The sequence below is a fragment of the Lygodium microphyllum genome, chromosome 2, assembly GCF_053477565.2.
Source record: "Lygodium microphyllum isolate KBCC chromosome 2, Lygodium_microphyllum_v1.1.10, whole genome shotgun sequence".
NCBI lineage: Eukaryota > Viridiplantae > Streptophyta > Polypodiopsida > Schizaeales > Lygodiaceae > Lygodium > Lygodium microphyllum.
Window position 1 is genome coordinate 118,186,011 of NC_141136.1, and position 144,179 is coordinate 118,330,189.

Genomic DNA, 144,179 nt, shown 5'->3' on the forward strand with positions numbered 1-144,179 from the left:
CATCAAAGAAAACAATCACACAATACTGATATTTCAGAAAGATACGGTTCATCATTCTACTGAAAGTGGCAGGTGCATTAGTCAATCCGAATGGTATGACTAAGAATTCGTAATGGCCAAACTGTGTTCTGAATGCAGTCTTAAATATGTCAGATTTATCTAGCCTCACCTGATGATATCCAGACTTAAGGTCAATTTTACTAAATATAGAAGATCCTTGCAGTTTGTCCATAAGGTCATCAACTCTAGGTATAGGATACATATTCTTTACAGTGATCTTATTTAAAGCTCGATAGTCAATACACATACGATAGGTATTATTCTTTTTCTTAACTAAGAGTACAGGTGCACCGAATGGAGAACTGCTAGGTCGAATTAAGCCTCTATTTAGTAATTCTTCAACTTGACTCTGGATTTCTTTTTGCTCTATTTGATTGTGCCTATATGGTGCTTTGCAAGGTGGTTGTGTGCCAGGGATTAAATCAATCTTATGATCTTCTGGTCGTGAAGGTGGTAAACCTGGTGGTAGGTCTTCTGCAAAAAAATCCTTAAAATATGCAAGAAATTCCTTATGCCTAGGGTGCATATGATTTTCCTTTGCGTGCAATTCATTCACCCAAATGAGATATGATTTAATACTCTTGCGTAATGCACATTTTGCTTGAGTATGCGAAAGCAGTGGAAAAATACTAGATGCATGCATACCATATAATGTAATAGATTTTCCTTGAAAATTAATATTCATTGTGTGCGTGGAATAATCTATATTTGGATTATGCTGGTGTCTCCAAGGCATTCCTAAAATAATGTCACTTGACTGTAATGGAACAACTAAGAAATTTCTTCTTTCAATATATGAACCAATTTGAATCTCTAAATCTTGAACTTCTTGTGTGCCATTGTACCTAGTGCCTAAAAATGCAGCTTTTATGCGATAATGCGTAGGTACAGTCTGTAATTTCAATTCCTTTACCAATTTTGCTGAAATAAAGTCATGAGTACTACCGTCATCATGCAAGATAGTTCTTTCCTTTCCATGCACCAAACATTTCATAGTCAATAATGAATGTGGAGTAGGCATACTTGGTAAAGTGTCGGAAGTAGTAGTAGTATCATCCTCATCTTCAGTGAAATCAGGCATATCCTCATGCTCGTCTTCGTCCATGGCTCCAAGATAGTTGATATGTGCTGGTGGCTTCTTTGAATGACAATTTGCTGCAAGATGCCCCGGCTGGTGACACTTATAGCATACTATTGGTTTGGCTTTGGTTACATTATTTGCAATGGCTGGAAGTCTGGGTACATTTGGATTTGCTTGTGGAATAGGCTTAGGATTTGGATTGACATTGGATGGTAATGCAGGTGGTTTAGCCCAATTCTTGCGGAAAGATGGTGATGAGAAACGACTTGGATTAAACCTTCTAAAATTGGAATTGAATTGTTTAGATCCATAATTACCATTGGCTTGAAATTGTTGTGGTCGTCTGTCTCTTCCGCATAACTTATCTTCAGTGTCGTGAGCTAGTGAAATGGCGTCTTCAAGGGTAGCAGGCTTGAACATGTTCACTTTAGCGTAGTAATGTCCAAGAAGTCCAGACATATACTTCCGCTTATGTGTCGTCTCTGGTACGTCTTCAAGCATGCGTAGCTGTAGGAGTACATTCCAAAAACGCTCTGTATACTGTGGAATAGGCTCACGATCCCGTTATTGAAGTAGATCCCATTGCTTGATAGCCTTCTCATGAAATTGCGGTGGAAGGAAATTCTGCATGAACTTCTTCTTGAAATCTTCCCAATTAGCAGGACATTCTATGCTCTTGCGTACTGCAGTCCACGAAAGTGATGCTCTGTCTACCAAATGATTAGTAACACACTTGATTTTATCTTTTTCTGGATAAGTTTCCTCATGGAAATAGTCATCAAACTGGCTAATGAAAGATAAAACTGTCTTTCCTTCTCGTATGCCATTGAAAGTGCGAAATTTGAAACTTTGTTTACTTATCTCTGATTCCTTGCGAATGGTTTGTGCTTCAAGAGTGGCGTCGATGGTATGTCGAATCAAATCTTCAGCTTGAGGTTCTTCTTTGTCGGTGGACGCTCTTTGTAATTTTGTCAATTGCGCTTACAATGCTTGCCTAACTCTTCGTTCTTCTTCCAATTGCAGCATGATTAGATCCAGCTTTTGTTCCATGGTAGGCTCAGGTAGGTCGTCTTCAGCCATAGGATCATCCATATGTGGGGTCGTCATCCTGTAAAACTCAATAAACCTTTCTCACTCAAAATCAGGTTAGCGGGATGAGCGTAGCTCAAATTCGGGGTTACAAGGCTATGTATTTTTGGGTATTTCTTTCTCAATTTTTAGAAAATCTGCAATATTTCCTTCTTCGTTTGCTGAAAATACTTCAGCGAACTTGTAGATAGGTAGAATACTTTGCCACGAACAACTTTCCAGTTCAGATTTTTTGCGCAGGAACAACCCTTCTAGGAGTTTTGAGCACTAGTCAGTTCTGACTCCAGTTGACTAGTCTGACTTGCAGAGTTGAAGACTTAGCCGACTTGCAGAGTTGCAGACTTACAGAACTTAGGCCGACTTATTGAACTTGCAGGACTTGATTCCAGTCGACTTGCAGAACTTGACTTCTGGTGCGCAGGACCCGGAGTTTGGTGAGTTTCCTGCCTTGTGTGACTTGCAGAAACTTAGCTTTGACTTAAGAGATTAAGCTTGAAAAGCTTAATAACTAAGTCGTCTGATTTCGTGGGGAGGGGGGGGGGAGGCGTTTTGTTGACGGCGTGAAAAACGCGGAGGGCTCCTCAGATACCACGTCGAAAAATTGTGAAGCTTGAAGGTTTTTGAAGCTTCTAAACTTAATCTTAAGCCTTGTTGAAGCAATTAACTTGGATATGAAGAAAGCTTATCTCTAGTTTTTCCACGACTTGATGAAGGAGATGGATGCGTGGTCCTCCGCCTGTACAGCCTGGTCCTTCGCAATCTGACAGTAGAAACAGGGGTTCTTGATCGCCAGAAGTCTGCCTGTATCGACGGTTCGCGATGAGATTGACTGTAGAGCCCGATCGTTCCTGGAGCTCCGCCTTCGCTCGAGATGGATAGCGATTGGAAGCTCTTGATCTCAGCTCCGCTCTGATACCACTGATGCGCAGATCGGTCGCTGTATGCTCACGTAGTGAATCCCGGAAAATCCCCAAGAACAATGAACTCTACCTTTTTGCACAAAAAACAATGTAAAAGCATGAACGACAAGAAGCAAGAGACCAATTGGGTTTAATCTCCCCCCACGCCTTGTGTGAGCGCTTCACAAAGCATGTATTTTATGTATATTTCCATCTTCATGCTCAATAATAGCCCAATTTACAAAAATATGACAAGCTTTTAGCTTTTGAGTTTGCTTTCTACAAAAATAGGAAATAAAGCTAATGGACGGTGCCCATAGAGTCTGGCACGCCCAACACAATGTCCAAATAGAAATAGCATATCCGTGCGCATAGGCGCATACAAAATAATAATCAATAATCAATGTCTCGATAGACATAACAAAATATAGGCGTGGCGCCTATCAAAATATAATCCAAAGGTTGAATACTCGTTAGACTCCAATGCTTTCCTCCGCCACTGCTGCTATCTCTACACATCAACTGAAGCATTCACAATCGTTAGTAAAATAATACAATTAAACCGACAAAAGTGAATACCTAGCAGTCTTCAGCTACATAAATAAATCAACTGGTTAGAAATAAATCCTAACCTTAATTTATTACGAGTGCGCACTCTAAACTCATAAACGTTTATTAATTTAATATGCATTTTGCGGAATCACCCGCTATGGAATCACCCATGTACACACTAAATTAATGAAACGCCCGAAAAGGACAGGCGTCCCCATCAACTTCTCGCACAAAGAATCCTCTTTGTGTATGAGCCCCGGTCATCTAAGTTTACGGAATCCACCGTAAAACCTCACGGAATCCACCATGGCACGGAATCCATTGTGGCACGGAATCCACCGTGGAATATGCCTCCTGGCATCAATCTTTAGTAAATTAAAAGAGAAACATCAGAAATATTTTTGCATTATGTTTGATTTACTACACAAAAATCACATGTATACCAATCCTGATAAAATTTTGTTTTTTCAATATTTGGGTCATATAGTTTATGATGAAGGTATCACAATCAATCCTAAGAAAATTCAAACTATAAAAGATTGGACTAATCCCAAGACTATGCATGAAGTTTGATATTTTCTAGGATTAGTCGGGTTTTTATAGAAAATCTATGAGAAAATTTTCCGTAATTGCTTTGCCTTTGACTATGTTATTATGAAAGAATATTGTCTTTTCTTGCCACCCATTCTTCAATTGCTTGATTTTTCTTGGCTTTTCTTTCTTATTGTTATTACCGATGTTAGTGGTTTAGGCATAGGCACTTCCTTAATACAAAATGATCATCCTATTGCCTATGAAATCTATAAATTAAAACCTTTTAAACAAAACTATAGTACTTATAAGATATAATTATTAGTTGTAGTTCATGATTTGGATATTTGGAAATATTACCTTATGGTGTCTGAGATTCTTATAAAAACTAATCCATAGGCCATAAAACATTTGTTGAATCAATCTTTGATTTTTTATCAACACATTAAATGTGCTTCTTTCATTCAAAATTTTCACCCTATGATCCAATAATTTCCAGGGCATCACACCACCTACTTGGCTTTAATAGAATCAAAAGTGTGTACTTGAATCATGTCTCCATGATTGAAATTCAAATATTTGATGCCATGAGCCTCTTTGAGCTTTTAGACAACTCTCTCAATATCCTTAGATCTCCTCTCCAATTGACGAATATGAAGAGCTAAAAGATCCTCTCTAGTCATCTCATCCTACTGCCACGGTAAAGCACTCCAAGTGAGTGTGCAAGTCTCTGTAGGTGAAGGGGAGCTAGAAGCTCTACCCCGAGACCTACGGATCACTTTTGCTCAAGTGTTTTGAACCGAGTGGCCATGGCTACCTCTCACATAGCCGATGCGCAAGGCCTACCTTACGGGTGTAGTGAGCTTACCTTGATGCTCGATCGAGTACCCTCCTCTTTCTTGCACACCGGTAGCTCCACGATCCTTGAGGCAAGCTCAAGCAACCTCAATCCCTCTCCCATGAGCTTCATCCTCCATAGCCATGCGCGAGACAAGAGAAGAGAAGAGAGGAGGGGAAGATGAAGAGAGAAGATGGAGAGCTTCTTCTCCAAGATCCCTCACTCTCACACAATCACTCCCTTACTCCCTCACACTCTCTCAATCCCTCTCTCAAGCACAAGCAAGAAGGCAAGAAACAAGAGAAGAAGAAGAAAAAGCTTTGGCCACACACAAGAATGATCTTCTCATTCACTTTTTGAACTTTATATACACGCCCTACTTTTCATGGGCGGTCATCCCCTTTTTTACATGGCCGGCCATTAGCCTAAGCCCATTTCTCATTTCCCACCGTTCTAATCTATCGTATTCCCAACTAATGCATACAATTTGCACAGGAGTGAGCCTGGCGCTCTTTTACAAGGATTCGGGAGCGCTTTCACACTTAATGGTGTGCTTTTTACTCTTTTACTTTCCTTGGCCAACTCTAAAACTTCGTGAGGGTCGTGCCCGTGCTTTTAATTTTTCAGGGTCTGGTTACCGCTTAAGGCGCCTTTTTCTTCCTTTTGTCCTGCGCCTTTTGCTATTTCCTTTTTTCCATTTCCCGCTCCTCTGTGCTGCGGTAAACATTACCCCCCTCCTAGCCAAGTGCCAGTCCCATGGCACTGTGGTGGGAAGTAGTGGGATAGAGGATGCTGTTGCTAGGTGGAACTGGTGGGTAGATGACACTGATGCTTGTGGATGAGAGGTGATGGAGTTTGATGACGATGGCTAGAAGAGATTCCGACGTGCTTTAGACTTCATGAAAATGTTCGGGATGTCACACATAGTTGTGACTCCCATTCTGTGACGGCAGATAGAGGGTCCAATTGGCTGGTGGAAAATAGGTAGCCGGTTATCCTTTGGTCAACAGAAACGCTTGATCAATAAGCAATCCCTTAGGAGAATGGTGTTGGAGGAATTTATCCTAGAGAAGCCCCCCTGAACTGTGTCTTGACAAAGGTTTGCTTTGTCTTCGCATGGAAGATCTTTGTCTTTGTTTTGAAGATCTTGTTATCCTGAGGATCCTTGTCTTCGATTTGAAGATCTTCAGCTTTGATTTCAAGATCTTCAGGTTTAATTTCAAGGTCTTCAGTGCTGAGCTGAAGATCTTGAACCTTGCATTGAAAATCTTCAGGCTTGTGGAATCAATAAGCGATCCATAGATCTTGAGGCGGTAGGCATGCATCTTTGGAAGATGAGGTTCCAAAATCTAAGCCAATGGCAGATCCATCACTGGGTTTTCCTTTTGCTTGATTTGGTTCAGTCATGGCAGCCATCAGTAGGCGGATGATTGGCAATATGAAATCTGTTGAGCCATTTAAACCTTCGCAGCGAAGCTCCTGAAGTTGCAGTAATGGAGTCATGTCCGACTCATGGAAAAATTCCTTGTCATTGGAGGATGTAGTGGATGATCTTTTTCAGCCAAGCAGCCAGTTCTTGAAACACGAACATAACCTGTAAGAAAAGTTGTGCACTTCCTAGGGGGTGTGTCTGTCTCACTGTGTAGTGCATGGTGCCCGTGCCAGTGGAACTGGGAGATGGGTCTAACCTTGGGCAAGCCCTTGGTAATGTCTCACACTTGAGGACCCAGTTCATGCGTCGTTGGAGGTGCGGTGCAAAACTTAGGGTGACAGGTCTGAAAGTCCTGCCCTTGATGTGCCCTAAGTGTGAAGTGGTTAAGGGGCTAAGGAGAACCCTAAATGCAGTGAGTGTAGTGCACAGTACAAACTCAAACAAGGAAAAATACAAACTTGAAATAGTTGGAAGAAGCAGAAGAAGTAGCTGAAGAAGACTTAAGTGAAGACTATAGTGACAATAACAATAGTGAGCTCTAAAGGGACACTATAGTGGCTTTGGTGACTCTTCATATCAAGCATACCTCTTGGGAGAGGTATCCACGACCAAGGGAGGATTATTGAGAGTTATTTATTGTAATTCCAATGTAGTATTTTGAGAGAGAGAGAGAGAGAGAGAGAGAGAGAGAGCCAATTTCTATGAGAAAGATTGTATCTACATGAGAGAGAGACTATGAAGATGATGAAAGATGAATACTATGTGATGAATTCCATTCAAAGTTGATCTTTCTTGTGTGTCATTGTGGTTCTTTGATGGTTTCTATGAATAATATGAATAATATATTGAAGTTTTGTTATGATAAATTCGTTGGAGAATTGCTATATGATGCTGCGTGAAGATTGGTATTGTTTTTTTCCTTGTGGTTGATTAAAATATGAAGAACATGCTTGTTGGTGTGACAAGATAGATTTTCTTGTAGCAGTTTCCCATTTTTCTTGGTGTTCCTCTTGGGGCTCTACAAAGTGATACATGCTACTCTCCTAGTATTTAGGTCATATGTTAAAATAATACATCTCTACCCTTTTCTTTATATCACAAGTTTTTTTATGAAATGATTCAACACTTTATCATGCATAATCCATGTATAATTCTCTTCATTATAACCTCATGAAATAATCTTTACTTTCGATGAATGGACATTCCCTTTAGTACCATAGGGACTCGAACTAAAGATAAGAATCATTTCCATAGAAGACATCTTGCTTCCTTTCCCTCTTACTATTAAGATTATGAACAACTTTCCTCCTTTCTTATTCGATCATGTTTTAGAATTGAGATTGTCAAGAACAAGACTAGGCACATAACAAGTATTCGAGGGTCCTTTGCAAGTCGTGGGCTGGATGTTGCTTTGCTTGATGGAGTAGCTAGGTTCAAGACATCATCATGCTATCCTTGAGCTTTCCATCTCAATAGTACTTCTGTAAGACTCCGAAACTTATAAACATTGCTTGCCCTTGTAATCTTTCTTGGGAGATCTCCCCTCTTCTCACTTTATATGTGTGTGTGTGTGTGTGTGTGTGTGTGTGTGTGTGTGTGTGTGTGTGTGTGTGTGTGTGTGTGTGTGTGTGTGTGTGTGTGTGTGTGTGTGTGTTATAGCAACATCTTAGTTAGACCAAAAGGAAATACCAATGTCTTATGGTGCTAAGGTTTTTATGTCCTTAGAGGGGGATTACCCCTCCCTCTCCTCGTTATCACTAAACAATTTCTTTCTCTCCTCATTACTATTGGCCCCCTTCATTACTATTGGTCGGATTGAATGTGTGCATGGCAACATTGTAGGCTTGCAATGCTAGGGCGATGCTTGGTGAGAGTAGAGCCAATAGAGGCCATGCATGGCAACTTAATGGGAGCTTGATGGTAGCGTTCTAGTAATTTGACGAGATGGTAAGATTTTTTTTTTCCTTTAAATTTTTTTTAAACCTTATGTTTAATTTCTCCCCCCAAGCCCCCATTCACACACAATGGGGTGTGTGGAACCTTAGATACTACTTCCTATTGTGAGAGGAAGCTTTTGGGACCCGAGAGATTCAACTCTAAGAGTGGGGATTGCCACAATCCAACTGACAAGTGCTGAATCAACAATCTTACTTCACAACTAGGAGTTGGAAGCTAGATTGTAAGTGCCAATTCAATGATCCATAGTACGAACCTCTACCAGAGTTATAAGAGTCCTCTTACTTGTGTCGTTGATGGTTGATCATATAGAGTTGCTTATTGCATTTAAGAATTGGATCCTAGAGTCAAACAGAGAGTGGGTATTTAGAAGTGGATTGTCATGATTGAGAGGAAAATTATTGAGTGATCATCACAAGTAGAATCATTGAGTGGCTACATGAATCAATGTTGAGTGATCATTACGATGGTGGGTCAACATTGAGTGGATGGGTGATTCTAGAGTGCTATCATCATGCAGGGTGAGTGTTGAGTGGTCTTCATGATGGTGATTGACTTGTCAAGCCATTTGATTTTCTCTCTCCCAAATCAATCAAGTGTTTACAATTAGATCTAGAATTTGATTAAAAATATGATGAGAAAAAACATATACAATTGAGTGTGGAGTGGGCGGTGAATCTAAAATCAAACATTGCCCCAATTAAAATCGAATGCCCCAAATAAAGCTTGAATCGAATGCCCCCACAAATAAAGCTTCATTCTCTAAGTGTAGAGTTGATTATCTCCTAATCAAATGTCAATGTTCTCAATTAGAATCACAAACAACATGTATTGACTAGCTTTTCCAATAGAACATATTGTTTGGCTTTTCTAATCAAATGTATTGGCTAACTTTTCTAACTTGAGTGTTATGAATAACCCATGCATGAGGTTGTACTCTTCCTATCCTATCAAATCCCATTGTGTCAAAGGGAAAAGTGCAACCTAATTTTTTACCTTTGATTGTGAAGCTCCTCAAGTGTTGGCCTAGAATCGAGAATTAAAAGTATGTCAAATCAACACTTGGATGCTACATCTATGAGTCACAACCCAAATTGGGAACTAGTGTTGAATTGAGGTCAAAGACAAAAAGCTTTGGCCTTGATTCTAAAGCATAAGGGTTGCAAATTGGACTCAAACATCGAATGCCAAATTTGAAGGTTGTGAAATTTGTGGTTGAATGTCAACCACGAGTTGAAGGCCAAAATTAATACAAAGTTGGACACTTGGATGCCACATCTATGAGTTGCAACCCAAATTGGGAACTAGTGTTGAATTGAGGTCAAAGACAAAAAGCTTTGGCCTCGATTCTAAAGCATAAGGGTTGCAAATTGGACTCAAACATCGAATGAAAAATTTAAAGGTTGTAAAATTTGTGGTTGAATGTCAACGATGAGTTGAAGGCCAAAATTAATACAAAGTTGGACACTTGGATGCCACATCTATGAGTCGCAACTTAAATTGGGGACGAATGTCAAATTGAGGTCAAAGACAAAAAGCTTTGGCCTCGATTCTAAAGCATAAGGGTTGCAAATTGGACTCAAACATCGAATGCCAAATTTGAAAGTTGTAAATTTTGTGGTTGAATGTCAACCATGAGTTGAAGGCCAACATTAATACAAAGCTGGATGATGACACATAGATGTTTTTGAGCACTAAGTCTACCTCAATCCCTTCCTATACACTTGATACTTTCCTTTGTTTAGATGACCAAGCAATCAACCTTTGTGCTTCCTCTCTAGATGAGAAGAAATGGCTTTTTGGCACAAGTTACTTTGTTTTTAGGTGCTCTACTCTTTTCCCATTGGGTGACTTGATCCATGCTCAAAGGTACGTCTTATACTTGCATTCCTATCTTCTCCTCAAGTTTCTTCTCTCCTTCTATTCCCTCCCCTATCACTTGGTTGCTACAAGTTTTTGATTGCTTACCCCACTTGAACACTTTTTCTCAATGTGATTTAAATTGTCAATGGACATGGATGCATTCAATGATGCCATCCAATTCTCTCTCTCTCTCTCTCTCTCTCTCTCTCTCTCTCTCTCTCTCTCTCTCTCTCTCTCTCTCTCTCTCTCTCTCTCTCTCTCTCTCTCTCTCTCTCTCTCTCTCTCTCTCTCTCTCTCTCTCTCTCTCCCAATTCTATCCAAATGACTCTCTTAAGTAGTTGTATGTGTCTACTTTTTTGAGACGTGCTAGCTCTACTAGGGCCCTTGCTTTAACTCATGCTCTCATGATTGGGTTGTGCTCTTTACTCCTTTGTACATCAGTCTCTCTTTTTCTAGGTAGTTATAACAACATTTCTTCTAGCTCATACCACCTCCATGACACCCATGATTTTCCCAAAGAGAGAGGTTTTTCCCACCTCATTTTCTATTTTTTGGTTTTTGGTTGTCTGTTTTATTTTCTCTTCTCTCTTTAAAAAAATTTACATTTTTCTCATCTCTTTCTTTTTCATTCAAATACCCACTACACTTAAATGCATTACATTTGAATGCTACCTTCAAGTTCTGTCTAGAAGGAGAATTTCTATTCTTTCACATTCACTTGTTCATCCCACAAAATGTCATTCTCTTGGATCTCTCAATCTAGCATTTGATGTGTACCCTATCTCTAACTTATTCTATTCACACTTAAGATTTCTCAAATCCTAGATTTCAATAAGCTCTAAACAGAGCAACATCCACACTAACTCTCTCTCTTTTTCTCCTAGTCTAACCATGCATGTTTTAGAAACCAATGATGTGCAAGTAGAAATCAATTAGCCTTCTTGATATGTTTCATATTCCTTTGCATAGTAGAGAAGTGAATGCTTCAGATGGTTGATTTTGTAGTCCTGGCAATGGAATCAAAATGTCAAGTCACATCCATGCTCAATAGTGGGACATGTGTAGAGGTCATGTGGCTTTATGAGTCCAACCATCCAATGCAAACAAGCTCTCACCTAGTCACTCGCTTCTCTCCTTATAACCATTGACTACTCTCACAAATAGCAACAACAAATCAATAGCTTCTGATATTTTAGTAGAGACACCCCAGACTTGCTCATCATTGTAGTCTCTTGTAAGCCAAAAGGAGTCTCATGATCCTCACATCATAGCCTCGTCCACGTCCCTCACACTCTCATTGTTGCATGTTCTCTCTCTCTCTCTCTATCTCTATCTCTCTCTCTCTCTCTCTCTCTCTCTCTCTCTCTCTCTCTCTCTCTCTCTCTCTCTCTCTCTCTCTCTCTCTCTCTCTCTCTCTCTCTCTCTCTCTCTCTCTCTCTCTCTCTCTCTCTCTCTCTCTCTCTCTCTCTCTCTCTCTCTCTCTCTCTCTCTCTCTCTCTCTCTCTCTCTCTCTCTCTCTCTCTCTCTCTCTCTCTCTCTCTCTCTCTCAAAATAGCATGAGAGCCACAAGCAAGAATGACTAGAGAATGAATAGAATAAGATTGTTCAAAAGTTGGCACACACTTGAATGATGTTCCATTCTCTTCTCTCCTCTTTATATCTCCTTTTGAGGGTTTCCACCACTGTTTAGTACTCGGGCACTTAGCCCACTCAAGTAGCCTTATGACCAAAGTTTTCAACAAGTACTTACAGGCTAAATGGGACCTTACTCCTTAAACAATAAATACTACAAGTTGTATGGGAGTGAGCTTGGCTCTTAGCTTTAGTCATCTCACTCATATGAAATTGAGTGCCTATATTGATAAAATTTTGATCTAATTTTACTTTTCCATTTTGATGGGCACTCTTTTACTTCTCCACTTGCTCATGATATCTTTGCTTAGTCATGACGGGGTTAACAACATGCTCTCTATTCCCATTTACTAGTGCTAACTAGGTTTAGTTGGAAAATTTATTTCAAAAGTGTTTGTGGTTGCTAATGACAAGGCAATGCACCATGTTGTTTCTTTGGAGCAACTCACCACTTTGACAAAAACAAATGAGGCTAGCTTGGAGTATATCTAGTAGAAGACTTAGAATATTTTTTTTCATTTTTCTTAAGATATTTGCTAAATAGAAACATTGGACAACTATTATGAAGCATCAGATTGATAGGACTTTACCTCCAAGCAACAAGTGAGATGGATTGTATCGGCATGATTTGTGGGTTAAGGCTTCAAAAGTTATTCAGCATGTGGGGTGAATGCATGGAAGGTAGCATTTGCAAGATGTAGATGGGTAGATTATGGGTGTGGAAAAGGTGATAATTCCTTAATGCACATTAAATGAGTCTAAGGGCTTGTCTTTGAGAACAATTTTGTCTAATTGTCACAGGTGTCAAGTTTTCTTACTTTGTTTATAACCATAAGGTATTTGGTACTGAAAACAAGCACAAAGTAATGGAGGTACTTCATTGTTCAGATGGCTATTGATGAGCATTTATTGGCTATGACCCTTCTAATTAAATGTTATCTTTTTTAGTCAAAGAGATGATATGTGTAAATTCAAACATGAGTGGGAGGATAAGCATGCAAAAGGTACTCTTGATCCTATATTGAATGGTCAAAGATGTGCACAAAAGGAGTCAAATCTATTTATAAGCATTGTGGGCATAATAAGGTTATTTGGGAAGGAGATATGATGATAGTCCTTTAGCATATTGTTGAGATGTCAAGCTCCACATGAGCTAGCATCCACTATATGCCTTTGTGATGTGGTGTAACTTTACTTATTGGCACATTAGGAGATTGACATGGAGGATATGTCAGTGATTCTATAGCTAGATTAGATCCATTTAATCCACCCCTGGTTATGGCACATTGATTGTGCCATGTCATCTATCCTTAATGGGTTCACACTTAGTTACCAAATGCATATATATTGTAGCACCTTTATGTTAATATTTTATTATGTTATAACCTAAGTTCTTTTCTATGAAAGAAGAAGAAGATTTAGACCTACTTCTTTGTGAGCTCAAGTTTCCATTGTGTATATGTGCTCTTAGTTGCTTCACCTCTCTCTCCGCTTGCCTATTTACACGGTATCAAAGCAATCCTAGCTACATGGAGCTCAATTTAAGGCTGAGGTGAAGGTGAGGAGCGTGAAAGTAAAGCACGAAAGCAACATATGAGAAGTTGTTCCATCTTATTCAATTTGCCTTGGAATATAGCTGAAAGCGGCTCTTGAGGCTAGCATGGTGGTAGTCTCCAATTGCAATGAAATGTGTTGAGCACAAAGAGTATTGTATATATTAGAGATAAGCCCTTCAGGGTTTGCTCGCATTGATTTTTGCCATCTAAGATCATTTCGGCCTCCATTACGGTCCTACAAAAGTTGAGCTAATTTTTTTTTTGGATATACTATAGATTCGGCTATGTTTGCCATTTATAAGTGTAGAGGTCAAGATTTTGGATTTGCAAAGTTTCAAGTGTTTACTAGCTGCACCTACTGTTGGCTTGGTTACAAATTGCAAGTTTTATAAAGTTGCTTGTCTTGTCAAAATACGTAACATTTTAAACCAGATTCTTAATGAGAATCTTGATAAGAATAATTGTATTGCATGGAAGTTCATGATGAAAATTTTCTTGAATGACTGCGGGACCGGGGAGGAGAAGCTCTCCATCTTCTCCTCTCCTCTCCTCTCCTCTTCTCTTGTCTTCTCTTCTCTTGCTCGCGACGATGGAGCTTGGAGTGTGGAACTTGAGGATGGAGCTTGCTTGAAGCTTGCACTTGGATCGTGGAGCTACCGGAGTGTGCGGGAGAGGAGGTAACTCGATTGGCATGGAGGTAAGCTCACTACACTCATGGATAGGTAGCACGCCGGCTATGTGAGAGGTAGCCATTAGTGCTTGGCTTGGAATGCTTGAAGCAATAAGCAGTCCGTGGGTCTTGGCGGTTGAGCGGGAGCTCACACAATAGATCTCCAAGTATGATAAATCATATCGATGATATGATAAGTGATGTTCATGATCATCGTCATGCACATAGTGAACCATATCAACATTGTGAGGATAATGCTAACAATGTTGATCACTTGGAAGAACACGATGAACATTGAATATACATGAAGATGTTGATCCAAGTAGTGCAAATGTGGATGGTATAGAGTCCTCACTATTGATCTAGATACTTGATAAGGTAATCGAGTTACAAGCTCTTTGCGATAAACATAGAATATCTATTACAGCTCAAGATGAAATACTTCTGGTGATATGGGTGGTTAGAGAGTTGGAAAATGAGATAATGAGCCTTTGAAACCGAGCATGAGTAAGCTCTTAGTTCAATTTCCTGAGACATAGGATAAGACCTTAGATGGAGTAAGGATCCTTGCATGCTAGGAGAAACTGATTACAATGTACAATGAACTTGGAATGATTCAATCTCAACGCTATAAGATTTGTGGAAATACACATGATGATCCTCATGAGATAGAGCTTTTTGAGCCTAGTAGAGAATATTTATATGTGGGCAATGTTGAAAAGTGTTATTGTCCAAGAAATAGAAGACAAAGCATCTTGAAATGTGACTGCCTGATTTATTCTTCCAAGTATCCAAGGTGTCAAATGCCATGAAAGGACATCCTTTCATCTGACTGTTTACCTATTAAGAACCAACTACAAATTTTAGTAAAAAGTCAAAGCTTTCGTCATGGATTTTTACAAATGTGGCGCCACAAAGAGAGATGGCTTGGATAGGTTGTTTCTATGCATCCAAATTTATCCTTTGAATTTTGGGATGGATCAAAATGTCGTGAGATTCAAGACTTTGCAATCCAAAGGTTGAGTATGAACTACTTATCATTTGCCAAAACTCAAGGTATAATACTGTGTTTTTTACATTTCCAAGAAAATCAGAAATACTTCAGTATGGATGAAGTGAATCTACCAAGGAGTATATATTTGTTTGCAATAAGTGTCATATTCACTACAAGATATAGGCCTTATATCGACGTTAAAAGTAACGAATACCTACCACAGTTTGTACAAGTGCACAGTCTTAGGTCTAAACACTTTGATGGAAGATAATTGCCCCCATAGTGGGTACATCGTGCCTCTTGAAGCTTTGTAAGTTTTAGTTCTAGGCCTACCATTTCTTATGTGAGGTCAATGCCCTTCTCTTTGTCTTGAGCCTTTGTGATAGACGGTTTATTGTGAACTGTGGCTCTTTTTCTATGGATGGTAATGATGTTTGCTAGCTTGATGTCCTTCATGTTCCTTTCCTTCAACAAGTCATCTACATGTATATCCTCTTCAAAAACTCTTGCTAATGTGTCTCTTTGGAAGCTCAATTTACTTTCTAATGCCTTATAAAGCTGTTAGTTTCAAATTGTATTAATGAACATGATGATGGAGGTGGCTTTTTGCATTGGTCACTCAGTTGTTGGGATTCTCGTATAAAGACTTCAAACATGGGTGATGTAATAATAAATTTCTTCATTTTCTTTTGACTAACATTCATAAGTTTGAAAATAATATTATTCGCATAGCTTGCTTTAAAGAATCTCTTGATGAAGAGGTCCTTAAGTGTGTCAATATCATTGTGTTCAACATTATTTAGGCTGGTGAACTAAGTTTGACCTTTTCCCCTAGACACAATAATTTGAAGCATGTGTGCTTGTTGACTAGAGTCCTGAAAGTTGTTAGCCTTGGAAGCCTACTCAAAATATCCCACAAAATAACATCGATCATGTCTTACTTTTGGTACTTCTAATTTTTTTTTGCCACAATAGGTATTTTAGTTTGGTTTTGAATGGTGGGTATTATACTAAGACCAAAGGCTACCAACACAATGCCACTCTGCTAAATGGATGAGGTGTCTTGGTTAGGAGCTCACTTAGGATGAGGTCTACCTCTAAGGCCCTCTCCCTACTATCAATGTTTCCTTCGGCCCTTGCTCTCTTGACAATTGCTAGGATTCACTAGACCTCATTTAGCTCTATTTCTCTTTGTCTTAGGCTATAAACAAGCACAAGTTCATCCAAACAACATGCACAAAATAAGATTTGCAACCAAATGGGGAGTATTTGAATCCATGGTAATGCCATTTGGCCTAACCAATACTCTTGTTACCTTTAAATGACTAATGTATGCATTTTTTAAGAATATGCTCTATAAGGGGCTAGAAGTGTTCATGGACAACTTTTGCATAGATACCAACTAGGTTGAACATTTGGAGAAGCTTCAAGCTATCTTTGAATGTTGTAGGCAATATAGTCCCTCTTTGAACCCCTTAAGATGCTAGATTTGGGTAAAACATGGATACATCTTAGGACATGTAGTGTCTAAGAATGATATTGCAACCAACTTATCAAAAGTCAAGGTCATTATTGATCTACCATCACCAACAAACTACAAGGGAGTTCAGTGCTTTCTTGGCAACATGGGATATTATCAACAATTTGTGCTAAACGACACGTTGATCACTTGATCCTTATACAAGATATTGATTATTTTTTAGTGGACTAAGGAATGTTAGCATGCCTAAGGCACTGACAAAAGGCTCTAACAACAACAACAATTTTACAAGCCCAAACTAGAATACAACCTTCCATGTGCACATTGATGCTTTGAAATTTGTTGTGGGAGTAGACTTATGCTAGCTAGAGAGGACAACTTGGACAACTTGGTGAGCTTTGCAAGTTGCCAACTCATAGACAGAGAAATGAATTAATCTACAACCGAGAGAGAAATGTTGGCAATGATGTTTACCGTGAAGAAATTTCACCATTATTGGCAATACCATTCGCTTTATTTGTAGACCACCAAGCCCTGATGTACCTAGTAAATAAGCCATGTGCAACTACAAGCATAGCTTGAAGACGACTACTGCTCCTCGAATTTGACTTTTTGATAGTTCTACAAAAGTTAAGCAACATTACATAGTCGATCATTTGTCTTGAATATCCAATGGAGAGCCTATAGGGAAGGCCATAGTGGATGATCTCCCAAATCTAGACCTATTTAGAATATCTAGAGATGAGGATATTTTTAAAGTCAACCTCACCCTATATTGGGCTACTGATGTTCTTGAGATTTTGAAAAAATAAATACTTAATCGCCCAATAGAAAAACACAAAATTTATCATCTCATAATCAAAGTGTAACCTTACTTAGCTAATTACTAAATAGTTGTATTGATTGGGCTAGGATGGCCTGCTCAAATGGTGCATCTGAGATGCATAGATTTTTTGCTAAAGCACAAGCATTACAAGAGGTCATTTTGATGGAGATCCATAGATTGAAAGATCATGCAATCTCATTTATGGCCCACCCTTTTCTTGATGCGACTAAGTTTGTGAAACATTGTGATGAATGCTAACAACAAAAGTGCCAATTAGAAAGGACAAAATAGAACTTATGTAGATTATAGCATGACAACCTGTTGTCGTAGTGCGTAGGGTTGAAGGTCACCACAGGGGTTTGGCAAGAAAACTGGACAAGATAGATGGAGATGTGTCTTCAAGAGATAAGTAAATTACAATGAATGTAATGTTCATGAGGTACTTCATGGTCGATCACAAGGGTTTGAGAGAAAAGAATGTATGGGGGTTCAAGAGCTTAGAATCCGGAGATGGCAGAGATAAGAGAAGGGTTGAAGGTTTCAAGCCAAGTTCTTGAAGATGTTGATAGAGCTTCCAACTGCATGTTCTTAACAAAGATCACAAGAGTATTATCTCATAAGTTCTAACTCAAATCAAGCTTGTTTTCTTGACTACAAGAGCAATCACCAATTATAAAATCAAGTACAATATGCTATCATGTATCATAAACAACTCTGCATCCCATCATTCATACATGATGCCATAGCATTAATCAACTTTGCATGATTACATTCAATGTAGACTGTTAGGGACAAAAGCTTATGAGTCAATTACAAGGCTTGTAAGCCAAAGAGACTTGTTTCAAGAGCGCTTCAAATTGAGTTCCTGATAAGGATAAGTTACCACAGCCAAGAAATAAGAGAAAAAGCTTTTCTTAATTCAACTCAAAGCATCTATGAATGATCTACAAACATTGCCCTACCATAGGGACACATAATACTTGCATATTTTGACAAGATGTCTTCTGTAGAGTAAGAAATGAATTAAAAGAACAATGTTGTAGCTAATTCTCTGAATCACCTCAAATATCTTCTAGAATTCACCTCTGATGATAGCATAAACTTTCCCTAACACAGTGTCGATGCGTCTGGTGTCAAGAGTCCACCATGAGGGTAAGAGACAGCAGAGTGAAGGTAGATTCAGGGAGAGGAGTAGACGGAAGAGAAGGGGTTTGAAGAAATTAAAGACGTAGAAGAATACTCCCAAAAAGAATTAGAAAATGTAGAAGAATACTAACAGAGATGAAGCCTGTGAGTTTATTCGTGCATTATGAGAAGATAAAACTCTAATAGACAAAAACATATATAAAATAATACCTTCCTCTACGATGCTCAGATTGCCAATCTGATGCTTCCATTGGTTTCGAAAGAGGATTAAAATACCTGCACACTTGGCCAGAATTCTGGCCAAATCACACCTTCTTCATCTCCCCCTTCGGAGTGTTGTTCACTGCCTGAAAACAGTGATCGCACGTCGCGTGATTTCGTCAATCTCTCTTTTTACATAAAATTCTCTCAAATTGGCAGACAACTACATCCTTTCTTTTACATGTCATCCTAATCTAGAAGTTGTCTATAGTTTTGTGGATTTTTACAAGAGATAATATCTAAAATATAAAAAATGGGCTAAAACTTGTCCAAAAATCTAGTATTTTTGAACCATAGACACTAACACTAATGTCTAAAATGGCATTGGCTCTCTAAATCTATAAGGAAGCGGCACTCTAGAGTTTTTCACATGATGTGCGCATAGCGGCACAACACTGTTGAGAAGTGGAGGATAGATTTCATCAGGCCTATAAGTCCTACGGCTCAATATTCATAGGCAAAATACATCATTATTATAATTGATTACTTGACCAAGTGGGTTGAGGCTAGAGCTAGAGCCACATGAAAAAATAATACAAGGATGATAGAAAATTTCTTATGGGTTGGTGATCTCTCAATTTGGCTATCACATTAAGATTGTGAGCGACCAAGGTACACACTTCATTAATGCAATGACTACATACCTACTTTCCACATTCATGGTTATTCATTGAAAATCTTCCACCTACTACCTACAACAAGCAAACAACCAAGTAAAAGCCACCAACAAATTCCTTATCAATGTGCTAACTTAGATGGTCTATGATAAAAAAAATGAATTCTTTGACTGCAATGCCTCTCATATTACCACTAAAGCCAATATCTAGCAAGGGCATTCAAAAAAATCCAGAATACAAACACTCTTACATGCACCAAAGCCAAGTAGAGAGCCACAAAGAGAGATAGCACACATGTTCATAGCAATTGCCTTGCCTCATGACATCATTAGAAACCAATGATAGCGAGATAAAGCCCTCTAGTAACATTGTTTCAACCCCTCAGGATAACCACCAACTAGTTGTCATGAAGTCCAACTCTAACACCATCCCTACTTCCACTCAGTCCATCGCCTTAATGCAACCAACTAGTAGCATTAATCAAATCACTCGCATAAGGCCAAATTCACCTACTGGCTTAGAGCCTTCTTACCAAATATCATCCATTTTAGTATTAGCTACTAACATATCCTTGGATACAATTGAAGATATCATCACGTTCATGCAAAAGCCCGACAACACCTTCACCTTGTTTGCCCATTATAGGTACGAGAGAGTAGACCTCAATCTCTTAGATGAGAACATAATAAAAGATGTGAGATCTCTACCATGATTGTGGGAGAAGGATGAAATCTTCACCAAAACTTCGTCCATTGTTGAAGAGTTAATGACCACTCAAATATCACGAGAGAAAGCCTTGTAGGCACACTGTATGATCTCCTCAAGCATAGCTACATAGAGACCACACTTGAGGATCTAGGGGATCTAGATAGACTTGCAAAATTCAAGTCTTGGTTCTTGCAACAACGATTCACTTTACATGCCTAGTGGAACTGCACAGTTGTTAGATCATGAACAATGGCAAACAATGTTTCACTATTAAAGCCTTCGAATACAATCCAACTGATGTCATCCCTACATCATTTTAGGTCCTTGCATTGATCCATAATAGGTCAATCAAGGAAAACATCATGCTCCACCCTTATTTGGATAGGATCCTAAGTCACATTGCCGACACAATAGGTTTAAGAGATTTTTTGACATAACACATGTTGGCATATGCCCATATGACATTGACCATTATGTAGCATTTGAATATAATCCTCACTTTTATGACCAGTTGTTATAGACCTAATTGTGTAACATCTCACCTTCTACTTAAATAAGTGTGCAAGCACACATGGTCTCAAAAAAAAAACACATTTTGAAACAAATCCACACTGCTCGACTCCTAATCCTAGGAAGTATTGCACACCCTTAGGCAGGAAAGGGATGCACTAGAAAGACACAAGAATCGAATAAATGCATACATCAATTGTATGAAAGAATGATGCACTAAAAAGATGCAAGAATTGAGCAAAAGTATGCATCAATTACATGAAGGAATGAATGTGTGGTTGTGTGATTGAATGCATCAACCTAAAGAAAAGCTAAATACTAAAGCTAGTTATAAAAGTGCTAAAAGTAGTTATCTCTTTTATGTACCAAAGATCAAGTTTTAAATTTAAAATTTTCAACTTAATCAAAAATCATGCACACTAAGTGTTTTTCCTTGTATAAACGGCAAGTCAAGCACTACAACAAGGAGTCAAGGTAATCGGGGACACTAAGTATAACAAAAAGAATAACATTTTCACCTTGGAATAGCAATAACAATTCAGCTATCACCTACAATAGTTAAGGGTTGGAAAATTGAAGTTTCACCTTTTGGGCAGTTTAGATAAAGTAATAGAAAGTAGTGGCATGGTTAAGAAACTCATATTGCCACTTATGTCAAGACAATGTATAGACTAGTGCAATTATTGGAATGTTTGGCGGTCATCCAAACCTTTGCACACCATATGTCAAAACAAGCATGGTTAGCATTGGAGAAGAAGTTGGAAGTAGACTTTGCCCTAAGGCACTTTTACACCAGAATTGGTGTAGTTTACCCTAGGCTCAAAGAAGAAAGAAGAAACAAATGAGTCAACAAAAAAAGCAACATTGGTAAACTGCTAGATGGAATGAACAAACAAGGCTTGAACAATGACAAGGTGCAATTTAGTGCTTAAGAGTCACAACCCGGGTGCTCCATTCTATATTCACTTATTGTAAACTCAATGCTTCAACCTAGCAATACTGCAAAGGGGCTCATGGGAGACATATGTCTCAAAGTATTATTAAGTAGAATGTGAATAGATATTGGATCGACAATGTGGTGGAATCACTTAGAATGGCTAGCTTAGCATTGCAAAAGCCTCTAAGAATACTAACAAGCATGGAGATCATGTTCTACATGGTAATGTATGGGTCTACACTGACCCAACTGGTATGTGTCACCTTGGGAGCACCTATTACAAAGGTCTTCATAACCAGTGCACAAGTATAAAGAAAGGGAAGGACATAGTGCTATAGTCACATTCTCAAGTATATGAGGACTTTGAATTTAGAAAACCCCTCCCCTTGAGAAAAGTGCATTTACTCATTAAGACATGGAAATGATAGGCTAGACTAGCATGATGCAAAAGCTCTTTGTCATAAATGTTGCAAACTTATAGGTACTTAAAGGAGTAGCCACTAGATGGTTCAACAATGGCTATGCATTTACTCATTAAGATAGGGAAAGGATAGCTCAAGACCAGTTGGATGCAAAAACTCTTCGTAAATGTTGCAAACTTACATGTACTCAAAGGAGCAGCCACAAGATTGAACAATGGCCTAGAGAAGCATTTCTAGGGCAACTAGAACGGCACTATCATATTTTAGAAAATTTGAAGATTGCTAGGGATGGTCATTGCTATATACATGAGGCCCAACAAGCTGATCCTACGTACTACTCCTACCCTCGCAGGCACAATAGATCTTGTGAGAAAGAGCATGGTCAGTACAAATTCCCTAATATTTCTAATGTTCAGGCCCTTGAGTATAAGAAGACCTATCTATTCCAACATATGAACATGATTCCCTCATTCAACAAATTTATAAGGAGATTCAATAATTATCATTATGCATCTTTCCTCACCACATGCAATTACACATGACTACTGGTGAGGCTGTTGGGACAATCGCACACCTCCTACCAGGATGCACCCCCACATCTCTTCTCTTGATGTGAATGCTAGGATAGATAGGGTGGCTATGGTATGACTGCATCTTTGTGCACTATTCCTACCTTCTTATCACATAGGTATTTTGGAAGATATGGTGGACAGCAAGTTCGCCAAATGCATTCATTTGTTCTACTTAGAGTTTTCGCTCAATTAAGGCTATAAATGAAGGCTTACTTGCTTGGCAAGGGTTGTCTAATGAGAACACTCCAACCACTTCCTAAGGAACGAGAATTGCACCTCAAAAACAAAAAAGAAAAAAGAAAAGTAAAAGCTTTTGTTGAAGAAGAATAGGAAAAAAAAAGTTTCAATTTAGATAGGCATACTACATAATCACTACATGTAAGGGTCCTCAAGTTGGATGAATATGGTGGCTTCAGTCCAATGGGCTTTACTTCCAATCCCCTAGCCCTTTCCCCATAACATAGCCTCAAGGCTAATCAAGGGGGCAAGACATGTTGGGCCACTTAACAAACCTGTCTCTTTGAGCATTGCAATGTACCTTCCTTTGCACAAATTGGGTCCTCAAGCGTTGAAAAACGTTTTGAGTTTACTCAAAATTTGACTAAACTCCCAATTGCACCAACATGAGCACTAGCCACAACATTAGTGAGATAGACACACCCCTTAGGGAGAGCACTAGTATGTCTATAGATATCAATAAGAAATCCAAGAGATCCCTCAACATTAGTGGCCCTACATCATCCACAATCCATGCATTCACCCCATAGCCCTACTTGTCATTGCCAATAATAAATTATCCTCGACTTTCACTAGATTACCCAACCCATCCATAAATTCTCATTAACAACAACAATCCTACCTCTACTTGGACTTCGTCTTGATGATTATAGCAACACTACTCAATGCTCATCCTAGCAAGCCAAATCTAAAGAAGTGCCATGGGACTAGCACATGTCAAGGAGGGGGGTAATGTTAACCCCATCATGAGCAAGCTGAGATATCTCGAGCAAGTAGAGAAGTAAAAGAGTGCCCATCAAAGTGGAAAATTAAAATTGAATCAAAATGTTTTAATATAGGCACTCGATTTCATATGAGAAAATGATCATAATTAGTTGAAGCTAAGTGCACTCTTATGGAACATATACTTTTATTTTTTTTAGGGAGTAGTATTCCATTTAGCCTCTAAGCACTTGTATTGAAAAATTTGGTCATAAGGTCCCTTGAGTGGGTTGAGTGCCTAAGTGACCAAAAAGGGGGTGGAAATCCTCAAAAGCATATATAAAAGGAGAGAAGAGAATGGAACGAGTCATTTGAGTGTATGCCAACATTTCAACAACTTATTTTGTTCATTCTCTACTCACTATTGCTTTTGGCTCTCATGTGCTCTTGAGAGAGAGAGGGAGGGAGGGGGAGTATGATAATGAGAGTGCAAGGGATGTTGCGTGAAGCACCTGGCAAATTTTCTACTCTTTCCTTGTCATGATGGCAACTCTAGGCTAGTGGTGGGTTGTGTATCTAGATCAAGAGATTACTGAATGAGGTGGTGACACGAGGATCATGAGACCCCCTTCAACTTGTAAGATACTATAATGATGATCGAGCTTAAGAAGTCTCTACTACAATCTCAAAAACTATTGGTTGTTATTGTTGTTGTTGTTTGTGAGAGTAGCCAATAGTTATGAGGAGAGAGGTGAGTGACTAGGTGAGAGCCAATCTGCATCGGATGGCTCAACTCCTGAAACAATAGGAGCTCCGTCTACATGCCACTATTGAGCGTGGTCATGACTTGATACCTACAAAATAATTACACGAGTCGACATGCCCTTAACCATGACAGGTTTATTAGCCAATCATCTAGCCTCAAATTTTAGGTTCAAACCTCTCACACTAAGCCCTCTTTTGCCTCTTAAAATTATAATGTTGCAACCAATTAGGGGTATCACCTAGCCCAGTATACAACACTTTAGTCCTGTAGGTAAGAATAAAGAGCCATATATATCAAAGAAATCATTAGATATCCTTGAAATTTGCTACAACCAATAAAGATCTAATATGATGATATCAATTATCATCTGTAAACATTTGGGACCAAAAAACACCTTGATTAGGAAGAGGTAATCCTTGAATAGCATCCTCTTAAGCCCCTATTTCAATATGTCCAAGAAAGATTGAGTTACAAATGCAAACAAAAGCAAACTAAGCGAGAATCCTTGCCTCACAAATCTCTTGAGATCTAAGGGTTGAGTTTGATATCCATTAATCGAGATCACTATAGAAGCATTACTAAACAAAGTAGATACCTTCTTGTAAAAACTCATTCTTAAGCTTGAGGACTACAAAACCTTTAGGATAAAACCCAAACTTATCCTATCATAGGCCTTGTCAAGGTGCATATGATAAGAACATATATTCCTTCTTATTCAAAGCATAGTTTATGCCTAATAACACATTTAACATGTTGGATTCTCCTATTGAGTACGAAACCATACTACATTCTATGCACCAAATAAGGAAGAAAGAACTTGATACACGAAGCTTGCAATTTAGCCATTACCTTATATCGATCATTAAGCATTATAAGTAATTTCTCCTAATTTGTCTTATATGAAGCATTGAGCATTATATGTGATTTCCATTGATTCAAATTGGATCTCTCAAGATCTTTGGGAAATAGCTTAATAATCCTTTGGTACATAGATCAAGGCATAGCTCCCACTTCCCTTACCTTTTTCAACATGCTATAAATTTCCTTCCACAGAAGTCTTGATATTTTAACATAAATTAACCTACCAAGTCAAGGGATCTTTCCCTCTTCATATATTAACCTCTAAAGGCAATGAAAGATGCAAAGCAAAGTCAAAGTTGAAGTGTCATAAATTATTTTTAGAAAATGATCATTTTTGGACTTCGACATATTATTTTAGGCACAACCCATCCATAATGTGCAATTTTAATGTATTCAATTTACTCCTTACGAATGAGGGATCTTTTTTTTTTGGTAATATTTTGTGAGAGTCAGCATCATTCTCCTACAAGTTGTAATATCTATCAAAGATAGATTACAAGACCTACAACATATGTCCATTCACTTTGTCCTTCTAGGTCCAATTAACTTGAGCTTTATCATACATTAAGAGAAGGATTGTTCATAAGCCAGAAAAGTGTAGGGTGACCAACTTTGTGTAGAAACCCCTAACACTTACTTTCATGCAAGTTATAATATCTCCCAAATATAAATTATAAGACTTGCAACAAATGTGAGGGTTGTGGGCATGCAACTTCTATTTTCTTTTTCTTAGACCAAGTCCGATTAACCTAAGTTGTACGCATACATTAAGAGAAGGACTTGTCACAAGCCACAAAAGTGGGTAGGGTGCCCAATTTTGGGTGTAAATCCTAACCCTAACCCAAATGTATAAAATCCAAAAAAGTGAATGGAGACTCCATTCTTGTGTGCAACTTTTAGAGCAACCATTCTTCTTGCTTCTATATCCTCCTCTTGTGTACCATTGTTGAGAGAGAGAGAGAGAGAGAGAGAGAGAGAGAGAGAGAGAGAGAGAGAGAGAGAGAGAGAGAGAGAGAGAGAGAGAGAGAGAGAGAGAGAGAGAGAGAGTGTGTGTGTGTGTGTGTGTGTGTGTGTGTGTGTGTGCATATGTGCATGCATGTGACTTGGAAAGTGAATCTCTTCTTCTCTTCTTGCATTCCTTCTCTTATTTCCTATCTTTTACAATAGCTTCGAGGGTGAGATTGTGTGCAAGTAAGCGAGGGACTGATTGGAGAAGCTCTTCTTCTCTTCTTGCATTCCTTCTCTTATTTCCTATCTTTTACAATAGCTTCAAGGGTGAGATTGTGTGCAAGTAAGTGAGGGACTAATTGGAGAAGCTCTTCTCCATGTCTTTCTTCTTCTTTTCCTTCCCCACAATTCTTCTCTTTGTTGGAGCTATTGTGGATGATTGGACACAAAGGATTGGAGTTGTAGACTGAGGAGCACTGCATGAATTGTAAGACCACCAATGAAACTTTGATGGCATCTAGACTAAAGCGCATAAAGTTATGAATGTGAGTCTACTATACCCTCTCAAGTTGTTTGATTTTCTTGCTAGCATTATTGGGAGTGCAAGAATTAAGCACAATGACTCGGAGTTTGGAATGCAAGTGAACTAGTGAAACATGGTTGAGTTGTGGTGTGGTTAAACTCTTGAAAGATTAGAGTTCCATCCAATATTCCATCCTTGAGTGTTGAGCCTAACGTTTTGGATTTGTTGCTAGGACAAATGACATAATCAACCTACCAAGTGCTCATATTCTCATCATGTGGTAGAATAGGAGGCTTGTGCACTTGAGTGAGATGGAAGTAAGGAATTGATCTTCAGTTTTTGTGTCTTGCTTACATTGAAAGATGCACTACTAGATCAGGAAATCAGATTGATGAGAAATATCCAAAAAAAAAAAAACACAGATTTAGCAAAAGTCTAGTATTGGGTTGATTCAAATTTACTTTGCTTGTATTGGAGAGGTGTAGGTTTGGTAGGATGTTTTGAGAGATGGTTAATGCACTATTTTTGAATGCTTTAACTATATTATCTCTATCAATGGATATTACTTTGATTGTTTTAAGGAGAAGCATCAAGCAAGGCTCTTGTTTGCGTTGGTTACTCAACCTCTCTTATGTAATATACTGACTATGCCATTTAGAGAGGCTACATTAAGCCTCTTGTTTTGTAAATATAAAGTTTTTATGTGCGCATCTCTTTACAAATAATAATTCCAATCTAATAAAGACTAATCCGAATCTAGCTTATGAGTTTCTTCGAGTCTATGATTGATTTGTATTGTTTTTCAATTCCAAAATTAGTAAATCAAAATCAAAGTTCCTTTTGTTCCATGGAAAAGATAGCCATGATTGGTTAGCTCAATTAGGATTTATTGAAGTGGGCAAATAGAATATTATTTGATACATGGGGTGTCCATGGGGTTGGTATTAGCATAAAACAATGTTTTGATCGGTTCTTTGATAAAATGAAGTAGAAGATTAAGAGGAGGATGGGTTTTGCTCATGGCTTTGTTGATAGACTTCTCTTACTAAAATCTATTTTGATCCCAAGCACAATACTTTGTGCTATGATCTTTTCATTCCCTCCCTCTAGTTGGCATAATTTGGAGGCATTATTCAAGGAGCGTTTATGACCCTTTGGTGATTAATATGGATGGCTTGTGGTTACATGCGAGCCGATTATTGCACCTAAAGATGATGGGGAAACTAGTCTTGAAGTTCATAGAGCCAAGTCCATCAGGCTAGCCTTTTCTATGCTTGCAAAAGCTGAAATGCATGGATTCTAGTAGATCTCCACTTCTAGGGAGCAAAATTCTATCGTGTGTCTGGAATAGTCTAGTGAAAATGAGCTCTTAGAGAAGGTTTAGTAAAATGTTTTAGTAGACTCTTGTGACTCTTCTATTGCATAGCTTTATAGGCATGTCATAAGATATATCGATCTAATATATTACTCTTTTGCATGGGAAGAAAGCAAAATCCCTCTCGTTAGCGAAGATTTGAAAAAAACACCTTTTCAAACTGGTAAGAAGGGGTGCTGTCGGAACGCACAGGCACAGACATCATCGTAGAAGGAGAAGCTAGATGGAGGCCCTGCAACAGGCCTACGCCACCGACGAGGAAGAAGAAGAGGAAGACGAAGATGGAGGAGGGAGAAAATACGAAGACGAGGACCTCTCGACACAGCCTGGTTTAATATTGCCACCGCCGTCATCATCATCCTCATCACCTTTACCATCACCCTTGCCATCACCGGTTGCAGAACAATCGCCATCTCGACCGTCATCCCCTGCATCGCCTGCCCAAGCCAGAGAAGACCAGGTACAAAATGCAAGCATCCAGCAGCAGGAGGATTCTGAGTGCCATTCAAAGAGGATCTTCAAAAGAGAAGCAGAAGAACGAGAGGCAAGTGAGCGCCATTTCGGAACACGCACTTCTCCGCCGAAGCAAGGATCTGCTTTGCCACCTCCTCCAGATGACCTTTTGAACTCCTCAAACTCATGTACAGTGTCCTCTCTCTCTCTCCTACATGCGTCCTGCCATCTGTGCTTAGAGTGCATATTTGATGTTTAGCATTGTAGTACTGGGTAGTGAGTGTTTCGTGGAGATCCTTTTGCTCAGTGTTCATGAAAATCCGAGGTTAATGGCTTGAAGTATTTGGAGAGAAGCTTTCTAAATTTCAAAGGCCATGGTCATTCGAGTCATAATCTGATGGAAAAACCTGCAAAATCTACAAAGAAACTTGCAAATTGTCAAGGTTGAAGGTTTTTTTGTCGGCTCTGAAAATTGTTTTCTGTGAACACTGCTTGGGCTTCTGATCTATACATCTTGTAAGCAGGACAGACACACCATAGTTTATTGGTGATGGCCTCCGTTTGCTATTTGAGAAAGGAAAAAGTGTGAAGCAGGGTGTGTTTACGTATAGTTGCAAACCGCATAAATGTAGTTTATAATCCCAGTGCATATTAAGGCACCATATAGTATATTTGTGATTTTGTTCCTTGTACTCCGCAACTTCGGATTATCTCAAGCACAACTTCACACAGCTGCAAAGAGAACCAAAATAGCACTTGATTTATGGTTCTTTTGACTTGCTAAACCAATCCCTCTTTTCTTTTATGGCAAAGGCTAACTGTGCTTTGATGGGAGAAGTTGAAAAGCACATGTGATCTTGTGCTGACAATGATCTGTTTCAGGTCAAACATAATATTTTCTGCTAGTAATCTGCTGAAAGATGCAATAACTGGCTGAAATGGACTTGGTGCAACAAAGACAAGCCAACAAACTGCATGACTCAGGGTCCTTATTACCATGACTCTCCCTAACTAAACCCTAACACAGTGCATGGGTCTCCATAGCGCGGTGGCATATGCCATGTATATTGTTCTACTAACCCCTAAGTGTGTGGATGAGACTTGACCATATCCAACGCACTGAATTTGAGGAGGAAGGCCTGAAAAATGCATAGACGAACCTAACGACCAAAGGGATTGACCGAATAGTAATAGCCTAATTGACATTATTTGGGACTGCCCTTCGACTTTCGAGACATGATTGCTTCCTTCAAATATTGATCCAATGATTTGAGTGAACATAGTGACTCATGGAGCCTATCTCGATCTCTATGTTGTGTGGTTGACTTCCCTCTTTCCATTTCCTTTTGCAATTGCTCTTCTAGGATAGACCACCACCAATATATTATTAGACAGTTCATGCGTGACTCTGATTATACAATTTTCTCATTAGCATAAGGATTTTCTATTCGGTTATCGACTACTAGCATTATGATATAATTGTTAGTGCTCGCAACTAAATTTTACAAAATAGAACAAGGCAATATTGCAGGCCAAGTATACATTCTAAATAGACTTAATGTGATTGTATAAAGGTAGGCATTTTTGGTTGTGATGCCTATGATAATTGTGCATGTTTGAGATACAAAAATTTGTGGAAGTTGGACTCTATGTCAAAACGACTTACATATATTTCCTGTAATATTCATGCTAGCTTTTGGATGTAGGATGCATTTAGTAGTCATTAAATGTGACATGTTCTTTGTTGAGCACACTTTAGAGGATGGGAATTGTGCCAGACAAGTTTAAAGATTGCTCCATGAATGCGGGCCAAGTTGCTAGCTATGTTTCTATGGTTTGGCCGGCTAAAATCTATAAGTGGACTTTGAGACAGTTTGAAGTTATTAGGAGTCTACCAAAGAAGTGTTAGCAGAGTATTTGTCAGCTCATGTGTGAGTCTGAGTTTGATCTGGGCTGGGCATTTTTATTAGGTATTTTAGGTATTTTTCTGGTGTGGCATTTTATGCCAGTGGGACATTTTATGCACCAGTAAAGCTGGCCGACCAACATTGTTGCTCCCCACTTTTTCAGCCTATATATACTCAGTGGCTCCTCCTCAGTTAGACACTTCATCTTCACCATCTGCAGACTCTGTGGAGAGAGGAGCCAGTGCCAGTGCCCACGCAGCCAGTGACTCACTGTTGTATGCGATTGTCTCGTGTTCAGATATATGGATTCCATTTCCCGTGCATACATCTGAGTTTTCATCTGTATCGTGTTCTTTCTTTTCTCTTTTTGTCTTGTGTTTCAGCAGTTTATTTCAGCACATGTTTATGCTTCCACCGCTGCTCCACTTCTGACATGGTATCAGTTTTCAGGATTTGTGTTTCTGCTGTGTTTTCTTGCTGATTTCAGGACTGTTTTGTACCCCTACTGATCAGACGACTGCTGTTGCAGCCAGGCGACCTGTTTTGGGGCTGTTTTCAGCCTGCGTTTTTTGCAGTTTTGCCATCGCCTGCTGCCTCCGCACCCTCTGCTGCCTACGCACCCTCTGCTGCCTGCGTTTTTCATCTACCACTGCTGGCGACAGTTTTCTACCTGTTTTTCTCCGGTTTACAGCCTGCGTTTTGCTGATTCAGCATCTCTCGTGGCTGGGTGACTGTTACTTCAGGCCGTTTTCTCTGTTTTTGGCAGTTTTTGACTGATTTTTTGACTTTCTGCAGCAGATTTTGTCTTCTATTGATCAGATTTTGGGTTCTATTGCATGTGAACTCTCATTTTCTGTAGTCTGTGCTTGTGTTTTGGCTGTGTTTCCTCTCTAAATTCCATCTCTTCTCTACTTCTCTTCTTATCCTCTCCATATGGCTCCTCCGTGCACTTCCACTGATGATAAGTTACATGGACCTGATTATCTCACATGGAGTGCTGTCATGAAAGCTTGGTTTGTGCAGAAGCGGCTATGGTACATCGTCTGTGGAGCTATTGCTCGACCTCTCCGTCCTTTTCCTCTTCCTGAAGACTTTGATGAGGACAACCATGAGGAAGCGGTGCTCACATGGGACTCGGACGATGCCCGTGCTTACTCGGCGTTGCTTCGGTGTATTTCTAAAGCGGTCTTACCGGCGGTTACCTCCTGTAGGACATCTCCTGAAGTATGGCAGAAGTTGCAGCAGATGTACGAGGCACCTTCCACCATGCGGGCCGTCACACTTTATGGCCAGCTCCAGCAGATGAAGTTTGAGCCGAAAGATACTATTCAGTCTTTTCTTCTTCGTGTTACGCAGGTACAAGACCAGCTTCGGCACATGCAATCTGCTCTTCCCGAGGTGCATCTTGTCGGGACGGTCCTCTACAAGCTCCCCCCGGAGTTTGATGGAGTGGCCAATGCTTTGCGGGCGCAGACATCATCGACTCCTGTCAGTTTTACACATATGACCTCGATGCTTCTTGAGCATGAGGCATCCTTGAGATTACAGGGGCGGCTTCCGGCACATTATGGAGGTGAGGCTTATGTAGCTTCAGAGAGGGGTGACGGGAAGAAGAAGTCGAAGGCCCAGTGTTACCACTGTGGCAAGAAGGGACATTTGCGGAAAGACTGCAAGAAGTTAGCGGCTTCCAGGAAGAAGGAGCAGAAGACGAAGCGGGATGCTGACTCTACCGATGAGTCCTCTCCTTCATCAGACTCCGACTCCGATCCTCCGACCAAGGTGAAGTCCAAGGGGCGGAAGGGATCCTCTTCTTCGGATCGCGGGAAGGGCTTGGTGGCCCCTTCCTCGGCTGCTTTCTAGTGGTGGTAATGAGGTCATCCCTCACGACTCTCTTGTGCCAGAGAGGGAGTGTGAGCGGGTGTTCAGATGGGGCAGCCGTGCCTCATCTATATTTTTATACAGGTGCACAGGTTCCAGAGAGGTATGTCCCTGCCGCATCGACTTCAGTCTGGCGGAATCAAATCCTGGAGCTGGGATTGACATTCAGGTTCATGCTGAGCTGGTTATCTAACAGAGAGCGGGAGGCTTTCGTCTGGAGCTCACATGAGGGGACACTTTGGCGGTCTGGCCAAAGGCGGGGAATTCATGGTCACCTATGTTCAGGGGCGTTTTTGACAGGATGGTCTTGTATGCTCCTGCGAGACATTGGTAATGGACACAGTGACATGCTATGATCTTCTCTATTTTCAAGTGTTTGGTACGATCGACATCGACATCAGGTTCTCTCCGAGGCACCTTGGTGGTGGCTTGATTACCCACTGCTTGGGTATCCATGGTTCTACTTGGTGGATCTATGTTGTATAGTTTCTGATCCCTATTCATTGTACTATTGTATTGTATCAGATCACTCATGATCTGAGAGAGGGTGTTAGCAGAGTATTTGTCAGCTCATGTGTGAGTCTGAGTTTGATCTGGGCTGGGCATTTTTATTAGGTATTTTAGGTATTTTTCTGGTGTGGCATTTTATGCCAGTGGGACATTTTATGCACCAGTAAAGCTGGCCGACCAGCATTGTTGCTCCCCACTTTTTCAGCCTATATATACTCAGTGGCTCCTCCTCAGTTAGACACTTCATCTTCACCATCTGCAGACTCTGTGGAGAGAGGAGCCAGTGCCAGTGCCCACGCAGCCAGTGACTCACTGTTGTATGCGATTGTCTCGTGTTCAGATATATGGATTCCATTTCCCGTGCATACATCTGAGTTCTCATCTGTATCGTGTTCTTTCTTTTCTCTTTTTGTCTTGTGTTTCAGCAGTTTATTTCAGCACATGTTTATGCTTCCACCGCTGCTCCACTTCTGACAAGAAGGTGATAGAGTCTTATGGATCAATTGCGCTTGAAAAACCATTGGGAACCCAACCAATTATAACTAGTTCAAAGCTTTCTTTTGTAATCTAAATAGATTTTGAAAGGGATGCCAAGCATTGGAGCCAACAAGTGTCACATGTGGTGCTGAAGCACTCCCACTCTAGTGGAGTGTGTTTTCAAGATGCTGAATTTGTTGTGTTGTTGAACTAAGTGTTTGCATTATTGTGGTTTATTGACCTTTAGCTATTAGAAGGGCCTATTTCATGGTGTTGTCGCTGACACATCACTATCTTTCTTAAGGAGATGAACTCATGGTTGTCGTATGAAGGAGCAAACATGTGCAGTTTGGCTTGCTGTAATTTGACTATGGCAAGGTTTTCATGTGCTGAAATTAGTGTACAACAAGGGCAAATAGTAAAAGATGTCACAATAGTGGCAACAAGAGTGAAGAATAGGAATTCCTTCCTAAAAGGCACTCATCACATACTTTTGAGTCACCAAATACAAGAAATGCTATGGGAAAGCATGGAATTAGTGGGAATAATGAGCATGTAACTCATTCTCATTCACCAAAGCAAGTGTCAAATGTTCATGATTATAATGCAATGGTTAGTCCACAATTGGCAAGTGCTGTTATGAGATTGCAGTAGTTGATTCAGCAATCTCAGTTTGTTGAATATATACAATCAGTTGCCAATGTTAAAGGGAAAAAGGTTGTTTTGCATTCTAAACAACCTAGTGGGGCTCATGGCTAGTCTTCTCAGTTAGCATTGCACACACCAGCACCTAGCACCAGTAATGCCAAATGTACAAGGACCTCGAGTTCAACAATATATTTGTCCACCAAGGAATAATGTGCAACATGTTTCTTATAGACAACAAATAATTCCTTAGCTATCTATGCAATGAGGTTATATTTTGGTTGTGGTTTGAGGCTTTGGGCTATGGATGCCACTACACTTGCAATGTTGGCATGCAAAGTACAAATTTCAGTCATAGGTGTTGCCACCCATCTCCACATCTCAACTTTGGGTCAATGCAATAACCTTAAGCTACTTTGACATTCATCAATGCTTTATGTATGTCCCAAGGTCTTTGAGTTTATTCATTACTATTGTTTGTCGTACAACATAAACACTTTGTTATCGCCATTACAAACTTTATCATTTCATTACATGAGGTATTTGTGAGCACAAGATAGGCATGGCTTATGTGAAAAGAGGACACATGATACTTCCACACAAGAAGAGCAATGAGAATTGGTGGAGCTAAATGGCAAGGGATGGGTAGGTGGACCGTGTAGATGGATTTAATATGAATGTTAGAAGAATTAGGATATGCAATATGTAAAGGGTAGGCAATGGGTGGTGATGCTCAAATTGTCTTGCAAAGTGTGGGATGCCTTGTTTTGCAAGGATAGGGAAGTGGAGCCTTGAGATCGACTACATATCCACATTGTTGTTGTCACAAATAGTGAGTTTCCCATGGAATGTAACATCCTCGCTTGTTTGTGCTATTCAGCTTTATTAAACTGACATTGCGGACACTCGTGCATGTAAGACTCAAACAAAGTCTTGATGTATAGCCAATAAAAGTGGTGAATAATAAAGACCAAAGTTTGGTGTATGCCAAGGTGTCCTAGGCTTGGCGTATCATGATACTCATATAAAATTTTCTTGCAGATAACTTGATCGTCAGGCACATACACTTTGCCTTGTTTAAGAAGTAATCCATTAGGAACTGAATACTTTTCCGCCATCTTTCTCTCACTAGCTAGCTTTTGAACGTCCGCATTGCCAAAGCTTCTTCGGCTACTAAATCTCTCTTGAACTAATTGCCAAATCTTACCTAAGTAAATATAATTTTGGCAATGCCTCTTAGAGAGAGAAAAAAAACAGTTGAAATTTCAGAGAGGGATAAGGCATTGACTTCGGAACTTTGATTAAGGATATCAACAACCATATTGATTGCATCCTTTTGATAATGAATCTTGAAGTCAAATTTCTACATAAACTTTGTTCATCTCACCTTATAGCCACAGAGATTGGGCCGATCAGAGGCATTTTAGCGAATAGCGATCAATTAAAATAATAAATTGGGCGTTGCACAAATAATGACACCAAATTTTAAGGTGTGTTCAACTCCCGGTGGAACCGCTTCGTGAATTCGTTGGCAAATTATGCCTTTGTTAAGGATGTATTTCTCAATTTCGGTCCCCAATCTAAGGATCAATAATTGTTTAGGGATACTTGAAAGATAAATTGGCCTAGCCAATTTAATTATTGGTTGGTGAAATTAATTTTTTGAGCACTAGAATAATCATTAAATCGACTTTTAGAATTACTATTTTGAAAATTAATTTAATAAGTTGGATAATGCTTGAAAATTGGATTAGAAGGCTGTCACTTAGCCAACCTTGCTTGTGCAAGTGGAAAAAATATTTTTAGTGCTTAGTGGAAGTCTATTTCAGCCATTGTGAGAAAGGAGGGTGTTAGAGATCAAGGAGAGGTTGCTGATTTGATTTGCAACTACCAGGGATTAGTCCTATAGCATGTGACAGTGGTTTGGAGCTCTCCAAGAGCAGGTGACAGCAACCCAAGGTTCTTTTGGTGCAAGTGACAGCATGCAGGAGGGTGCAACAATCTTTTTGGTAGTCCTAAGCTTTAGGTGATAAGTTCCATGGCTGTTTGAGTAGGGCAGCAACAGTTTTTCAGTGGTCCTCACAATGAAACTCTGAAATTTCTCTCTTTACAACATTCTCTCTCATCCCCCAACTATTTCTTGAGCTATCTCTATATTTTTCAATAGTTTGAGCCATTAGAGAAAGAGATTTTAGTCAATCTTTACTGAAAATCTTAATTTACAGGAGAATATATTTACCACTCTGTTCGAGGAGGAAGGCTAGTTTTGAATGTATTGTAAGATGGTGGAAGTCCATTGAGTAATTTAGATGAAAGAACGTTAGCATACTCGTGTAGAATAAGATCAAAATATTTATATACATCTAAGTTTGCATCAATATTATTATTGAAAAAAATTGAATTACATTGCAACTTAGAGAATTGAAAATTTTCAATAAAACAAACATAAACAACAACATCTGGATTAGGAAAATATTTATATACATCTAAGTTTGCATCAACATTATTATTGAAAAAAATTGAATTACATTGCAACTTAGATAATTGAAAATTTTCAATAAAACAAACATAAACAACAACATCTAGATTAGGAAAACATCTACTGAATTCCAAAGATATCATATATACATTAGTTTTAGTGATCTTAGAAAGTGAACAACCCTCGATCACATGATAGCGATCATTGAGTTCAAGAGCCAATACATAAGCTTTATAGTTAATTTATAAAGAGGAGCATCTATCAAAGAACCATGGTATGCCAAGAATAACATTGACATTTTCAAAGCTCATCAATTGGAAGTCCAGAGACTCATGATATTATTAGATTGAAAGATCCAACCTTGGTACCATCCGATCCTGGGAATTCAAAGTAGCACCCTTTGTGTAACAATCACAATAGCTAGTAGATATTATGTGGAGCTAAAGTTTTTGCACCAATCACGAAGACTTACAAAATTAAAATAAAAAAATAGTAGATCCATTATTGAACAAAATTGTAACTTCTTGGCTGTTAATATGATCAATGACCTTTAAAAGTTCATGTGGGCCAAACACAGTTTTGTTTATAGAACAACCATTACAACTACTCGTATTTATCAAGCAATCTTTTGCTAAAAACTCAAAAGAAATACTTGGAGCTTCTATAGTATTTACTGAAGCCTTTGAAGTAGACTTTGCCTTCTTGTTCTAAGTGTTGGAAATGCGATTCACACTTGCTAGAGAAAACTAGCTCACTATTGGTGCAACAACGATGTGTTGAGACTAGGCTTGAATCCTAGGCCAAATGGAGAAAGATTTCCATAATTGGATAGATTGGAGGTCATCCATCACCTTAAGGTTTTTGGGGGACTAGATGGCTAGCCCAATTATAGAAGATTTTCGATTAAGCGCATACTAGCGTGAATAATACTAGGGTGGGTGACCTCCGAGGAAGGGGAGGTACAAGTACCCCCATCCAATTTCTAACTTGGTATCATAGCTTAGATTGTTGAGCTTGGGTGGCACTAGGATCTCAACCAAGGTGTGGCTTGAGGGGGGGTGTTGGAAATGCAATCCATACTTCCTAGAGAAAACTAGCTTACTATCAATGCAGCGGCAATGTGTTGAGACTAGGTTTGAATCCTAGGCCAAATGGAGGAAGATTTCCATAATTGGATAGATGAGAGGTCATCCATCACCTTAAGGTTTTGGGGCTAGATGGCTAGCCTAATTATGGAAAAGTTCTAGTTAAGTGCATATTGGCGTGAACAATACTAGGGTGGGTGGCCTCTTGGCAAGGAGAGGTATAAGGGCCCCTATCCAATTTCTAACTTTGAGGACACTCTCTATTATGAAAGTGCCCTGGTGGTAGGATAACCGATTACCCTTAGAGCGATCCTTACTATGAGTCACTTTATGTTTACCGTTTTTCTCTTGTGCAACTCCGGAGGTGACCGATGAGTTGTTGTTGGGATAGAAGGTTTTTTTGGCTTGACTGTGAAATCAAAGTTTTTGGTATACATGAAGATGTCCTTTAGAGAATGCAAAGGGTTGCAGAGCACCTCATTTTGATAGTCTAGTGGCAAGCCAAAGAGATATTGCATAACAGAGTAATGTCTGTGGGTCGTTCAAAGCCTTTGTTTTGTGAAGAAAATCTTTAAACTCTTGTTAATACACGTCCAAGGTCTTCTTTTCCTTTGTTGAGCTCAAATAATTTGTGAAAATTTTCAATCAATCATTGGTTACGAACTAGTTCCGAAAAATGGATTGAAAATCTCCCCATGTCTTTGGCTTGGGGCATAGTCCCGTTCACCAAGCATACACCTTTCCTTGTAACATGATTTGTATTAACTCAATATGTTGAGCGTTATTAAACTGATACAAATCAAAATAAGCCATCCACTTGGCTACGCACAAATCAATGTTGGTCTTGTTACATTCCTTCTTCTCCCCTTTGAAGGGATCAGGCTGGAATTGTAAAGACAACATTCTCATGGGCACGAGCACACATGGGAAATGGGGAGTGTATAGCTCCATTAGTTGCTGTTGCATGTATTGTATTTGAGCTTGTAGAATTGCCATAAGATATGAATATGTATCAAATTTCATGGAAGAACCTTTGGGATAGTGCTCATACATGTATTTTGGTTTGGGAGAAGCCGGTTGGGCATCCTCCATGTGTTGAGGTTTGGTTGGAGTAGGTGTATCAAAGGGGGAGAGAGTGTGAGAAGTCATGATGTCGATGGAAGGAAGTAGCAGAGAGAGGGAAAAATATCGAAGGGATGGAGGAAGAGATACGAGAGATATTGGAACAAAGGAGTGTAAAATAGAAGGGATATGATCATCAAGTGTAGGAAGAAGAGAGCGTTGTAGAGATAAGTTACCTTTTTTTTTGGGTGGTGGAGCTAAAAGCAAGGGGGCAACTTGAGGGGCTTGCTTATGAGGGCAGCTTCATATTAGTTTAAGGAAGACCTTTTAAAAAATTCTAAAATTTTGGGTTGAACATGAATGATTCAACCATCAAAAAGTTTGGTGCCTTTCCCTAAATATTTGTGAGCACCGCATGCACTATACAGGCATTAAACACATTGATTGCCTTTACCTCGTGTCCATGTGCCATGCAAGATCCATTGGATCTTGCCATTGCCCTTTCTATACAATTGTGCTAGGAAAAACGATCAAGGGCTATGAGCTGCCCCTGTTGCCTTAGCCATGTGGATTGGCACCTTTTTATGTACCCTAGATAGTCTCAGCTCCATTGACCAGCTGCCTAGAAGCGCGCACACACACACACACTCTCTCTCTCTCTCATGTGCACACGCTCCCCCTCTCCCCCCCCCCCCACCAAAAAAAAAAACCTTTTGTAACACTCGCTTCTCTCTATCATGACTACATTCTCTTTCCACAATCACAATCTCTCTTCAAAATTGATTTGTTGCATACTCTTTCTACACAATAGTAGTCTCTCTCTTGACAATTGCTTTGTGTACATTCTCTCTCCCCGATAGATGATTGAAGATTGATGTCAAATGTAAGGCTAATTAATATTTATAATAACATCAAATACTATCATCAACATGAAATGTTAATCTAAGAATTAATACTAAATGTGAAATGGATGTTAACTTTGATCACATTAAAATTAAATGTCAATGTTAGAGCGTAATTATTGATGCCTATATGGGCTAGAAGAGTTTAGCTATCAATGATGGTTTGCCATAGTTGAGGAGTGGTAGCGCCCTAGACTCCAATTACCAGTACCACCAAAAACCCTAGTACTAAACAAGACACTTATCTTGTCATCCATCACTTGCAATATGTGCCCCCTCGTATGCACCCCTGTTGCTAGCCATACCACCCTAAACAAGATAAAAGCGTAACTATCATGCATGAATCATCATCGTTCTGTGAACTAAAGTGGTTTATTGTATCCCGTGCCAGATAGCAGGTTGATGCTCTAATACCAATGTAATGCCCTCCTAGGATCCAACCTATACACAAGACATGACACAAAATATATACACGAATATAAAGGAATAGGATAAAAAACTCACCTTCTAGCCATAGAGCCAAATGGGCTTCCCCCCCTAGCTTGGGAGCTAGCAGCGCTTTGGGTCATGACCATGTCCCTAGAATTGGTGCCCCATACCACCTGCCTACACAATCCTAGTTTACAGACTGTGAAATTCGACTTGTTAAAACGAGTCTTATTTGTGAAGGCATTCTTGGCCGTGGCAAGATGAGTGATAGTATAAATGGGGAATAGGATGGGTAAGTGGAGTACACTTGGGGATTAACTCTAGAGTGCCCACCATGCATGCGGGATGCGTACACACTGGATTATAAAATGGGTATGGGGCGATTAGGCATGGATATGTAGCCGCATGTGTAGCCGAAGGAGGAGGGATGGGGACACAATAGATAAGAGGATGGAAATCCGTGTGTTTGAGAGGTCAATGTATGGGGTGGTTAATGTTCGAGGATAGTGAGGGGGATGCCTATTATAGTTGTCCTAGGGTAGATGGATATGCTCACTTGTAGGTGTGTATAAGGCATAGTGCTAAAAGATGAAATTCTTGCTAACGATATACTAGGGTGCAAAGTGACATTCACTTGTGGATAGCTAACATGAGGTGATGAGAAAATAGAATTGAAACAGATGATCCAAATCCTAGTGTGCTAGATGTAGATGTGCAATGCAATCCTTTTTTTTTTCCAAATAAGGTGTGGCTAATTATATTACTTCGGAAAAAAATCGGAATACAAAGAAGTGCTCATACTCAATAGACCAAGTTGGAGCTGGTGAAAGTCACAGATACATTATATATACAAGCCTCTCAAGGCGGTTTGGGGGGAATAGGGGCAAGAAGCCATGGAGGGGGGGTGTATCGCCATCTGGGGTTGCTGCCTGCATCACGAAGAACAGGTCTTGGCCGCCCCAAGTGCGCATGGAATGACCTTGGAGCTCCTGCGAGCCCTGGACTCGCCTTGCACCCGATCCCATCGGCCTCGAAGGGAGTGGATGATGGAGGTCTAGAGCTCTGCTAGGGTCGCCTGTACTGAAAGTCTCTTTCCGTCGAAAGCCACTTGACACCGCGCCTTCCAGATATACCAACCAGTAAGACTCCCTATGATTTCCCATACCTCAAAGTGGTCTGCTGTGGGCTCCAGTACTTGGCGGATGGGTAGAGCCTCTAAACCCACCACTGCACACGACCCTACCTCGATTATGAATATCGTGTTCTACATCTCAGCCTCATACAGAAGGTGACGGCCCTGGCTGACCGCCTGCCAATAGAAAGCACCCCAAGAGATACATCCAAGGCTGGGTGCTATGCGGTGCAAGATGCGGCATACTCCTCTCCACACGAGCTGTGCCGCCTCACACGACCAAAGGCAGTGCTTTGGGGTTTCCATCGACTGTTGTGTGGAGCACTTACAAACTCCTTCCTTCTGCATCTAGGTAAGTCAGCTTCCCACCGCCAAGCCTCCATGTGCCACTAGCCATAAAAAATACGATACCCTCCTCGGTCTCCAGCTGTCCCATAGGCGGCGCCAAAAGGTCCGTCAGAACGGCTTCGTGATGTTGTGCTCCACCTAGTGCTTGCTACGTGACGACGCCCAATCCATGTCCTCTTGCATCAGTATGTGTCTGCCAATCCTGGTGGTGTACTCCAAGAACCTCGGTGGCTTCTTGGCGATCGCAGTGGCCGGCCAAAGCCACTCTCTCGAATCTCACTCCAGCTCCTCAAGTGGCCTTCCTTCCCAGATCCAGAGACGCCACTCCTTGAACTCCTGCCAAAAGACCAAAGGGTCCAGCCGCCATGTCTTCCCTTGAAGGCCAACCACCCGGATCCTCTTCCATGAAAGGACAACTATCCCCTCATCTTGCTGCCCTTTGTCAAGAGCCAGACGCCCCCCCTCCTGCACTGTGAAAAAGGTCCCAGGTGGAGCGCCACCCACTCTTCCTGCCACCTATAGGGGGATGCCTGCTGGTGAAAACCTAGCGGCCCACACCTCCTCGGGCTCTATCGGCTCTCGAATCGGGGAAGCAAGCCACTCCTGAGGTATCGCTGCGTCTATCTCTCTTCTTCTTAGCTCCACTCCTCGCTGGCAGCTTGATGCTTGCTTCAGCATCTCCTCGTCTGCCATCCTGTATACCTTCCGCCATGTCCTGATGGTACAAGCCGGGCCAGCCTCCCAACCAGCCCACTGGATGTGGGGGCGCTCGCCAATCTGTGCCCCTTCCCGATCCCTGACCTGGGGGTTCCAAATCACCCGCTGACGGTCTGCTGACGGTCTATCTCCTCCTGACAGCTTGGGGAGCTCTAGATAAGGGCCTTATGGAGGCCCTGCCACACACGGAGCAAGCTGCGTAGGAAGGGTGATCTGGGGGGGGTGATCTGGGCTGATGTGAAGATCCATCTCAGGGACGGCCTCCACTCACTGCCAAGCCTCGGTCTACAGTCTTGAAGACCCTCCTGCAATAGGACCTTCTAGCTCTTCCCTCCCAGTGTGAGGCCGTGGACAACTAGCTTGCCCAAGAGGGCCATACTTTGATACTTTGGGTCTATGATCCCAAGCCCTCCCTCTGACCGATGTCGTATAATGGTTGCCCATGCCACCTTGGCCCTGGAATCCCTGGAGCTGTCTGATCTGGATCAAAGGAAATTCCGCACTAGGCGGCAAAGCTGCATTACGCAAGAGGAGGAGAAGCACTAACACGAGGCGATGTACCAGGCCGTCGCTAGGAGGACCTGGTTAACTACCAGGGCTCGGTCGGCTAGTGAGAGGCGAGCCGTGCTCCAGTAGGTCAGCTTCCTCCGAATAGAATCGAGGACTGGAAGAAACTGTTGGGCAGGAGTGATGTCGAGTCCCACCTGGAACCCTAGGTACTGGACGGTCTGTCCTCTGCTCACCCATCTAAATCCCAGGTGGACGCCCCACTCCATGCTAGAGTCTGTGAGGAAACCAACCGACTTTCGCCAATTGATTTTCGCTCCCGCTGCAAAACAGAACACCTCAAGAGCCAACCTCACTCTTTCCAGCATCAACTCGTCATCCTCTATGTAAAGCGCTGTATCATTTGCATACTCTGAGTCTAACAACTTGGTCTCCTCTCTTACTCGAAGTCGAAGGCCACGTAAACCGCTCACACGTGACCTGAGGAAGTGAGACATTGCCTCTGCAAAGAGAAGGAACATGTACAAGGCCAGGGAGCAGCCCTGTCGGACCGATCTCTCCAGCCGAAACTTCTCCCCTCGCCTCCCTCCTATGAGAACCCTGCTGGTGGCCGATCTGTAAAGTGCGGAGACCTCGGAAATCCAAGCTTGGGGGAAACCCAACCTCACCATGGTGCCCTCTAGGAAATCCCAGTCCACCCTGTCATAGGCTTTCTCAAAATCCAAGAGTAGTACGACCAGTCTTTGCCCACTGTACTGGGCCCACTCTGTCGCCTCAAAGAAGGTGAATACATTGTCTTGGATGCTCCTATCCTGGACAAAGCCTATTTGTGTGTCATGGATGATGTCTGGAAGCAAGGGGCGTAATCGCCTACCAATCATCTTTGCCAGTGCCTTATAGGCCACTGACAGTAAGGTGATCGGTCTCCACTGGGAAAGCTCCAACCGGTCTCCCCCTTTGGGGAGAAGATTGATAAGGCTCGCCGATAGACTCCCTGGCATCTGTCTTGAAGTGAAAATATCCTGAAAGGCCAACAGTAGGGGGTCCTTCACCACTTTCCAGAAGGTAGTGAAGAAAGCCTTAGGGAGGCCATTCTCTGCCGGGCATTTCTGCTTGTCCTGTGTATGAAAAGCCTCCTCTAGTTCCTTCTTTGTGAAGGGGGCTAGAAGGAAGCGTCCCATCTTCTCTGTGACAAGGGACGGGATATTATCCCAGACCTGCTGTCTACATCGTTGTCCTCTAGCTGAGGCTGTCTCCTGCTGGAAGAGGCGATGATAGTAGTCGGTGGCAATCTCCATCACCTTGTCTGGGCTAGAACGGATCCTTCCATATTGATCTCGGAGGCTACGTGTCTGCTCTCTTGAGGTGTGAGACTGGTGTACCTGAAAAAACTCCCTGCATATCGTGTCTCCCTTCCGCGCCCAGAAAGCTACTGAGGTGCGGAAAGAGAACTCAGAGCGCCTATCCTCTAGGCTAGCAATGGCTGCTTACGCACGCACCTCCTGTGCATGGAGAGTGGGATCCCTTGGTGCCATCTGTAACAATCTCTGCGTGGTTGCAAGGTCTCGCCAGAGTGCTCTCTCCTCCTCCCAGCTTTGCTGCCTGACCTATATGGCTGCCTCTTGGCAAATTCTGCTTGACCCAGCTAGGGCCTTTGCAACCTCCTCTGCGATCTGGGCCTTCCTGCCCCACTCTCTGGTCCAAATCTGCTCTATTTGTCTCGTTACCTCCTCCCTCCTATGGATCGAGTCAGGAATCCGACAAGAACGTGAATCTAGGGCAGATGTTGGGGGATCTAGTGTAGCCATTTGTATCCCCAGGAGAAGTCCAACAACCTCTCCCTCCTGTGGAAGGCAGGGTCTCTCCAAGCATCGCGTGCTCCTACTGCCAGTAGAAACACCTCCCATGCCTCCTACTCCTCCCCGGCCATGCCTTGGTAGTTTTTCCCTCTGCCCTGCTGGTCCTTCAAAGCCTCCAGGTTATTGAAGTCTCCTCCAACAATCCAGGAGTCCACCTCTGGAAGTCCTTGCGTGATCTCCACCTAGAATCTGCTGCGTGCCCTAACCTCCGTAGGGGCATAAATATTAAGGACTCCAAGGCACGAGTCCCCAATTTCCAATCTGATCCATAGCACCCTCCCTGCCACTGTCGTCCCGTGGTCTCGAACACAAGCGGTAAGACTCGGACCAATAGAGGTGCACACGCCTCCACTCCTACCGTGGGCACCTATGGCGTGCTTCGAGTAAGTGTGCGAGTTGCTTGGGAGAACCTTCCCTACTTGTTGGGCCTGGGCGAGGGTGAGCTTGTGCTCCTGTAGAAGTAAGATGTCGATCCGTCCGGCCAGGGCAAGCTACAACTCTTGTCGAACAATCAATATCCTGGAACCACGTGCCCCACTGTAGTGGAGGCTATTCACATTCCAAGATGCAAGGTGTAAGCTCATAGGGAAACCTGTGACTGCCCAAAGAGGCATCTGTTCGGTGTGGAGGTTGTTGATGACGAGGAGGAGCTACGAGGCATGCAGGTGCGCTTTGCCGCCGGTCTGGACGGCGAGCTCCATTCCCCCATGGTGGCCCTCGGTCGGACCATAGGGGTGATAGATGCTCAAAGGCAGAACAATGGATGTAGTTGGAGTGTGATGTCCACCGAAAGACGCATCTTGAGTGTGGTAACCATGAGTCCAAGCTGAAAGAGCGATAAATGAACAGCAGGCTGATCACCAAAATGCAGCAGTCTGGAGGTTGAAGTTTAGTAAATGCAGCAGTGTCCCACCCAAACAAGTTGGAAACTGATCATCAATGCTGTAAACAGCAGGGTGCCAGCTGAGAAGGGGCGTGCATTGTTGTAAACACAAGCTGGCCGAAGTAGAAGATGATGCTGATCAGCAAGACTGCCATCTAGAACAGCAAATGCAGCAGTTCTGGGGCAGTAAAGGCTGTTGCCAATAGCTGGAAATTGTAACCAACAGCATAGGACAGGTACCAAGTGGAGGGTCTTGAGTTGATGATGGTTAGACAATAGATGGTGATGTTTTGGGGCAGTAAATGCAATCGCCAATAGTTGGAACTGTAGCCAACAGCAGTGTATAGGTGTTCGGTGGAGGGGTTGTAGTTGATGATGACTGTATAGTAGATGGTGATGTATGCAGGCTGGAAATAGGGTGCTAACAGCAGCAGAGAGGGTGAGGACTGATGTAACTTGCAAAACAAGGATGGGCTGGATGGTGGGCAATGTGTCTATTTGTAGATGCAGAAGGATCCTCCCAAATTAGGGTTTTGTTTATGGGACAGAGGAACTCTCTAGGGTTGCGCACTGTCTAATGAAACTATTGGTAATTCACATGTTTCGGGGCAGACCTAAGCAATTTGAAATGCATTTTTAGCTCAACAGTTGGCCACAAGAGAAAGAATGACTTGCAAAGTTCCCCATTTCAAACGAAATCACAAAGGATGCATGCCTTGAGAATGAAAACAATCAATTAGGAAGCTTTTGAGAAGTATCTCAAAGTATGCACATTCTATTTCTAATAATAGCATGGATATTGTGAGGAACCAACACCTTGCTAATCTCAGCCATGGCATTAGTCAAAAGAGACCAGTACACAACTAGGCAGCCCTCAACGTCCACCCAAATTGGGCATTCTTGCTCGAGCAATTTTGCAAAGTTGGCCATTTGCCTCTAGGGCACAACATGGACTAACTTGCAGTCATAAAACGGTCACAACTTGCCCAAAAGTACATCATGGTGATAAGGGGATTTGAGCATGACCTCGGGACCCACAAAGATCTCCTCAACATAGTCTACTTGTAAAATAGCTAGCAACCGTGACATTATAGAAGACACCATGGAAATTTTGGCAATGAAAAAGAGGACGATTCCTTTTTCATAAAAAGAGAAGAAGGAATGCAGCACCTTCTTTGTATCCACTAAAGTATCCAAAACATCATTCTTATCAAAATTTGGAAGATTGTTTTGATTACGCTCTACATACTCCCCAAGACAATGAATTTGCAAGATCCAAAAGGAATTCCCAATCCAATTCTTGGGAATAATCTAACTCACCAGTTGCTTGAGCATAAGACAATATTTGAGACTTTCTAGGAAGTGAAGTATGTAAAGAAGTACTCGAACACAGAATACATACACGTTTGTATGACAAAGCAGAGATAGATAAGAGAATTCAGTAGGGTTAGGGTATCTTAGAGACAATGAACATTGAAGATGAATGAATGCTAATGAATAAATAGATACAATGCTCAATGTAGCAAATACACTATGCGAGGTGAATGTCAAAACTTGAACTCTTGTGTCATTGAAGGACTAAGGTAGAGGATATGAGTTGGAGAGTGTGCCCTACTTTGCACAGATCCCAAAATGCAATGGATAGCATCCAATAGTGTATGGCAATAGCTTGAACAATGGGCAATAGTTGAGAAAAGTGTTAGAATGATGTGGACAATAGCAAAACAAAAGATGTAGTTGCAGATGCTTACATCTCAGCTAGGTGATTGTAGCAAAACAGTAAGCGTAGGCTGCAATGATGACATGGCATGATAGATCTTGGTTTGCTTCACTATTCCTTGGGTATCTAATTTGCCACCATTGAGGGGGGTATCATCATGACATAGTCCAAGTATATTGTACAGCTTCTTTAGTGCTTTCAGTTTGTTGAGCAGCTTTATACACAACCCTTTAGTGCTTCATTGGCGGGTAATGAAGCGTGTCTTTTGGTCTTTTAAAGTCACTCGGGATCTTGGCCTCTTCTACAAGGTTGATTCTTCACTCTTTTGCATGTATATTTTGATAGTGATTGGGCTTGATGTTTAGATTCTTCTGTCTCTCATAGTCGCAATTGCTTCTTGGGTACATCTCTTGTTTCTTGGTTCAGCAATAAACAAACTACAATTGCTACTTTCTATTGTGAAGTTGAGTACAAAGCAACGTTCACAGCCACAGTGGAGTGTGTTTGGCTCCGCAAGTTACTTGTAGAACTTCATGTTTACCAAACAATCTGACACTTATCTATACTATTAGCTAGAGTGTTTTGGTCATTGCATGGAATCGAGTGTTTCATGCCCGCACAAAGTTCATTACCATTATCTTCATACCCATTAATACATTGCTTCTCATTTGTGATCTCAAGTAATACTTTAGAAGAGCATCGACTTTGATACCATGTGGAGATATGCTAGGTTTTGCAAAACAAAATAGTGAGTGTATGATCATGATTGAAACACAGAGAACTCAAGCACAAACGCAAAATGCAAAAACGCAAAATGCAAAAACGCAAAACGCAAACACAAACACAGACAGAGAAGAAAGATAACTACGAAGTGAATGAATGAATGCTGTAAATGAAGGAAAGAATGTATAAGATGCTCAAGGGCAGAGCTGTCCAATAGCTGATGGGTCTTGTGGGAGCGGGCTGAGGGAGTAGTCAAAGTGTGATGTCCATTGGAGACGGATCCTAAATCCAGCCTTTCTCTTCGGATAGGGTGGTGAAACTTGATCAAGCACTTAATTTCAACAATTAATAACTGAGCATAATTTGAAATGCACACATTATCTTAACAATCTTGGACAATAGACACCCGGTTGGCGTCAAATTTGGTGTTCCTTTTGGTATTTCTTTAACTTTGATTTTTAATGGACAGTGCACAAGTTGAAATTCCACAATCTTCTTTGTTGATCCAAAAGCCCCTTGTTGTACATATAATGAGCAAGCAATTTGGGCCAATTGCCCCTTGATTTTCACCTAGGGCTTGCACAAATGGAACCACCAAATGGCCAAATGCTACCCCAATTTACAACGGATGAGTTGGCATTTGAAATCCCTATCAATTCCACGAATTTTAGGTGCTAATTTCAGTGTACGATGCCTATTCCTATTGGCACAGGTCCCAAGGTGGTTGTCAAACCCTAATTTTTGTAGAAATTTAGGGTTTACAATAGGAATCTTCTTAGTGTTTACCAAATTTGGCCAATATTTGCTGAGATCTTTTGAGAAATTACTGGAGAAGGTAGAAGAAAGCCAAGATAAGAGATCTGATTTTCTTCACGAGAAAACCCTAAAATCAGCATGTTGCTTGCTCTAGCCTGCATTTAATGCAATCACCTACTGCCATACATCTCCAAATGTTGTTAGTTGATCAGCAATGCTGTTGCTAGCTCCTGGAAGGTGTCTCCTTGCTGTCCTTTACTTTTTGAGATCCCTAGATGGCTATCTTTTGCAGCAAGTTGCTGTTCTTCAATGAAAAAACGGATCAATAGCTCTCTCTCTCTTCCTCGTCGGGTGTAAACTTATGGAATGGCTGAGACCTAGCTCCCAAAAACTTTTTTTGAGTTTTCATAGGCTTTTTTGCTAAGCGGTAGCCTTCAAACCCATTTTTCAGCATTATCCAACCATTTTACCTTTGACACCCATTGAATCCTCGAGGTCCTTGGCCTATTACTATGAAATAAGAAAGATGTGCATTACATCTACTAAACAACCTTGCACATTTGATTTATAACTTAATCAAATGTTATCGGCAAGATTAAAGCATCTCAAAATTTCACATCCTCGTGAGTGACCGATCTTGAGTGCTATAACCACCAGTCGGAGTTGACGTAATGCAGAAAGTGGTAGTAAAATAGGTCGGAGACCAAAACACAGTAGTCTCTAGGGCTTGAATGTGTGACACAACAATGTAACATCTTGAAGATGATGGTTGTTGATCATCGACAGTAGTGGGAGGTTGGGTGATAGCTATAGGAGGAAGATTTGGTATACATCGAGCTTGCATCCAGTAAATGCAAGGTGTATGAAGCTCGGGAAGAGGCTGGGTGACAACTGTGGATAGGGTGCCAGGGGCTAGTGAGGATGTGGCAGCAGTTGCGATGGGTTGGATAGCCATTGGAGGAAGAGCTAATGATTGAAACCTGCAAGACAAGGGATGAAATTAAATGGTGGACAACTTGTCTATTTATAGATGAGTGGATTCTCTTAAATTAGGATTTGGCTTATAGGACACAGATACTCTCTAGGACTATGTCCATTTAATGAAACTTTGGGTAATTTACATGTTTTGGGGATGTTTTAAGAGCTAATTAGTATATAATGCATTTGTTAGCTCAACAGGTTGTATATGAAGACGCAAAATTGTGTAATTCGGAGAAAAAATAGATCATTCATGGAGATGGCATGATACATGATCAAGAGTCAAGCTTTGCCACATAGTTTCTGACTTGAAATAGTTTTATGTGTAGCATATGTACTTATAACAAGTATCCCACTAAGGATGTGTAGTCCATTATACGTTGTTTTATGTGTATCGTATGTACCTAGCATGTGTCCCACTAAGGCTTTGCAATCTATCATTTCATATGAGACTTGGGATAGCAAAAAGCCATTTGTGGCTCACTTGTATGTTTTTCATTGCTTTGCTTATGCTTTGGTACCAATGCAACAACACAAGAAGTTGGGAGACAAGGCTATAAAATGTATTTTTGTTGGGTATAGTAATGAAAGCGAAGGTTATAAGTTGTACCATCTACAAAATAAGTTGAAACTAGCCTTCCTTGTTGGCAAGGGTGGTATAAACTCAATTTAACTCAAATTAAAACAAGCATTAATTACACAAGTTTGAAAATATACGCTTTACCACTTAATCTTGGACAATCGTGGCCCCAACAACTAGTGCCCATTGTGGTATTTCTTGAACTCTACTGCTCTAATTTGAAGTACAAAGAGATATAGGTTGATCCCTCTTCAAAATGACTAGCACTACTTGGGCATATTTGCCCCTTGATAGTACAACAATGCCAACACAGATTGGGTCATAAGCTCTTGCATGTTGGCCACCACAATTTGAGAATGGGCTACCCCTTGGATCAACTGCAAATATCTTGCATTGAGCTGATACTCCAAGTTTTAGGTCTTCAGTAATTGGGCATAGATTTTGAGATCATTGTCGAAACTCTAATTTCTAGTATAAAATAGGGTTTCAGCAGCAATTTTTGCAATTGCTCTCCACTCCAAGTTGGAATTTGTTGAGAATTGTTGAGGGTTGATTGGTAGACAAAAGAAAAAATCAGCTAAAAGGAATATCTTTTGATTAGTAGCTCTGATGGCAAATCTAATTGTGTCAACAGCTTCAAAAGGGTGCTGAAACCATGGTGTGAGTGGCAAGCCCTCCTCTTCTATTGTTGCCTCTCATTGAGGTGGAGAAGGAAACTTGCTGCCCCTATCCTGTCGTGCTATGCTATCAGCTTTCGCCTATCTCATAACTCTTCTGACGGTTGTTGCTCCTTCCTTCAGCCTCCAAATGCTGAAATCACCTTCAGCCAAGCAGCCCTCCTCTAGTTTGCATAGGAAGTTTTGACAAGTGGCAACCTGTTTTGCCGCTTGGTAGCTAGTGGCCATTCACTTTAATTGTGCTAACCCCCATTAGACATTCAATTATCCCATACATTGATTGGACTAGAACTAACATTAATCAAATAATTAATGCATAGTCCCAATGTTATCATTGGACATTTAATGGCCCAAATATAGCCTAGACCCAAATTGACACTATGCATCCATAAGTACCTGTTTTGCATAACTTTGTACAACTTTTGTTGATGTCACCCATTGATTACTTGGGTCACCAAGGTATTCATAGTTGTTTAATGGACTTTGTACTTCACATGTGCACAACTTAATAAGGCCAAAGCCAAGCATTAAAAATACATGTCCATGTGATATACCTCCCCCTTGAAATCTTGCAATCATCCATGGTTGCATTGCAATGTGACAAAAGCAAATAGATACTGAATTGGAAAAAGCGTAGGCATCATAGTCAAAGAACATTGGCCATTGTTGTCCATTGTTGTCCTACGATGCTATTGCCCAACTCATGTTGAAATTTCCAACTCACATAGCCAAAAGGAACTCTAACTGCTGTTTAAAATACTTGGGATGTATCCATAAACTCTAACCAAAAGTGAGTAAAGCATAGACTAAGTATGAACGATGGCTAAACTATCAATGGTATCCATGAAACATAGGAGTGCCTATAAAAAAAACTAGTTGAATACCACTGAAAACTGATGCTCATACATTGAAAATTAGAAATTGATAATCAATCTTTGATGATCATAATTTGACACAAATGTATAGTTTTAGAGTGATAGTGAAAATGATATCCATTTGTATATCAACTACAATGACTAGTACAATGAATAGTGACCTCTTGGCAAACATATTATTAGCAAATAGTACCTTGGATGCATGCTGAATACACTTGAGATCCACTATATTCTAGAGTTGTCCTCCACTAGACGAGTGGAAGTGTTACCTTCCTCTTGAGCATCAGGCAATCCTGATTGATCCCAATCTAATGCCGGCTCCAACTGAAAGGCTTCTAGGTAAAGCTACAACAATTGAGAGTGGCCTACCAAGTCACCCTCTTCCATCCATTTGGTATCCATTGGCAAATAATTTTGAAAATTCACCAAGTACCTCTCGGAAACTTTACCTCTAATCTTCCTTATCTTCAACTTGCTGCCTATTGGGATAGTCCCTTACCATGTGCCCTTTTCATTCACGTACAAAGCATTTTTATTGCAGCCATTAACTCCTTGTGTTGTGCAAGTGATTTTGAAGTGTTTCCTTGCTATTTTTGCCTCTTCTCAGCCCTATTTTCAGATATGCTTCAGCCTTTGATAACTTCTCTGATGGCTCCTCATAGGCAACCCACAATAATACTCAATATGCTCATGAAGGGAGATAGCATGATAAGAAGTAATGGGCATCAATGCATCCCAAAACTCCTTATTATATTGCTTCAAATTTTGCATTGTGGTGCATTGATTTATTCCAAGGGGTGATAATATCCATTTCAAAGGTGCTTATCAACCAATTAGAAGCAAGCATTTGTTTAAATTGTACCCATGTTGATGGCACTCTACCTTGCATTGGAAGTGTAGACCACCATGGCAATGCATTTTCCTTCAAAAAGTAGTTGCCTTTTGAATCTTAGAGGATTCGGTGAAGTTGCTTGTTGAGCAAACTGCATCAAATTGTTGAATGAAAGTCAAGCTTTCAATCTATCTTATGATCACTAAAGGCCTTAGGCTTGACCTCTTTATCACCCTTAGCATAGTCCTTTGTTGGCTCTTTTGGAGTGAAGTTATTATAATTGATGGTTGCAAAAAGGGTGCATTGGCTGTATTTGCATTATAACCAGCACCATACAGAGCATTTTCATGATTTGTGTCCTAGGCATCATGCTAATGCTACCAGTCTACATAGGTTTCTCATGATGACACATATCATCCTATTTGATGTGGATGTGAATGATACACTTCTTGATGAGAGAGTAGAGATCGAGTAGTCTAGGACTATGCCAAAATGGTTGGTGCAAATATTGTGTGACAATAAGTTAGATGCACTATTGGCTAGTTATACTTGTTCGGACCCTCGTAGTACCTCTTATACAACATATTGTTATGCATTGGTTTCTTCTTGTTTGTGTGATGAGGATAAGACCATGCCTTTTGAAGAGGCACCAAATTCAGAAAATTGGATGGCTGCTATGCAATCAAAGTATGATGCTATCGCCAAAAATGATATTTGGTTCTTTTGTGATTTGCCTCCTAGCAAGAAGGCCATTGGTATCAAGTGGGTTTACAAGTTAAAGCGCAAGTTAAATGGTAGTGTTGATCACTACAAAGGTAGACTTGTAGCAAAGGTTTTCATTTTGATGGGACCTTTGCTTTCACTTGTTGTATGACAACCATTCATAGCATTTGTGCATTAGTACCTCATAACGTCTGCGATGTACATTAGTTGGATATTAAAATTGCATTTCTAAATGGTGATTTATATAAGGAAGAAGACGTTTTTCAGCCTTGTGGTCTTTTGTAGAAAGGGCAGAAAACAAAGTATATGGATTGAAAAAGGCATTGTATGGTCTGAAGCAAGCATCTTGGGCTTGGTATGAGAAATTACATGCATACTTGATTGCACGTGGTTTTCAGAATAGTTTGACTAAGAGTACCTTTTATGTTAGACATGAGGGTGATGTATCTCTGATCATTGTGGTTTATGGCGATGACATGTTGCTCACTAGTCCTAATGAGATACATATTACTGATTTTAAGGTTGAGTTGAATTTCGCTTTTGACATGTTAGATTTACGAGCTCACAAAACAAAGAATGCAACCCAGGGGATTGAAAATGTATTTCAGTTGGGCGGACTCTACTGGTATCCCATAATAAACAAGCATGATTTCGGTTGCAAGAGGCCAAGCGGGGCATGACTATCTAAGTACATCATGAAATTCTCCAAGAGCCACCATGGAACAACATAAGCTAATTGTCCATCCAAAAATAAAGGAATACTTTGCATGATCTTAGCCCAAGCTTGCAGGGTGCGAAAGAGAACCTCAAAGAATCCTTTTGGCCCATCATAAATGTCCTCCACCAGAGGAGCATGTACTTGTCCATTTCCATTTTCCTTGAACAAGTCATTACAAGGAGCTAAATCCTCCCTAGGGAGAAGATTAGCACGAGCACAAGATTGCAGAGATTTGGTCTTGAGGATTGCAAACCTATTGCTTCTCCTATAGAGACAGGTTTGAAGTTGTTTGAAGTCATATTCCCTTTGAGATCTTGTTTTTGATATCGAGCTTTCCATTCAGAAGTCTAGGTTTCTTCACAGAGTTCGTAGCTTTGATACCATGTAAAGAAATGGTTGAACATAGAATATAAATGTGAAGAAATACCCTAATGCAGAAATATAAATGCAAGTGTACAACAAAGCATAAATTCAATAGAACACAGTTAGGGTTAGGGTAACTTAGATACAATGAACACAATGAACACATGAATGAATGAATAAATATAATATGATGCTTATGTAGCAAACAAACCTTTCAAGGAATGAAAATTGTACCTTGAACTCGTGTCTTGAGGATCGAGGTAGAGGTAATGAGGTGGAGAGTGTGTCGTGCTCCTAACGGATTCTGAATGGCAACAAGGCAGCCTCCAAGATGTCAAACATCAGCAAATGCAGTAGATGATGCGCCGCAGATAAGTGTCGGATGGGCAGAGGAGAGAGAAAATAGTCACCACAGCTGCAGGCGATGACATGGCATCATGTACAGCAGCAAACAAAGGAAAACACAGAAAGTCTGCAGTTGACTAGGGTAGGATGGCAGCCAGCAAGTGTAAATGCAGTTGTTGCACGTGGCAGCCGGTGGCAGCAGGCAAGTGATTAGTAGAAGTCATCAGGGCTAGACAACAACGGTGAGTGGTGTGGACTGCGCAATGAAGGTTGGAAATAGGTTCCGGATGGATGTAGACAATGTTGGGCAGCTTTAGTTGACATATCCTTTGTGAAAGGGGTGTGGGTAGCTAAGCTAGGGGGCTTGAAATTTGCAAAATTGAGATCGGGCTAAACGGAGGATGGTCTATCTATTTAAAGAAAGTTTTGGAACCTCATATGTTGCCTCTTTTAAACTCTCTCAAATTCCGCCTCATTTCAGGGTTTTCATCAATTAAGATTTTTTGGGGTTGTTTACAAGGCTAATTATAATGCTTATGTTAGCTTAATACCCCCACACAGGCTCGAAAGGAAGACCAACCCAAAGTTGTGTGTGTTTTTGTTTTGTTTCTGGTTTTACCTCAAGGTGTCTCATATCAAAGTAGCCAAAGCATCAGACAAAGGGTGGACGTTGGTTGCCTAGTAGCTTACCAAGACTACATAGGCGATGGTTATCTTACCAAGGGCGTCGAGTGGTCACCCCTAGAGAGGCCAAGGCATTGGATAAAGGGTGCACGTCGGTTGCCGAGTGGCCTATCAAGTCTTGCAAAGGTAGATGGAATCATAGTGAACTTTTAAAAGAAAAAAGTGGTTGTGTAAAAGATGGATTGTGATTGATTAAGTAATGGACGGGAGACTAATGGTTAAACCCAAGATCTTCATAAAATAAGCAAGCTATCCCTACCACTATTGGGTGTCGATGATGAAGGAATAGGCAAAATGTGTGTGAAGCAAATATGATGAGTATGTGGAAAGGCAAAAGAGATGCACGGAAAGCAAGCTAGCAAACCTACGTAAGTAAGAGAGAGTGCCTTGGAGATTGCCATGTGCATTGCCACGATTATGGTGGATCTAGAGTTAACCACTCCAAAAGATTGAAAAGGGATAAATGCGTATAGATGCATGTTTACAGGAACAGAATGCTAATGTACTGGAGTTATGCAAGAGCCGATGCAAGTGTGATTATGCTTATGTAAAATGCTATGTAGCGGTGCCACTTGGACAATGTCTTCGTAGGGGAATTGTTCACTTGTCCAAGCAGGGAACGTCGTGTGTCGGGATCTCCTATCTAGTTAGAGTCAATGTATCCTTGTAAACATAAACTTGAACCATAAGTTAGGCCATAAGAATAGGTACATCACAAATATCTCAAAACATATAGATATGTGATTCGATGTGGTATTCTAGGTGCAGTGAAATACTAAAAGCAAACTAATTGAATAAGCTAAATTTGGCCCAGTGTGAATCAATCAAAGTAGTTTTTCTACTACAAATCCATAGGTGCGCGTGTCGAAGGGTTGACCTAGGGCATCCTTAGATAGATGGATAATGAGGTCAAGAGGCATGGCCATAAGCGGTGTCTGATCTGTGCAATACTAGTCCATTAATTGAAGAGTGTACTTTTGCGGTGACACAAAAATACTTTCCCAAACTGAACTAACTTCATCTCCAAAAAGTAAGACAACAAATCAAGGTTTGTCATCTCAAAAGTAGCACAGATTTGAGCCTTACTTTCTACCATGGCAGTAGACTCTAAGCCATTGATAAGTAAATCATCAAAATATAGTAGGATATAATTGACCCCCTTAAAAGTGATGCATATATATAAGTTCGAGTCACAAGGCGTAGATTGGTAACCTAAGAGTTCTAAGAAACTCATCTATCCTCTCGAACCAAGACCATGGTGCTTGAATCGGCTTGTAAAGAGCTTTCCACAAGCGAAAGACCTTACCTTTTTGGTGGATAGAAGAAAATTTGGGTTGCTGCTCCACATAGAGTCCTCCAAATAACTGTTCAAAACGGCACTCTTGACTTCCATTTTATAGATTGGCCAACCATAGTGAGCAGTGAGTGCAACCAACAAATAAAATGATGTCAACTATACAGTAGAAGCAAAGATCTCTTCATAGTCAATGCCTTTCTTTTGTCAAAATTCAGTTTCTGTTGAAACCCTTGTATCATAAGGCGAGCCTTGTACTTGTCTAAAGTCTCATAAGCCTTTAGCTTAGTCCTAAAAATCCACTTCGTCTTGATGACTTTCTTGTGGCTTGGATGGTCCACCAAGGTCTAAGTCTCATTTTGGTTAATATTCTCTAGTTCCTTCTCCGTGGTTACTTGCCATTGGGGATGTTGAAGAGTCTCTTGTCAACTATTTGGCTTAGAATGCACTATGTAATCAGTTGTAAACAATGACGCAAATAATACTTGAGGTGCAAGCTGAGTAGATTTTCTAGGGCCCTTCGAAGTGAAATTTGGTGGAAGGATCCTCGAATCTCACATGGTCTACTGGTACTAGCAAGGTAATGGGTCTCATGAAGGAGGCCTGGGAGTTGAAGAATTTGCGGGTGGGTTAAGAGCAAGTAGGCACTATCTCCTTAGGAATAATGTGAGAAAAGGGTTGGAATCTAGTGCGAAAAATTGCAGAATGTCTCTCTCATAAAAAACATCTCTCTTAACGATCACCTTGTTTGTTTGAGGATCAAACAGATGATAGGCTTTTGTTTTGGAGGAGTATTCTACAAAGATTAGGAGATTAGCTTGGAGAGTGAGCTTATCTATCTTATCATCAAGTGTGTGTATGTAGGCACGATTCCCAAAGACTTTAAAGTGGAAAACTAGAAGTCGAGAGCCAAAAAATGCCTCATACGGAGCTCTCTAAGGAGCAACCAGAGTCGGGCATTAGTTGAGAATGTTTTTTTGAAGTGTTAACAACCTCAACCCAAAGGTGCTCAGGGAGCTTTATTGTGAATAATATAGAGCATGCCATGTTCATGATGGTTTAGTTCCTATGCTCTATGACTCCATTCTGTGAAGGGGAGTAGGTAGAGGTAAGCTAGCGTGAGATGCTATGCTCTTGTAGAAACTCGAAAAACTCATGGGAGGTGAATTGGCGCTTACTATCACTCATGCATCCCACCAAACGACGAGTTTGGTTATGCATCCACAACACCCACACAGAAAAATATTTAAAGGCATCAGACTTATGCCTAAGAAAGTACACCCACATGTATCTAAGCAGATCATCCATAATAAAAAAGAAATACAATGCGCCATTCAAGGTGGTGGTGGATGTCAGTCCACAAAGATCAGCATGAATCAATCTAAAACACACCTCAGCCGTATGTGTAGATTGCTTAGGGAATGGGAACGATTTTGCTTCCCAAGTTGACAAGCTTTACAAATATCTCGTGATAACTTCAAGTATGGAAGGCCATCAACCATTTGTCGATGCGACAACTCATAAAGAGAGTCGTATTTGAAATGTTCTAAGTAAAAATGCCAAAGACGCTTAGTGCTCGTAGGCTCTCGTGTAGTGGCTAAAGCGTGTAAGTGGTGGAACTTTGAGCCCTCGATTGTTGGCTCTCGGAAAGAAATTGTGTCATGTGATATAGGCCACTAGATTGTGCCTCACCGCTAGCAATCATTAAATCAGTTTGAGAGTCAATCAATCGATTGTGGTTGCTATAAAGAAGATTGGTCAATTCAATCGGCAAATCTACTGAACGGATAACAAGTTCATCCCAAGCTGGGGAATATAATATACATCATCCAACGTAGTGTGATCCGAGCCCTAATCAGTTGCAAAATTGATGCAACCATGAGCTTGAATCTTGATCGAGGAGTTGTTCCCAACTTGGACTTGCTTGTTTGATTCAAGAGGCTAGCAAGCCAATATAAGATTTAGGGTTGATTTGTCTTTCAAGGAGTAGGATGAAGGCCAATCCCCAAGCAAACTAAGGGGCAAATTGGTTTGGAGGCTTGCTGGTCAGTCTTAATAGCAAGAGGCACTTAGATTAGAAGAGAAGGTTAGAGGATCTTAGTTTATTCCATCCATTTGCAATAAAAGTTAAATAAATACTAAAGGGGCGCCAATTTTGGGGCCAACAAGCTGTCCAATGTCCAAGGTTGTATGGTAAAGTGTGCATTTCAGTTTTGTGAATTTGTTAATTGCTGTAAATAAGTGCTTAATTAGGTTATTTACCACCCTATTCGAGAAGGAAGGTTAGTTCCACATGATGCAGTCCTACATGCCATATAGCCTCGAAAGAGAGAGAATCAAGCTTTTCTTGCATGCACACGATGTTGTCTACATAGTGTTAATTGCTACCATAGGTACCACAATTGTTGCCATGACCTTAGGAAAAGTGCCATGACTTGTTTTTTGCAAATAATTTTTAGGTGTCCCAAAGGGCCATGATTGAATTTTTCAGTTTTTTTTTTTGGTTTTTTTGTTTGTTTGTTTGTTTTTTTTTGGGTGGGGACCTTAGAAATAAGTAATTATTAAATTTAACCAATTTTTGGTGTAAAAATTGTTTTGGCCCAAACTTTGGCCTTCTATCCCTGAGGTAATAAACTAATCAAAATTCGACCACTAAGGGTTAAAAAGGCCAAAATGTTAAATGTGCAATGAAAAATCTTAAGTTTAATATTCAATTGCTTTTGGGCATAGAACCTTGGTAGGCAAAACACAACAGCTAAGGAGAACACAACAAACTGAAAATTGTGTTTAACACACTACCTTGTCAATGAGTGGTGGACTTGGATCCACCATATTTGCAGCATATCATCATTATGGTAGTGTACTATGAAAATTACCACCGCAGCTTGCTTCTTATACACTTCTTCATTCCATCCTTGCCTTGTAGGAGGATGTCAATGTCTTAAGCCATATTGTTAAATTTTTGCCATCAAAAGAAAAGAAAAGAAAAATGTAAGACCCTTTAAATTGGGCTACTTAAAAGAAGATATGCATCACCAGTGTGATCATGTGAGGCTATTGTGGCAGCCCATCTAGGCACCTTGGTCCGATGCCTTTGCTTCTTTAGGGTGGGACCTTCTGGGTATAAAAGAGGATGGAGATGTGACATACTCATTGTCTTGAGACCTCTTTGGGCATGGGAGGGGGTGTTGAGCCATTGAAATTAAAGTTTGTAGTAATCCTAAATTCTCATGCATAAATCCCTAATTATGTCTCCTTAAAACAATTCCAAAAAGCAATTAATGCTGATTATAAAAAATATATGACTGTATTTTTGAATAGTAGGACAAATGCCCCAAAATCTTTTATGTGGGCGTCTCATTCAACATTCTATGGATTGCACTCTTATGTATTATCATACATTTTGCATTTTTCTATATTTCATTTCTTTAAAGATGTGCATCATATCACAAATGTTTTGGTCACATATTCTTGTCATAATCAAGTTTTTTCTTTTGTCACCATAAATGTTCTCAATTGCATATAATGTTATGAAAATACTGTGTTTAGTATGTTATTTTTACATTGACATAGAGAGGTTTTTTCTTGTGATTGCCATTTTGGTTGTGGGTGCTTGTTGATGTATCCTTTTCACCTGTGGAACAGCATCTGTTTCTTTTGTCACCTTCTTAAATGCATATAATGTTACGAAAATACTGTGCTTAGTATGTCATTTTTATATTGAAATAGGGAGGTTTTCCTTGTGATTGCCATATTGGTTGTGGATGCTTATTGAGGTATCCTTTTCACCTATGGAACAGCATCTGTAGCTTGGACTAAAGACATTCATAAGGGAAGGATTAGAAGCTTTCCACATGTTGATGGAAATTTTGCATTGCATGTGTATATACCTGGTATGCTCTCTCTCTCTCTCTCTCACACACACACACACACACACACACACACACACAGAGCCTTAACATGGAGCTCTTAATTCATTTCTCTTCATTCTTTCGTTGCAATTTTCTGGGTAAGCTGTGGTGCAATAAGGCTTTTGATTTTATGAGGTGGAGATTCATTAGCAAGTGAATGAGATGGATTCCTCGGAAGTTTGATGATTAGATATGCAGAGATTACCATTATGATCTAGGTGTTGCTAGAAGACAAGATGAGAAAATGTATCAATCCATCAAGACAATGTTAAGTAAGAAACACAAGAGCCTCCTGCAGCAAACACACCTGCTGAACTGGCTCTGAGGAAAAAGAATGGATTAATTACCTTATGACAGTCTCATAATGTACCAAATGATCAACACGAAATGATTAACAGTGAGAATGCTCATGATACATCTAGCAGGGATCTATGCTACTTTCTAGTATGAAGAATGCATAAACTGCAGAAACACAGGTCTTTTGTTCAGCACACCCAAAAGTAACCATCCACATTGTAAGGGCAGCAAGTTTTCATAACTGATTCTCAATTTGGAGCTATTGAAAGCTATTGATTGCTGTTCGCTTCTTATATGGCAGCTCAATGCCCTGTTATGACAGACTGCTTTTCTCTTCCCTGGCACCTACAATCATTACCCATTTTCACTTGTAATAGGCTTGCACCCAGAGTTAAATTGCTTCTAGTTGCCAACATATGCTTCAAAAACTTGACTCCCAAACTTCCAACCTACATAGCTTTTTGGATAGATGCTTCTTAGACAAACCTTTCTTTGATATGTACATGCTTAAGTTACTCAGATGTTGCTCACAATTATCTTTGCCAATGCATAAGTAGTTCATGTCCTTGATTCTTATTGGTTGGACCTACAATGAAGCCCAGCCAAATGGAATCCAATCACAATATCTTTGAAATACTTGGTCACCAGTAGATAGAGTCCATGATATCCACATTGTTGCCATTGGAAAATTCAAGACACTCACTTTAGTGTGTGCATATGTTTGTTTCACACCACATGAGCACACTTTAGGTCATTAAAGGGATGTAAACTCTAGTTGATATATGTCTTGGCCTATATGACCAAGGCCTTGGACTAGTGGATAACTATACACTTGACAAGGGTAGAGTGTGTCTTTGAAAGATCCTTCATTAGGACGGACTTGTTGAGAAACCCTTCACCCTTCACTCGTAGTTTGCGTTTTTGTGTTTCTGTGTTTTGCGTTTAGGGTTTGCGTTTAGTGTTTGCAGCCCCAAAAAGGAGCGCCATCCTAGATTGACTATGCCTATTTATAGGCCACTCTCTCATTCATTCCTCACGGCTAATTCATTCAGTCCGTCACCTCTTCTCTCCAGCCTCTCCACTACCCTCACATCCCTTCAGGAGGACATTGCGGTTCGTGGTTCATGGTTGTCTTCATCATCTTCCTTGTGCTACGGCATCCTTGTTCCCTTGTATCACATTCACTCCGTGATTCGGAACTTCATCATTCCATTCATCAGAGTTTCTTCTCTCTTCCCTTCTCTTCTCCATGCTTGCCGAGTTCACTCCGTGTTCCTCCTTGCCAACCCTATTGTCTTGCTGGCACGTCATCTTTTGACAGGGCTTAGCTCCTAGTTTGGAGTCTTAGTAGGTTTGATTGGGAGCATGATTCTATGTGTGTACTTGTGAATAGGTTAACCAAGTTGAGTAGGTTTATTCCAAGCTCTAATCTTGTCTGTTATTCAAACTTGAGAACTGGTTAGATTGTTTGTAGAGAACCTATGTCGATTACTTATAGAGAATGGATTCCACAATGCATCAGTTTGCTGTAAACATTGAATCAACATCTAAGAAAACTCTCTCAATATACAAAAACATGAGACAAGTTGTGATTAGTCGAAAATGATTTAATGCATGGGAGTGAGCTACATAACACACAAGGTTTTAAAACGTGTGTTGTAAAATGTGGAGAAAAAACACATTGATTGTAGAGTAAATCTTGATGCAAACGACATGATGGCATGATTGTTAATGTTAGACCTAAAACTGATAATATTAACATCCAGATAACGTGTGACCAATGAACTCAAGGGTCATGATGGCGTAGCCATATTGCAAAAACATGTTGGCAGCCAGCTAGTCACCACATTAGTGACAATAGTTTAAAGTTGTCAAATGACACAAGTCACGTTGAGCAACACACAATCTAATCTATGAACAATAGTGCCTAACAATAGACATAAAGTCAAACACAATCATAAAGACATAAGGGTGACATCTCTCAAAATGTATCAATTAGGAGCAAGCAAGAGTTGAACATTTGATACTACGTGAGAGTGTGCAATGAATGGAAGTGGAAGCAATAGATATACAAGACAAGATACCAAAAAATATAGGAATATATAATGAGGACAATGAACAGAAGACTCAATGACGTGCAATGGAATCCGTAGTATAAATGATAGATGGAAAACATGACTCCAAGAGTGGATGTTCTCTCTCTCTCTCTCTCTCTCTCTCTCTCTCTCTCTCTCTCTCTCCCCCCCCCCCCCCCCCCCTCCCCCCGCCCCACAACCACAAAAAAAAAAGAAGAAAGAAGAAAAAAAATCGGTAAAAGGGCTCATAATATGATATGCACTACGCTAACAGTAAGTTGCTATCAACATGAAGAGAGACCGATCTTCACAAAAGAAACTTCATGTACTAGTAAAGGAAGCTACAAAACCATGTGCTATAATATGGACGATCATTAATTGCTCCTATGATCAATTAATATTAATACAATACCTTCGTGTGATGTGATATGGATAGTTGTTACTTGTTGCTACAACTAGTTAATAATGGTACTATGTGAGTAATATTTTGTTATGGGGAGGTGAAATTTTTGGATGCTTTTCTTTTGCTAGAGACATTTGAGTAATTTAATTATCAAATGTGCAATGTTGTGATGCACATGTGATATGCAGGCAAATATTTCATGGTAACAGGCAAAGGACCTTGAGGAAGCAATGGGTGTCACAAGCAAAAGTTGTGACAAGTTATGCAAGCTCGGTTCTGGGTGACAGTTGGTGTTAGTTTGGCCCTAGGACAATTAATTGGCCAATAAATATCAATGGTGACACTAGGACTAGTTAATTAATGCCTGTTTCAGGGTCAATTAAAGTTGGGGACTACTTGAGGTTGCAAATTGCCTAGGCAATTAAATAGTGGATGGGCACATCTAATTTTGGGCAGGGTCTTTCTCTACAGCATTCTCTCACCTTCTCTAGCCTATTCTTTGATAATCTCAACAAATCTCAATCATTCTTAGCATATCTCAGCCAAATTTGGTGGACAACCAAGGAATTTTTGTTGTGAACCCTAATTTACAGCAGAAATTAGGGTTGAGCAGCCACCTTGGACTTGTGCCAGCCATTAGAGGCATTGTAGAATAAAATCAGCAATCGGAACTCAAGGAATTGCTAGAGATTTTAAATGCAAGTCCATTCCATTTGATTTGGGGTAGCATTTGGCTAATCAAGGGTCCGAATTGTACAAGTCTTGGGTGAAGATCAAGGGAAAAATTGCCCGGAAGTCTTGTTGACTATGTATGACAGCAAGGGGCTTTTGGATGAGCAAAGGAGATTAGGAAATCTTAGTTGTGCTCCATTCAATTGCAATATAAGTTAAAGAAATACCGCAAGGGGCCCTTGTTTTGGAGCCAACAAGGTGTTTGATGTCCAAGATTACATGGTAAAGTGTGCATTTTAATTTTTGTGAATTTGTTAATTGTTGTAATTAAGTACTTGATTAGGTTTTCACCATCCTTTCCAAGAAGTAAGGCTGGTTTTATGGTTCCATTGTTGGGATGCCATCAAATCTCTTGGCTTGGTGGATCCAAAGTATCTGATTGCGAGCCAAAATCTCTGTTCTAGTGCTGAATTTGTGCTCAGCTGAGTAATTATAGTAAGATATTTTCATACATTGAGATGGAATCAAGCAATAATGATGCCTCTTAGAATGAACATTCACATGGGGAAGAAGGAAAGAGGCTAGCATGCTTTGAATTTTGTTTGATAGTGGAGCATGGAAAAAAATCAGAGGTCAGCATGCTTTGATTTTGTTTGATAATGGAACATGAGTCAACCTCGTCTCTATAGACATGGCAGTTCGTCTAGGCATTAGGGAGGATGAGATGGGATCCATGGGGGAAGTTAGTATGGCATGCAAGGGCCAAGCAAAGCTTATCACATGCTCATTGGAATGCTTCATTTGCACATTCAAGGATATGTGGATAGCAAAGAGTTCTTCATTGCTCCACTTGAGAGTTGTGATGTTTTGCCTAGTGTGCCATGATGCCATCGTATGCATGCAATGATTGATTCACATGCCAAAGTGATTACTATTCAACATAAGGGCAAGTCCTATAATTTGAATATAAAGTTGAAAGGGGAATTTACGCCTGTTGTAGTGGTTGCTACCATTTCCAAAGTAATGAAAAATCACCTTTGAGCTTACTTGGTTTTTTGAACTAAGAATAAGGTTAACAATGAAAATTTTGGGAACATGTTAAAGCTAGAGAAGGATCACATTTCATTTTTGAAAATGTATGTTGATTGCTTTTTTGAGTCACTTTCTAGACAGCTACTACTTGAAAGGTGAGAGGATCATAGCATAGATCTTATGCTTGAAAGTAGCCCACCTAATAAGCCACCGTAGTTGTCTTTGTACATCGTACGGTACTATTATATTGTACGGTACTGTGTGTATCCATACGGATCTGTATGAAAAAATAGGCCAATCTTGGCCACCGCGTCTGCGCGTCCTTCCACGTTTCATTTGCACTTATGTCTAGCACATTCCGCCTGCATGGCACTTTTGGGGAGGTGGGAAGCCTTGGATACCTCATCTCACTCCCTTTTCCAGCTATGCATCCCTCGTAACTCTCCTTGGATTTCATCCAGCTAGTAGCCCTCTTTGACTATTGACCTCTCTTTGACCGTTTTGACCCTTCTCTCATCTACAAAAGGTGCTCCTCTTCTCCATGCTTCCATACCAATTCAGCAAGCATTTTCCATTCTCATCTTTCTCTTGAATCTTGAATTAACTTGTGATTTGTTATTATCATCTCCCATTTCCTCTTTCGTGCACCCCATCAAAGCATTTGCTTTTCTCATCTCCCATCCCCTCTCTCTCACTCTTACTCTTTTAATTGTAACCCAACCCTCCAGCCTCTTCCTCTCTTTCAACTTTCAAGAGTCAAGACTCAAGTATCTCTCTCTCTCTCTCTCTCTCGGGCCTTTTCATCCATCATCGGCACCATGACTTGTGAGAAGCACAAGGCCTTCAATTTGCATGCGATTCATGTGGAGAGGAACACAAAGAAGTCCAACTCCCACCATTGGAAGTGTAAGTATTGCGGGAAGTGTTATACAAGTGGTGCAACTTGGCTTCTCCAACATCTTTCCAAGATAGGGAAGCAAGTTGCTCCATGCAAGGAGATTTCTCAAAACATCGCGGAGGAGATTCTCTCCAAGATGAGAGGGGGATTCACAAGAGGAGGAAGTGGCTTATTGGCACCAACTCCTATGCTTACTAATGAGGAAACATTGAATGTGGGTGTATCTTCAACTGATGCAGGAGAGGCCTCTACCATTGGTGGTGGGGGCTCCACATCTGCATTTGGCTTTGGTAAAAGACAAAGAGTGGAGGTTTATGCAACGTTGGAGAGAGACAATCTTCTCTCTCTTAAGTTCCCGGTCATGTGCGTGGATCGATTGCCTTTAGAGAAAGGCAACGACTTGTGGACATTGAAATTGCACGCATGGTGATTGAGTGCAATCTTGCATTCAATGTCCTAAAGTAAGAGCAATGGAAAAAGATGGTAAAAGCCATTGCTAATGTGGGTCCATGTGAAGGATGGACCTATGTCCCATACAACGGCATGAGGAGGAAAAACACTGATGAAGAGAAGAAGAGGATTGATAGAGCCCTTGATCCTATTCGGGATGTATGGATAAAATATGGTTGCTTCATTTTCATTGACAGATGGAGTGATCGTAAAATGTGGGGCATCATCAACGTGCTCATCTCATGTCCACTTGACACTTACTTTTTGCGGGGCGTAGATATCGATAAGAGGGGGAGGAAAACGACGGGTGTATTCATCTACTGCCACATTCAGTAAGCTATCATTGATGTATACATTTGTCATTGCCTTTTAAGTTTGTTTTACTTTTTTTAATTATTATAATTGATTTAGGCATAACCATCTATCTCCCTATTTTAATTTCTCTCTAATATCTATCTTGATTCTCTCTTTCCCTCGGGGCCCCATCTCTCTTTATTCTTGAATCTTAAAAGCTGGAACTTGAAAGACTCAATTCTCTCTTTCTCTCTGTAACCTCCAAGTATTGTTAGTATACTTGTAATTTGTAAATTGTGGTCATAGGTAGGCCCCTTGAATGTGGTGCAAGTTGTTATCGACAATCCATTTAATTGTCGGTGCATGGGCCATTTGCTTGAGGGTGAGTTTCCCATGATTGTGTGGACTCCATGTGCAAGTCATTGTTTGGACTTACTTGTAGAGTACATTGGGAAGCTTAAGTGGGTGAAGAGGATGGTCTGCAAAGCTACATTAGTTGTTACTTTTTGCACAGTAAAGGTAAAGGTGCTTGCAATGTATCGTGAGCATAGCACATTGGAAAAGAAGCAGCCTTCTTTAACTTGCTTTGCTTACATATGGTTATCATTAGAGCGTCTTTATGAGGTGTGGTTCGCCTTGCGTGAGACAGTGGTGTCCACTCTATGGAATGAGTGGGATGAGCATGAGATAGAAGAGGTTAAAGCCACACAGCGCTTGTGCCTTAATGAGCAGTTTTTGCAAAAAGTCCATGTCATTGTCATTGTTGTGACTTCCTTTTATAAGGTGTTACGTATGAATGATTGCAAGGGGTTCACTATATGGGCCTTCTTGTTCACTTCTTTAGAGCAACATTGGTGGAGGTATGTGCTTGTACAGTGATCACAGAGACACAACGTGCACATGTTTTAGAGAGAGCAGAGAGGAGATGGGCATGGATGCATAAGCCCATCCATGGTTTTGCTACATTGGTATATTCGACCTACAAGTCACCGGCGGTCATGGATAATAGAGAGTTCCGTTCGGACCGGCTTGCTTATTTAACTCATGTGGTCTCTGTGGATGACCACAATGCAGTGCTAGAGAAGCTAGGATGTTATGCAGATCAGAGAGGGCATATGGCTTTTGCTTCTTGCACTTGTTGGAGGAGAGAGTCACTTGTGAAACCTTTATTTTGGTGGCAAAACTTTGGATACGCATTGGAGACCCTTCAACCCTTAGCCATGAGGGTCCTTGCCGAGGATTTCTCTTTGGGTGTATGTGAGAGAATTTGGAGTGCGTATTCTCTCATTCACATGAGATTCGTAACACACAACAATTAGGGCGGCTAGTCTATTGCCACACTAACTTACGTATGATGAGGGCTATAATGATTAGGGTAGTCCGAAGCAAGCAAAGTTTAAACACTTCACCATAAAATTTCAAATTTGTTGTTTTAAACTTTGAACTTTGAAGTTTATACTCTACAATTTAGACTTTAGCATTTACAATCTTACGTGCATTGTGTAGGTGAATGCTGATACATTCAAGTTGATGGGCGACACTCTTCTGAGTGTACATTAGGAGGTGGATGAGGAGGAGAAGATGAGTGACATAGTTTCGCATCCATTGGAGAAAACTTTAAGGCGACAGAGATGAAGACTAGCCTTGTGAATACAGTCAGCATCCAAAAGAAGAGAATAATTATGGATTGGTAATGATACATCTTGAATCACAAGCGGGGGTGTGAAAGAAGATGCCATTTAGACCACATTGGATCACCCCCACACACACATACAAAAAACTAGGAAAAGGAAAATTTATTCCCCCAAAATCCACACATATCACCACTGAGACAAATAACAAGGAAACATTAACAACAAAAATTGATTGGACTAGACCAAACCTCCCCAAGTAATCCACATCCTATGAAAAATTAGACATCACCTATGCACATATGTGACTGAAAGCTTCATGCTATGCAAACATATAGACATCCGAAAACCTCGTAATCAGGCACTCAAAAGAAAAGAAAAATGCCATGTATGCCATATCTTAGACACAATCTAGAAATCAAGACTAAACTATAGACTTAAACCATCAAAATAAATATAGACGGACAAGATTAATGCATGGTGAGTCGTATTCACATCCCAACCCCTATTTAGATTGACTTGATTGGACTAGACTGGGGGTCTCTACAAATGCAATTCATTTTTAAAAAATTAGATGATATGTAGCGCAAAGTGCATGTATGTGTAACTTTCGGGGGTTCATTATTATTTACAAATTAAATGTGTGTATAGCGCGTATGTGCATACACTATGAATGGATTTTAAGTTACAAAATTAAGTGGGTTATGGTACTATGTGCTCGTGCAATGACGGGGTGCCTTTTATAAATTAGCGGTCGAGTTCAACAATACCTATGAATACACATATATTGTTTATCAAATGACCATGTTAAAAAAAACTATCTACTGCCACTATGCATAAAGATTAGTCTACCACTAAGTTCTTAGAACAGTGGCAATCCTTGCTAGATAAAACCATAATATCTAGTTTAGTCATCTTTGAAGAAGTACAAGCTATGTTTCTTCTCTCCTCTTTGCCTCTATCTTGGAGATCTTTTATTACTACTCAAAACTCTACGTGTGTATCACAAAGCAGTTAAGGCCTAGAGTGATCACTGAGAGTCATTCTCCTCCTTATGTAGGGCGTAGAGGAATTGATGCCACAACCAAAGTAGTGAAGCATTTCTTTTATTAGCCAACTTTGAGGCATGATGTAGAGCAGTTTGTCATATGTCAGAAACTAAAGCATGATATGCAAAAGATGCTGGGCTTGTTGCAACCCTTGCTTGCTCTAGATAGGCCTTGGCAAAGATTGCTATGGATTTCATCTTTGAGCTTCCTAGGACACATGTAAGGAAAGGGGATATGGACTATCATATGCATATTCAATAAACATGTCCATTTCATTCCGGCGAGGAAAATGATATAGTTTGATCATATGACACATTTATTTTTGTAGCATATATTTAAGTACCATGGTATGCTAGAGTTGATCGTCAATGATCAAAATCCTCAGATGACTAATTTATTTGGAAGGGGTTATTTGAGAATATGGGTACCAGGCTGAAATTCTCATCATCCTTCCATCCATAGATAGATGGTCAGTCTGAAGAGGTAAATTCCATAGTGTCAAATCTTTTGAGGTGCTATGTATTAGAGCATAAGACATAGTCGAAGTAGTATTTGCCATTGGAAGAGTTTACATACAATAATATTGTGCATAGTTCCACTAGCAAAGTTCCATTTGAGGTTGTTGAGGGCGGCAAGAAGGTACCACCTATTTTGCATACTAAGGATAAGATCTTTGAGGTTGATTGCTATGTGGAAAACTTGGATGCAACCTATGCAAAGATAAAGTATGCACTTTAGAGATCTTAGGAAAAGTAGAAGATAGCTCATCGCCATAGACGTGTTTTCTCTTTGTAGAGAGCGATTATGTATTGTTGCCTTTTGAAAAGGCAAGGCTGAAAAAGATGATAGGTAGAGAGAGGTTGCATCTAAAGTTGAGTATGAGATACTATGGGCCCTTCCAAGTATTACAGATGATTAACAATGTTGCATATTGACTGAAGTTACCTCTACATTGGTAGATACACAATGTCTTTTATGCCAGCTTCTTGAAGCTTTTCATGGTGATGTGCCAAATGATGTATCTGTTGAAATTTAGCTTGAGAGAGAGAATGAAATATTGGTAATTGAGTAGATTTTGGCACAAAAAGAAAAAAGGTTAAAGAAAAAGTTTCCAGAAGATATTGAATGAAGTTTCAAAATTATTCACCAACGGATGCTAAATGGATAAAAGAGGATGACTTAGCAGACCATTCTCAATTGCAACTTTACCTTGATGCTTTTCATTTAGAGAGGACTTTGGATTAGACTCAGCCAGATTCAGTAGAGAAAGGGGTCTAAAGTAATGTCTAATGCTCAAGGGGGAGGTAGCACTTTCACTTCTCTAGTGATGGACAACTCTTGTATGTAGTGAATCTTGGATGTATTTAACATACATCCAAGGTGTTGTGCTGACAGTATGTTTGCTACGAGGTCACTACTCAGTGGACTAGTCACTATGAGATGTATGCAGATGAGTATGGTTTTTACCATGGTACTAAAACTATTCTTTTGCATTAGGTCAGAGATCAATTTACGATCAGCTTGAGATCAGTTTGGGATTACATTTGCATTAGTTTGTGATCAATTTTTAGTTCAGTGCATGCTCAATTATCAATGGTTTTTAGCTGGTTCTATGGATAGCAGCATGTTTAAAGAATGCCATTGACAATTCAGTCATGGATTATGCTAGTTTTATGCTTTACTATGGTTCTTTAGTTAAAACAATTGAGAAACATGAGAAATGGATGCATTCGATGAGTTTCTGGTTACAGTTTTGGTCTATTTTTTAGTTTTATGCTAAGGTTGGAAATTTTTAGGAAGTATTAGGCTTGTGAAATGGTTCAACAGTAGTGGCCAATGTTGTGTTGATTGTGATGCCTTACGAAAATTCTAGTGCAATTGTGATGAGGATATGCATTTTTGAAACCTCACTTAACATGTGGATTAATTTTTAATCACATGATTAAGTAAATGTTGCACATGTGAGGTGCAATTGGGGTTAAAGTAAATTTACGAGCTCGGGACTTGAAGAAATCACGGGATGTCAAAGGCAAAAGTTGCTATAAGTTATGCCGTATAGGTACTTGGTGGTATTTGGTGCGAATTGTTAGCCTAGGTCATCCATTTGGCTATAAATATCAGCTAGCGACATTAGAGAAGTGGTGTTTAATGGTACCTAGCGCCAATCTGATGGTCAAAGATGGCGCAGAGATACTCGGAAATGGAAGTTGTCTAGCCGATTTAATTATTGGCCACTAGTCAGATTATTTTTCAGAGCACCGAAATAATTATTAGATTAATTTTCAGTATTTAAAGACTGAAAATTAATATTTAATTATGAAAAATATTGGAAAAATCATTTGGGAAGGTTGCCACTTGTCAAAAATGCCCATGTAAGACTGAAAAACGTCTTTAGAGGCTAGAGAGAGGTAGTTTTATAAATTCAGCTTGCAAGAGAGAGGGAGGGGTGGGAGAAGACCAATCAACAGCACGAGATAGCATCTATAGGCTGTTGCGACAAGGCAGCAGCAGTAAATGACCGATTTTCTTCAGTTCTTTGCATCTACAAGCTGTTATGGCAGGGCAGCAGCTGCATTTGATTGATTTTCAGTCATTCTTTGCAACAAAACTCTGAATTTTCTCTCTCTATATCTTTCCCTCTCATCTCCCAGCCATTTCGCAGCTTTGCTGCGAAGATCTCAGCATTTGGACCCTTGGAGGTTGAGAAATTGCAAATTTCTTTGTTGTAAACCCTAATTTATAGCAGAAATTAGGGTTTAGTAGCAGCCTTGGAAAGCGTGCTAGAAATTGGAATCTCCAAGACTTGGATTCAACAAGGTTGAAGGTGAATTTCAGGTAAATTCAGGTAGAGGACTAGCCAGCCATTGAATTTGGGGCATTTCCATTGTCTATGAAGTGGGTGAAGGCCAATTAAGTCCCCGATTCAAGGGGCAAAATAGATTGAAGACTTGTTGGTCACTTTGGACAGCAAGGGGAGTTTGGATTGCGAAGGGGATCGGGAGAATCCCATTGTAAATCAACTTCTTCTTCAATAAAGCTAAAGAAATACCAAAAGGGGCGCCAATTTTGGGGCCAATTGGGTGTGCATTGTCCAAGATTAGTAGGTAAATTTGTGTTTTCAGATTAGCATTAATTGTTTGCTACTGTAATTAAGTTGTAATGAGGGATTTACCACCCATCCACGGAAGGAAGATTGGTTATATGGTTCCATGGACGGGATACCACTCAGTCCCTTCATTAGGTGGGCACAAGGCACCTGATTGCAAACCAAAGCTTTGTGCTAGTGCCGGTTTTTACTCTCAGCTGAGAAATTACAGCAATATGTCTTCATACAGTGAGATGGACTCAAGCCGTGATGATGCCTCTCAGTATGAACGTTCACATGGGAATGAAGGAAACGCAATGCTTGACCTTTGACAAGGCTCAGACCATGGACATCAAGCTGAAAATGTTGTTGTTGGGCAAGATGTACGGCCTTCAGGCATAAGGAGGTTGATGACCAGCAAAGTGAAGAGGAATTTGATGACTAGTTCAAGAATCGGATGAGGACAATAGTAAATCTCTTTGCTGAATTGGCAAAGGATCCTCAATTTACCCTATTTTTGAATGCTCCAAAGAAGGACAACAAAGTCAAGAAGAAGAAGATGTCTTCTATACCTTCAGGACAGCAAGATGCACCGAAGATAATGTCAAACCCTTCATTTGAAGCTTCCAAAGATGCTAATGAAATAAAACAGTTAGTACCTACGGGCAAGGAATGCAAATGCAAGGCCATCACGAAAGTGCCAATCCAATGGATTTTGGACAACGGGGCATGCATGCTATGATGGGGCAGCCAGGATATTTTGGTGGAAGCACGATTTTTCATGCTATGGTTGGATAGGGACGGCATACGGGAATGCATGGCACAAATCCCTATGGTATGCAACAACCAATGCATGGTGTGCAAAGCCCAATGTATTCGTGTATGGTTGGATATATGTAAAACCCTATGTATGGTAGCATTGGCTTGATGCTTGGGGCACAAAGTAGTATGTTTGGTACTGTATCTGTATCCCCGAATGCTTATGGGGCTCAAGGAATGAATGTTGGTCATGCAAATGCTCCGTTTGGGGTTAGTTTTGTGTAAATTCAGCAAATGTACCCTTTTGCAACAGCCAATGTATGACAACTTGACACCCAAAGGGGCAACAAAAGACTATGATGAGGGTGGAAAAGGAGTGAAGTTTGAGTCCTTTAGCGGTATACAAGATAGATTGAAAGCTTTGACTTTTATTTTGCAGTTTGATGCAGCCTATGTAGGGGGGAACTGCACGGAGCTCTCAAAGATTCGAAAGGCAACCATTTTCTTGAAAGGGAATGCATTACAGTGGTGGTCCACTCTTTTGATGCAAGGTAGAGCACTGTCAACGTGGGTACAATTTAAGCAAATGTTTGCATTGAATTGGTTGACAAGTACCTTTGAGGTGGACATCATGACAGCTTGGAATAAGTTGGATGCTAAGTAATGTAAGAATTTTGAGCAATATAATACACCGTGTCTAGGATTTCTTGGCTTATAGAGACTGCTGCTACAGCCGATGCTTTGCTGTGTGGGAAGGATTTGGATTCCTAGAGAGTGGGAAGAAGCTGAATAAAAAGTTGTTTAAGGCTGAGAAAAGGGGTAGATCTGAAATCAGCTTGAAAAAAGGCGAAACAACAAAGAAAGGGCTCAAAAACATTGGCACAACGTAAAGAATTGATGGCTGCAAATAAATGTATTATTTGTGAACAAGAGGATCACTTGCAAGGGACTGTTCCAATAGGTAGCAAGTTGGAAAATCAAAAAATCAAGGAGATTCTAAAGGAATGAAGCCCAAGACATCAATGGGATTGGTGCCCAATGTTGTTAGTGATCAGCCCAATGATGATGCTATTGAGTTGTGCAAAGCTTGGAGCAAAATTAGGGATCAGCATGCATTGATTTTCTTTAATAATGGTGCACGAGTCAACTTCATCTCTGTTGATATGGCCGCCCGTCTGGGCATCAGAGAGGATGAGATGGGACCCAAGGGGAAGTTGGAATGGCATGTAAAGGCCATACAGAGCCTGTCACAGCACTCATTGGAAAGCTTGGGTTGCACATACAAGGATATGTGGACAATGAAGAGTTCTTCATTGCTCCACTTGAGGGTTGTGATGTATTGCTTGGTATGCCATGGTGTCACTGTATGCATGTAGTGATTGATTCTCGTGCAATAAAGATCATTATTTAGCATAAGGGAAAGGTACTCACACTTGATGTTGGGAATAAAGGGCCATCGTGCCTTTTATATGTGCATGGGTGTGAATACACCCTTAGCACATTGTACTTTTATACGTATATCTATCTAAAAACCTAAAGTGGTACACTCGTCATTGTACCCACAAGTCGTGCTCACTCTTCTCACTACTTTGCACTCTGTCTGTCTTTGCTGTTGTGTGTAAGCATTGCGTGTCTTGATCGTTGCGCCACCGGGCGCAACAAACTGGTATCAGAGTTGGCAAGGAGCACACACTCCTCGAGAGAGTTGGCAAGGAGCACACACTCCTCGAGACAGCTTAGGAGTTGCAAGTGTCGTAGGTGGGCAGCAATTGGCAGATTTGACGAGCAGTAGACGACAATTTGCAGTCGTCACTGTAGGGCACACGACAAGTTGTGGATGTTGGAGAGTAGGCGACTATTACTGCAGGCATTGTGGGTGCAACACACGAAGCCAGACGGGCAGACAGGTAGAAACTGCGTTAGGCGAAGTCAGACGAGCTGACGACACGCAACGAGGCGGACAGACAACGGGCACGTCGACAGGAGCCACACATCGGTCAGTGTCACGGCGGGACCAGCAGGGCACTGATGCATGGGGCAGCAGACAGGAGCCATGCGATAGGTTGGAGGCGCCAGCGCGACCCAAGCCAGCGGATCAACGCACCCCCCTCCTCGTCACATTTTTTCAAAAGTCAGGTAAAAAAAAAAAAAACTCTTTTATCCCCTTTTCCCTCTGACAAGATTTCATGCGTGGAAGGACAGAGTGCAGATTTGTGCAATCTTGGCCCAGAAAATTGGGGCTTTTCTTGGATTTGGGAATTGTGATGTAGAGCAAGACCATTTGTCTTAGAATTTGCAGAAATTTGTGACATTTTGGCTTCGACATTTGGGGCTTTTCATGTACATGCAAAAATTGGGCAGAAATTTACCCAATTTCTCGACATTGATGCACATTGGACCCCGTTCAATTTGGGGATTTTGCAGTTTGGGCAAATTTTGTGCATCATTTGGTCATTTTATGTACATGCAGGTTGAATTCCATGCAATTTGGACATCAACACTTGGTAAAATTTGGGGGTTTTGCTGAAATTGCTTTATTTTGGCAAAATTGGACAGTTCTATGCATGACAGATGAAATGCAGATGTGTGTTTGATGCTTTGAGCACAAAATTTTGGGCTTTTGACCGTTCGTGTCGAATTTTATGCCCGTGGGTATATGTACAACAGAAATTGCAGCTGAAATTTTAGGATTTCTCATGTAATGTGATGCACATGCCCTTTGGAACAGCTGTAATCAGTTGGATAATGCTGTAGCACTTGGTTTGGTGCTTCTGAAAACTTAATTACAGATCTGAAATCTGTACTTCTGCGTGGTCATTTATTGCTGATTGGTACTTGTTTGTACCTTGGTTACTTGGGTGATAGTTTGGGCCTGCATTTGCTGGTTTTTTGGTCACATTTGGGCTGAAAACCATGGCTGGCAGCAATGACAGCAGTAATTTGATGCATATAAAGAAGCTTGAAGGCGCACATAATTTTGCAGTGTGGCAAAAACAATGCTGCAATATCCTGTTACAAAAAAAGCAAGCAAAGCCGATCAAAACTAAAGGGGCAAAGCCTGCAGACATGGATCAGGACGATTGGGATGAGTTGAATGAGCTTGCACGCTCAACCATAGAGCTATCGATCTCTGATGCCTTGCTCTTCAACATTTAAGGTTTGGATTCTGTATATGCTATATGGACTAGATTGGAAGAACTGTATGCACAGAAGAGTGCTGCAAGCAAAGTGTATTGGCTGAAAAAGCTTATGGATTTGCGTATGAAAGAAGATACAGCAATATCTACTCACTTGAGTGAGTTTAACTCCATTTTCAGCCAGCTGGTTGCCTTGAAGTTCATGATTGATGAGGAATTTAAGGCTACTTTCTTGCTTTGCACTCTACCAGAGAGTTGGGATACATTCAGGACTGCTATGAGCAATTCTAATGTGATCCTTTTGTATGCTGATGTAGAGAGTGCTCTACTTATGGAAGAGATGAATTGGCAGAAGAATGCATCCAGTAAGTCTTCCAGTGCTTTGCATACTAGGGGCAGATCACAGCAAAAGGGCAAATATGATGGCAAGGGACACAGTAAATCACGTGGCAAAGATGTTGAATACCATCATTGTGGTAAGAAGGGTCACTTTAAACATGACTGCTACAAATGGAAGAATGAGAAAGGAAAAGGCAAGAAGATAGATGATTGCAAGGAAGAGAAGAAGGACAGTTAGCCTAAGAAGAGCAGTGTAAAAATTAAAGAGGTGAATGCAGTCACTCATGACAGTGACAGTGGGAGTGATGTACTCTTTGTCTCTTCACATTTTGGTGCACATGCTTTACTTGCAGATACAGATTATGACATGCATACTTGGATTCTTGATTCAGGTGCTTCCTTTCATGTCACCCCTCATCATGAGTGGTTTTTTGCCTATACAGGGGGTCGACATGGTGTTGTCCATCTTGGGGATAACTATGCATGTGAGATTGCAGGTATTGGCAGTGTGCAGTTACAGTTTCAGCATGGCTCTGTCGTTACACTTCAGCATGTATAGCATGTACCTCAGCTCAAGAAGAGCTTGATTAGCACAGGGCAGCTAGATGATGATGGTTTTCATACCACTTTTGGTGGGGAAAATGGAAGATCTGTAAGGGATCTAGGGTTATTGCCAGAGGTTGCAAGAGTAATACTTTGTATCCACTTCATGTATCTACTGTGTGTGACCATGTTGTTGCCGTGATCGAGCAGCTAAGCGTTTCTTTGTGGCATGGCCGGTTGGGACACATGAGTTAAACATGAATGAAAGTGCTTTCTCGTTTGGGTTACTTGCCTTGTCTTCGTTATGTTGATTTTGAGCACTGTGATCATTGTATTTATGGCAAACATGCACAAACTTCTCACAAAAAGTCTATTTCTTTGAAATCTTCTCCTCTAGAGTTAGTACATTCAGATGTATGTCAAATGCCAAGATTATCTTTGGTAACAGCATTGGGGCTGTTCTTATGCATGATGACCAAGTTGTGGCTTATGAGAGCCGAATTCTCCATGGTGCAGAAAAGAATTTGCAGGTCTATGAGAAAGAGCTCTTGGTTGTAATTCATGCATTGTCTACGTGGAAACATTATTTGTTAGGGGCTGATTTTACAGTGTAGACAGACCATCAAACTTTGAGATACTTTCTGACGTAGACAAAGTTGTCAAAGAAGCGTATGAGATGGGCAAATTTTCTCTCTATGTTTCATTTTTAGCTTGTACACATTGATGATAAAAAGAAAGTTTTGGTTGATGCACTGTCACATAAGCCAGAAATTTCAGCCGTCAGCATGGTTTATCACACTGAGTTGAATGCCATGAAAGAGCAATATGTTGCTGATTTGGACTTTGCTAATGTTTATGATCAGCTTTGCAATGGCCAAATGCATGAACACTTGGTGCTAAGAGATGGATTTCTGATGATGCATGGACGATAATGTGTCACAGAGCAGTTAAGGCCTAGAGTTATCTCTGAAAGACATGTTCCTTCGTATGCAGGACACATAGAGATATTGATGCCACGGTTAAGGCAGTGGAGCATTTCTTTTATTGGCCAGCTTTGAGGCATGATGTAGAAGAGTTTGTTAAGACATGCATCGTATGCCAAAAGGTAAAGCATGATAGGCAAAAGATGCTGGGTTTATTACAGCTCTTGCCTATTCTAGATAGGCCTTGGTAGAGCATTGCAATGGACTTTATTTTTGAGCTTCCTAAGACACCTATAGGGAATGATGGGATATAGACTATCATTGGCAGGTTTAGGAAACAAGCCCATTTCATTCCTATGAGGAAGAAAATAAAGGCTGATTATATAGCACGATTCTTTTTGCAACATATCTTTAAGTATCATGGTATACCAGAGTCGATCATGAGTGATCGAGACCCCCGGATGACTAGTTTATTTTGGAAGTGCTTGGTTGAGAATATGGGTTCCCACATGAAATTGTCATCATCCTTCCATCCGCAGATAGATGGTTAGTCTTAGAAAGGAAATTCCACAGTGTTAGATCTTTTGAGGTGTTATGTTTCAGACCATAAGACACAGTGGGAGCAATATTTGCCCTTGGTTGAGTTTGCTTACAACAATACGGTGTATAGTTCTACGGGCAAAGCTCCATTTGAGGTGGTTGAGGGTGGCAAGAAGGTACCACCTATTTTGCAAATTAAGGATAAGATCTTTGAGGCTGATTGTCATGTGGAAAACTTGGATGTAGCCTATGGAAAGATAAAATATGCACTTCAGAGATCGCAAGAAAAACAAAAGAGGGCAGCTGATCACCACAGACGTGCTTTGCAGTTTGCAGAGGGTTATTTTGTATTGCTGCATTTTGAAAAGACAAGGCTAAAAAATATGAAAGAAAGAGAAAGATTGTATTTGAAGTTGAGTATGAGATACTATGGGCCCTTCCAGGTGTTGGAGAAGATCAACGATGTGGCGTATCGGCTGAAATTACCTTCACATTGGTGGATACACAATGCCTTTCATGTCAGTTTGTTGAGGCCTTTTCATGATGATGTGCCAGAGGATATGTCTGTTGAAATTCAACTTGAGATTGAGGAGCTAGATGAGATTTTGGTACCTGAGCAAATTTTGGCACATAAGGAAAGAAAGATGAAAGGTAAAGTTTCTAGGAGATACTTGGTGAAATTTCAAAATTATTCACCAATGGATGCCAAATGGACAGAAAAGGATGACTTGGTAGACCATTCTTTGTTGTTGCAGCTTTATCAAGATGCCTTTCAGTTAGAGCCGACTTTAGTTCGGGCTCCGTCAGGTTTCAGCAGAGCAAGGGTTCGAAGTATTGCCTGATGCTCAAGAGGGAGGTAGCACTTCCCCTCCTTCAGCTATGGACAACTCTCATATGTAGTGGATCTCGGATGTATTCAACATGCATCCAAGGTACTGCGTTGACAATATGTTTGCCATGAGATCACTACTTAGTGTACTAGTCACTATGAGATGTATGCAGATGAGTATGAGTTTCACCTAGGCATTGGAACTATACTTTTGCATCAGCTTATGATCAATTTAGCATGAATCTTACCTCAATTTTGAGATAAAAATTCGGATTAGTTTCAACTCAGTTTTTTGATAAGCTTGAGAACCGTTTATGGTCACTTTTTGGATTAGTTGTGCATTAGTTTTTGCACTGATTGTTGGTCAATTTTTGCAATGAGTTTGTGATCAGTTTGGGGTCACATTTGCAACACTTTGTGATTAGTTCTCAGATCAGTAGGTGATCAGTTTATGCTTAGTTTTCAATGGTTTACATCTAGTTCCATGGACAATAGCATACGTTATGATGCCATTGATGTTTTAGCCATGGTTTATGCTTGGTTTTCGCTATACTATGGTTTGGTTTTGCCAGATCAGTTCAGCTCATGAGAAATGGGCATGTCACATGATAATCTGGCAATGTTTTTGAGATTCTTTATGAGTCTTATGCTATGTTATGTTGGCTGGTAATTTTCAGCATATGTTGGGCATAGGAATGGTTGAACAACAGTGGGAAATGTTGTGTTGACTATGATGCCCTATGGAAATTCCAGTATAGTACTTTGCTTTTGATGTATTTGGCAGTGCAATCGAGGACGATTGCAAGGATTTCAAGGAGGAGGGTTGTCATGAGGACATGTATTTTTGAAACCTCACTTAACATATGTGGATTAATTTTTAATCACATGATTAAGTAAATGTTGCACATGTGAGGTGTAACTGGGGTTAAAGTGAATTTACGAGCTCAGGATCCGAAGAAATCACGGGACTTCAAAGGTAGAAGTTGCTATAAGTTATGCCGCACAGGTACTTGATGGTATCTGGTGCCAATTGTTGGCCTAGGTCATCCATTTGGCCATAAGTGTCAGCTGTGGTGACACTAGAGAAGTGGCATTTAATGGTACCTAACGCCAATCTGATGGTCAAAGATGGCATAGAGACACTCGAGAATGGAAGTTGCCTAGCTGATTTAATTATTGGCCACTAGTCAGATTATTTTTTAGAGCATCAAAATAATTATTAGATTAATTTTCAGTATTTATAGACTGAAAATTAATATTTAACTATGGAAAATGGTGGAAAAACCATTTGGGAAGGTTGCCACTTGTAAAAAATGCCCATGCAAGATTAAAAAACGTCTTTAGAGGCTGGAGAGAGGCAGTTTTATAAATTCAGCTTGGAAGAGAGAGGGAGTGGTAGGAGAAGACCAATCAATAGCAGGAGATAGCATCTACAGGCTGTTGAGACAGGGCAACAGCAGTAAATGACTGATTTTCTTCAGTTCTTTGCATCTACAAGCTGTTATGGCAGGGCAGTAGCTGCATTTGATTGATTTTTTGTCATTCTTCCCGACAAAACTTTGAATTTTCTCTCTCTATATCTTTCCCTCTCATCTCCCAGCCATTTCACAGCTTTGCTCCGAAGATCTCAGCATTTGGACCCTTGGAGGTTGAGAAATTGCAAATTTCTTTGTTGTAAATCCTAATTTACAGCAGAAATTAGGGTTTAGTAGCAGCCTTGGAAAGCGTGCTAGAAATTGGAAGCTCCAAGACTTGGATTCAACAAGGTTGAAGGCGAATTTTAGGTGAATTCAAGTGAAGGACTAGCCAGCCATTGAATTTAGGGCATTTTCATCATCTATGAAGTGGATGAAGGCCAATTACGTTTCCGAATCAAGGGGCAAAATAGATTGAAGACTTGCTCGTCACTTTGGACAGCAAGGGGAGTTTGGATTGCGAAGGGGATCGGGAGAATCCTATTGCAAATCAACTTCTTCTTCAAAAAGTTAAAGAAATACCGAAAGGGGCGTCAATTTTGGGGCCAATGGAGTGTGCATTGTCGAAGATCAGTAGGTAAATTTGTATTTTCAGATTTGCATTAGTTTTTTACTGCTATAATTAAGTTGTAATGAGGGATTTACCACCCATCCACGGAAGGAAGGCTGGTTAGAGTAATATACATTTTGCTTTGGCACATTGGAGTGCAATCAAGGGCGATTGTAGAAATTTTAACGGGGAGGTTTGCCATCACAGAGAAGTAAATTTTTTGGATGCTTCGCTTTTTTTGGAGATATTTAATTAATTCAATTATCAAATTTGCAATGTTGTGATGCAGATGTGATGTGCAAGCAAATACTTCATGGTAATATACCAAGGACCCCAAGGAAGTAGTGGGTGTCAAAGCTAAAAGTTGTGACAAGTTATGCTAGCTAGGTTCTGGGTGATTGTTGGTATCAATTTGGCCCTAGGACAGTTAATTGGTCAGTAAGTGTTAGTGATGACACTAGGGACTAAGCATTAATTAATAAGTTAATGGAATCTATTAGTAGTTGGAATTCAAGGAATTGCTAGAGATTTTGGATGCTTGTCCATCGCATTTGATTTGGGACAGCATTTGGCTAGTCAAGGGTCCAAATTGTATAAGTCTTAGGTAAAGCTCAAGGGGCAAATTGCCCAAAAGGCTTGCCGATCATTTGTGTCACTTGGTAGATATATTCTATAGTGGACCCCTCATTAGATTTGTTACTTGATGACGTCTCACTAGCAAATGGAGCATCTAGTATATCAAACTCTGACGAAGATAAAGGAACTCTCTCACTCTGAGGAGATTCAGAATAGACATCTACTACTACATGTCTGGCACCTCGACCAAAGATCAATTGCCCAGCAGATATATCAACCTGACAGTCTGCTTGTAAGATCCATGGCCTGCCTAGCAATACTTGATAGCTAGGTTGCCCTGCAAACCTAATGACCCTAAAGTCCAGAATGCATTCTACATTGGCAACAATCACATGGACTTTAGTAATGCAACCTTCGGGTTATCTTAAATTGTCATCAACCATCGATCAATGGAGGAGATTAAGAAATCTCAATTGTACTCCATCCAATTGCAATATAAGTTAAAGAAATATCGCAAGGGGCACCAGTTTTGGGTCAATAGGGTATCCAATGTCCAATATTACATGGTAAAGTGTGCATTTCAATTTTTGTGAATTTGTTAATTGCTGTAATTAAGTGCTTGATTAGGTTTTCACCACCCTTTTCAAGAAGAAAGGCTGTTTTCATATTTGCTCCACATAATAAATATAGGCCTCATGATGCAAAAAGAAAACTTAGATTGACAAATGATCGATTCTCTTAGCAAAGATGCAAGATAAAATATAACTAGAATAAGAAAACATTCAATGTGGTGTATATTTCAAAAAGTATAAGCTTTAGTATGTTGATGTGCTTCAAGTATAAATAGTTATTTTATATACAACCGTTACAACTCTAGAACATGCTTTGTTGGCAAAATCATAACAATTTTCATAGAAATTGAATGCCATCATTGTAAGAATTTTCAAAATTTCAAGAGTTTAAAGAATGAGGATTATATAGTGCTTGGATCAAATAAACCTTATTTGGATAATGCACACTTGTGTGGGTCCCCAATTTGTGATTTTTCAAGTCTTAATGATTTTTCTCAATAATGTTTTTGTGCTTGTTGTGCCAAAAATTATGACAATTTGTCTCAAGATTGACTATTGATCCCTAAGATCTATAGTCCTTTATTTAGATATGGCAAATATTTATTATTACAAGGTACTTGACCAAGATGTAGCATATGATACATATACCTCAAATCTATCTAACGTTTCTTTTACCTTACCAATCTATCTACCTTGATCATAGACTTGGATTCCAAAAAAGGCCCAAGTGATCTTTGAACAATCATTTGTTTGTATCAAATAAATGTGCTTTTCCAATAAGGGAGTATGCATATAGTTGTAAGAGAGTGCAACGGAAAGAGAAAAGTGGACACAGAGAGAAGGAGACAAAAAGAGAATGTAGGGAAGAGAAGCAACAATGTGATTGCAATGGTCGAAAGTACAAGGCTATAACATTCAACCCCAAGGTCCAAAGCAGAGCTCTACACGTCAATATGGGTACCAGACGATAGCAAGGGGATGAGAGATTGAGGAGGGTTGGCTGATCACGAAGGATCAATGATGGATAGTAAGAGTGGGAGGGCAGGCCACCTATGTATAGGCAAATTGGGGCTAAAAGTGGCCAAACCCTAAATAGGATACCCATGATAGCCAAAAGTGCTAAAAAAGAAAGGCACTAATATATCTTTAATGTAAAGTGTCAAAAACAGATAAAATTACATATAAAGAAAATACACTAATATATCCTTAATCTAAGGTGTCGAAAACAGATAAAATTACATATAAAGAAAATGTCAGGGTCCTAATGTCCTCATACTTAGATTGAGGTTCACAAGTAGGAAGATGCCTACACTAGACACACATGTTTGCTAACACTCCCTCTCAAATCCTGGATGTGGTGGAAAGCCAAAGGAAAGGAGATGGGGATACTAGGATGGCAAGAAGAGTGCCAATGCTAATGAAGTCCGTGGATGAAGAAAGCCAACCAAGGAGCAAGACCTCCTCTTCATATAAAAATCAAATAAAACGGAAGGCCACTGAAAGGCAAACAAAACAGAGAGGCCTTGAGCAGATCACTCTTGAAAACTCTAGTCAAGAATGGGTGAGCGAAGCCTCTAATCCAACTATGAGACCATAGCAAAAAACTATCGTAGGCACCATAAGCTGTATAGAAACAATAAGGACCAAGGGCCAAGTGGCAAGGGATGGTGGCTTGATGATGATGAAATGAGGTTGTAGTAAGGAAAGGCCCAAAGTAGTTTGGAAACCCTATAGAAACTCCTCAAGATCACGGGAAGCCCCCTTTGAAAGATAAAGGGCAGGGGAATCCATAGCCGTATCACCAATATCGTCCCCCTTTGAAAGGGATGGGAGGTATGAGGGAACCACCAGAGGAGAGGGTGGGGAATGGGATGGAACTTATGGGATACAAGATGCATAATCAGAAATATGTGCAGCACTAGAAAGTTGCCTCGGAGAGCTCCACAAAAGGAAAGGGAAATGGAGAATGGATAGCCCCCTCTCTTGCTAACTTGCCACAAAAGTGACTCCTATAGAAGAAGCCTCAACAAAGACGGTTGGCTTGGGGAAGACAACGCAGGTCTAGAGTCTAGGAAGGCCATAAACTGAGTCGAGAGGGAGGCCAAAGTTTGGAACATATAGGGCCTCTGAACAGAGCTCAATGGACGGTTAGACAATAGAGGCAAGGTGCCAACACCACTAATAGGCATCGAAGAGAAGTCACTAGCGATGATGATACTCTTTGATGGACGAAGATCCTACAACACATCACCTTGGGAAGTCCGATGACTCGATGCACCATTGTTAATGAGCCAGGGTTGCTCAAAAGACTAGACAGCCAACGAAGGCTCCTCCACTTGATAAATGTGTAGAAACATTGACTCCGTGGTAATAGTGGGTAACAAAGTAAAGGTAGATAAAGTTTTTGATGTAGATTCACCCTTCACTCTTGGACGAAGGTGAGAGTATTTTCTCCAACACTTCTTGAGGTGCAAGGTCTTTCCACAATGAGAACATGTGGGATATCCTCTATGCTTCCCCACAAGATCTGTATCAGAGTCGGAAGACGACTCCAACTTCTTCCTCTTCCCTTTATTTTACTTGGCTTGTCGCATACTTGTAGGATAAAGCTGCATAAGCATGGCCATGTACATAGGCTCCACAAGAATCTGTCTCACTGTGATGCACATCTTGCTCAAGCACCAATGGGACTAGCACCTCCCAAGTGAGAGTCTTCTAGCTATGAGAAGTGAGAAGACTAGTATAGAACACATCATATGTTGATGACGGAAGATGTAGCTAGGTCCTTCGAAGAAATGTCCGTACCAAGGGATTCAAGTTCATCTTGAAGCTCCTCCATCCTATGGATGTGATTCCTCATCTTAGGAGAATTTGGGGCAGAAAGTTGTCATAGCTTCAACTCGAGATAATCGATGCCCAAATGTTCGGATCCTGAAGAGAGATGTCAATCTCCTCCAAATCGCTGCGGTAGTGTGGATATGTCTAACATGCATGAGCACAGAATTTGTACAACTCAAAAAGAGAAAAGACCAGGCTTTGGCATTCAACTGATCCCATAAAGTTGCCGAATCCAAATCTCTGCGGTAGTGTGGATATGTCTAACATGCATGAGCACAGAATTTGTACAACTCAAAAAGAGAAAAGACGAGGCTTTGGCATTCAACTGATCCCATAAAGTTGCCGAATCCACGGTCACACCATCATGAGGATCCATGGGAGGTTGGGGTACATGAACAATAACAAAATCCCAAAGGTCACAATCATCAAGAAGTCACTCCATACAACATGACCATAGAGGTAGTTCGTCGCATTCCAACTTGTCGGATGTGGGAAGAGAGGGTAGGATTGACATCTGCTCAAAATACGGCATCAATGCCAATCGGGGATTGGAAGCCCCAAAGTAATATAGCAGGAAAGAGAGATAGGATGGTGGTAGGTCAGAATCCTCTCCAACCACATGATCCCCCAAGGCATACACATTGGCCATAGATGTCCTTCAATAAAGTACCTGTAAGAAAACAAAGAAGATGCTGCCATTGGGATGTTCTCTACCTGTACGGGGTCCGTCGATCTGCGGATCAACAAAGATGTATTTGTAGGAGTGTAGATGGTGAGTATTCGAGGTGAGAGAGATGACTCGATGCGGAGTAGAGAGAGGGAGTGGTAAACGTAGATGAGATTAGGTCTACAACTTGTAAATGTAGGCAATCCAGGCTCTGGTAAGAGACCAGGAGTGCTTGGAAGCGGAGTTCCTGCAGTAAACGCAGATCTGCACTGCTTCAGGCCTAGGAAATAGGCCGCCTAGCACCATGAACAAGTTGTCTAGGTCACAAAGGACCAGCCAGTTTGAAACACAGCAAGGAAATGATTTTTTCCGCTTGTAAACAAGCCGCCCAGCCTCTAAAGGTGCTGCCCAGCAGAGAAAAACTGCTGCCCAAGTGAAAGGAGGCTGCCTTGCTGCAAAATGCAGATCAGTGACAGCTGGCTGCTCTGAAATGCAGGCTTTTACTTGCTGAAATGGAGTCACCCAACCTGTCAGAAGTTGCTCAGATGCAGAAAGAATGCCATCCACCTTGAATGATGGCCGCCTAGGTCAAAACACAAATTTGGCCTTGGAGGACGCAGCCTAAAGGGCTTAAAACAGGCCATTCTCTTGTTTGATGCTAAACACAGGGGCTGCAACATGTATGAATGGTGCTTTGCAAGTTTCATCGTGGACATCATGCTCCTCTTCAAGATCTCAGGCTCCCAGGCATGGCTCTGATACCACGTGAAAGTGTGCAACGGAAAGAGGAAAGTGAACATGGAGAGAAGAAGAAGACAAATAGAGAATGCAAGGGAGAGAATGAGCAATGTGACTACAATGGTTGAAGGAACAAGACTGCAACAATGAGCTGCAACACATAGCTCTACACATCAATGTGGGCGCTAGACTATAGCAGGGGAATGAGAGAACGAGGAGGGTTGGTTGATCATGAAGGATCAATGATGGATAATGAGAGGAGGAGGGTAGACCGTGTGAAGGAAACTGCTAGGGTTTGCACTGAGGACACACAGAGTGTACGACCACGACAGAAACACAAAGAGACATACATAGACACAGAGGGCAAAACTCAAACCCTAAACACAAAACTCAAAACTCAAACACAAAGAGAAGAAGGGAGAGAGAGGACACAACTCTGAAGTGAATGAATGCTGTAAATGAATGTAAGAGTGCACAGTGTGCTCAAGGGCAGAGCAATGTCGGAGTGTGACGTCCATCGAAGACGGATCCCAAGTCTATGACCACCGGTCGGAGTGTAGGAGTGCTGAATAGTGAATGGCAGCAGGCTGGTCACCAAAACACAGTAGTTTGGAGGCTGGAAACTGGTAAATGCAGCAGTGTACCACCGATCGGAGGCTGGAAACTGTGCACAGTCTGTTGTAAACAGCAGGTTGAAACAATGTCTGAGAGTGTTAGGGCTTGCAATACTGAAAACGTAGGCTGGCTGACCCTGGAGATGATGGACAGCAGGCTGAACAACAGTCTGGGTCAGTTTGGAGCAGTCACCAGCAGCTGCGAGCTGTCGCCTACAGCAATGGACAGGCTGAAGATAATGTGGCTGCAGTCGATGATGGCTGGACAGCAGATGGAGGTGGGCTGTAGGCTGGAAATTGGGCGCTAACAGGAGTAGAGGGTGTGTGGGCTGGTGTAACTTGCAAACAAGGATGATAGCTGAATGGGGGCAGCTTGTCTATTTACAGATGTGGAAGGGCGCCCCAAAACTTAGGGTTCCCACTAAACTCTCTCGAATTGCCCCTTAGGGTTTCCACTGAACTCTCTCGAACCACTCTCCGTTTTAGGATTTTAGTCTAAAAGAGCATTTTTAGTTTTGTTTTGGGGTTGTTTAAGAGGCTAATCAGCAAGTAATGCATATTTTAGCTCAACACCCTCTCTCAGGCCCAAAACTGAGTTGACAGGTTAGGCTAGCCATTGTGATGTTTATGTATCCCAAGGCATCTCACCCCAGAGCAGCCAAGGCATCGAACAAAGGGTGCATGTCAGTTGCTCAATGGCCTACCAAGACTACAGAGGCGATGGTTATCTTACCAAGGGAATCCAAGTAGTCACCCCATAGAGGACAGGGCATCGGACAAAGGGTGCACATTGGCTGCCCAGTGGCCTACCAAGTCCTACAAAGGCAGATTGAACTACATGGATTTTTTTTTAAATTTTTTATTTTGAATAAGTGAAGTAAATTTGATGGGATGTGATCGATTGAGTAAAAGTGACTTTGAATACGGAAGTAGGGAGGGTACATCCGACACATTATAAAATAGTACAATCTAACCCATCCACTCGGGTGTCGATGACGAGGAAAAATAGGTGATGAGGTATCCATGTGATGAAGAAGGATAGTGGTGTGGTAATAATAGCCACCGGTGGAAACAACTTAGGATCCGCGCAAGTGGTGCTCTGCACAATGAGATGCAAAGTATACTACATGCTGAAGAATGCTCATGCAGCAAGTGCCACTTGGATAGTGTCCCTCGTGGGAAAATTGTTCACTTGCCCAAGCGCCCTAGTATAAGGATGATGTAATTGTGCAATGCAAAGGGTAAGGTACAACAGGGGGAAGAAGCCGATGTCGAAGACAAAGTGCTAAAGCCTGTAGAATACCAAGAAGGGTAGGAACCCCCTCTCAACCTGGATGTAGATGCCGAAGAAGAAAGAGGAGCTTGATGTCGGTCTTCATATGGTGCCGAGAATCATAAGGAATGAAAGAAGATGAAGTGGATGAAGCACCCCGCTAAAAGAGCAAGGTAGAAGTTACCACCATGATAGCATCGAGAGAGATGCTAGACGATTCGCCCCGAGAGGAGAAACCGCCATGTTGGAAGAAGAGCAAGCACACCTAGGATGATGAAACTATGAAAGGAATGGTATGCATCCCCACATCTCTAGCCCAGGTAGGATCAAAGCAATTTGCAAGTTAGCCCTACATTGAAAGACAAAACCTTGCAAAAGAGATGAGAATCTGCAAACAGAGAGGTTACTGGTAAGATGCTTCGAAGCATAACAAAACAGAAATAAAATCTAAAGGGTTTTGATTCATGCAACACAAAAGAATTGTACAAACCTGACATTGGACCTGGCTGAGATGATGAAGATGGATCGCCAGACGTTCCGAATGCTGTATGTCCTCCATGATCGGAGAGGTGGCTAGTCTCACCAACCGGTCTGGATGTGGTAGCAAAATTGGTAGGAGGGGTGTAGACATCACCATACTTATTGCGATAGTACTCCTCAAAGTCCTTCTTTGTCATGTTAGTGAAATTTGGTGAAGGTGGAGTGCTGTCCTCCTCATCGAGTCCATAATGCCGTCTCAGGGCCTCCAATGATGGAGAAGCCTGATAAGACATCATAGGAACTGGAGAAGAAGGTGTCTAGGACATTGTGATTCGGTTACGAGTCGTATTGTGTGTCTCGCACAAAGACTAGCTCTCCACAATATTCGCAAGATACTCTTTTCAAGAGCATTGGCTCTGATACCATGTGAAGGAAATTGCTAGGGTTTGCACTGAGAACACAGAGTGTACGACCACGACAGAAACACAAAGAGACAGACATAGACACAGATGGCAAAACTCAAACCCTAAATGCAAAACAAAAAACTCAAACACAAACAGAAGAAGGGAGAGAGAGAACACAACTCTGAAGTGAATGAATGCTGTAAATGAATGTAAGAGTGTACAGTGTGCCGAAGACGGATCCCAAGTTTGTGACCACCAGTCGGAGTGTAGGAGTGTTGAATAGTGAATGGCAGCAGGTTGGTCACCAAAACGCAACAATCTGGAGGCTGGAAACTGGTAAACGCAGCAGTGTACCACCGATTGGAGGCTGGAAACTGTGCACAGTCCGCTGTAAAGAGCAGACTGTGAAAAATATCACAGAGTGTCAGGACTTGCAATGCTGAAAACGCAAGCTGGCTGACCCTAGAGATGATGGACAACAGGCTGGGACAGTCTGGAGCAGTTGCTAGTAGCTGAGAGCTGTCGCCTACATCAATGGATAGGCTGAAGATAATGTGGTTGCAGTCGATGATGGTTGGACAGCAGGTGGAGGTGGGATGCAGGTAGGAAACCGGGCGCCAACAGCAGCAGAGGGCGTGTGGGCTGGTGTAACCTGCAAACAAGGATGATAGCTGACTGGGGGCAGCCTGTCTATTTATAGATGTGGAAGGGCGCCCCAAAAATTAGGGTTTCCACTAAACTCTCTCAAATGGCTCCTCATTTTAGGGTTTCCGCTGAACTCTTGAACCGCTTCCCGTTTTAGGGTTTTAGTCTAAAAGAGCATTTTTAGTGTGTTTTGGGGTTGTTTAAGAGGCTAATCAGCAAGTTATACATATTTTAGCTCAACACCGCCTATATATAGGCAAACTGGGGTCAAAAGTGGCCAAACCCTAAGTTGGGTGCCCATGATAGCCAAAAGTGCCCAAAAAGAAATGGAAAAATGCGTCTTCCATTTAAAGTATCTATAAAGATAGACAAAGACAATGACAAAGCTCCTAATGTCCTTGTCTAATTCAGATTGAGGCTCACAGGTAGGAGAGGACTATACAAGACATACATGATTGCCAACAATGGTTGCATAAATCCGTAAGCAACAAGCATCAAGGATGTAATGGAGTATGTCTCTCCTAATAGTTGTCTTTGAGAAAGGCTCTCGATGTTGGTTGCTTGTAAGGCAATTTCCACAAGTTATTGATGCCACACCATGATAGCTAGTATAACCTCTCAACAAGATGCAACCAATTGTCTCGTTTGAAGGCCTTTTAGTGAAAAGTGTTCGTTTAGTAGGGTGTGGGAAACTATTCCATATTGGCTATTGAAGCTCTAGCCAAATTGAGTATGGTGAATTTGTACAATCCACCCATTTGTGCGTCAACTCGCAAAGGCTCTCAAGTTGTTCATTAACCAATCTTCCTTTTTATAGAAGCGTGATGAAGCCTTGAATTACATTTATTACAACAAATAATAACTTTATAAAATAAATGAAGGATCGAATCCAAGATGGAAGGCTTTGTCACAAACTCAAACTTAAGAGATACGTCCTCGAGTCTCCACTTCCTCTATTGATTGAGCCAATTCTCTTACATATCTTGCCATTCTTTGTAACCAACGGCCATTGATGTATGCATGCACGCATCCCGACACAGGCATGCAAACTTAGCCTTGCTAGTTTCAGACTTGGGATCAATAATTCCCACAGATGGATCAGTCCTCTATTTGTTTTCAGCTTCCATTCAGATTCAATGTAGATTTATCACTCTTTAAACTTGTGTACCGAGGTGACGGGCTGAATGAATCAGGCGTGAAGAATGAGTGACAAAGGAGCCTATGAATAGGCACAAGAGAGTCTAGGGTGGGCTAGGGTGGTACCCCACAGTGGGTGCCCAGCCCCTTTTTGGGTCTATCCACTGTGAAACCCTAAGCACAAAACACTACTGTGAAACCCAAAACGCAAAATGCAAAATGCAAACTGCATGTGAAGGGTTTCTCAACAAAAAGGTCATGTTTACCTTCAACGACTTGTTGGACTCAATGTATGAGAATGAAGTCGTACTTAGCCCATGAAATCTCAAAGGGTCTATAGACTCCATGATTGTTAGACATCTCTCCACCAGTGGTGGAGCCTCCTTGGGCAAGCTATGAAGCCCACTCCTGCTTAGGTGTGAGCATAGGACGTACAGGAGAGTCATGAGGTTAAGTTGAATATGTCCTGATCTCATATGCATTGCCAAACATGCTTGTTTGCATATTGGAGACCATTCCAATGTGGTTGTACATGGGATTTTTGTAGTCCTCCAGCCATTTTTGGATACATTTGCGTGTGCATTCCACACATTCTTGGTTGTGTACCAAAAACATTCATGCCATGCATACCAAAAGAAGCAATACCATAGCTAACCATATCATTAAACTGGTTCCACCTCTTGTTCCACATTTGGATGCATACCTTGTTGTCCAAAAAGGGCATAGTGTTTTCATTTCCAAGATTCCTATGCATTTGCTGTCCTTGTCCTAAAACAAGCATTTGCATTTGCTCATTTGTTGCATTGGGTGCATTTAAACAGAGGTCTTCTTTGAGCTGTCATAAAGTATCTACTGCTGCCATTAACTATGTCTTGGACTGAGAATCTGAATCCTCTTCTTCTTGCTGATTTTCAGCATGTCTATGGATTGAAGTTCCAGCTTGATGACCAAAACCAGCATTTACAGCATGTTGCCCATGCTTAGAGCCCACTTTGTGATCAAACATTGCATTATTTGCATTGCCTTCTAATATCTCAGACAAAGAGGCATCATCATAATGTGATTCTTTGCAATTCTTCACTGCTTGAAGAAGACATGCTTGCTGAATTTTACCATAGCTGAGAAAAATTTCAAAAAATTGCTTGCACTTTTGGCTTGCAATCATGTGCCTAGGGCCCACCTATTCAATTTATTTAAAAACCCTGATCTAGCACCGATTTCAGCAAGCAACAAATTCATTTAAAAATGATAACTTCAAACTTCAATACTTTACTACTCTGGGGTAGAATGCCCTCAAGAAATTGAGATGAGTTGACACCTAATTGACCCCAAAAAGTTGTCAACCCTTGTGGTGTTTCTTTTCCAACAAATTGTGAAATCCTGTTGTACAACTGAGATTGACTCGAATTCCTTGAGAAGATGGCAGGTCTTTCTTCGAACTGAAGAGATATCCCCAAGAGTACCTTATTGCCTTTATTGACCAAGCTAGTTTTCTCATAAGATTTGGAATACCTTGCTGTTCTCTTGAGCCAATACTCATAAAATCCAATTTGCTCCTTTGTTCCACCATTAGGGAAGCTGAATTTGAATCATCTTTCGGTTGCATGCAAATTAGCCCTCTTGTAGACCTCCAAAAACCTTGTTAGCGGTATAGTTAGCTCATGAGTGAGTTTGGGATTAGCGGTATAGTTAGCTCATGAGTGAGTTTGGGATGTGTTTTAGTGGGACAGACATTATTGAGTATTTTAGGTATTTTCTATTTGTCATTATGGTGATCATATGAGTATTTATTGTTGGCCGAATCGATCACATTATTGCACATTATTCTATGCTTTATATCTAGGCTCCCTCCCCCACATTCAATCATTCATCACTTACAAATTCTTGTGCAAATCTTGTTGGAGAGAGGGAGCCGATGCCAATTCCCGTACAACTAGTGACTCACTGTTGTACGGGACTGTCTCGTATGGATTTCATTTCCTAAGTACACCTTTGAGTTCTCCTTTGTAGTGTTATTGTGTTTTCTCTTTCCTTTCTCTTTTGTCGTGTTTAACAGTTTATTTCAGCATTCTTCCATTGCTGCATCCACTTGTGACAAATATCACCTATTCTATTGTCCATTGAGCAAATTAAATTTACATCAATAACCTTCCTCAATCATTGAGGCATGCATAACCTTTGCTTATTTCAGACTTAGATAAGCAAATCCTCAATCAGCAACACATCATGTTCAAATTTGAGACTCAAATCTCCAATCGTGAATGCTAGATTCCATGTGCATTTGACCAAGATGAGGGAGAATGAACAAGAGAGAAAAATTTTTGATTTCTAGCCCCTGAGATAATGACCTATAGCCATTATCTTTGATTTGCCCCTTGATTTTGAGGACTAGGGAGCTGAATTGGGTCTTCAGAGAAAAGATGAGTAGCAAGTTAGAGAAAATTCTTGGACTTTTCCACGAGAGAAATACTTGCATAATAGTCACCCTTTTTTTCCAGCTGTAGAAAGTGTGGTAGATCAGATCATCTTGTTGTTCTAACACTAGAAAGTGCCATAAATCAGGTTGCCCTGCTGAAATTAGGGTTTTCTTGCTGTTCTCTGTTCCAAACCTGGTCGCCCTGCTGCCTTGATTGCTCAACTACTCTTTCTCAATCCACAACTAAATTCTCTATCCTCAGATTTTGCTAACCATCAAGCTCGCCCATGCAAAACCAAACTCTAGGCTTAATTTACAGTCAAGAATAATTAATTAAATTGTAAAATTCATGGCCCCTACCCAAACTTGACCTTGCCTAACCCCAATTTGAAATTCCTAACCTTTTTGAACTTGAAAGTATTGAAACTTTCCACAAACCTTAGTCTATGACATCAAATCATTTAAATCCCTAACCCTCATAACACTAAAAGTCATTTCCAAGGGTATATTTAATGATCGTGACCCATATCTGACTAAGATACGCCATTGACACCTATACAAAACTTCTACCAATGTCTCCTACTACCCAAGCTAGGATTATCTATCATTGTGACACATTCAACTTAATCTCACATGGGCACCACGTGTACACAACTTAAGTGTCCAACAAGTGTTGATGTCCTTGTGACATTTTTTGCATCCTATTATGAAAGAAGCCTTGCACATGAAAATAAAGTGTGTGGATAAGGATAGACAAGAAATTGCTAATGCCTTGCCTCTAAGTTAGAGAGAACACTTACTTTGTTACAAATAAAACATACAGATGAAGTGTAGATGACCTTCCTTCTAGCTTGGAGAGAGCACTTGATTTTTTACAAATAAGACATATGCATGGCTAGAGATGACCTTTTTGGGAGTGAAAACATAGATAAGGCACGTGCCAATTACAAGAGGTAGCAAACTGTGTAAAATACAACATTTTATAGTGAAACCACAGTTTCTAGAAGTGCTGTTTTTGGGCTTTCGAAACAGAATAACCATTTTTAGTTGTACTGATTTTGGGGAAATAGGTTTTGGGCGCTGAAAATTTTTGGGGAAAAAGACATGGTAACATGAAACATGTTTCACCAGGCGTGAAACACGAAATGCGTCTCACTAATGAAACATTTCAGTATGCAACGTTTCGCATATGTGTTTTGCTCCAAGGGAAAAAGGCAAAATTTATTAAAAACCTACTAAAATATGTGTACTAAATGTGTTATTCTGCCATTTCATGTGGCATTTCACTTGCAACCTAGCCAACGGTGAAATGTTTGATGTTGAAACACATTGTTTCGCGGTCACCTTTGTCCAAAAAATATTCCTTCGGTTGTGTTCGTTTTTCCCAGCCCCAAATTTTTGCTTACTATTTTTGTCTTTTGCCTCTCCTTTTGTGAAATTGTGATTCTTGAATGTTTTTTGATTCAGGTTTAATTTGACATGTGGGCTCTTCTGATTTAAGATCTTGTATGTCATTTTGGGTAATTGTACAATCTAGCAAGTTGCAAGTCTATGTGAAATTGTGAATCATGCATCTTGTGTTTTTGAGCTAGTATGTCCACTGTTGTAAGATTGTTGAGTGATTCTAGGATGCTTAGCACTAGTACTCTTGTCTATATTCTACATAGGCACGTGCGCGCACACACACACACACTCATGTCATCTATTTACAATAAATTTATATCCTAAAACTGCATTTCCATAAAAATTTCAATTGTTGAAATTTGGAAGCCTCATTTCTTCCCATTTCTGAAACTCATGAAAACTATGAGTGAAACACAACAGCTGATGGACGACTCATGTTAAAAAGGCTCAAAATGGAACCATGCAGCTGATAAGAACAAAACATATTAGTAACAGTACATATGAAACTGCTATAGCAGGCTGAGAAACAGCAAAATGCAGCTGATGGATGGTGAAAAAATCAGTCATGTGATGAAGGGAAGATACTGTTCCCTCCATTGCCCAGACTCTCTGCATGGATCTTGTTCTTGTATATGAATTATCTCAGTTTTGATTGAGATAATAGTCAAGATTTTCAGGCGCACTGCTGTTGACAATGAAGCCTATGTGTTTCTGATTTAGTTGTTGCTACCTGATCTAATTTTGTAATGCAAATTTTCATGGAATGTGATTTATTCTGCTATATCCCTCAAAGTTTTCTTGGAGGATTTATGGTGTGGAGTATATGGACTTGTCTAACCTTTAAATTTCTGCTTGATCTGAGAAGCCTGCCAAAATTCTACTGGCTAGATGTTCTGGAAACACAAATATAGCATCCAATGCTAGTTTTTGATTGCTATCAGCCATTTCTTTTTTCTGAGTGGGGATTTGCAGTTTGAATTTTCTGATTTTTACTCACTTGGTTCTTAACTGTTTTATTCTTCCTGCTGTTGATGTGTTTGTGTTTGCTTAGTGCCTCTATCATCTATAGCTAAGCGACAATTGGAGCCTTTGGTTGAGAAAGCATTCTCAATGGTAAAAGAACTTCAGCCCATTGAAACAGATGTGCCAGTATTTCCTGCACACTTGAAAAGTAAAGATATACTACATGTTTCAAAACTTGCAAAGGAATATCACATAAGCCTATCAAGAACAACGCCAATACGTGTGCACCAAATTGATTCAATTGTGCCCATTTTAAGGCATAAGTTTTTGTCTCAAAAGCGGTAAGAAGCTTGTTCTGCTATTTAGAATCTCATCTCCAACTACTTATGTTCCTCTGGAATTTCAACCTACTAATAGCTTCTCTCATTGTTTTGTGATTTAGCTGAACAGGTATTGGCTGGAATTTGACCAATGGGAGGTGTTTGTTAATGATGACCAAACCCGATCATTCTTGAGTCTTGAAGTACTAGGCAAGGGGATGTCTGAAGTAATGAAACATTTCCCTTGACTTGAAGTTTGATTGCTGAAGTATTTTTTACCTCTCAATCCTTTTGTGTATGATTAGATGCAAGGATGCCAAAAGTGATATTGGGAAGGGAAATTATGTTTAGGGCTTAGGGTTTAGGTTTTATGGTTCAGGATTTGATATTTCATTCTCATTTTGCCAAAACTTGGGAAGTTAGTTTCTTGGTAAAATCGTATGGCATTAAATTAAAGTGCGTTTCTATGACTATCGATAATTTTGCGAAGTTGGTTCTTTGGCAAGTTTATTTTGAATGTATATTGATATGACGACAATTAATATTTATTTCTGTTTACATAGTGTTGAAAGTTCGTAAAAAGTAAAGTTTCTCAAGTATTTGTTGTTATTCCACTTTTTAGGCACTAATTGGATATTTCAACATTTTCCTAGAGGTGCCTTGGAGGAGGAGCTTAACCCTCTTTCATTTCTTTTGTTTGTGGTTAGTGAAAAAGAAATAGAGATAGAAAGAAGGAAGGAAATACTAACATCTACTAGGGGCCAAATTGACCTATGAGACAAATCAATATAAGTCCATGCGTTGAGAATATCATGTAAAAGTTGAAATTTAATTCTCTAAATCTAGTCATATATTCCATGTGTAGTTCCTATCTAGCATGTATAAGAGGGCAATCGTGAATAGTAATGATTATTATACCATTAACTTCATCTAGTAAGCATGATGTGCAATATATTATATATGGGGTGGTTCTCATGTCTACTTTGCTCTTTGTAGACTCTGTAGTCTCTTTACATCCGTATTAGGATGTGCTTGGCAATTTGTACTGGATATGGGTTGTGGGGTTTATGTCAAGTTAATGTGGGTTTCTTGCCAACCTTATTGTCTAAGGCTCTGATGGAACCTGACGGAGCTGAGAGTGAATGCGACGGATAACACACACAGAGAGTAGAGAGCAGTAGAAAGAAGAGAGCGAACACAACACAATGGATATTTGGTACAATAGACTAGTGTATCTCTTTAGGTTTTAGATGGATTAGTAGATAAATGGCAAACCTTGGTAAAAATCATTGGGAAACAGTGAAAGGTATTATGAGATACCTCAAAGGCACAAAGGATTTGTGCATTTGCTTTGGAAAGGAGAAGGCATCTGTTGTTGGCTTTACAGATGAAAGCAGAAGGCATCTGTTGTTGGCTTTACGAATGCAGACTATACTGGTCATACGGACTGTAGAAAGTCCACTTCTGGTTATGTGTTTACCAGGAGGAGCAATCTCTTGGATTTGTAGGCTACAAAAGTGTGTTGCATTGTCTGGTACAGAGGCAAAGTATGTGGCTACCACTGAGGTACGCAAGGAGGCTTTATGGCTTTCATGTCTGGTGCGAGAGCTTGGTATTACAAAGTTACCTGTTCTCCATTGTGATAGTCAGAGTGCTATTATGCTAGCGCGAAATCCTGTCTTTCATGCAATGACGAAGCATTTACAGGTGAAGTATCACTTCATTAGAGATATACTTGACAGCAAGAGCATTGAGCTTGTCAAAGTGCATAAAGATGATAATCCTGCATATCTTCTCACAAAGGGTCTTTCAGTAGAGCGGTTTGCTCATTGCCGAGAGATGATGGGAGTTGGATAGGTATATGTATTTCAGCTTTGTACATACGTAGACTTAGCTGATTCTTTTCTCTTCTTAAGGCACATTGCCTTTACGTGCAAGGTTGTTAGGAATAAAGGGCAATCGTGCCTTTCATATATGCATGGGTGTGGCCATTTTAGCCTTCTCATCATCAGATGTAGGGTCGTTCTTTGCACTGAGCTTCACATAGGGAGGCAATGGAATCCCAATTGTTTTCCCCTTCTCCATATTGAAACATTGCAAAACCTTGGAGATATACTCCCGTGAGATAGATAGAGTAATCCTTTTGACCTATCTTTGAGTATTCGCATGCAAAGAATGTGATTTGCATCACCAAGATCCTTCATGTCAAAGCTGCCATGAAGACTTTGTTTCAGTGAGTCCAAGGCACGAGTATCCCTGCCAGCAATCAGCATGTCATTAACATACAGAACCAAGATATTCAAGCTGCCATTTGCTATCTTCTTCGTGTACAAGCAGTGATCCACTTGACTTGTATGAAAACCTTGAGACTGCATAAATGTATCAAACTTATGATACCATTCTCTTGGTGCTTGTTTCAGTCCATACAAAGTCCTTTTGAGTTTACATACCATCTTCTCTTTTCCTTTTGCCACAAACCCTTTAGGTTATTGCATATATACATCTTCATGCAGATCACCATGTAAGAATGCAGTCTTTACATCCATCTATATGAGCTCCATATCTTTAGTTGCAACCAAGCCCAAAATGGTTCTCGACAAGAGAGAAGATCTCATCAAAGTCAATTCCATGTTTCTGCTTGTACCCCTTCGCAACCAATCTTACTTTGTACTTTGGTGAGGAACCAAAAGTGACATTCATCTTGTAAATCCATTTGCATGGAAGTATTTTCTACCCTTTAGGCAATTTCACCAAGTCCCAAGTGCCATTTTTCTCAAGAGATTCCATTTCTGACAACATGGCTTTATACAATTTTTTGTTGTCCTGTTTGTCCATTGCTTCCTTGAAGCAAGATAGTTCACCACAGTCTGTCAACATGACATAATCAGCTACATTGTTTGCACCAGGAATGAATCTATCAGGTTGTCTAGTAGCCCTAGACGATCTCCTAACCCAATGCTCATTATTTTCTCGCTGTTGAGCATTTTCAGCTTGCTGTCCTGGCATTTCAGCCTACAAATCAACATTAACAGCTTGTTGTCCTAGCTGTCCTTGCACATGTAGTGGCTCATTATCATGGGCAATAACTGGCTGATCAGTTCCAGTATTATTTTCTGCATTTACAGGTTCATTTACAGCAGGTATTTGTTGCTGTACAGTGGGCACATTTTACTGTCCAAAAGGTATTTCTTCCCGGAATAGAACCCTACGGATCTCCTTAGTCTTTTCTGACTCTTTATGCATGCGATCTTCCCGGAAGATAACATCATTGCTGCGTACTATTTTCCTTTTCTCGGAATCCCATAATCTATACCCCATTTTACCTTCATCACCATATCTTAGGAAAATACATTTACAGGACTTTGGATCAAGTTTGTTGCGTTCTTCCTTACGTATGTGCACAAAAGCCTCGCAGCCAAACACTTTCAGGTGAGCATATGAAGGTGGCTTGCCGGACCATGCTTCTTGGGGATCTTCCCTCCCCAAAAGACTTGTTTGGTGACCGATTAATCAAGTGTACGACTGTTATAATAGCCTCTGTCCAAAAACCATGAGGTAAAGTAGCATGTGACAGTATTGTACGGACCTTGTCTTGAATGGTCCGATTCATATACTGTGCAATACCATTTTGGGGCGGATTATGAGGGGCAGTTAGCTCCCTGTTTATGCCTTTGCTATCACAAAATGCCTAAAAGGTCTTGGACACATATTCCCCACCATTGTCAGAGTGAAGACACTTAAGTGTCTTGTCAGTCTGATTCTCAATCAATGCCAAGAATTTTTTTAACTTGTCAAGTACTTCGTCCTTGCTACGAATAGGGTAAACCCATACGTTCTGTGTAGCATCATCAACAAAGGTGACAAAGTATTTCTTTTCCCCTAAAGATAACCCTGGCATCTAATATATATCGGAATGTACTAACTCTAGAGGAGAAGATTTTAGTGAAAGAGACCTCTTATGAGACATCTGTGCATATTTACCATAAAGGCAATGATCACAATTCTCAAAATCAGCATAATGAAGACACAGTAAGTAACTCAAATGAGAAAGCACTTTCATTCCAGTTTGACTCATGTGTCCCAACCGGCCATGCCACAAAGAAACACTTGGTTGCTCGATCACGGCAACAACATTGTTACACACACTAGATACATGGAGAGGATACAAGGTATCACTTTTACAACCTATGGCAATCACTTTAGATCCCTTACAAATCTTTCATTTTTCATTACCAAAGGTGGTAGGTGAAGGTAGAACCATGCTGAAACTGCAATTGCACACTACCAATACCTACAATGTCACATGCATAGTTGTCCCCAAGATGGAAAACACCATGTCGATCCCTTGTATAGTTAGAAAACTACTCACGATGAGGGGTGACATGAAAGGAAGTACCCGAATCTAGAATCTAAGTATGCATGTTATCATCCGTATCTGCAAGTAAAGCATGTGTACTAAAGTGTGAAGAGACAAAGAGTACATCTCCCATTGTCACTGTCATGAGTGACTACATTCACTTCTTCAATTTTGACACTGCTCTTCTTAGGCTTACTCTCTTTCTTCTCTTCCTTGCTATCATCTATCTTCTTGCTCTTTCCTTTCTCTTTCTTCCATTTGTAGCAGTCACGCTAAAGTGACCCTTCTTGCCACAATGATGGCTTTTAACATCCTTACCACATGATTTATTGTGTCCCTTGCTATTAGATTTGCCTTTCTACTGTGAACTGCCCCTAGTATGCAAAGCTCTAGAAGACTTATTGGATGCATTGTTCTGTCGATTCATTTCTTCCATGAGTAGAGCACTCTCTACATCAACATGCAGAAGGATTGCATTAGAATTGCTCATAGCAGTTTGGAATGTATCCCAACTCTCTAGCAGAGTACAAAGCAAGAATGTAGCCTTAAATTCTTCATCAATCATGAAGTTGAAGGCAACCAGCTAGCTGAAAATGGAATCAAACACACTCAACTGAGTAGACATTGCTATACCCTCTTTCATACGCAAATCCATAAGCTTTTTCAGCCAATAAACTTTGCTTGTGGCACTCTTCTGAGCATACATTTCTTCCAGTTGAGTCCAAATAGCATAGGCAGAATTCAAACCTTTGATGTTAAACATCAAGGCATCAGAAATTGATAGCTCGATGGTTGAGCGTGCAAGCTCATTTAACTCATCCCAATTGTTCTATTCCATATCTGCAGCTTTTACCCCTTTTATCTTAATCGGCTTTGCTTGCTTCTTTTGCAACAAGATATTGTAGCACTGTTTTTACCAAATTGCAAAGTTATGTGTTCCTTCAAGCTTCTTTATGTGCATGAGATGACTGTTGTCACTACTGTCGGCCATGATTTTCAGCCCAAATGTGACCAAAAAATTCAGCAAATGCAGGCCCAAACTGTCACACAAGTGACATGGTACAAACAAGTACCAACCAGCAATAAATGACCATGTAAAAGCAAAAATTTCAGATCTGCAAATAGATTTTCAGAAACACTAAACCTTGTGCTATAGCACTCCACAGTTGATCACAGTTGTTCCAAGGACAAATACATCACATTACATAAGAAGTCCCAAATTGTAGCTGCCATTTTTGTTATACATATACCCACGGGCACAAAATTTGACACGCACAGTCAAAAGCCCCAAAATTTTTGTGCTCAAAGCATCAACCATACATCTGCACTATCTCTGACATGCATAGAATAGGTCAATTTTTCCAAAATAGAGCAATTGCAGCCAAACCCCTAAAGTTTTCCAAGTGCTAGATGTCCAAATTGCATGGAATTAAACCCGCATGTACATAAAATCACCAAATGGTACACAATTTTACCCAAACAGAAAAAGCCCCAAATTTCACGGGGTCCAATGTGCATCAATGTCGAGAAATTGGGTAATTTTTAGCCCAATTCTTGCATGTACATGAAAAGCCACAAATGTCGGATGCAAAATGCCACAAATTTCTGCAATTTCTGAGAGAAATATCACTGTTTTGCCTTGCTCTCATCAAACTTGGACAAATCTCCAAATTTCTCGGGTCCGATGTGCACAAATTTCAATGAAATTGAAAAAATTTCACTAAAATGTGAAAAGCCCCAAAATTCATGGGCAAATGTGCACCAATTTTGCAATTTTTGAGTCAGATTGCCCACTTCTGTATTAAAGTTCCCATATCCGAGAAAAGCCCCAATTTTCAGAAGCAAATCTGCACAGATTTGCATTATGTGCTTGTACACACGAATGTCCATTAGGGAAAGAGAAGGAAACCTCCTTTTTTTCTTTTAGATTTTAGAAAAAAAATAAATGAAAAAAAACGTTGACGGTCAGGTTCATGACGGCCCGCTTGGTCATGGCCCTCACATTGTTGCAGCGCATAGGGTTGAAGGTCACCACGGGGGTTTGGAAATAAAATTGGACAAGATAGATTGAGATGTGTCTTCAAGAGATAAGTAGATTACAGTGAATGTTTAAAGGTTCATGAGGTACTTCACGGTCGATCACAAGGGTTTGAGAGAAAAGAATGTATGGAGATTCAAGAGCTTAGACTCCGGAGATGGTAGAGATAAGAGAAGGGTTGAAGGTTTCAAGCCAAGTTTTTGAAGATGTTGATAGAGCTTCCAACTGCATGTTCTTAGCAAAGATCACAAGAGTATTATCTCATAAGTTTTAACTCAAATCAAGCTTGTTTTCTTGATCGTAAGAGCAATCACCAATTATAAAATCAAGTACAATATGCTGTCATGTATCATAAACAACTCTGCATCCCATCATTCATACATGATGCCATAGCATGAATCAACTTTGCATGATTACATTCAATGTAGACTGTTAGGGACAAAAGCTTATGAGTCAATTACAAGGCTTGTAGGGCAAAGAGACTTGCTTCAAGAGAGCTTCAAATTGAGTTCGTGATAAGGATAAGCTACCACAACCAAGAAATAAGAGAAAAAGCTTCTCTTAATTCAAGTCAAAGCATCTATGAATGATCTACAAACATTGCCTTGCCATAGGGGCACATAATACTTGCATATTTTGACAAGATGTTTTCTGTAGAGTAAGAAATGAATTAAAATAACAATGCTGTAGCTAATTCTTTGAATATGGTTGAAGATATCAGCCCCAAATCAGCCCAAATATCTTCTAGAATTCACCTATGATGATAGCATAAACTTCCTTTAACATGATGTCGATGCGTTTGATGTCGAGAGTCCACCACGGGGGTAGAAGACAATAGAGTGAAGGTAGATTCAGGGAGAGGAGTGGACGGAAGAGAAGGGGTTCGAAGAAATTGAGGACGTAGAAGAATACTCCCAAAAAGAATTAGAAAATGTAGAATAATACTAACAGAGATGAAGCTTGTGAGTTTCTTTCAGCATTATGAGAAGATATAACTCTAATAGACAAAAACGTGTATAAAATAATGCCTTTCTCTATGCTGCTCAGATCGTCAATCTGATGCTTCCATTGGCTCCGAAAGGGGGGTTAAAATATCAGCACACCTTGCTAAAATTCTACCAGATCACTCCTTCATCTCCCACTTCGGAGTACTATTCACTACTTGAAAATAGCGATCGCGCGTCGCGCGATTTTGCCAATCTCTCTTTTTACATAAATTCCTCTCAAATTGGCTGAAAGCTACATGTTTTCTTTTACATGTCATCCTAATCTAGAAGTTGTCTATAGTTTTATGGATTTTTACAAGAGATAATATCTAGAATATCAAAAATTGGCTAAAACTTGTCCAAAAATTTAATATTTTTGAACCATGGATACTAACACTAATGTCTAAAATGACATTGGCTCTCTAAATCTACAAGGAAGCCACATTCTAGTTTTTTTTAACACGGTGTGCACGAAGCACTCGTTGAAGCCTGTCCCATCTTGTCGCGTGCCATGGCTTGCAGTCCGTTTCACCAATCATGCTCTTTTTCTTCTATGCTTGGTGGCCTTGCCTGCAGCCTAGTCGCCTGTGCCTACAGCCTGGTCGCTTGCAACTGTTTCTTGCAGTCAGGACTTGCCTACTACTATTGAACCTGCTGCTTGGTCTGTGGCCTATCGCCCATGCCGTCTCTTCTACACGTATCAGACTCTCTGACAGCTGATGCCTGAAGTTCCTGCTCGCCTGTCACGAGCTTTGTGAAACGTGTACAACTTGTGTGCTCTGATACTAGTTTGATGGAGCCTGACGGAGTTGAGAGTGAACACCACAGATAACACACACAGAGAGTAGAGAGCAGTAGAAAGGAGTGAGCACAACACAATGGATATTCGATGCAATAGACTAGTGTACCTCTTTAGGTTTTAGATAGATATATATGAAAGTACAAATGTGCTAAGGGTGTGTTCACACTCGTGCACATATAAAAGGCATGATGACCCTTTATTCCCAACATGCTCTTTGAGCTATGAGTCCCTATTGTGAAGTGGATGATATGGGAGAAGGTGGGTATAGAGGCTAGAAAAAAGGATCCATTAATGTCCATAAAAGGTCAAAATGGCTGATGATGCCTAATCTTTAAATACAATTGGAGTGGTCTCTCGTCATAGAGTAAAGTTAGAATATAACTAAAAGTGGAACAAATTGTAGAAACCTATTATGAAGGAAAGATGATAAAGCAAAGAAAATCTTGAAGATCTAGGATGGAATCTAGTCTTGCCAATAAAAGTGGAGTTTGGCATGGACATGATGTAGAGTGTGGCCATCTCATGATTTCCCTGATAGGGTATTGCAACTTCTGCTTCAATAGGGAGGGTGTGAAGTCTCTTGGCAGGCAATAATGGCTCAAACTTGTTAGTAATGGGGTGGTGGGTTTGTTGTCTTGGGGGTTGAGGACAACTTGCTTGGCATAGGGCAATAGGCCGGTGGGGTATCTTGGGGGTCAAGGACAACTTGCCTAGCATAGGGCAATGCCTCTCTCTAATGTGACTCCTTGGGAGAGGAAGACATGTCGAGAGGTGGAATGGTATGCTTTGATACCATGTTGAGAGGCGGAACGGTATGCTCTAATACCATATCGAGAAACAGTAGGGTTTGTGCAGAGAAACACAGAGCATATGGCAAAAAATGACACAAAGAAACTCAAAAAACTAAAGAAGATGATGAATATAGAATCATGCTCATAAAATGGAGTGGAGCTCAGAGAAGACTACATTGTGTTGGTTGATCATGCAGTGACACCTAGAAGGGATTTGCATTGTGAAGGGAGCAACATGCACTCCTTCAAGCAGAGGTGTTAATGACAAGGAAGGAGTTGCTGTATGGAGGGAGTGAAATGTGGTCATCCAGGCAACGAATTTTGAAGTAGACACTGGAAGATGAAGGACAATAGTAGATGGAGCAAAACACAGTCCTCAGAGTTGTTGAAGATGAAAGATATGCTGAAATCTCTCCGAGATGATGGTTATTGTCAAGATGACTGCTGGGTAGATAACTGGGGAAGAAAATGCAACAATGTTAGTGAAGATCTCTCTGTGTAAGTGGCTATAAACAAGCGACTATTGGGTAGCCCTTGAGGAGAGAAGAAAACTCAAAAACGCAGGTACCTAATGTAGGGGCTGCAAACACAGCCTCCAAAAAGTGGCCGATGGCTTGGAACAGTTGCCTAGGTGTTGGGGTGGCAACAAGAGTTGGATATACACAATAATGATGAAGGTTATCTGTTGTACCAGTCCAAGGAGTGAAACCAGTAAATGTAGTAGTGCAAGGTGATGAACATGTCATTAGGTTGTGTGGATTCAAAACACAACAATTTGGAGTGTTCGGAGTTGATGGCGATGGGAAGGACACCTGCATAATGAAATTGACTCGTTGGTAAGGCGTCACGAATAGTTGGGCAACACCACAAATTGAAATATTCACTAAAGGAGGGGTGTGGACAAAAGTGGTAGAGGGTTGAGATTGAAGGTGTAATGAGGGGAATGATGAAGAATGAGTGAGAGAGTAAGTGTGGAGTGAAGATGGATGAATGCCCATGCCCTATTTGTAGGCAGAAGAGTCACAGAGCTATCTCAGGTGGTGCATCGACTCTCTTAGGTGGCACCTAGACACTAATAAATGATACAAATAAAGCCTTTTAGGGCTGTAAATGGAAACCAAAATAGGAATTAGTGGGACATAATGAACTTAATGACTTTGGTATCTCAACAAGATCTTCTTGGGTATGAAGAGCCCGACATCAAGGAAGGGGATGGAGCTCTGGTGTTGAATGTGGTGAGGATGTTTGTGAGTACCCTTTGTCTCAATGGGTTTGGAGGTGCTACTCTCCTCTCTCTTAGGAGGGCCTCTTTGTGCCATTTGAGCTCGAGTAAGTGTTGGGAATAAAGGCCCTCTTGCCTTTTAAATGTGCTGGGGTGTGAACACACCCTTAGCACTTGTACTTCCATATATATATATCTATCTTTAAAAACAAAACCAACTAGTACACTCGTTATTGTACCCAAAGAATCGTGCTCACTCTCACTCTGTGTCTCTCTCTGTTGCTAACGGCCATTGACTGTCTCGATCCTCACGCTCCTAGTCACTACAAACTGGCATCACAGCTTCGGCTAAGGCATTTGTGCTCCTCAAAGTCCGTGCGACACATATCTAGTGTTTCACTCGTGCGAAATCATTAGGTCATCATTGATATCAGGCACGTGTGTGTGTTGCACTGTCAGTCGACAATCCAGAAACCCCGACAGGTCGTTTCTTAACCAGGCGTGAAGCAGAAGGGTGCTGTGTGATGGGGCTGCACAAAGGACACTATGGACAAGAGACGGCAGCCAGGCGTCAAACGGCAACTAGTGGGCAACTTCAGCCAAGCGCATGACAGATTGGACCAGCGGGGCTCACGGGCACCAACTAACGGGTCAACGAATCCGTCATCCATTTTTTTTTCTCTTCAAAACGTTTTTGAAATTCCTCTTCCCCTACCTAGGAGAGGGTTCACACGTGGAGGCACAACTTCCAATTTTTGTGCAATCTAAGCCCATAAATTTGGGGCTTCTCGAGATTCAGTACTGTTCATGCAAAATTGAGGCATCCATGTCAGAAATTGCAGACATTGTGTGCATTTCAATTAGGGATTTCGCCAAAATTATTGAAATTTTTCTCATCTGAGTGAAATTTCTCAACATTGGACCCATAAAATTTGGGGCCTTCATTGTATTGGTGAAATTTTGTTCAGCTGAGTCAGATTGGCTGACATTGGTGCACATCTAGGACCTGAGAAATTTGGGGCTTTTGCAAAATTTTGTGAAATTTTGCTAATTTTGCCCGTTTTATGCTTTTGGGAACATGTATTAATGCAATTGGGACAGATTGGTCAGTGAAATTTGGGGGTTTCGCTGAAATTGCTCTATTTTGGCAAAATTAGCCTATTCTATGCATGTCAGAGACAGTTCAGATGTATGGTTAATTCTTTGAGCACAAAAAAATTTGGGGCTTTTGATCGTGTGTGTCAAATTTTATGCCCGTGGGTACATGTACAACAGAAATTGCATCTAACATTTGGGACTTCTCATGTAATGTGATGCATTTGCCCTTGGAACAGCTATAATCAGTTGTGGAATGCTGTAGCATATCGTTTGGTGCTTCTGAAAAATTTACTTACAGATCTCAAATTTCTGCTTCTACGTGGTCATTAATTGCTGGTTGGTACTTATTTGTACCTTGGTCACTTTATGTGACAGTTTGGGCCTGCATTTACTGAATTTTTTGGTCACATGTGGGCTGAAAATCATGACTGGCAGTAGTGATAGCAGTCATCTCATGCACATAAAGAAGCTTGAAGGAGCACATAACTTTGCAATTTGGCAAAAACAGTGCAACAATATCTTGTTGCAAAAGAAGCAGGCAAAGCCGATTAAGACAAAAGGGGCAACAACCGTAGATATGGAACATGACGATTGGGATGAGTTAAATAAGCTTGCACGCTCAACCATCGAGCTATCGATTTCTAATGCCTTGTTGTTTAACATTGAAGGCTTGGATTTTGCAGATGCTATTTGGACTCGATTGGAAGAACTGTATCCACAGAAGAGTGCCGTAAGCAAAGTGTATTGGCTGAAAAAGCTTATGGATTTGCGTGTGAAGAGAATACAACAATGTCTACTCACTTGAGTGAGTTTGACTCCATTTTCAGCCAGCTGGTTGCCTTTAAGTTCTTGATTGATGAAGAATTTAAGGTTACGTTGTTGCTTTGTACTCTGCCAAAGAGTTGGGATACATTCCAAACTGCCATGAGCAATTCTAATGTGATCCTTCTATATGCTAATGTAGAGAGTGCTCTACTCATGGAAGAAATGAATCAGCAGAACAATGCATCCAATAAGTCTTCCAGTTCTTTGCATGCTAGGCACAGATCACAGCAAAAAGGCAAATTTGATAGCAAGGGACGCAGTAAATCACGTGGCAAAGATGTTGAATGTCATCATTGTGGCGAGATGGGTCATTTTAAACGTGACTGCTACAAATGGAAGAAAAAGATAGAAAAGGGCAAGAAGACAAATGATAGCAAGGAAGAGAAGAAAGAGAGTCAACCTAAGAAGAGCAATGTCAAAATTGAAGAGATGAATGTAGTCACTCATGACAGTGATAGTGGAAATGACGTACTCTTTGTCTCTTCACACTTTGGTGCACATGCTTTACTTGCTTGAATTCTCGATTCAAGTGCTTCCTTTCATGTCACCTCTCATCGTGAGTGGTTCTCTACGTATATAGGGGGTCGACATGGTGTTCTCCATCTGGGAGACAACTACGCATGTGACATTGCAGTATTGGCAGTGTGCAATTGCAGTTTCAGCATGGTTTTATCTTCACACTTCAGCATGTACGACATGTATCTCAACTCAAGAAGAGCTTGATTAGCACAGGGAGCTAGATGATGAGTGTGAGTGATCATGTTGTTGTCGTGAGCAAACAGCCAAGTGTTTCTTTGTGGCATGGCCGGTTGGGACACACGAGTCAAACCGGAATGAAAGTGCTCTCTCGTTTGGGTTACTTGCCTTGTTTTCGTTATGCTTATTTTGAGCATTATGATCATTGTGTTTATGGTAAACATGCATAGACGTCTCATAAAAAGTCTTTTTCGCTAAAATCTTATCCTCTAGAGTTAGTACATTCCGATGTATGTCAGATGCCAGAATTATCTTTGGGGGAAAAGAAATATTTTGTCACCTTTGTCAATGATGCTACACGAAAGGTATGGGTTTATCCTAGGATAAAGTGCTTGACAAATTTAAAAAATTCTTGTCATTGGTTGAAAATCAGACTGATAAGACACTCAAGTGTCTTCGCTTTGACAATGGTGGGGAATATTTGTCCAAAGCCTTTCAGGCATTTTGTGATAGCAAAGGGATTGAGAGGGAGCTCATTGCCCCTCATAATCCACCCCAAAATGGAGTTGTAGAGCGTATGAATCGGACCATACAGGATAAGGTCCATACGATGGTGTCTCATGCTGCATTACCCCATGGTTTTTGGGTAGAGGCTGTTATGACAGCCGTACACTTGATTAATCGGTCACTAAACAGGTCTTTGGGGGTTTGGGGGGAGGGGAGTTCTCCAAGAAGCGTGGTCGGGCAAGCCACCTTCATATGCTCACCTGAAAGTGTTTGGCTGTGAGGCACATTCGTAAAGAAAAATGCAGCAAACTTGAGCCAAAGTCTTGTAAATGTATTTTCTTAGGATATGGTAATGAGGGTGAAATGGGTTATAGATTATGGGATCTCGAGAAAAGGAAAGTAGTACACAGCAATGATGTTATCTTCTGGGAAGATTGCATGCATAAACAGCCCAAAAAGATTGTGGAGGTCCATAGGGTTGTATTCTGGGAAGAAATACATTTTGGACAGCAAAATGTGCCCGCTGTACAGCAGCAAATACCTGCTGTAAATGAACCTGTAAATGCAGAAAATAATGCTGGAATTGATCAGCCAGCTATTGCCCATGATAATGAGCCACTACATGTGCAGGAACAGCTAGGAAAGCAAGCTGTTAATGCTGATTTGTAGGCTGAAATGCCAGGACAGCAAGCTGAAAATGCTCAACAGCGAGCAAACAATGATCATTGGGTTAGGAGATTGTCTAGGGCTACTAGACAACCTGATAGATTCATTCCTGGTACAAACAATGTGGCTGATTATGTTATGTTGATAGACTGTGGTGAATTGTCTTGCTGCAAGGAAGCAATGGATAACAAGAAATGGTATAAAGCCATGTTGTCAGAGATGAAATCTCTTGAGAAAAATGGCACTTGGGACTTGGTGCAGTATCCTAAAGGGTAGAAAATACTTCCATGCAAATGGATTTATAAGATGAAGGTCACTTTTGGTTCCTCACCAAAGTACAAAGCAAGATTGGTTGTGAAGGGGTACAAGCAAAAACATGGAATTGACTTTGATGAGATCTTCTCTCTCGTAGTCAAGATGACTATCTTGAGAATCATTTTGGGCTTGGTTGCAGCTGAAGATATGGAGCCCATATAGATGGATGTAAAGACTGCATTCTTACATGGTGATCTGCATGAAGACGTATATATGCAGTAGCCTAAAAAGTTTGTGGCAAAAGGAAAAGAAAAGATGGTATGTAAACTCAAAAGGAATTTGTATGGAGTGAAACAAGTACCAAGAGAATGATATTATAAGTTTGATACATTTATGCAGTCTGAAGGTTTTCATAGAAGTCATATGGATCATTGCTTGTACACGAAGAAGGTAGCAGATGGCAGCCTGATTATCTTGGTTCTGTATGTTGATGACATGCTGATTGCTGGCAGGGATACTCATGCCTTGGACTCACTGAAGCAAAGTCTTCATGGTAGCTTTGACATGAAGGATCTTGGTGATGCAAATTACATTCTTGGCATGCGAATTCTTAGAGATAGGTCGAAAGGATTGCTCTATCTATCTCAACATGAGTATATCTCCAAGGTTTTGCAGGGTTTCAATATGGACGGGGAAAAAACAATTGGGGTTCCATTGTCTCCATATGTGAAACTTAGTGCAGAGGAGAGCCCTACATCTAATGATAAGACGACTGAAATGGCTAAGATACCATATGCTTCAGCTGTTGGCAGTTTGATGTATGCTATGGTTGCAAACCGTGGTAAAAAGCACTGGGAAGTAGTGAAAGGTATTATGAAATACCTCAAAGGCACAAAGGATTTGTGCATGTGCTTTGGAAAGCAGAAGGTATTTGTCGTTGGCTTTACGGATGCAGACTATGCTGGTCATGTGAATTGTAGAAAGTCCACTTATGGGTATGTATTTACCTTCACAGGAGGAGCAGTCTCTTGGATCTCCAGGCTACAAAAGTGTATTGCATTGTCTAGTATGTGGCTGCCACTGAGGCATGCAAGGAGGCTTTATGGCTTTCACATCTGGTGGGAGAACTTGGCATTATAGAGTTACATGTTCTCCATTGTGATAGTCAGAGTGCTATCATGCTAGCACAGAATCCCATCTTTCATGCAGAGACAAGGCACATACAGGTGAAGTACCACTTCATTAGAGATGTACTTAACAGCAAGAGCATTGAGCTTGTCAAAGTGCATATAGATAATAATTCTGGAGACCTTCTTACAAAGGGTCTTCCAGCAGAGCGGTTTGCTCATTGCCGACAGATGATGAAAGTTGGATAGATATATTTATTTCAGCTTTCTACATACCTTGATTTAGCTAATTCTTTTCTCCTCTTAAGGCACATTGTCTTTAGGTGAGAGGTTGTTGGGAATAAAGGCCCTCGTACCTTTTAAATGTGCTCGGGTGTGAACACACCCTTAGCACTTGTACTTTCATATATATATATATATCTATCTTTAAAAAAAAAACCAAAAGTGATACACTCGTTATTGTACCCAAAGAATCGTGCTCACTCTCACTCTCTGTCTCTCTGTGCTGCTAACAGCCACTGACTGTCTCGATCCTCGCGCTTCCAGTCAGTAGAGCAAGGACAACCTTGGACATCTTTGATCCTCATACTCCCTGACCCAATGTAATGGTTCACAATGCTTTTGGAAAAAGGCAATGGTCACACCCTTTGATCTCACGGCATAATGTGCAGCAACATATGTAATGCTTCTTTGACTTCGCCTCCACTCCACTTAGGTGGCTGATGCGGCCCTCTAGTGCAATAACCTCATATATTTTTTAGTCTCAGTTTAAGCTAGTGTGATGAAGTTTACATTTGATTGATAGCACATTTGAGAGTGTGTGAGAGAGATGTGTCCACGTATGTTGGGTGCTTGATGAATCCATCCTAAGAGAGGTGTAGGGAATGTGTTTAATACTATGCCACCTTTGTATCCAATTGTTGCATTGGACTTACTCCTATCCTTTCTACATCTAATCTCACAATGTGTATCATAGTCAATTGGTTCATCCTCTAGATGTTTGAGTTTTAGTTGAGGACAATTGAGGCTATAGTCAAAGGGTGGAAGTACATCTAACCTCATCCCATGTGAGCTAACTCATGTGCACATGTGACCATACTAGCAGTGGGTATCTCCATTTGTAGATAGCTTTTTGGAGGATGTGGGTGCTAGGCAAGCTATCTTTGTTGTAGGAGCTCCCTAATCATTTAATTCACATCTAGACAGTTGTGTTTGAGGTGAGGACAATGCATGCTATAGTCAAATGGTGGAAGCGTATCTATCTTCATCCCATGTGAACTCAACCATGTGTACATTTGAGCATACCAGGATTGGTGTCTCCCTTTGTAGATAATTGTTTGGAGAATGTGAGTGCTAGGCAAGGTATCTTTGCTATAGGAGCTCCCATATCTTTGAAGGAATGCCATTGCTTGCAAGAGAGCTTTTGCTACCATAGGTGCAACACTTCAACTCTGCTCTAATGATCTCATGGGTGCTGATGATTTGCTCCAAGTACTGTGTACTATCATCATGATTAATGGTCTCTCCATGGGTTGGCATCCATAATAAAACTCATCTAATCTTACAAGTGGTACATGTATGATAAGGTTGATTCACATGCACTATACATATCATGAGGCGATTCTTCTTTATTATGTATTACTTGTATGATCGAGTTTTTGTGTTTGTGTGTTTGTATTGTGGCACATGGAAAGACTTGGTACTCTTCTTTGATGTCCTGGAATGTCATATTCCATTGCAGCATCTTGTATACATCGCCTTCTCTCTTGGTGTGGTAAAGGCTAGGTCTCATATCTTTGCACCATATAGAAGTGTTAGTTTGACCAATGTATCAAAGAGTAAGAGTTTGATGTGGTCCTCTTGAAATTGTACACGTGCACACTGTCTCTCAAGTGCCCCTAGCGCTGCAAAACCATGTGCTAGCCTCCCTTCTTTTGCCTTCTATAAGGAGAATCGTGGCCCATTGAAGGTCACACACACACGTCTGCACGCGCGCGCACACGCACGTGCGCGCGCACACACACACACACACACATGTATGTATGTATCTATGTATGTATAAGTATAAAGACTCTGAAAAAGGCAAATATCTTTATACCCCCCAAGTTGGAACAAATGCACAAACTACGAACACTACAACTATTTGTAGATAATATCTCCAAGACTACTACTGAAACTTCTGGTGAAATGAATGAGATGGTTTTGGCTTTTCAAACTATGTAGTTGGAATTACATACTTTGTGCAAATGTTTCAAAAGGTCAATCAGGTCTTAAAAGCAAATTGCACAAGCTACTATTGAAATTCTCCGGGATCTCTGTGCTTCTATGCCTTCCTCTCTGGTCCAAGAATCTTCTCCCAAACCAATCAATCAAATCCGTACTTCTTCTTCTCAGGACAAACTCAATATTCTAGAATGGTATTTCATTGTATGTCCCTTGTAATTCCAAGAGTGTTAGAAGGAGCAACCATTGACAAAGACAAAGGTCAGACGACCATCATGAAGGTTGATGAAAGTACTCAACATTTCCTATCAGATTGCATCGATTGGTTTGACATCACTCTGCCACAAGAATGGTAGTTAGACATTCAATCCCTCCAAAAGAAAAAGCTGTTACCTCTAAACCAGATAACAGTCTGAAAAACACACACACACACACACACACACAATTTCAATTGGTTTTCTACCAAAGTAAATAAGGCTTTGATCTAATCACCCAAGTGTGCATGGAGTTGAACACCATGACCTTTGTCTTCTCAAGGTTCATTGAGAGATCTTTGTTTGTACAAAGGTCTGTAAGGGATCCAAATATTGTTGTAATCACTTGTAATCTCCGATCAGCCATATGATGGTGAATCAGTTCCTTGAATCGAGGGTGGCCTTGTAGTTCTTGGTATGTGAATTGGTAGTTGATTTTCTTTGTTTCACTATGCTTTTGACAAAACCTTCCTCTAGCACCTGTCCAATATCTCTTGGGGATCAAATGGCCATGCATGTACATTTCTTTATATTTAGAGGCTTGAATCAAGGCTTGACATCCTTGTCTTTTTTACTTTCTTCATTGGATTGTTCTTTGCTACATCTAGTGGACACACACTTTTATTTTTTATTTGGTCTGAAGTATTCATGGTCATGTGGGCCATGTTTGAGGATTGTTATTGTGGCAAATTACTTTCATCGTTTGGCTAGTGTGATCCTTGGAGAGGTGGCTGCTCCATGTATGGATATCATCCACACCACCTCAGTTTTCCCGCTTCATGATACCCTTCTTCTATTCTTGGAGGCATGTGTTTTTGTAGTCTTTTGGCTCCATGTGTGTTTGCTATCTGTGTTTGAGTGTGCTTGTTTTGCCAGAAGGCCTTTTGTAAAGATTTCAATTCATTTATTCAAAGCTTTTCACTGAACAAAAAAGACGGAGTTTGGTTTCCGTGAGAATGAGTGTATGTGAATTTACCAACTATCATGTAGGTGCATGTGCTTGCTAACTGCTTGACCACTGGTATATAAAGCCTGAAATTCTGTATATTTAATGAATATCCATCTAGCTATGCATTGTGATGCTTAACAATTTGCCCTATCTTTTTCCAGATCTGCAGGCAGATACACTGTGTGAATGAAGTCTTTAGGCTACATAAACTTCCTACATTCTATGAGGTATTTGTTTTCCTTATGCACAAACTGTTGGCTATGGTTGGGTTTTGATTTCTTGTGGCAATGCGGTTTCACTAGAAAATTTGAAAATGTACTAAGAAAATTTTCTGTTTTACTTTTAATGTTCTTGTTACTAATAATTTGGTACTTGTAAGAGCAAGCAGAGTGGTAATGAAGCAAATATCTAGGAGCTGTTTGTAATGCAAGCGAGCATCATCCATTCACATTCTGAAGAAGAGTCCTAGCCATAAAGCAGGATGATCAGATAATAACTAAGCACAATCAACAAACAATTTGCAATATAATCATCACGTTGATCTGCATTAAAGCAGTACCAGTGTTCTAATCATACCCATTTATATCTGTGAGCATCATGATGAACTGTGTATATCATCCTTTGTCTCCATGTAAGTTCAATATATTCAATGCTGCAAGCAATAAAGCCCTTGTTTGTTTCTTTCTGATCAGCACTTGGAATTTTCTTCCTGGTGACATGGAGACTTTATTGAAATCTCCAATAAAATGAGTGAATTCATTTCAGATCTCAACTTGTTTTGCAAAGGCTTGGAATGCATATTTTGCAGCAAATTCAAATATTTACTCATAGGTTAGGTGTTGCAGAACATGGCATCTGCCAAGAGGGTCATTATCTGTTATTTGGGGCTTTGTATACATACGTATATGTCTATGGGATGTAACGAAAGAAGATTGAGCATGCTGGAAGGTACAACAAGAAACTGGAACTATAGCAGGGTTGCATTCATCATGGACAGGACCATCCTGTTTGCTCCCTTCAATACGTTTGATCCATCGGATCTGTCGTATGTTCTGAACTGGTCCCAAAAAGTGGACACTGCTGGTTTTGAAGAAATTGCACTCTAAAAAGCCAGCCATTTTTAGCTGTTGGCAGGTCTATTTCTCCCCCTTTTTTGCTGTTTGCAGTGTAGGTTTGGGCTATGCCCTGTAAAACTCATTATTGCTATCGCCTTTCCATCCTTAAGCACCACCATACTTTATTTCTTGAGCTGTTACCTCAAGCAAGCTCCACCTCTACTCCTCAGGTTTCAAGCTCCATCATCCCCAAAACCTGTTCCATGTTACTATGATGTACATTGTATTCTCATGTTCTATTTTCCCGTTATCAAGAAATGCTCTTTGAATCTTTCTCCCTCTTTGAGTCTTGTACTCTTCTTGTGTTTCACCTTTCACATCTCTTGTTTCCAACGTATGATATCAGAGTAGGTCAACTTGTGACCTCTTGTGTACGTGATCTTCTCAATTCATCTTCACCCTTGACAATATCACCACTATTTTGCTAGCTAGACTTGAGATCAAATGAAATTGCTGGGCATTGTCATTGGTGTAATCACCGAATTTCATTAGACCTGTGAGTCAATTCCTAGAATCAGATCCTTATTCAGTTGTAGGTGTTCCCATCAGAACCTCACTCTCAGTCTAGACTCTAGTGTTGTCGTATGATGTTTGGTCCTGGTAATTAGGGGCCATATGCTTCATATAGTGGGGATTGATCACTAGTTGTCTAGGTAGTGGATGTTGATATTGTAGGGATTTCTAGGAAACTTGTTCTATATCTTGATGTTTTCGATACTTTTGGTTACAATGGTGATAATAAGGCAACTAGCAAGGAAACTATAAGGAGAAGAGGCATACTTTCGTTTCCTTCTAATTGTCCCCCAAGTCTACACACAGTACACTCTCAATCCTATCATTTAGCACAACTGCACTAATGCAAAAATTATATGAATTCTTGATCCAACATAATGATGAATCCTGTGTTGCAATGTGGCAGAAGACAGAGGGTGTCAAAGGGGAGAGAGAACACAATGGGGCAAATGAACAAAAGCCCAGGATAGGAACCCTGACAAAAGGGAATTACCAGATACTGAGTGGAATGTGTGTACATACAAGTGTGTAGCCTAAAATAGGCGAATCATGAAAAGCCTGGCTGACCTAGAAACTGGCCTAAAACTGGTCAGCCTATGCATAAATTAGCCTGAGCAAAAATGGAACATGACTAACATGTGGCAAAAATCATCAGAATGCAGACAAATTTTGTGTCCTTGATATGCCCACTCTCACAAGAACATATTAGGGAACAAGAACCACATGAGCTAAGGGGTAAAGACATGGTAGATTGGTGCTGAAGAAGATCATAGGAGTGGATGCCAAAATCTGGTAGTGGAAATCTTGGATCGTGTTGAAGTTGGATAATAGAAGATCCTCAAATATGAAGTGAAGCTTAAGGAAAGAGCATAGTTGCCAGGAAATGTGCTTCCTGACTGTAGGAAATGTAGGGAATGCCAGCCCATTTCTGAAACATCAGAGATAACCGAATTGACCTTTGGGGTCACAACACTAAAGTTGCCTGTTTTGTTTTGAGGATTTATTACCCGTGGGACCAATCGTTGATGATTGGGCTATTTAAGGCTTTTCTTTCTTTAGCCTAGTCACCATCCAATGATCAATCGTGGTTACTTTGTAAACTGTGTATGTATTATGTAAATTGTTGGTCTATTGTTTGTTCACCTAGATTTGGTATACCATGTTGAATCATGTTCAAAACATGTTTTGTTGTGGTCCATGGGACTTGAAGCATTTTTGTAGGTATATAAAGTTTCAATCATTTTTATCTTGAAGGAAACCTGTTTCTTGCATTTTAGGAAACTCGTATGGAACTTTGGAAACCTGTTTCATATCTCCCGTTTTTTGAACTCCTGGCAACTATGGGTGGGAAAGAGAGAGCAATGAGAATCCTTCAGAAGAGAGAATGATGAGAATGCTTCATAAGGCCTGAAGAAATAGTTGCCTCAAGTTCTTGAACCTTGAAGACTAACGTGAAAATATCGCTTAGAAATGTGAGGGTCCCATGTAGGACAAGGCTGGGCTCCTCTTAAACATAGATGAAGATGTGGGTGGCCTCCTTCGAAATTGAAAGGGCTCCCATAGGTACCTACATGTTTCCTGAAATGACCTCCTCAAGAGTTTGAATGTCTCCTATCAGAGAGTGAAATGGCTTCTGGTGAATGTCTTTTGATGCAATGACCTCTTGAAAGGAGGGGAGGGAAAGCTGCAAGGTCTGGAAGGGAATCTTGTAAAATCAAAGAATCTGAAAGATAGGATGCCTGCAAACAATCATCAAGATTTGGATAAGGATTTGCGAGAATGTGGCTAAGGAACTCCTCAACAATAGCATTGTAAGAAAGCGAATCATCTTCTATCCTATGATCAAGACAGAGGACTGTAGTCAAGGAATCACACTTCGAATCATCATGAACAATACCAAGCTCAAGTAAACATGAAGATGAGAAACTAAAGCCAATGAATTACTGTAAAGAGGAGTAGAAGCATATGAAGGTATGGAAGTGTGAATCAAGTTGGAATCATGAAGATACGGCTCAAATAGGCCTACTGGATGGAGTAAGAGAACTGGAATGGACAAGCTGTATTGGAGGAATGGAGGGGAGAGTTGGAACCTACTAAATTGGCAAAGGAGAGACCGAGTTGAGTGAGGAAAGTAGGTGCTGTAATAGAACATGTAGAATGGCCATTCACAGCCGCAGAGGGGATCTCAACATGCAAAGAATTGGGTAGTTGATCTTGCAAAGATGGGAAGATGGCTTCACTCATGCTTAGCCTCCTTTGATAATTTCTCCAAGAAGATAGCCCGACCGCTGGCCATTGGCTGCTGAGGGTCCTTTGAAGGTGGTGAATTCTGAGACATAGAACAAGATGATGATGGCCTCACTGGATGCATCTGGTGGAAGGTGGAATAACATGCAGAAAAGTATGCTCCAAGGTGTATCTAATGGAGCTATCTAAGTGCAGCCTAGGCCATGAGCTCATCCAACACAAGTGCCTCAATCATGATAGGTTCTCCTTTGAGATTGGGAATCATCAAATGCTTCATCATCTATCTGATGGTAGCAGACTTTGTAGCTATCGCTTATTTGACCATGGTATCTGCATTTGGGGGTCCCTTTTTGTGGGAGAAATCAACATTGTCGTCCTTGTCATCCTCATGGAATTGGCTGATGGTGGTTGCAACCACTACCTTGCTTGTTGAAGCATCATTGTCCATTGCCCCTAGAAACAAGGGCCCCCTCTGATGTGGAAGGGTAGAAGTTGCAATCTCCTTTGGAAGAATAATATGGAAAACCACCAGTTTTGGCAACTTCTTTTGAACAATGATAGCAGTTTTGAAAGCACAAAAAGCCTCTAGCAACTTCTGAAGAATGCAAATAATATAGTCTGTGTTGTGAAACGACTTGCCGGCCTCATGGGGTCCCCCTCTGATGTGGAAAGGAAGAAGTTGCAATCTCCTTTGGAAGAATAATATGGACAACCACCAGTTTTGGCAACTTCTTTTGAACAATGATAGCAGTTTTGAAAGCACAAAAAGCCTCTAGCAACTTCTGAAGAATGTAAATAATATATTCTGTGTTGTCAAAAGACTTGCTGGCTTCATGAGGTCGAGAAGTTTTTGCAGCTTCTTAGCAACATTTGGGCCCTCCAACTTGAAATTGACCAATTACTCTTGAAGCTGATAACAGTGAAGGTGATCCAGATTCCGTACCAGCAAATCTGTCAACAATCATAGGGAAGGCAAGACCATAGGGACTAAGTAGCCAATCATTTATTGACACTTCTTGCTGGTGAAATCCAAGGATTGGAGCGACCATCATGGTGGCTTAGCTGGACCATCATAGTGGCTAGCTGGTCATCTCCATGGTATTTTCATCATGGCAGTTGTATTGCGCTACCTCTATCTTTCTGCTGGTTATGTAAATTTCATGTATGCTTTAGAAAGATCCCTTAGTTCGAGGCGATAGTAGATTACAGCATTCTAAAAGTTTGTAAGTGTTGATATGCCCAATCTAGAACGGGGAGTTACCAGTCACGAATTCTGAAGCACCTTGCAAATAGTTACTCTACAGAATTTTTTCATGCTAAGGTCAAAGCACATTACAATTTGGTTGTCTCAACATTAATAGCGACGTGCTTTGTGGATGTTGTTTAATTTTGCTGCAATGAATTGGTCATCGGCTGCTTTCAAATGTATGCTGTATTTTTCATTTTCTGTTTCCTGTGGTCAAGATGCACATCCTTAGAGCAGGCGATCAATATTGATCATACTAATGTGCCATGTTGACTTTATTCGTTTTGAATACTTTTGTAGAATCCTCGCCCCCATATTTCTATTGCTTGGGCTTTGGGAAATGTGGCACCTGCCTTGAGGATTGTTGCTGAAGAGCTTAACCGGTGCAGACATGCAGGGGCAAACAAAACATCCATGTGGTTGCACCTTTTCAGCAGAATTGAATGTAAGATTGGATGCCAAACATACTGTATATGGCAAGCAACAATGCAGCCAAAAGAAAGTGTTTGAAAGAGTTGTGGGTTATGAAGCGAGTGTTGATAGCTACAAACAACCCTGTCAGCAAGTCGTTCTTCAGTCTAGATATGCTCTTAAGTTTTGGCAAGATAAGGTTTCTGAAACGTTTTAAGAGGCCCTCTACAGAATGCCTAATCAAAGCATGTTATTCAGTAAATGTCCAACATGTGTGCGTCTGCGAATAGCCGAGGTGGTTTGCTATTTTTACCCCTGGTTTTGCATCGTTTCTGCTGCTTTTCACCTTGGTCTTAGCCATGCGTCATTTTAATTTGAGCCACTCACAAGGCAGTAAAAAGTAGTACCATCAATACTAAGGTTAATTGCAGATCCAAGGTAGTCGGGTGCTTGCTATCGAAAACCACAAAATCAGAATTAATAATTGTGGCAAGACGGTTAATTGTTCACCTTAATAAAAATAGGCCGTGTTGAATAAAAATTTCGGGTAGCCTTGATTTGTTGCCTGCTTGCCATCAAAAACCATAAATGTACAAGCAATAATTACGAGATTTGGTACAATTAACATAAGAGTATATCTGCACTTGTCCTCTATTTAGTCGAGCTTTGGGAGCCTTTGGGAAACGTATTGTTTGTGCGTAGTATTTGTTGTAAGGTATTTATTGTGAGTGACATTTCTATGAAGGATAAGGAATTTGCAATACTTTACACTAGTAAAGAAAATCTTTTATGAGGTAGTAAGTAGAGATACCTTTCGATGATGTGCTTTTGATCAAAGAGTAGATATGACATTGCAAAAAGCACCTTTGTGAATAAGGATTTATTATAATTGTACAAAACATCATCAGGGTGCTTGTCAAGATACTATTCTATGAACACTTTGCATCATTTTTTTACATGAAGGATATTTGTAGCCCAATCTTAGGAATATGTGAGCCATTGGTGTAGATCTTGTTTGCAAAGCTAGAAAACCCAAGAAATTGATATTTGATGTTAGAAGTACTACCTTAGGATATGATGCATTTGAGAAATAGAGCAATGATGCTATAACAAGTTACAAGGAGTTGATGGTTTTCAAGTGTAGTTTATCTAGGCAAGCAAAATCCAAGGAAGTATCATTATAGACTAGGATATAGGGAGGTTTGGTTATGATGATATAATTGTTTAACTCAACTTTGAAGTTATTGGTTAACGCCATACAAGAATAGGTTCATAGAAAGTATGTTAGATCATAGAATTTTAGATTTGTAGTAGCATGAGGTGAGTGCACTAAAAGGCCAATTAGAAGAGGCTTGATGATGAGGTGTAATAGCAAGTTGTTTCCAAATAAACTTTAAGAGGAGCAATTGAAGTGTCACATCTTTAAAATGTAGATATCAACTTTGAAAATTTGATGGTACCTTTAAAAGAAAAGGATGAGTAGTTACATATTGAGAAAACACTTTACTAGATTTATATAATAGTGAAAAATAATGGATGGTGGATAACATTTCTTGAAGCTATCAACTGTTACTTTATATTGGAGTAAAGCTGGATCCATTGCTTTTTCTTTTTAGCTTTGTGATGTTGTATATATGCTCATCATGTGATTAAGGATGGGAAACTACATGTCACTTTCTTGTGAGCTTCAAACCTCTACTAGGATATCATTCCTATCTATTTCCATGGCTAGGATGAGTGAGAAGGTTGCATGCATGCATTAACGTAATGATTGTATATTGAATATGTATGCCCTTTTGTTGCATTTTTCTTTAGGTACACTAGTTGATGGAGAGTTAATGGATTTAGTGTGGAAAAATGTATTAAATAAGTATTTATTGGAGTGATGGAGGATTTGTATTCTATGATGATATGTGGAGAGAGAGGGTTGTTAAGTTGACAAATTTGACTAGTTTTGATAAGAATGTCAAGCATTTTTCCATCATGATAGTGATTTGTGTGATCAAGTTATTTTTCCCTCTTTCATATGTGTATGCCTAGCTACGGTTACTTTATCTTTTTATTTGGCTCATTTAGTAATATGTATCTTCCTCATTATGTACTCTTGAGCTTCTTAGTCTTGTTAATGTGTGTGAGCGTTACCACAATGCTAACTCCAAATCCAAACATTAATATCCAAGCACTTTTTTGCATTAATAGTAGCAGTGTTGACTAGAGTGGGTTCTTCTTCAGCTTAAGGAGTCATTTTAGTAGAAGAAAGTTCTTGACATAGCATATGTTTTAACTTAAAAGCATTTTCAAGGCACATTTGTGTGTTTTAGGGGTCATTTGTGTGGTCCAATGTCATTGCAACTTCTTTGATTGTTGCCAAGGAGCCATAGCTCAGTTGGTAGAGGTGGGTGTGCATGTTTCTATTGATCTATTAATCGAATCCTTCCAACTTGTACTATGGCCCTACAACACTCTCCATCTCTCCTAATGGTACCCTCTTGGGGTTTTCCAAGCAATGCCTCAATAAAAAGCCCAAATGGCACACATTATTACGAAAAAAAATCATTTGTTTGTTAAATCAACAATGGCCTTGATTAGAACTACCATTTTTTATAGGAATGTTATTTTATATTGTGCATTTTTGTTTGTAGATCACATTCATAGAATTGTACCTCTTTGTAGGCCACTATTTTAGTGGTTGTAGCTTTTAACACAATGGATGACAATGATGAGTGCTTTTTGTTGGATGTTATTGTACAACAAGCTATATGGGAACAACTTTCCATTATGTGACTTTGGCCTATTGTTACATGTATTGAGTTGGAATAGGCATTTGTAGTAGCATTTTTCACTTTTATAGGTACATGAAGGGTGATGTAGATTATAGTAATGGTAGGGTGTACTACCTACCTTAGAACAAAAAATATGGAATGTTTAAAATATACATACACATGGTTTGATCTATTTGTCTATATAAGATTTTGTTCCACATATGTAAGACTATTAAGGATGCCCAAGATACACTCGTTACTCCATATCATGTTTGCATTGAAACCAAAGTTTCTTATTTGCGTAAACAATGGAGTTGATGCATAAGAATGAAAGTGGCTTTGTGAACACTTTTTTCACAAATATCAATAATATGAAGCCATCAATTCTTATGCATGAGATAATACTAGATTGTGTGTGTGCATGCAAATTGTCCTTCTTGGACTATGATATTCTAGACTTTTCCTCTACCCTTAGGCTTATGATGAAGGGTGATCCAAATGCTTAAGTTTTGAAGAGTTATTGGGCTCTCATGAGAAGAGTAGTTTAGGGAAAACACATTTGTGTGTATTCTAATGAAATTCATAAATAAAAGGCCTCTTCAAACAATAAATAAGAAGCTTTGTTAGTCATGCTAACGCCAAGAAAGATGACAAGGATGATGAAAAGTCTAAGAGGAAAGGAATGTGCAACTAGTTTTAGGAACCATGTGGTTTCGTGATAAAAATTTCAAGTCATTAGAGAAAAAAACCAAGAAAAATGAGGTGAGTATATTAGATGCCTCATCATTGAAAGTAGAGTTTTTCATCATGCATCAAATACATAGTGGGTATTTAATGCGTAATGCTCTTGCAGCTCATCCTTGCATTATGTATATTTTGATGGTACATTTAGATGTTCTTTGTTTTGATGGGTCCTAGAAGTCTCACCAAGAGAGATTTCCATTAATACAAAGGACTTCTATAAGTAATACAGTTGAGTGTGTTGTTAGCTATTCTTCTCGTATAATCATGGAATATGTCTTTTGCTAATGGTTGTATTCTTATATGTTCGCAATTAACCTATGTATACAAAGGCTACATGATGTTGAGAAATGACAAATGATGTATGCTCCAGGAAGAGATGTCTCAAAGCCCGTATGCATAGTGAGGAGAGTGGAACAACCCAACTACTATAAAGCATTGTACTTGACTATTACTTTCAACATGAGTAATGCAATATCATGATGCTTTATACTGTCAGTTAGTGTCATTGTCATTATCAATCTCTTACATAAGATTGTGTTTATGAGTCCAAGCTTCCATCTTGAAACCTAATTCACTTGTGTAACATTTGGTTTAGTCATTGTCCATGTCACTATGAATCTAACTTTCATCTTTCAATCTCCATAGCTACCATGCTTTAGATCCGAATTTTCAACATGGTATCAGAGCTCAGTCAAGCATGGCTTAGCTCTCCTCTTACTCCTCTTAACTCTGCTGCTCAATCTCAAGACAACTCAGTTTAAATGCATGACTTCAGTTTCTCACTTGAACTCACACTCACTATTTGGCAGCCATAGTCGGACTGGACTTGCAGGACTTGGAGCTCTTGGATCTCCTCAACCAGAGCTTATCTCAGCTAGCTCTCTTCTAGAGATTTGTTTTCTTGCTCAACACTCATCACTGTATCACATTAAAGGTTGACATTACACGCTCCCTGCTCTAGCATTTTGAAAAAGCTCAGCTTGTTGAAATTCTGCGCCTGTCGCCATTCGTATTGTCGATTCTACTCCTGCACGCCATGGTTCACTTTTCAACTGTAGGGCTTTCAAAGCTCCATATCCAAGCTCTCTCCCCATAAAATATTTCCAAGAAATTCTTCTCCTACAATATGCACCAGAAGGAAAACCAGTAGCTATATGCAAACCCTAACAAGGAAGCCATAGCTTCCTCATTTCAAGCTTAAAAATCACTTCAATTTCTCATCCTTGACAGTTAGCTGGAGTTTCTATCATTTAGATCTGATTAGTTCTAGCAAGTGCAAACTTTAAGAAAAAGATCTGGAGCAACCCACCTGAATTCAAGCTATTCACCTGAAGATCAAGAAGACCAGCTGAAATCAGGCAACATCAAGCTTGAAATCAAGCTAGTATCTCTTGATACTAACCTAGTGTTTCTTAACACATCCAAGAACAATTCATTTGTTGGTTTTACTTCAGTTCTTGCAATGACAAACATGAAGATTTTTAATGTGGAATGCCCAATTGATTAAATCCCTTGTAAGCTTCGATCTCATTGTAAAAGAATAGACACTGCTGGAGTATACTCGTGGTAAGACCTCCTTCAAAATGTCTGAACTTGAGCAAATAGCCAAATTCAATGGTGAAGGCTTTCATGCCTGGAAAGAAAAGACAATGTACCATCTCATGAGGAAAGACCTGTGGGATCTATTTGAGGATGATGCAGATAGCAAGAAGGAAGATGATGAAGACAGGTTCATTGAAGAAGTTCAGCTTCAGTCAAAAGAGTAAAAAAAGATGAACAAAAAAGCTCCAGGCATCATTGCCTGGGGACTATCTGATGATGTATTGCATCATATCTCCGGCATCAAAGATGCAAAAAAGGCATGGGATAAGCTTGACATGATCTTTGGAACTCAAGCTAAAAAACTCCAAGGCAAAACCACTCGTGCAATTCTACAAATTGGATGTAAAAGATAGTTCTTCTATGACCATGCACATTAATAGGTTTAAGAGCTTAAAAACTCAACTTGCTACTTTAAAGAAAAACATTGATAAAGATGAAGACATAGCAATATTACTAGCTAGTGTAAATCAAGAGCCATATGAGAACCTTGTATCTACCTTTAAGTAATGTTCCAAATCTTTCACTTAAGGACATTGAGCACTCTCTATTGGATGAAGAAAACAAACATAAAACAAAGACGCAAAGGGAGCTGTCTCAACACAGAAAGACAATTTGTTGTATACCAAAGGAAATTATGGACCTAAAGGCCAAGGCTGAGGATTCAACTCCGACAACAAAGATAGAATGACATGTCATTATTGTGGTAAGATTGGCCACATAGCCAATGAATATTTTCACCGTAAAAGAGCACAATAAGTGCAAAATGGTAACCATCAAAATCAGTTCATGAATGAAAGAGAAGAAGAAGAAGATGCTTCCGCATCAACAACAACTCTAACAGATTGTTTTGAAGAATTTATCTTTCCCATAGTGGATCTTATGTTTTCCCATAGTGAATTTTGTTTCCCTTAGTGTATTTTCTTTGTAAAACAAAACTCTTACCAAAGATGTAAAGTTTTACGCTTTAACTTGACTAGGCTGCCTATGAGATAGTCTCATGGGCCATGTCATCATGTAGGGGGAAGCAAAAGCCAACAAGTGTAGGAACTCATCATTTGAGGGAGGGGGAGTGTTGAGAAATGACAAATGATTTATGCTCCAGAAAGAGATGTCCTAAATCCCATATGCACAGTGAGGAGAGTGTAACAACCCAACTACTATAAAGCATTGTACTTGACTATCACTTTCAACATGAGTAATGCAATATCATGATGCTTTGTACTTTCAGTTAGTGTCATTGTCATTATCAATCTCTTACACAAGATTGTGTTTATGAGTCCAAGCTTCCATCTTGGAACCTAATTCACTTGTGTAACATTTAGTTTAGTCATTGTCCATGTCACTATGAATCTAGTTTTCATATTTCAACCTCTATAGCTGCCATGCTCTAGATCCATGTTTTCAACACATAATAGGGAAATGCAACGATGGTTTAGTAAGATTGCATCTTATGCATAGTGTCCTATGATACTTTGGTAGTTATTACTTTGTGGCTCATTAATGGTTATACTAGATTCACATGGGGGTATCCATTGAAAGAAAAATCCTATGTTTTTATGTGCTAATTTTTTTTAAAAGGATGTTAAGTGGGCACCCTCCTTTCAGATCCTATGAGGGTGGAGGGAGGGGAGTATATATCTAGAGGAATTGGTGCAATTTTGGTTGAATGTAGAATAAAACACCAATGTAAAGTATTGTAAACTCAACAATACTTGAGAGAAGACATAGATCTCTCATGGAGATGGCAGGATATATGGGTAAGAGTGAGACCTTACCAGATGCATTTTGGCTTGATATTCTTGTATGCACCACTCATGTGCTAGTTTGATATCCCACTAAGGCTTTGCAAAAAGTTACATCTTATTAGGCTTGATAGTATGCCCTTAGTGGCTTGGTTTATGCTCTTGTGTCTCAACACCAATTTAGCAAGCTTCATGATAAGGTTGCAAAATGCATCTTTGTTGAGTACAATGTTGAAAATAAAGGTTATAGACTGTATCATTCACAAAATAGAGAGATCTCTATTATGAGATATAATGCAACCATACTTTCATGTACTAAATAGATAAATGTACGTTTTTAAGACATTTATGATACTATTTAATGGTGGAAAGTCATAAACAATGTAGATGTGGATGATTTAATTTATTGGGAGAGGATAGATATCAAAAAGTCAAGAAGAATGCCAAAGTGGCTAACGCAAACTTTATATGATAGTACATTGGCTACTCCTACCCTAGTCACAGTCTTTCTCGCTCTCAACGTGCATCTTACACTTATGATTGCAATTTATGTGCAATATACACGTGCTTTATGAGAGTGGAGTTGTTTTCTTTTAGCACAAAATTGAGAAATTGGTGGTTACATTGTAATCTAATGCAACTAAATAAAGTATATAATACTTAATTGATTTGCCTTTTGGACAAAGTTAATTGGTGCTAAGTTCATTTATAAGTTCAAACGCAAGCCATGTGTTAGCCTTCATCATTTACTACAGGTATGGATTTTTGCAAAACATTATGATTAAGAGAAGGGCATTGATTTTGATGAGAATTTTGTTTCCACTTGCCATACATATACTCTACATGCTATTTGTGCATCAGGAAAATTCCATGATCTATTAGTTGGAAATAAAGGCTCTTTTTTAAATCACGATCTACATGAGGAAAGGCATGTATTGCAACCTTGTAGTTTTGATAAAAAAGGAAGTGTTGGGGCAAAACAAGCTCAACATTGAGGAGATGTGGATGGAGCTCTTGGTCATTCAATAGATTCTTCACAGTCATATAATCTCCTATCTCCCACTTAGGCTTGCTCCTCACCCATTCTCTTTGCAAGAAAGCAAGTAAACAAGGTCTTTCTTACCAAAAGCAAGGCTATCTAGAATGAGAAACCTAAGTTGATTGATTATGTGGTTTCACTCATTGTAGTTTGGATGAAAGAATGTGGATTTGTTCCTCCTTTTATTCAAGTGTAGCTTGCAAGTACTGTCACTCAAATCTTCTCATGCTCCAAAGCTCTAATTCCTCCAATTCTTCAAGCCTCCACCTCCCGCCCGCAAGGGAAGAGAAGAAGATTTTGAGGATAGAAACATAGGTGGGCAAAGGAGTGTAAATTCAACTTATGGAAAAATTGGTAGTACTAGTCAACCTGATCATCAATCTTGGTTGAGACATTGTTTTGAAAGGAGGCTACTATGAGCCTTATAAGCATGGAATTATTCATTGGGCTCATTTTGATTGTGTTGAATGTCAAAGGGGAGAGGGAGGTGGTTATGAAGAAGGTATTGGTATGCACTTGTGAAGAGATGTTTGCAGGTGGGGTCACAAAAACATGGTATCAGTGAGGTGAAGGGTCGAAGGGGTGAGTTGGTGGTGAAAAGAGGTGATCAAGAAGAGCTTGGAAGTTAAGGATAAAGGATGGGGGGAGAGGCAAGATGTGGTGGCTCAAGAGAAGCTCCATCCTTAGAGCATGTATCAAGAGAGGTACCCCACTTTGTGGACTTGCTTCTTGTCATTTCTTCTCTCAACTAAGTCCTGAATCTTGGCCTTCTTTAGTTCCTTGCGATCAAGGGTGGGGACAATGGTAGTATAGCTATGGGTTTGGGCTCCTTAGACCATTTGCAAAGTTTCCCAAAGTTTAGAGACTCTCTTGTCAGTGACCGAGGAAATTTCTTGGGTGAAAGCATGGTAAAATTTCCCAAATTTTAGGGACTCTCTCATTAGTGGCTACGGAAATTTATTGGAAAAAAGCATAATAGAGAAAACAAAGATGACGAAAAAACTAGGGATGTAATGAATGCAATACTATTTTGGAGTAGAGATAGCAACAAAGACATGATAATGTTAAATATAATTACTCATGTCACCGAAGTTGAAGGAGGTGAGCTTATTGAGACCCACCTTATCAGCAAGTTCATCAATAGCAAAAAAAAATGCTAAGAGGAAGTCTTCACCCAAGAAGACACCAAAGGTTGAGATTTGACTTAAAAGGACAAGTGAGGTGACAACACCAACAATGGTCGAAGCACCAATTGTATAGAAAGCACAACTAAACTTCCATCGATAGAAGCAAAGAAACTTGCCTAGAAAGAAGACTGCCCCAAACCCAACCATTTAGTGGAGACAATAGATAAAATCAAGGAAAGGGCTAATGCGGTGTAGAAGACACCAAAGGTTGAGATTTGACTTAAAAGGACAAGTGAGGTGACAACATCAACAATGGTCGAAGCACCAATTGTATAGAAAGCACAACTAAACTTCCATCAATAGAAGCAAAGAAACTTGCCTAGGAAGAAGACTGCCCCAAACCCAACCATTAAGTGGAGACAATAGATAAAATCAAGGAATGGGCTAATGCGGTGTAGAAACATTAAGAGCTATGCCAATAGGGATAAGGGATAATGCTCAAGACCCATTGAGCTGAAGACCATCGTCTAAACCTAGTAGAGTGGACTATCTTGAGGAGATCATTGGACCCCATGTAGGAGAAGATCCAACATAACTAACCACTCCCTACCTCAATAGGCCTAAAGGACACTAGCAACCAAGGAATCACAACTTTGATAGCCCAACCATTTGGAAGAATTTTGAAGCTTAGTGGAGGGGAGAGGTACAAGTAAGAGGATAGCAACAATTGGTCCTCTTCCTCCACTAGCTTATCCCCTAGCAAGACCTTAGATGCACTAGGAGTGGACGCCCTTTGGAAAGGGACAAACACATGCAATTGTGTTTATACTAGCCCTAGGAGACTCCATCAAGAAAGTGATAGGTTACCTACCTTAGTCCTAGCATTCACAAACTAAGAAGAATTTAAGGAAGTTGCATATTGCATAGGGATTGGATCACCAAAAACCAAAGTTTCCTTACAACATGTGGATGTAAAAGAAGAGGTGCACCAAGAGGAGTGCCCATACATTCTACTACTTTATCATATGCACTGTGCAAGGAAACAACAACATGTCATATCAAATTCCTAGGAATAGGTATGAGCAAAGCCCTTCAAATCCCTGGAAGAAGATAGGAATGAGTTAGCTTACCTTTAGTCCCTAGAGAATTTTTTGGAGAATCTAATATGGAAATAGACTAGTGCAATTGAAAAAAAATGTAGGTACAACTATGCACTTATGGCAAGTTTGGACAAGGAGAGAATAGTAGGATGTGCAATTGTTAACCCTCAAACGAACAAGGTGGAGAATCCAGAAAATCTAAAGCAGAATACAAAGCCAAGAAAAAAGTAAAACAGAAGACGTGATAAGAAAAATATGGAAACACAAGAAGTGCAGAAAAGTCATAAATCAAGGAGAGGGGCACACAAGGAAAAACACAAGTCAATATTTTTGTAAAAGAGCGCAAGGCACACCATGATTTATTTTAAGAGTACCGAGCTCTCACCCGTGCAAATTGTAAAGGTAGATGGGCGGTAGGAATGAAGCTAAGAAGATAGGAGGACAATGGGAAAAAGGGCCTAGGCCGGGGCCATGTAAAAAGGGGATAAGGGGATGACTGCCCAAAATGGATTTAGGGTTTTGTATATAAAGTTGAAAAGTGAATGAAAAAACTCATTCTTGTGTGTGGCCAAAAGTAGCTCTCCTCCTCCTCTTCTTCTTCTTCTTCTTCTTGCTTTGCTTGAGCTTATGCTTGAGAGAGGGAGTGTGAGGGAGTGAGTGTGTAAGGGTGAGGGACTGTGGTGGAGAAGCTCTCCATATTCTCCTCTCTTCTCTTCTCTCCTCTTCTCTTCTCTTCTCTTCTCTTCTCTTCTCGCGGCAATGGAGCTTGAGGATTGAGCTCACTTGAAGCTTGCAGTTGGATTGTGGAGCTACCGGAGTGCTCGGGAGAGGAGGTAACTTGATCGGGCATGGAGGTAAGCTCACTACGCTTGTAGAGAGAGGTAACGCACCGGCTATAATGCTTAAACAATAAGTAGTCTGTGGGTCTTGGCGGTTGAGCGTGAGCTCACATCTACATTTTGGTTCCGTTGACCGGGACAAATAGATTTAAGCCTCGAGTGCTTGCGCGCTTCAAATCGAGCATTGAAGTAGGGTTTTCCCCGAACCAATGCTTGAGGTATATAGGTAGGAAGAGAGAGAGATGAAGAGGTATTCAATCTCCTTAGCAAGTAAGTTTTTGGTTTTTTGGATTTGGAAAAGTAGGTTGGAGTAGTGTAGGTGTTTGTTTTGTGATTTGGATGCATTAGGGTAGGAAAAAACAAAGAAAAGAAAGGAAAACAAGCATTGGGGTTTCTGAGAGAGATGGAGCCCAAAAAAAAAAAGCTAGTTTTTTTTTTCCTTCTTCCTTCCAAAATACAATGTATACAAAGTACACATAAGATATGGCATAAACAAAGGTAGCCTACTAATTCAAAGAATGCACAATGGATTAATACTATAACTATGCTAGCTATACATAGGTGTAACTAATCAACCACAATGTGATGAGTTAGTGGCCATGTAAGGATCACAATGACCATTGACAAGCTAAATATAGATGTGCAAACCCATCTATCTAGGTGATCCATCATGTATTGAGCTTGCCATTCTCAATACTCCCCCTCAAGTTCAACTACATCTCTACAACTACGAGTAATCAAAATGTTTAAAGCTTCTCTGCACCTAATCCCTTCATGAAAATGCCAACTATTTAAAGCTTCTCTGCACCTAATCCCTTCATAAAAATGTCAGCTATTTAATAATGTATGTTGACATATGCCAAGTCATCTCGCTTGCAATTACCTTCTCTCTGACAATATGCTAATGCACCTCAATGTGTTTTGTCCTACCATGGAACACAAGGTCCCCAAACAATTATATAGTGCTTAGGTTGTCACAGTGAATGACAACTAGACTATTTCCTTGCAAATCATAATCAACCAATAGTTTTCATAGCCACACCACCTCACATGTTGCCATAATAGCACCTCTGTACTCATCCTATGTACTCGATAAAGCAACCCTAGGTTGCTTTTTGTTAGTCTAAATAATTGATAGACTACAAATGAAAAACATGAATCCACTAGGAGATGTTCTATCGGACATGTTACCAGCCATGTGTACCGTGTACCCAAACACCTGTACATCTTTACCTTCCTCATAAAAAAGTCCATAATGTAAGGTGGACTTCACATACCTCAATATGTATTGAATTGCATCAAAATAAGGCATCCAAAGTAACTCATAAGTCCAACAACGTAGCTTAGGTTTGGACTTTTGATAGCTAGGGATAGAAATGACATGATTATGTTTTTGTGATCCTATAATAATAACACATTAATAACTCTATGATTTATGTTAATAACGTTAAAAATAATATTAATTGGGTGAAACTTGTTATCCCAGTCAATCCCCGGGGGTTTTATGTTTCCTTGCAGGCCCACTGGGGTATTTAAGTAGTCCGACAAGCCCATCAGGCTATTAGACAACACGATGAGCCTAAAACCCTAGAAAATCCACTATACGTAGAGGACCCTAGTACCCTCATTTTTTACTTTTTCATCTTTTGAGTGTCTTTTTGGGAGTGCATCCTTTTTGGATAAAGAAATCTTCTACAAGACACTGAGAGAGTATATATTGTATTGATTGGATGGTTTTGAGAATCTTTTGATGAGCCAAATTCCATTCTTTACATAGCGATACTTAAAAACAAAAATCAAAGTATGTGTAAATAAGATCAAGTCACTTATTCTGAGGAGAGTAAGAGGTAATCCTTGATTGTTTGCTAGTCTTGGTTTTTATTTTTTTAACAAACATTGGACAATCATAAAGTGCTTCATATCTTGGATATTAGGCCCTCTCATGAGCTACATATATCCTAGATATAAATCATGGGGTTTAAAAATAGCAATTAAATATGTATTAAAATTTTTAATGGGCTAATGTCCTATCTTAGGAAATATTAGTTCATGGTATGATTGTTGTCTGATGTTGCTATGTTGTTTCACCTATATCCTAACTGGGCAAAGATTATCTTCATTAGCTTTGTTTATCATTAGTTTGAACATATACTTTAAATTTTAATGTTATGCTTATTGTTGATAAGTTGTATACATGCATTGCATAATAAATAAATATATAATATTACAATATAAATATGTGCATACTAATGTTCATGTGGTATAAAAGTTATGAATGTTTAAATATGTTTGCATGTTTACTTGTGTCTATCCATATTCCTTAGGTGTAAAAGCATTCAATGTTTATATCTTTATTGCATGTTTACTTATATTTTTCATCATTCTTTCATGTCATGACTCACATGTATTATGTATTTATAATTCGATGTTCACATATTTATTACATGTTTGCTTACCTTCTTCATGATTCATGGCATGACTCACATGCATTATGTCTTTATAATTAGTGTAGAGAAAAATGTATTGCAAGTTTTCACTTTATTCTCAAAATGAATTGTGTTTATGTATTGTATCTAGGTAGTTATGAATTGTGCATGTTAAAGGAGGCACACATATGTGGGATACTCTAAATTCTCATACCTTACTAGTTGCTCCATATACACCTGTTCTTGCAAATTGCCATACAATAAGACATTCTTCACATCCATCCATTGTAAACTTCAACCTTTGGCTATCACCCAAGCAATCGCATAGTTAACAGCTGCCATCCTAGTAACTCGATTAAATGTCTCTTCATAATCTATCATATGTCTCTCCATAGCCTTTCACAACCAACCCATCCTTATACTTGCTAATAGAACCATCTGAAATATGCTTTAGTTTATAGACCCACTTATAGCCAATAACTTTCTTTCCCTTGTGCAATGGTACTAGATCCCAAGTCTTATTGGCCTCTAATGTAGGCATCTCCTCATCCATTACTATATCCCAATGAGCATGACCAACATCCTCCTCAAAACAAGTGGACTAAATATCAACATCAACCACCTTTACCATATAAGCATTATGATGACCTACACAATCCTCAAAACCAATCACTCAATGGAACCTTTACACTACTATGTGCTCTCTGTATATCAGGTGTCTTGATGACTAAAGGATTACCAAGCTCATCATCCAAACTCTCTAATCGACTAGAGCCTCCATCAAAAACTAAGTGACTAGTAGATACATTATTACCATCTGCCACCTTCTTTCCCTTGTCATTATCTGCAATGCTACTAGATGTACTTGAAGATGAGGTGCTGTTCCTTAGTCTCCTAGACCAAGGAGACCTTAGATTTACTACTTGATAATGTATTTGGGTCATTAAAGGGTCCATGATTCCTACTTTTCTATCTATACATGGCTATAATGATCATCATCATCATTCAATGCATCTCCACTGTATGCATACTTGCTACTCATCTCATAAAAAATAACATCCCTACTCACTCTAAACTTGCTATGATAGGATTATAATATCAATACCCTTTTTGCTCTATAGAATATCCAATAAAGATACATTTTTCAACCTTTGGATCAAGTTTCTTACACAACTCATCAGGCACATAAATCAATGCAATACAACCAAACACTTTCAAATGTAATACATCAAGCTTCTTGCCTATTAAATATTATGCATAGGTCATACCATGAACTACCAACTATGGAAATTCTCTTCATAATATATATAATAGTATGAAAAGCCTCAAACCAAAAATACTTTGGCATGTTTTTTTGAGTGTGTGGAATTTTTGCATTATAGATGTTTTTTTCTTTCTACAGCCCCATTTTACTTCTTTTTTTTGGGGGGGGGGGGGGGAGGGAGATATACCTACATGTAAATTGTCACTTTATATCATGAGACATCAAAAAGTCTAGTAAACTCATTACAGAGGTATTCTCCCCTTCCATCTAACATCAAGCACTTAACTTTCAAGCATGTTTCTATTTCAACAGTAGCCTTGAAATTTTTGAAGTGCACAAATACTTCATCTTTTCCTTCATAGGATATATCTACAACTTTCTATGGGAGCTTTCGCTCAACCGCCAAGACCCTCGGACGCTTATTGTTTCAAGCGTTCCAAGCCGAGCACTAATGGCTACCTCTCACATAGCCGATGTGCCATCCATATCGATGGGTGTAGTGAGCTTACCTCCATGCCGATCGAGTTACCTCCTATCCCGCGCACTCCGGTAGCTCCATGATCCAAGTGCAAGCCTCAAGCAAGCTCCATCCTCAAGCTCCACGCTCCAAGCTCCATTGCAGCTGAGCAAGACAAGACAAGAGAAGAGAAGAGAAGAAGAGAGGAGAAGATGGAGAGCTTCTCCTCCCCGGTCCCTCACCCTCACACACTCACTCCCTCACACTCTCACACTCCCTCTCTCAAGGACAAGCTCAAGCAAGCAAGAACAAGAAGAAGAAGAAGAAGAGGAGAGCTACTTTTGGCCACACACAAGAATGAGCTTCTCATTCACTTTTCAACTTTATATACAAAACCCTAAATCCCTTTTGGGCGGTCATCCCCTTTTCCCCTTTTTTACATGGCCGGTTGTAGCCTAGGCCCTTTTTTCCATTGTCCTTCTATCTTCCTAGCTTCCTTTTCACTGCCCGTCTACATTTACAAATTGCACGGGTGAGAGCCTGGCACTCCTTGAATTAAACCATAATGCGCTTGCGCTCTTTTACTAAAGTATTGACTTGCGCTTTTCCTTGCGCGCCTTTCTCCCTTATTTAGGACTTTTCTCCTTGTGCGTCTTTGTCTTTCGTTTCTCTTTGCCTTGGCCTTTGTCTTTGTCTTCTACTTTAGCTTTTCTAGATTTTCCACCTTCGTTCGTTTGAGGGTTAACATTACCCCCCTCCTAGACGAGTGCTAGTCCCATGGCACTCACCGTCGTAGGTAGCAGGCGTTAGCATGCATCGAAGACGTGGGTGGCAAGGACATCTGTGGTTGCCATGGTGGAGTGTTGGTAGTGGTGGGGAGGAAGGTCGTTGGGGGCACGTTGGTGGGTTAAGTGGTAAGTGGTAGGGCAATGGGAGTTGGTGGTAGGGTTGTTATTTGGGGGGGTTGCACTGATGGAGTACAAGTGGCAATTTGTTGGGGATTCTGTACATGATGATTGTTGGCAGGCTTACAGGGTGATAAGGATAGGAATTCAAAGTTGAGTGTTGATGAAGAGCGAACGACACCTTCATTGGAGTCTTCAACACCTGCAATTGAAAAGCTCTCATAGGTGGTCTCTCCCTAGGGGTAGTGCTAGTTTTCTTTATCGTGCACAAGACATTGTTTAATTAGTTTGGGAGATAGGTCGAACTCTAAGCAAGCTGAGAGTATTGTCCTGCACTTGAGGGCCCAAACTGTGTATATACTTTGGTGCGGATATTATGTGAGTGCTTGTGCATACTTAGATATTACGTAGGTAGAAGACCACGGGCCGGTTTCTCATAACGACATGTGGATGAAGCGAAGTCGTCCATGGTGAGAGGAAGTACTTTGCATTGTGATTGCACGATGTAACATAATAGAACATAGGGATACTGCACTATCGATAGTAGCTGGTAGCTATTGGACCTGTGTGCTGAGGACAGTGTACTTTTCATGGCCATTCGTGCAGTGCTTACCACAATTGATTGCAATGGTATTAAGGCAGAGTGCAAGAGGGAATCGTGTGAATGGGTCAGGGTGACAGGTCTAACCATAGGCGAGACAAGCTCCCTAGGTATGTCCTGCCCTTGATATGCCCTGAACTATTGTGGGTGATGCTAAGGGGCTAGGGGACTAGGGACGAAGTCAGTCGACCAAGGTCACTAGATGCACCTAATTTGAGGACCCCTAGGTGCGGTGCTGTGATCGTGGGTGCTTCTTATCTTTTCGTTCTTTTCTTTTCTGTTTTCTTTTTTGTTTCTTTTTCTTATGCTTTTTTCTTTCTTTCTACCTTTTTTTTTTCTCTCTGTCTTTTTTTAAAAACTTGCCTGAGTACAACCATTGCAATATGTTGAGGCTATCAGCCTTTCAATGGGTTGGGAAATGTCAAGCTTCGAAGGCTCAGGAAGTGGATATTACAGTGATGATTGTGCCCTAGCCTCGTTGTTAGAGAAGCCATTGTTGATATGGGGAGATACACTTGAGATACTGCAAACCTCTTTGCGACACACGATGTTGGTACGATTGAGGTAACAACTGTCGTGAGCTCACTGTAGAGCTTGACCCAAGAAGAGAGCGTAGCCCATGACTATGCTTGGGTTCGTGTGATGTGGGCACTCGCAAGGGTGATTTTTCGCGTTCGGCAGCGTGGCTTTGTTGCAGTTCTTTGTGAGGTTGGTAGTCTTGTGGTGACTTGGGCATTGAACACATTTGCACGAAGACCTGTGTCATCCTACATCCACTTGTCACTTCATGAGAGTATATGCAAGTCACATGCATCAAGTACAACGAACAAATGCAATCATGTCAAGATATAACTTTTCAAAATGCTATGATGCTGATTGCAATGCCTATTCTAGTGCTTGTTAAAGATGTGGCATATATTAACGATAGGTAAGGGAAGTGTGTACGAGTGGGGAGCCTGCCCCTTTAATCATCAAAAGACAAAAAGTTATGGCAGGATGGCTTGTTAAGCTGCTTGTATATCATAGGGGCTACTCAATTTGCACAGGGCGGGGTGAGTCTGGGTAGTTAAATGACTGAAGCTCTGCTGGTGAGGGGCTCCTGTGAGGTTGAGCAGGGAAGATGTTGGCCGGGACCTGAAAGGTGTAGTCTCAGGTCACAACCATTTCCAAGATGCTTTTGAACAATGCATCAATTCTTCCTTGTCTCGAGCTGCTCTTTCTGCCTTTGAGCACCTGGTGCCCGAGCGTCTGTGGGGGACTTGCACAACCGGTGTTGCCACACCTTGTGTGCTTCTTTGAGCTTCTACTCCCCTGGCCTAGGGATTCTTCGGCCTACGTCTGGGGCGGTACGCTTGGGACCTCGTTTCTTTGCATACCTTTTGAGGGTAGGCATGTAGTGCACTGGCAGAGGAGCTTGTGCTGCATGTTCCCTTTGATAGCGGAGAGCGTCTTTGTAAGCCAACTGCCCTAGGTGCTCCATGTCTCCCTCATAGGGAGACCTGCAAAATGCGAGCCAAGGATTAGGCCTTGATATAGGGTAAAACCATTCGTATGGAAGGGATTATAGTGTGGGTTATCAAGCGTATATGACGAGAAGGGGAGAGGTGAGGCATGCAGTGGTTGTAGTAGAGGGATAGCCCCTGTGATGATGTTCGTTTGGCCTCCAGCCATTAGGAGATCTTGGCTTATACTAAGTTACGTGGACCGGTTTTCAGGGAGAGGGGCAGGACTCATCCTCGAAAGGATAGACCATAAAGGAAAAGGTGCATAGGAAGGGACGGTACCTTGTCCCCACCCTCAGAGATATTGGCCAGAGCTTCCTATGGTGGTGATGAGGGTTGCATGCCCTCCACCTGGAGGCAGGAATGGTCACACAACTTTTAAATGTGTGGTGAGAGAAAGACCTGAGGAGCATAGCCTGTTGAACCCAACTCTTCGCTTGACTATCATTGCTTGTGTGTGTTGACATTGTCTATACAAGGTCACAAAATTCATTGTTTATTTATGTACATATTTACGAATCCATGTCACTTCATGAGGATAAAAGCCAATTGTAGAACTCCGGATTGTATTGGAGTGTGGCACACGCATCTAGGACTCGTGGCAGCTTACTCAATATCGATAGATATTTTGCAACATCGAGTAGCATGGAACCTTGTCCGAGTCTACTGGCAATATGTAACTCCTCCTCAGTGGGAACCTTATCAAACAGAGAGTTCTCTTAGCTAGGTTCAGCTAAGTCCGTACCCCGAATGGCAGTCAACACTCGAAGGGAAGTTGGTGCCACATAGGTTGGGTCTCTTTGAGTCCGCCATTTGGTCAATCGCTCCTCTGAGACTGTCATGATTTGGGCTCCTACTTCGGACATTGCAACGCGGTTTTCACACCAACACTATTCAAATTGACTTCGGCCCTCTGTTAGTCGCTTTAAATGCTCTATCTCTAAGAGATTTGGTTGGCAGAGCACATCATTGAATGTGACAATTAAGCGCAGTTCGTCGGCTTCCTCGTTAGAGATGAGTCGCATGCATTCATACAGGAGCCTATTATAGTGCTCATCAAGATGTTCTTGCTCTTCCCAAGTTAAGGGAAATGGCAAGTATTCTTCGAGCTGCTCTTTAGGGAATGCGCGCATGTCTGCCAGAACATAGACACGTGCAAACACTTTGAGCTTAGCATCCAACTCAGTTAAGCATTATGTGACACTTCTATGTTCAACGAGGGCTTGCTTGGTTGCTATCTCATGCAAGGTTCTAGGAGTTTGCCTGGGCTTTAGCGTAGCTGGAGGCTTAGGCCTAGATGAGCAGGTTTGGCCAACGCTAGGATTTCTTATGCTCTTGGGGTTTCCATGTTTCTCCTGAGGCTTCATTATTGCATCATGATTCTCCTTGGATGTGACTGGTATAAATTTGTCACCCTGTTGTGACAGCGTTGTATCCACTCTTGATTGGTCAATGCGAGTTCTATTGTCAGTGGATTGAGTGTTGCAAGTAGTCGTTGATGGTAACGACTGCTTTGATTTTTCAGAGCACACGGATGTGTCTGAGGTTTCACCGCTATTAGAAGAGGCATCAATTGGTGCAGTGGTGGAGGGACTCGATGTTTTATTCCTAAGCTCTCTAGCATTCTTCGTCTCAATGTTCTTGGGGTCTACCACCTGCAACTGCTGTTGTTTTCGTTGTTTTCTCCTCTTTTTCCTGATCAGTATAGGTGTATCTCTCAACGACTCAGGACCCTGGACCAGATCAACCATTGATGTGCTTGGGGCTTGAGCATTCTCTTTCTCTAGCGTGTCCTCATGGGACATAGCCACGGCCTGCTGAGTAGCCTTGCTAGGTTGTGAGGGTACAACTGCCTCCCTTTTCGGAGAGTCTAGCTCTTCCGGCAATTCCCTTGTGTTTAACTCCTCCAGCCTAGGCTTTAGGCACTTTGGAAGTGTTGGAGTTGTCAAGGAAGTTGGTTGCGACACCTCCTCCATAGGTAAACTACTAGGATATGTTCCGCAAGGGGCATTGTCACGGCCAAGGGCTGTGGCTACTGTGATCCCTGATTGGAAGTAGTAGCGGCTAGTCCAGTGGGCTAGCTACCCTTGGTAGATTACGGCGTCAAGTCCCTAGGGCAATCGGAAGTGGTCATGTCTTTTGTTGCCCTTTGAGCATTCATCTGTGTAGATCGAGAATGAGTTGATCTAGTCGCATTAGGTTGCTCAGGCATATCCTTGGGCCGAGAGCTACGGATGGTTTCATGTCCCATCTCTTGAACATTTGGAAGCTTAGATGGAGATAGAGATTGGGATTGAGCAGTCGCCCTTGATGACTGCTGTTGTGCTTCCTGTGTCTGTTTGGGAAAAGAGGGTGTAGGAGATCTAGGACTCTTAGGTGAACTTGACACTAGCTGAATGATTTGCTCAGGCTATTAGAATATTGTGCCATGTGCTTTGTTGGGCGATCAACCTTGCCATGAGCAATGTTGTGCCTATAATGCATGTTATCCTCTTGGGAAATCAAAGGATTTTTAGGCACTAATGGCTTTTGTGCACGCTCAATGGTTACATATGACATCTGCTTATTAAGCATGCTAGGCTGAGGCTCTTTCTTTCGAACACCCATGTTTGGTTTCTTGCCTCGAGACCTAGAGTTTCTCTTAGATTTTCCCTTGTGCTTCGTTGCTTTTGATGCAATCTGGCCTTCAGCTAATAGAGGTGGTTTAGCAAGGGGTTTTGGTACCCAAATCCATTGGTTACCTGCGTAATACCCTTGAGCACGTAGCAACGCTTTGGATATCCATTGTGGCATTGTGCTGACCCTCCATCGATGCCTTCATCTATAAGGCTTGGGCTTCTTTTGGGGTCTTCTACGATATTTGTAAGTCCAAAGCCCGTCCTTGGCATTGTCCCTTGACCTTCTTGTTTCAGGCATGGCCTCACTCACTGGTTCTCGTTGTTCGACCTGTGCTTGTATCAACTCTTCCAACAAGTCCTTACTCTCGTTAGTAGGCTTGACTGTTACGTCAGCACCTTCCTTGCCTTTCCCTCGAGGTTTGATGAGGTCACCCTTGCTAAAGGTTGTGACTATCCTCACACCCGGTAGTGTCAGGTGTATCCTCTGTGCTACATAGTCAGCCTCACACTTGGTCGCCCTTTTGAAGGGTCTTCCTAGGAGGGTTTCCTTCCCACAGCTAGCACTATTTGGAGGAACATGAAATAGGATAGGTAAGCTTTCAATTTCAATTGTCGCAAGGATTCTGCACTTCCCTATGAGCGCTTGTAGGTGTCCCCCATAAGGGCTAAGAGTTGCACTAGTCGGTGCGAGCTTTGGTTGGCCTAGTAGGATCCATGATTGATAGGTCAAGATATTGAAATCTACTCCTTCATCAATCAGAGCATCGATAGTATGCTCTCTTTTAGTGGTGAGTTTGACCCTAAGATAAGCAGATAGTACTATGTCTTCGTACTGGTCTTGGCTTGTAAATTTAAGCCTTCTGACAAATGCCCTTGAGTCCCTAACTGCATGACCAGATGTGGATTCTCCACCGATGTCTTGGGTCGTCTGTGCAATGCTACTCAAGGTACATCTCTTGTCAAGAGTGTCATGTCTAGTCATCTTGGCATTTGTAGCTTGTTGATATTGCATTTCGCTCTGACTAGACGTGGTCTGAGCACAATGTCTTTGTGTTCTCATGGTGTGGCCTTTTTGCCCTTGATGGCTAGATTGGCCCATTGATGTTGTAGGGTCTTTGTTTCTCTCTGTTCGGGTATGGGCTTTTGGTTGCTCTTTTACAAGTGAGAATTCATACTCGTGTAGAGTCATTACTACCCTAGGGTCCACCCACAAGGCCGTTATGAAAAACACCATGCACAATTTGGAGGACCGTTTATAGCCAAATTTTGAACTACTTGCTCTAAGTTTCAGCCCAGTGATGGATCTGTGATGTGCCTTTAGCTCTACGTAGCCTTTGGGGTCAATTTCGGGGTTCAGATGCATCAGAATTTGTGTTCTAGATACCTGTCCGATTTTGACAATTTTCTGTCCGATTCACAGATGTCCGATTTTCAAGAGTCCGATTATCAAAATTGGATGTCCGATTTTGGGTTGGTCCAATCGGCCCAGTGGTCCGATTTTGGTCACGCCCGATTCTTGCAGTGGTCCGATTCTAGGAATCGGATCGGACAGGGTGGTCCGATTCTAGTAGTCGGATGGTTCGACTCTAGGAATCGGATCAAAAAAGTGGTCTGATTTTTACGCTAGGACCAATGGTCCAATTTTGACACGTGGTCCGACTCTGGGACTGGTCCGATCCTGGGTGGGTCCGATCCTGGGTGGTCCATGGTCCGATTTTGGGAATCGGATTGAAAAGGTGGTCCGATTTTCGGAGTCGAACAGTCCGACTCCAGAGATAGGGCAATCCTATTCTGGGACTCAGACGAACTAGTCTGACTGCATAGCCAACAACCTGGGAATTGCACGCAATGCCTCTAGGCTGATGCCTACTTCACCAAATCGTGCCGCACCATCAAATTAGATGCAAAGCAACAGGGGGAAACGCCTGTCGTACCTGAAAATGGTGTGGCGCTCGAATCGACTAGCACGCTGACGATCTCCCCGCAGGTCTCTCTCTCTCTCTCTCTCTCTCTCTCTCTCTCTCTCTCTCTCTCTTTCCCTGGCTCTCAAGCTTACTCTCCTCTCAGAGGGCAGGATGTCAAATGTGGCCTATCCTGGTTCCCTGGGCCTCTTATTGCCCCATCCAAGCCTACTGTGAACTCAGAGGTTAGTCCCTCATGCTCTTCCAGCCAGAAATCTGAATCTGTGCCCCTATTTCCCTGTCTCAGCCTGTTATACAGCAACAGAGAACCCTGTTGTTTTCCTTCTTTTTTCCTATCCTAACCTTACTCTAATCAACAAAAATCAAAACCAGAGATGGAGATGAATGGTCCTACTCTAATATTCAACAACAAATCAAAAACCTACTTGCTAAGGAGATCGAATTCCTCTTCAAACTCCCTCGCTTCTACCTATCTACCTCAAGCACCAGTTCGGGGAAAGCCCTACTCCAATGCTCGATTCAAAGCGCGCAAGCGCTCAAGGCTTGAATTCGTTGGTCCCAGCAACGAAACCAAAATGTGGGAGCTTTCGCTCAACCGCCAAGACCCTCGGACCGCTTATTGTTTCAAGCGTTCCAAGCCGAGCACTAATGGCTACCTCTCACATAGCCAACGCACC

The 144,179-nt window shown here is 40.6% G+C and overlaps 1 protein-coding gene across 1 annotated transcript; it reads left to right on the forward strand.

Annotated features, from left to right (window-relative positions):
- The first annotated feature begins 28,134 nt into the window (after positions 1-28,134).
- On the forward strand, positions 28,135-121,201 carry LOC148040233 (U6 snRNA phosphodiesterase-like protein). The gene is made up of 6 exons (XM_087697870.1): positions 28,135-28,685; positions 60,386-60,478; positions 96,293-96,545; positions 96,655-96,751; positions 115,482-115,547; positions 120,742-121,201. The coding sequence occupies exons 1-6, from the start codon at positions 28,268-28,270 to the stop codon at positions 120,949-120,951; spliced, it is 1,137 nt and encodes a 378-aa protein (XP_087553996.1). The 5' UTR covers positions 28,135-28,267; the 3' UTR covers positions 120,952-121,201.
- The last annotated feature ends 22,978 nt before the right edge of the window (positions 121,202-144,179 follow it).

Bases quoted from the DNA above. Each gene is read 5' to 3' on its own strand.
- LOC148040233 (XM_087697870.1), top strand. From the start codon at position 28,268: ATGGAGGCCCTGCAACAGGCCTACGCCACCGACGAGGAAGAAGAAGAG. The intron at 60,479-96,292 runs GTATGCTCTCTC...GTGTTTGCTTAG, and splicing joins ATTGCATGTGTATATACCTG to TGCCTCTATCATCTATAGCT. The intron at 96,546-96,654 runs GTAAGAAGCTTG...TTAGCTGAACAG, and splicing joins AAGTTTTTGTCTCAAAAGCG to GTATTGGCTGGAATTTGACC.